The following is a 136256-nucleotide window of genomic DNA, read 5'->3' as shown; positions in this document are numbered from 1 at the left end:
CTCTCTACCTGGGTCCAGTACCTCTTTCCTCCTCCATTACTTCTAGTCCAGTGTCTCTTTCATTCCCCCCCTCCCCACTGCAGCACCTATCTGTCTCCCTCATTTCTCCTCTCCTCCTCCGTTGCATCATCTATCCTTCTCCCTTGTTTCTCTCCTGTCCATTGCAGCATCTATCCCCTCCCTCGTTTCTCCCCCCCCCCCCCCCCATTGCAGCATCTGTCCCTCTCCCTCGTTTCCTCCCGAATACAGTGTCTATCCCTCTCGCTCCCTCCCTGCAGTCCCTCTAATTTGATTAGGTCGCGGCTGGTAGCACGGCAGCATACTAACTAAAACATTTCACTTCAGAGCTTCGGCCTGACAGCCTTCCTTATGATGCATCCCGCCCTCGTGGAAGCAGGAAATTGCGTCAGGACGTGTCACAAGGAATGCCGTCAGGCCGAAGCTCCGAAGCAAGCTGTTTTAGTTAGTATGATACCGGTGTGCCTCTACTGGCAGTGATCTAAATCATATTAGAGGGACCACAGGGAGGGAGTGAGAGGGATAGACGCTGCATCGGGGGTGGGGGGGATGAGAGATGTAATGAAGTACTGGTACTTTGGGGGCTTGTGGCTGAGGAGGCTTAGCCTCCCTAAGCCTCTTATAGCAGGCGCCTAAGATGGAAGAGGTTATGGGGTGTAGCCAGACTTTGGCGGGAGGGGGGTCCAGAGCCTGAGGTGAGGGGGCACATTTTATCCCCCCACCACCACTTTTGACCCCCTTGCACTGGCGCTGCCACCTTTGACCCTCCCCTGGCGCCCCTCCCCTTTTGACCCCCCTTCCTGCTGCCACCAACCCTCCCCCGCTGCCGCTGGGTACCTGTGCAGGTGGGGGCCCCAACCCCCGCCAGCCGAAGTCCTCTTCAGCGCCAGTCTCTGGGCCAGCGCGTTGCTGTAGCTGATCTGGAAGGATTCTGTTTCTGTGTGAGTCATCCTGACGTCCTGCACGTTCCTACATGCAGGCTGCACGTAGGAACGTGCAGGACATCAGGAAGACCAGGGCCAGTCTTAGGTCGAGGCGACCGAGGTGGCCGCATAGGGCCTCGCACTTAAGGGGGCCCCGTGCAGTGCGACTCAGTCAGCCTCCTCTGCTCCATCCCGGCGCTCTGCTTTAAATATACCTCGCTCCAAGCCTCCGACATCGCAGCAGCTGCGCAGCGTCAGTGAAAGTGCTGCCCAACATCTCTAACCTTCCCTTCACTTGTTCGTTCCCTCTGTGTCCTGCCCTTGAGGAAATGATGTCAGAAGAAGGCGGGGCACTGAGGGAACGAACGAGCGAAGGGAAGGCTGGTGGAGAGACGTCAGACAGCGCTTTCACTGACGCTGCGCAGCTGCTGAAACGGAGGTAAATTTAAATACTAGAAATAGAAGAGAGAAGAGGGCGGGCAGGTGGACATGGGAGCGGGAGGGATGGGGAGAGAGGAGCATTGATCGATGGACATGGATGGGAGGGCAGGGCCCAGGGAGAGAGGATTAATTGCTGGACATGGAGGGAGGGAGGAGAATTGCTGGATATGGATAGATGGAGGGGGGCAGGGGCGAGAGGAGCATCGATGGACATGGATGGGAGGGCAGGGCCCAGGGAGAGAGGAGAAATTGCTGGACATGGAGGGGAGGGAGGAGAATTGCTGGATATGGATGTATGGAGGAGGGAAGGGGAGAGAGGAGCATCGATGGACATGGATGGGAGGGCAGAGCCCAGGGAGAGAGGAGAAATTGCTGGACATGGAGGGGAGAGAGGAGAATTGCTGGATATGGATGGATGGAGGAGGGAAGGGGAGAGAGGAACATTGATGGACATAGATGGGAGGGCAGGGCCCAGGGAGAGAGGATTAATTGCTGGACATGGAGGGGAGGGCAGGGGAGAGAGGAGAAATGTCGGGCAGGAATGGAGATGCACATGAATGGAGGGGAGTGAGGAGAAATGCTGGATATGGATGGAGGGAAAATGCAATTTAAGGGCTGGATCAGAACACTTTGAAGGCAGATGCTGAAACTGGAGAAAGGATAGGGACAGGGCTACAGATGGTAGACAGGACACATAAGGACACAGGAGGATGGTGGACATGGTGAGAGAAAAAATATCAAATGGAAAGAAGACACTGCATAAAACAGAAGACACTGGGACCAAAGCGAATAGAAAAACTAAATGATCAGACAACAAAGGTAGAAAAAAGTATTTTATTCAGAATTTATTAATTGGAATATGTCAGCTTTTGGAAATGTGCATCTGTGATGTTTTGCATGTAAGTTTCAATTTTTCTAGTATTGCTGCATGCTGAGTCTGACTTCTTGAGGTAACTTTCCAGTTCAGTATTTTGCCTTCATATCTGTTGTGTCATGTGTTTTTCATGTGTGATCAAGGTGCAGTATCCCTATCCTGCTAGCGTGTAGTATTTGCAGCCCTTTTTGTTTTGTTGTTTTCATGAGGTAGTGTATTGGTGTTTTAGAGCCTGGTGTAACTACAGTTCTGCCTTTCTACGCATAAGGTTGTAGCTCGTCCTGTCCTTGGAATTAGTACTGTTATGGTTTGGTAAGGTTATGAGTGTGTTTTTGCACAAGTTTGTTTATAGTGTTTTGCAGTGGAGAGATTGTGTGTTTACACCTCTGATCCCCCGGGGTTATGAGAATTGGAACTACTAATTGTAGTGGACTTGAACTGAATAATTTCTGAGGAGGGGGTGGTTTCATGATAGCATTGTGCTTATTATTTCAATCCGTTTTTCTGTACAAGTTTAGCTTCATTTGTCCTATTTGAAATTTCATAAATAAAAATTGAATAATCTTATCAATGGGGTGGAGCTGGGGTGGGGGCAGGGCTAGGGCGGGGTAGGGCTAGGATGGGGCCCCACCAAATTGGTCTGCACAGGGCCCTGCACTTGCTAAGACCGGCCCTGAGGACGACTCACACAGAAACAGAATCCTTCCAGATCAGCTGCACGTAGGAACATGCAGGATGTCAGGACGACTCTTACAGAAACAGAATCCTTCCAGATCAGCTGCAAACGCGCCGGCCCGGAGACCGGCGCTGAAGAGGACTTCGGCTTGTGGGGGTTGGGGACCCCCGCCAGCACAGGTACCCGACGACGGCAGTGGGAGAGGGTTGGCAGCGGTGGGAAGGGTGTTGAAAGGGTCGGCGGGGGGGGGGGGGGGGGGGGGCAGGGCCAAATCTCAGGGGCCCATGCCCCCGTGGCCCCATGTAGTTACGCCCCTGGGTTATATTCTAGAACAAGCAGGCATGGAATTATTGTCAAATCACATGCTGAATTTTTTGATGTGAAAATCAATAAAATAGGGTAAACATTTCCTCATGCAAGCATGTTTGATGACCACTTTTTAGCACCGATCATGATTTTTTTTGTTTAAAGTTTCTCTTTTTTAGAATGGGATTTATGTAATGACAAAAACAAATAAGCAAATAGCTTTAAAAAAAAAAGATCAATGTGTTTCTTAACCTGACCTCTGCTTCTGTAAGGTAGTTCCCTCCCCCCTCCCCCCTTTTTCATGGCAGACCTTCAACTGTAGCTGTTCTGAAGATAGATTTCCCTCTCTGACTTGTCCTGCCGGTTTCAATTGTGCTCCCAGGTGTAGGGTGGGGCTTCACAAGGTTATCTGAGTGTTGTGTACCAGACTTCCTGTTCCTTTATGTGCAGTCCTGCTGGCTGAGGGTGGACTGATGGGAAGCCTGCCACCTTCTAGGAGAAGGTCGTTGTAGTCTGCTCTTGTTCAGCCTCACTCATGGGAAATCGAATGTACTGAGTGTCCTTTCTCAGAGAACAGTCCAGGCACTGTGCAATGCATTGTGAGGTGGCTAGCTGGCTGGCTGATGCCTGCAGCATCTCCCTGAAGTAGGCCATGTCCCTTCCAAGTCCTGGGCTCCATTCTTCCTGTAGCTGCTCACAGAGGTGCTTGATGGTCTCCCAATCAAAGCAGTATCTTTCTATACACTGCCTATCTGTGAGGTCCATAAACAACATTCAATGCCTGTAGACCCACTGCAACACCCATCTCCCTCTCTCTCACCTCCTTTTCTATCAGCTGTATCAGACCTTTGGTTGCCAGAATGTTCTGAGTGTGGTGCTCAGTCCTGCATTCCAGTGGCGTAGCCAGAGGTGGGCCTGGGTGGGCCGGGGCCCACCCACTTAAGGCTCAGGCCCACCCAACAGTAGCACATGTTTAGTAGTAGCTGTGGGGATCCCAAGCTCTGCCAGCTGAAGACTTCCCCCTGATGGTAATGAAAATGCTGCTCTCCACGATACTGGCACCTGCGCATGCTCAGTTTTTAGCACATGCCTGCTGCAGACTGCCAAGGTGGAGAGAAGCATTTTCCCACCAGCTGAGATATTTTTTGGATGGTGGTGGGGAAGGGGGGGGGGGGGGGGGGACAACAATTGGTGCCCACCCATTTCTTCCCTAGGCCCACCCAAAATCTGTTGTCTGGCTACGCCCCTGCTCCATTCATCTCCCTGTGGCCTTATACTGACTCTGGCTCAGCAGCAGCTAGCTAAGGTAGCAAGATTGTCTGAGGGCGCAATTCAATTTTTTGCTATGGCACAAAGGTTTACAGTTAGCACCCAACCTTAAGCCAGGGGACATGTATAACAGCTGCGATCCTATCAGGCCCAGAACTGTCTCCTGTGAATGAGGGGGTCAGATAGATGCACAGCCTAGCAAATGCCAGGTTGGGGCAGGTTCACAGCTTCCATGTTTCCCTGTTCAAGGAGGGGGGGATATGTGGCCGGTCCAGGCTTTCTGACAAACTCATTGTGATGCTGGGCTTATGGTCAACACACTAAACGTGTCATTACAGGGTGGGGAGTTCAAATCCCACCAGTGCTACCTGTCAGCTTCACCTGTTCACTTCACCTGGCATAGCCAGATATACAGAGTAGCATGCAAACAGTGTGTTCCTGTACTGCAGTCACAACTGGCTGATACTATCAAGACCCCTTACTGTGTTTGCACTTACTTCTCTAACTATGGAGGCATCAGCATTGTAACAGGTGGTGAGGCTGACCTAGGCCCTCTGGTAGTTCTTGTAGCTCCTTCTTCTCCTGTGTCCAGGCTGAAAGAAACATCTTTCTTGTTTGCCTTTGAAGAGCCTGAGGGCATTAACCTCTGATAAACTGGGCATCCTTCTCCCTCTGGTAGACATTTCTTTTGTGAAAAGGGCCCCATGCATGTGACATCATCAAGCCAAGAACCGCACATAAAGGACGGCGTGCAACTTCTGTGCGGAACTGTGGAGAGGTGCAGCAATTCGGCACGATGTTCAATTTAGGCACAGATATTTATGATTGTATTCTATAATGGACACCGTCCTTTCCACGCCTGTTATAGATTACACTAATAAATATCTGTGCCAAAAGTTAGATGCATGATTAACTTTTCCACACGATATATAGAATTCAGGTGTAAAGGGGGCAGCTCTATGTTTAGCTGCACTTGGAAATAAATTTACACGAGGAGCACTTCAGTTCCTGAAGATCACAGAGCAGCTGTTCGTATCAGTAGCTTGAACTTTAATCTGGTGATTTTCCCTCCCAGCAAGAGATTTATCATGTGATGGGTTACTAGTGCCTGGACAGTACCTGGCCTTGAACTTCCTGGATTTTCTCATGCAACATTTCATGAAAGAGATCCACAGCAAAAAAAGGAGCCAGTTTCAGTCTCCCTTTCTAGAAGAGAAACACAAGTAACTGACAGTAGGAAACATATGTTTACCTCACGTCAGGAGTTTAACTCAAAAGTTTATCTGGCTTACTCCTAACTCAAGACATTGAGAGGGCAAGTCGATAAAGTGTTGCATAGAGGTAGGTGCCATCAAATTGACAGTTTGGCATCTGTGTGCACTGGGCACTATTTTATAAGGTAGCACCTAAGTGCCATAGCACCTAACTGCAAGGGGGGTGTACATGTAGGAGAAACAGGGCGGGCCACAGGCATGTCTCCCAGGTATTGTGTAGTTTATAAAATGCTATAAACTATGAGTCTCACGTTGCACCTAAGTGTGCCAACTCATACTTATCATTGGCGTTGAGTAAGAGGGCACACCTACAAATGGGCATGCCAATGCTGATCTTATGCCAATCTAATATAATAAAACGCACCGTGAACGTTCTAATGAGGACAACGTTCTGAAGTCACAAACACTCCCTGAAGGGTTCGTGGCGTTCGTGGTGTGAAGCCACCCAGCCGTCTCTGCCCCGCCCTCGCGTCAAACGTCATGACGTCGAGGGCTGGGAAAACACACGGATCGCGAGGGCAGAAAAAAAAAACAAACTGATCGCACCCACGCACGGTGCGTTTTAGTATATTAGATTTACCTCTGTGGTGGCGGTTCCGGCAGCGCAGCGTCAGGGAAGGAGGCGGCGCTCCCGACGTCTCTAGCCTTCCCTTCGCTGTGTTCCGCCCTCTTCTGACGTCATCATTGACGTCAGAAGAAGGCGGAACACAGCGAAGGGAAGGCTAGACGTCGGAAACGCCGCCTCCTTCCCTGACGCTGCGCTGCCGGAACTGCCACCACAGAGGTAAATTAAAAAAAAAAAAAAGAAAAGGGATGTTGGGGGGATAGAAGAGGGTGGGCAGCAAAGTTGAACACTGGGAGCAGGAGGGCAGGGGAAAAACAACAGCATGGATGCGAAGGGGGGGGGGGGGGGAGAAGAGGGCGGGCCAGGCTGGGACATGGGACAGAGAGGAGCATGGATGCGAGGGGGGGGTCATGGAAGGAAGAGAGGGGAATTACAGGAAAAGGAAGAATGGAGGCGGCAGGGGACAGAGGAGCATGGATGGGCATGGATTGGGAGGGCATCCCTCATGGAGAGAGGGAAATTGCTGGAAAGGGATGAATGGAGGGGGCAGGGGACAGAGGAGCATGGATGGGCATGGATTGGAAGGGCAGGACTCAGGGAGAGGGAAATTGCTGGATAGGGATGAATGGAGGGGACAGATGGGCATGGATGGATATGGATTGCAGGGCAGGCCTCAGGCAGAGAGGGGAAATGCTGGATAGGGAAAAATGGAGGGGCCAGGTGACAGAGGAGCATGGATGGGCATGGATTGGAAGGGCAGGACTCAGGGAGAGGGGAATTGCTGGATAGGGATGAATGGAGGGGACAGATGGGCATGGATGGATATGGATTGCAGGGCAGGCCTCAGGCAGAGAGGGGAAATGCTGGAAAGGGAAAAATGGAGGGGCCAGGTGACAGAGGAGCATGGATGGGCATGGATTGGGAGGGCATCCCTCAGGGAGAGAGGGAAATTGCTGGAAAGGGATGAATGGAGGGGGCAGGGGACAGAGGAGCATGGATGGGCATGGATTGGGAGGGCAGGGCTCAGGGAGAGAGGGGAATTGCTAGATAGGGAAAAATGGAGGGGCCAGGTGACAGAGGAGCATGGATGGGCATGGATTGGAAGGGCAGGACTCAGGGAGAGGGGAATTGCTGGATAGGGATGAATGGAGGGGACAGATGGGCATGGATGGATATGGATTGCAGGGCAGGCCTCAGGCAGAGAGGGGAAATGCTGGAAAGGGATGAATGGAGGGGGCAGGGGACAGAGGAGCATGGATGGGCATGGATTGGGAGGGCAGGGCTCAGGGAGAGAGGGGAATTGCTGGATAGGGAAAAATGGAGGGGCCAGGTGACAGATGAGCATGGATGGGCACGGATTGGAAGGGCAGGACTCAGGGAGAGGGAAATTGCTGGATAAGGATTAATGGAGGGGACAGATGGGCATGGATGGATATGGATTGCAGGGCAGGCCTCAGGCAGAGAGGGGAAATGCTGGATAGGGAAAAATGGAGGGGCCAGGTGACAGAGGAGCATGGATGGACATGGATTGGAAGGGCAGGACTCAGGGAGAGGGGAATTGCTGGATAGGGATGAATGGAGGGGACAGATGGGCATGGATGGATATGGATTGCAGGGCAGGCCTCAGGCAGAGGGGAAATGCTGGATAGGGATGAATGGAGGGGGCAGGTGACAGAGAAACATGGATGGCCATGGATTGGGAGGGCAGGGCTCGGGGAGATAGGGGAATTGCTGGAAAAGGATGAATGGAGGGGGCAGGGGACAGATGGCCATGGATTGGGAGGGCACGGCTCACACTCTCTCTCTCATATACAATGTCTTTCTGACTCTCACTCTCACACACTCTGTCTCACACTGTACCACATTCACTCTCTATGTGCCACACAGTCACTCACACACTCGCTTGGTCTCATACTCTCACAGAGAATCTGTGTCTCACACACACTCTCTCTCTCTCGCCCACACAAACACACTCTCTCTCTCACACTGTGTCTCACATACACACTTGCACACACTCATTCTCTCACACACACTCTCTCACAAACACTCACACCCAGACTCACTCTCTCTCTCACACACTCACACTTTCACTCTGACTCTCAAACAGTCACTCTCACATACACTCTCCCAAACATACACACTCCAAGGAAAACCTTGCTAGCGCCCGTTTTATTTGTGTCAGAAACGGGCCTTTTTTACTAGTATTCTATAAAGGAATCTTGGCACTAAGATGTTGTTATAGAATTAGCACTAAATGCATGGCCTTGGGGCGCCTAGACTGTGGCACCAATTTATAGAATTGTTCTTTAAACTTGATACAGCCTGCATCACTTCTGAAAGATGCATCTGTACTGTTTCCTTTTCAGGAAAGGAAGATCCTTAGGTCGATCTGTCATGATATAGTAGTTTACTTTGTATGCAACCATAAAGAACTTTTCTGCTGTTTCTAGAAAGAGTTGTAGGAAGACTATATACCTGAAATAAAACAGGTATATGGCATTAGAAGTCTATAGGATACAGGAATGTACAGTCATAAAACTGTCAGTCTTCAATTGGTGAAAATTGTTTTTCCTTTACAATAAAATGACAAGGTACTAGTGGTGGGGTGGGGGAGGGGAGGGAGGGTGCAGGGAAGCCATGTGTGGAGACTCACGCAGTAGGTACGCAGGCTGGATTAGAGATTGGAAAAAGGGCTACAAAGTGAGAAATTAAGATGGGAGGAGCACCCAGTAAATAGAACAAAACTTGGTAGAGAATGATGACTTCTAAATGGGGGGAGGAGGGAGGCAGCACTGTGCAGTCCAATCTGCTGGGATAGGCTGGCTTCTCTTTCACTGCTACAGTGCACTTTCTGAGTACCACAGCTGCCTCATCTAAACTTCTGCTGCCCAAGACAGTTGCCTAGCTTTTCAGGGGCAGATACGAGATATGATTTTGTGACTCTTTCTGATCTTATACAATGCTTTGCTGCTGCCACGCTGAATAAAGCACCTCTGTGATCTGAAACCTGAGAATCAGTTGTGCATTACAGAGTGATAGATTCAAGGTGTGGACACCAGATGGCGCCGTGGAGGTATTATGTCTGATCTTTAGGAAAGCACCTCTGTGAACTGATTCTCAGGCTTCAGATCACAGAGGTGCTTTCGTAAAGCAGCAGCTCCTGCAGCCTATAACTAGAAGACTGAAGAGACAACAAGACATGAAGGCAAGGCACTGTTTAATGGAATTTTAACTTTTCCACTCTAGTTTTGTGCTAAATAACAGAATAGGCTAGTACACATTTGCTCCTTCGATACACCAGCCCACTCCCCAAGCAAACATTTCCAGTAATACACTTTCTTTTTTTTTAATCATTTATTTATAATTTTTCATTTTACAAGGGTCACTTTCATTTTACAAGGGTCACTTGCAAACAGTAATACAGAGATGACTGTACATTAATACAATATTAGAGGAAAACAATCTCAACTAGATAAATGGATTTTATACAATCTTTCTCTTTCTTACACCACAAAATAAATAGGGAGAGTGAAACAAGACAAGGAGATCAATTAAACAACAGTAAACAAAGAAAACATGGTATTAACCTGATTATCCCCCATTATTATTTATCTGAATCATTATTCCACATTGATCGTCTGGTTGGCTTCTTCAAACCCAAGACGGTGTATAGTCAATTAATTTCGTTGGAAACATACTTATTGTCCAATATTAGTGGAAATAATACACCTGATTTCATTTTTTTCTCTTTTAAAACCAGAAATTATTTAACAATACAAACACTTGAATCTCTAATCCAATTCCCACTGATTAAGGTAATCCCAGTTTCACAGGCTTCACTCATTTTAAATTAATATACTAAGAGGAATCATTTCAGAGGAAAAAACTTTAGGAGTCATACCCAGAACTCTGGGAAAACAACAATCTCGATATTAATCATCTGTAATAATATTCATTTTGTTCAAAATTTTCTGGTCTATTATCATTTTCAAAATCTTAACCGTTTCCTACTCCTGTAGAACTTCATTTGCTGTATCAATTTTTCATTCTCAAAGGATTCGATTCGATTATCCATGTGGCTCACTAATAAGATTATATCTGAAGCAAAATTATTTACTACCACCGTTAGGTCCTGGAGCGCCTTCCAGATGATATTCAATGTAACCTCCACGGGAGCCAAAAACTCCAACCTGATAGCTCCTACGGGTTTAGGAGTGGCACTGCCAACACGGGTTATTACTGTTATTATTATTTATTGCATTTGTACCCCACATTTTCCCACCTATTTGCAGGCTCAATGTGGCTTACAGAGTGTTGTTATGACAAAGTCATGACAGGATAATGGATACAATCGATGGTAAGCTGAAGATGGATGAGGAATTGGAGAATATGGTGTTAGATAGGATAGTTTAGGAGGTGAATTTGTGTCTTTAAGGGTTCTTTTTGTAGGCTCTATTGAAGAGATGTGTCTTCAGAGATTTGCGAAAGTTACTTAGATTATCCATGGTTTTTAGGGCTGGGGTAACTCGTTCCATAAATGTGTACTTCTGTAGGAGAAGGTAGAGGCGTATGCTTGCTTATATTTAAGTCCTTTACAACTGGGGAAATTCAGGTTGAGGAATTTGCGGGCTGATCTCTTGGCGTTTCTGGGCAGTAGGTCCACAAGGTTAAACATGTACAGTGGGGCATCTACGTGGATGATCTTGTGTACGATCATGCAGATCTTGAATTCGATACGTTCCTTGAGTGGAAGCCAGTGAAGTTTCTCTCTTAAGGGTTTCGCACTTTCGTATTTGGTCTTTCCAAATATGAGTCTGGCTTCGGTATTCTGGGCTGTTTGGAGTTTCTTAATAGTTTGTTCTTTGCAGCCAGCGTACAGAGTATTACAGTAGTCCAGGTGACTAATTACCATAGATTGTACCAAGGTACGGAAAATGTTTCTCGGGAAGAAAGGCTTAACTCTTTTGAGTTTCCACATCGAGTAGAACATCTTTTTTGTCATGTTCTTCACGTGGGTATCGAGAGTGAGGTTTCGGTCGAAGGTAACTCCAAGAATCTTCAGGTTTTCTGATATAGGGAGGGTGCAGTATGGTGTAGTTATAGTAGAGTAATTGTATGTGTTGTATTGTGAAGTGAGTACTAGGCATTGAGTTTTTTCTGCATTGAGTTTTAGCCGGAATGAATCTGCCCAGCTATGCATGGTTCTGAAGCTTTGGTTGATCTCGTTGGTAATTTCATTTAGATTGTGTTTGAAAGGGATGTAAATCGTGACATCGTCTGCATATATGTAAGGGTTAAGGTTTTGATCGGCTAATAGTTTGGCTAGAGGTGTCATCATTAGGTTGAAGATGGTTGGTGAGAGGGGGGATCCTTGAGGAACTCCGCATTCTGGTGTCCAAGGAGGTGATCGTTCGGTGTCTGTTATTACTTGGTAGGATCTGGTGGTGAGGAATCCCTCGAACCATTTGAGGACTGGGCCTCCGACTCCGAAGTATTCTAGTATATGAAGTAGTATTCCATGATCCACCATGTCGAAGGCGCTTGACATGTCAAATTGTAGTACGAGTATGTTCTTTCCAGTTGCAATTGTTTTTTTGAATGAGTTCATTGCCGCTACTAGTAAAGTTTCGGTGCTGTGATTTGATCGAAATCCTGATTGTGACTCATGTAGAATTGAGTGTTTAGTTAGATAATCAGTGAATTGTTTCGTAACTATGCCCTCCATTATTTTGGTTATGAGCGGAATAGATGCAACTGGTCGATAATTTGTTAGGTCCATTGTGCTTTTCTTAACGTCTTTTGGCAGAGGAGTGAGTAGGATGTTTCCTTTATTCGAGGGGAATAAACTGTTTTGGAGTCTGTGGTTTACTTGGTCCGTAAGGTCTTTCTTGAATTGTTTGGGGGTGACTCTTATTAGGCTAACAGGGCAAATGTCTAGTTTGCATTGAGACTTGCCATATTTTTTAAGCCATTGTGAGACTTCATCTACTGAGATTATGTCGAAGTTGGTCCATGAACGATCTGCTGGGTATTCCCCCAGTTTTGGATCTAGGCATTCAAGGATTCAAGGTTCAGCTGTAAACGACTTCCGTTTCAGCATACACTCCTAACTCACTCCTCCACTCCTTTGGACATGGTGGTTAAATGACTCGGGAGCGATGAAGTTGTTTCCAGGTCTAAGAGCATCGACGTTCCTTCGCCGACGCTAATCAAAGGACTCATCGACCCAGTCATCTGTGGGTAGCTCGTCACGCAGCGGTCCCACACTTGCTGCACAGGGGACAAAACGCTGGTCATCGGCGGCTGATCCCCCATTGTCCCCTTCCTCTCAGTTAAGGTAACTGCAAATGCAGAGAGCAAATTTCAAGTAAACAAAGACAGAACTTCAGAGGACAGCTGGGCCGTTGAGCATACGAGCTTCAGGTCACCATCTTTCCACTCTCCCTAGTTTGGCACACTCTTTGTCTGGTTTCTCCTCAGAGGCCTGTCTGAGATGGGTAACCCTTCAGCATAGCCCTCTGAGTCATTGAAACACAGAAGCCCCTCCACCACTAAAAGGTGGTGTCCCTTCGGAGGGAATATACTTTCAATTTTGATTTTTCCTCTACCCTCACCCTTCAGTCTAGTTTTTAAAAATGAACCACAAGAGGACTGTTTCCTATTCTGCACACATGGAAAGCACTTTGAAAAGATTTACATTTCTTCTTCACAGCACTGCTATCCTGATTCCTAAGCTTCTACTTCATCAGCTTTGGAGAGATTTCAGTAGCCACTAGCCAGTCATCTCAGAAGGCAGGCTTGAGCCATATGCTCTAGGGCCTCCAGGCAGGGACACTTTTTGTCATGTGCCACATGGTGGTTGGAAAAAGCCAGAAGGCTTTCTCCCTATTTTCCATTGCCCTTATGGCAATGGAATTCTGCTGTAAAAACCAAGAAGTTGGGGTGGACCAAGAAGTCTCTCCAGCCAAAGGTTGATTCAAGTAACTTTATTTGCACCAAATATGTGTATGACCCGACACGGGACCGTGTTTCGATGGTTATACCGTCTGCCTCAGGGGTCAAATTAATTCTGAGAAGTATCGCAACGAAAGGGTGCAAAAATAAGACAGAAACCATAATGATATCATGGTGACTCTGTACGATCGCAACGGACGCTATGGAATGCCCGCCATCTGGTAAATGTCTTTAGGAAATTTCCACCATTGCCTATGTAAAAGTATGATGTCCTCTGTGCATTTTTATAGGAGTCTTCTGGAATGGGCAATGATAAAATTCAGCAATCACGATGATTTCATTATGAAAATCTCAGGGTGGGGCTAGGGCTATGAAAGATACTTACATGGGGTGGGAGCACATGGTTTAACATTTGTCTAGGTTAGCTAATACCCTGCACCAGCCCTGGACCATCAATGCTACTTTTCAACAGACATGTATCTCAATGCATGTTACCCATCGGCTAATCAACTTTCCTAAAAGTGGCCAAAAATTGCTTCACTATTTCAAAGGGGCACTTCCATGGCACTCTGACCTCTCTCCCCTACTTTTCAGTGCTGCATAGAGCTGCCAGATCCCAAGCCCAGCCCCGATAGCAGAGCTCCACTACCAATGTATTCACCATACGTTTGTTTTTTTTTTCAGGTCCTTGCAAATATGTGACCATCTCTGGGAAGAGGTGGCTAAAGTCACCAGAAACAAAAAATGAGTTTTTAATAAATTCTGTTAGAGCAAACAATTTGTAATACAACTGTCCAAACCCCAGCCTTTTATGTTAAAAAAAAGTTATAGAATTTAAAACATAACTTTTGCAGAATGCTTATAGACCCATAACATGAAAATGTGGTCATTCTCAACACTTTGGGGGGGGGGGGCCCTTTTACTAAGCCGCATAAGCGTCCAGGCGCACCCAACGCACGCCAAAATGGTGTTACCACCCCGATATCACATAGCCCTTGCGGTAATTTCATTTTTGGCACTTGTCAAATACGCGCATCTGAAAATAATTTTTATTTTTGGAGACACGCCAAGTGGCATTTGACGCACGTAGGTCATTACCGCCCAGTTACTGTGTGAGACTTTACCGCTAGGTCAATGGCTGGCAGTAAGGTCTCAGACCCAAAATGGACATGCAGCAATTTTCATTTTGCCGAATGTCCATTTTCGGCAAAATTGTTTTTTAAAAGGCATTTTTTAAAGGTGTGCTGAAAAATGATTTTGCGCGCATCCAAAAAATGCATCTACACTACTGCAGGCCAAGCGTGCCTTTGTAAAAGGGCCCCTGGATCCGCTACTTTAATCCCCTTTTCCCAGAATGATCATATATGTTTTGAGAGTTTGAGAACACACCAAACAATAGCTGAATATATTTGGGAGAACCTAATTTTTGGCTGATAGGTGCATTCTGTGGTCCAGGACTACTAGGGTAAACTGAGCCTAAGGTGGACATTGGGGTCATTGTAACATTATTTTTCTGTATGGAATGAGCTCTGTAAAAGTTCTTGCTAGTTTCTGATCTCAGCATGGTTCTTTGGAACAGCAACAAATCTCCTTTTCCTGAGGACTTCTGGCACTCCCATGCCATTGTCCCACAGATACTCAGGTGACAGAATTTTGGTTGGCTTGTGATTTAGGAAGTATTTGTTTAAATGGCTCTCTTCATGCCACACTGCTTCAATGCTATTTGCTTTATCTGTCATGATGCCATTATGACACTGGTTTGCTAGCTTGTAAACCTCATCTACAGTACCCCCATAAAAGCCTGCTGCATAGTAAAAGTCACCCTCATCCACAGCAATGTAGGCTTGAGATGCAGGTCTGCGTTCAAAGGTGAAATGCTGGCGCTTCGCCCTGTAAAAACCAGGGTGTAACGTCCCAAAAGTGTCACTCAAGATCTCCACTCCAACATGGTCACTAAACCTCATGTCTATATCTGCAGAGACAAGATAATCAACTTCGTGAATGAACTGCTGTTTAGTGAACACACTAATAATTTCCATGCGATTCAAACAGACATCTTGCCATCTAGCATGGCTTGGGATCTTGAGCACCACCACCCTTCTTCCTTCTGCGAGTGTCACATTGGGAACATCCTTAGGTCGATCTGTCAGGATATAGTAGTTTACTTTGTATCCAACCATAAAGAACGTTTCTGCTGTTTCTAGAAAGAGTTGTAGGAAGACTACATACCTGAAATAAAACAGGTATATGGCATTAGAAGTCCACAGGATACAGGAATGTACAGTCGTAAAATTAACATGTCTTAAATTGCTGAAAATTGTTTTTCCTTTACAATAAAATGACAAGGTACTAGTGGTGGGGTGGGGGAGGGGAGGGAGGGTGCAGGGAAGCCATGTGTGGAGACTCATGCAGTAGGTACGCAGGCTGGATTAGAGATTGGAAAAAGGGCTACAAAGTAAGAAATTAAGATGGAAGGAGCACCCAGTAAATAGAACAAAACTTGGTAGAGAATGATGACTTCTAAGTGGGGGGAGGAGGGAGGCAGCACTGTGCAGTCCAATCTGCTGGGATACGCTGGCTTCTCCTTCACTGCTACAGTGCACTTTCTGAGTACCACAGCTGCCTCATCTAAACTTCTGCTGCTCAAGACAGTTGCCTGGCACCCTTAGTGGTAGGGCCAACACTGTTCAGGTACAGGCATATATTGAGGGGCATAATCGAATGGGGCACCCAAGTTTTCCTGGGGCCGTCCTGGCAGGACGGCTCTGCGAAAGGGCGGGGAAACCCATATTATTGAAACAAGATGGGCGTCCATCTTTCGTTTCGATAATACGGTCAGGGACACCCAAATCTCAACATTTAGGTCGACCTTAGAGATGGTCGTCCTTAGATTGTCCTTAGAGATGGTCATCCCCAGTTTTCGGCGATAATGGAAACCGAGGACGCCCATCTGAGAAACGGCCAAATCCAAGCCATTTGGTCGTGGGAGTCGCCAACATTTGTAGTGCACTGGTCCTCCTCACATGCCAGGACACCAACCGGGAACCCTAGGAGGCACTGCAGTGGACTTCAGAAATTGCTCCCAGGTGCATTGCTCCCTTACCTTGTGTGCTGAGCCCCCCAACGCCCCCAAAAAACCCACTCTCCACAACTGTACACCACTACCATAGCCCTAAGTGGTGAAGGGGGCACCTACATGTGGGTACAGTGGGTTTTGAAGGGCTCACATTTACCAGCACAAGTGTAACAGTAGGGGGGATGGGCCTGGGTCCACCTGCCTGAAGTGCAATGCACCCACTAAAACTGCTCCAGGCAGGGCCGGTCTTAGCAAGTGCGGGGCCCTATGCAGACCAATTTGGTGGGTCCCTATCCTAGCCCCACCCCCGCCCATTGATAAGATTATTCAATTTTTAGAAAATTTTTTATTTATGAAATTTCAAATAAAGACAAATGAAGCTAAACTTGTACAGAAAAACTGATTGAAATAATAAACACAATGCTATCATGAAACCCCCCCTCCCAAGAAATTATTCAGTTCCAATCCACAATTAGTAGTTCAAATTCTCATAACCCCGGGGGGTCAGAGGTGCGGACATACAATCTCTCCACTGCAAAACACTATACACAAACTTGTGCAAAAACACAGTCAGAACCTTACCAAACCATAACAGCACTAATTTCAAGGACAGGACGAGCTACAACCTTATGCATGGAAAGGCAGAACTGTAATTACACCAGGCTCTATAACACCAATACACTACCTTGTGAAAAAAAAAGGGCTGCAAATACTACACGCTAGCAGGATACTGTACCTTGATCACACATGAAAAACACATGACACAACAAATATGAAGGCAAAATACTGAATGGAAAGTTACCTCAAGAAGTCAGACTCAGCATGCAGCAATACTAGAAAAATTGAAACTTACATGCAAAATATCACAAATGCACATTTCTAAAAGCTGACATATTCCAATTAATAAATTCTGAATAAAATACTTTTTTTCTACCTTTGTTGTCTGATCATTTAGTTTTTCTATTCGCTTTGGTCCCAGTGTCTTCTGTTTTATGCAGTGTCTTCTTTCCGTTTGATATTTTTTTTCTCACCGTGTCCACCATCCTCCTGTGTCCTTATGTGTTCTGTCTACCATCTGTAGCCCCCTGTCCCTATCCTTTCTCCAGTTTCAGCATCTGCCTTCAAAGTGTTCCGATCCAGCCCTTAAATTCAACAATTTGCCCTCCATCCACATCCAGCATTTCTCCTCCCCTCCCCTCCATTTCCAGCAATTTCTCCTCTCCCTGGGCCCTGCCATCCCATCCAAGTCCATCCTTGGCCCTCTCTACCCTTCCCTCCTCCATCCACATCCAGCAATTCTCCTCTCTCCCCTCCCCTCCATTTCCAGCAATTTCTCCTCTCCCTGGGCCCTGCCATCCCATCCAAGTCCATCCTTGGCCCTCTCTGCCCTTCCCTCCTCCATCCACATCCAGCAATTCTCCTCTCTCCCCTCCCCTCCATTTCCAGCAATTTCTCCTCTCCCTGGGCCCTGCCATCCCATCCAAGTCCATCCTTGGCCCTCTCTGCCCTTCCTTCCTCCATCCACATCCAGCAATTATCCCCTCTCCTCCATTTCCAGCAATTTCTCCTCTCCCTGAGCACTGCCATCCCATCCAAGTCCATCCTTGGCCCTCTCTGCCCTTCCCTCCTCCATCCACATCCAGCAATTCTCCTCTCTCCCCTCCCCTCCATTTCCAGCAATTTCTCCTCTCCCTGGGTCCTGCCCTCCCATCTGTTCCTCTCTCCCCTGCCCCCCTCCATTCACCCATGTATCCAGCAATTCCCCTCTCTCCCTGGGCCCTGCCATCCCATCCAAGTTCATCCTTGGCCCTCTCTGCCCTTCCCTCCTCTATCCACATCCAGTAATTGTCCCCTCTCCCTTCCCCTCCATTTCCAGCAATTTCTCCTCTCCCTGGGCCCTGCCCTCCCATCTGTTCCTCTCTCCCCTGCCCCCCTCCATTTTACCCATGTATCCAGCAATTCCCCTCTCTCCCTGAGCCCTGCCATCCCATCCATGTCTCTCTTTCCCCTGCCCGCCCTCTTCTCTCCCCCACGATGCACGATCGATCATCGATCCCTTTCCTTTTTTGCTTTTAAATTTACCTCCAGTCCGGCAGCGTCAGTGAAAGCGCTCCCAGCCAGTAAAAGCGCTTCTCTTCGCTGTGTCCCGCCTTCTTCTGACATCATGAAGCGAAGAGAAGCGCTTTTACTGGCTGGGAGCGCTTTCACTGATGCTGCCGGACTAGAGGTAAATTTAAAAGCAAAAAAGGAAAGGGATCGATGATCGATCGTGGGGGAGAGAAGAGGGCGGGCAGTTCGGACGAGCGGCGGCGATCCCCGGGCAGAACTAGGTCAAGGCTGACTGAGGCGCGCCGCGCGGGGCCCCCCCTAAGCGCGGGGCCCTATGCGGCCGCCTCGGTCGCCTCGGCCTAAGACCGGCCCTGGCTCCAGGGACCTGCATACTTCCGTCAGGGAGCTGGGTATGACATTTGAGGTTGGCATAGAGGCTGGCAAAAAATATTTTTAAAGTTTTTTTTTTAGGGTGGGAGGGGGTTAGTGACCACTGGGGGAGTAAGGGGAGGTCATCCCCAATTCCCTCCAGTGGTCAGTTGGGGCACTTTTTTGAGGCTTGGTCGCAAGAAAAAATGGACCAAGTAAAGTCAGCCAAGTGCTCGTCAGGGACGCCCTTCTTTTTTCCATTATCGTCCGAGGACACCCATGTGTTAAGCACGCCCCAGTTCCGCCTTCGCTTTGCTTCCGACATGCCCCCGGGAACTTTGGTCATCCCTGCAACAGAAAGCAGTTGAGGGCGCCCAAAATCAGCTTTCGATTATGCCGATTTGGATGACCCTGAGAGAAGGACGCCCATCTCCTGATTTGTGTCGGAAAATGGGCGCCCTTCTCTTTCGAAAATAAGCCTGATTGTTTTCTTTAACCACAGAAGTTCTGTCTTACGTACATTCAGTTTTAGTATGTTACAACACAACCAATCACTGATCACCTAAAGGCAAAGTTATTTTTCTCCAAATGTTGTACACATTGTACATCCAAACTACAACAAATCTCAATCTCATCAGTGCATAAACAGAATTCTAACCCACAGGTCCTAATTAACTTAGCCATCAGCTGGATATGGAGATTAAAAAGCAATGGAGATCATATAGTATTCTGGGTTCACCTGATTCCAATACTCAGTGACTAGAAAACACCTCACTACCCTATCTCCTCAACCCCAGTTTCTTAAACTCCCCATTTCTTCTCTGGGGGCTTGCTTCTGGTGAAACGTTATGAGAACAGCACAGGAATTTGTGCAGAATGTGGCTCATACAGGGAGCCACACAGTGCTGACAATAAGAGAACAGCTGTTACAGAAAAGGTAGGGGAGAATATGGGCACCCTGACATAATAGCCCTGACAAAATAGCCCCGATAAAAAGCCCTGACAAAACAGCCTGGTAAAACAGCCCTTGACAAATCAGCCTCTAACAAAATAGCCCTTCCCACAAAATAACCCTTGATAAAATAGCCCCCTAGAAAAAAACGCAGTGCCATATTCTGGGCAGCCTGATCGGGCCTTTTTGTCAGGGGGCTAATTTGTCAAGGGCTCTATTGTGGGCAGGCTGTTTTGACAGTGGCTGTTATGTCAGGGACTATTATATGGGGAGCTTTTTTTGTTTGGAGCTTTTTTGTCGTGGCTATTTTGGCCAGGTGCCGAGAATATGAATTGGGGAAGTAAGGGAGCTGCACAGATAGATGTGGAGAGCCACTGTTGGCTCTTAGGCGCCTTAAAATGAGAGGCACTGGGTTAAATTTAATGCCCATGCCATGCTACAAAGGATGACGTCAGAAGAAGGCGGGGCAGTGAACAGCGAACAAGGGAAGGCTAGAGATGTCGGGACTGGGAGCGCCGCCTCCTTCAATGACGCTGCGCTGCCGGAGGAAGGTAAATTTAAAAGAAAAAAAAAAGGAACGGGATCTTGGGGGGGAGAAGAGGGCGGGCAGTTCCTACATGGGAGCGGGAGGGCAGGGGAGAGAGGGGAATCGCTGCCTTGGAGCCAGGCAGGTGTGGGGGGGGGGGCGCGGGCGCCGCCAACTGGTAGTCTGCAGGGGGGCGCCAGAGACCCTTGGCACGGCCCTGGTTACAGAGCTGTGTGCTGACAGTTACCACAAGGCTCACAAAGCCAAAGCAATTCCACAAATCATGCCCAGCGCTACATCATACACTTCCCTCACCTTCATTTTTAAATTAGTAATATAAGACACCAGGACTTCTATCATAGGCATTCGGTGGCTCAGCTGTTTGGGGAGGCTAAAGTGGGCTGTGCCAGGCCTGAGTTCTTAATTGCCTCAAAGCATACAGAAAGGTTAGCAAAATAGTGGCAGATACCTTGTGATAAATTTACATATTAAGATACATATCAAATGCCAGAGAATAAAGTGGCAAAGAAAATTAAACAGTGCAAGCTTCAGTAACTATATATATATAGGTCTTTTAGGCAACTGAATTAAAGTGGATTTTTTTTTTAAAGTATCAGTAGCTGATACCTACATCTCTACAGAGGCCCCTTCTGCCCCTTCTTTCTCTCTCATACATCCCACAGCTAGTCTGCCTCTCTCTCATGCACATATCTTCCCCTTCCGCTCCCACCTTCACAGAGCTTGTTATTTTGCTGCCTCAAGAGATTGGGAGCTTCAAGGTCAACAGGTTCTTTATGAATGTTCAAATATGTCTGAGAGCTTCATGGCTGCACAGTGCAGTCGGAAGCACGGGGGGAGGGGGGGAGAGAGAAAACTGCTGGATATGAGTACTGAAGGGAAAAGGGAAGGAATATACTGGACCAGAGTGTAGAGATGCCAACAATCTGATGTTATGATAATTAAAGTTTTGATGCCACCTCAGTAAGGCCAACACAGTTCCTCCACTGTTTAACACTATACACAAAAGGTGTATGATAAGGTTCTGATTGTGTTTTTGCACAACAGCATTAACTTCCAGGACTCAAAAAGCAACAACCTTATGCATGAAAGGGCAGCACTGTAAATATTACACTGTACCCTAAAACACCGATACACCATCTAGTGAACAAAAATTAAACAAACAGGACTACAACAAGATCTCTACACACTCTACATGCTAGCAGAATACCATACTTTGGTCACACACACAAAACAAACAGAGACCCTTAACAAATGTGAAACAAGGGACCATACATCAGTAAGAGAGATATGAAGGCAAAAAACTGAACTGGAAACCTCAGGAAGTCAGACTCTGCACAGAGCACTAATAGAGAAATAGAAACTCAAATGCAAAATACAAGAGATATGCATTTCTAATAGCTGACATTTTCTAATTAATAAATTTAGAATAAAATACTTTTTTCTACCTTTGTTGTCCGAGTATTTTATTTTTCTATTTGTTTTGGTCTCAATGTCTCTTTTCAACTTTTCTGTTTTTTTCCCGTCTTTTCAGGGCTCTTATCCATTAGACATTTCTTCTCTCTCCATATTCTCCATCTTCCCTCTGTGTTCCTGTCCCTCTCTCCGTGTTCAGCATCTGCCCTCTTAGTGTCCCTATATTCATCATTTCTCCTCTGTGTCCCTAGGTTGACTTGTCCTGCATTTCCACCCTGTGTCCATATCCCTTCCATTGATCAGCATTGCCACTGTGCATCCCTATCATCCCTGTGTCCAACATTGCCCCTGTTTGTTCCTGTTGCATATCTGTTCAGCATTGCCACTCTGTTTCCCTGTCCCTATGCTCCCTCCATGCCCAGCATCTCTCCTCTGTCTCCCTGTACCCTCCCACCTGTGGGGCCAGTATCTCTCCTCCTTGTCCCCTTCCTCCCACCCGTGAGGCCAGTATCTCTCCTCCTTGTCCCCTTCCTCCCACCCATGGGGCCAGTATCTCTCCTCCTCTCTTCCTTCCTGACCCCCCCCAGTCCAGTGTCTTTCCCCCCTCTCCTCCAGTCCATCTCAGTCTCTCTCTCTCTTCCTCCCCTCTACCTCTCGTCCTCTCCTCCAGTCAATCTCAGACTCTCTCTCCCCATCTCCCCTCTCTTCCTTTCCTCCAGTCCAGTCAATCTCAGTCTCTCTCTCTCATTTCCTCTTCTCTCCATCTGTCCTCCATGTTTCTTCCTCTCCTTCAGTCTAGTCAGTCTCAGTATCTCTCTCTCTCTCTGTTATGACCTGGTAGTAGTGAGCCCCTGTGCCCCGACTGAGCACGGCAGAGATGGAGTGACACCGCACTCGGTCAGGCAGCCAGACAACCCCTAGCTTCACCTGGGAAGCAACCACCATTCACCAGGAGTTGAGCTCCCAGCTGCAGGTGGCCACCAGGACTTCTGGAACCGGTGGGGTTGCACGACCACTGACCAGTCAGGCAGGCAAACAGACACAGTCCAAAAGCCAGGAAAATCCGTAGGGCAAAGAGTAGTCAAAAACAGTCCACGGTCTAGGCAGGCAGCAAAACAAGCGAGGTCCGGGAAACAAGCCGAGGTCTGTAACACTGGAACTGAAGATAAGGCGCACCGGCATGGACCTCAAACACAATTGAGGCCGAAGCAACGAAGGACTGGAGGCAGGGCTTTAAATAGGGTAGGAATCAGTCTCAAACATGTGCAGCTGATCCAAGATGGCTGCCCCCATCAGCAGAGTAGTACAACGCCCAAATATGGGCTTCCTTCTTGTTCCTGTATACAAGATGGCTGCCCCCTCCTGAGCTAGCCAAGATGGCTGCTGTTCTTGATCCAACCAAGATGACGGCTGCCAGAAATAGGAAACAGAAACAGACCCATCCTAGAGAAACCACATCCAAAATAGCCGGCTATCTCTGCCGGACCGCGCCTCACCGGCGAATCGGCCGAGCAGGCCTGGAACCAGGTGAGGAACGTAACATTCTCCCTCCTTTCTGCAGATTCACTGTCTCTCATTTTCCTTGCTCCCTCCCCATTCCAGTGTCTCCCCTTTCGAGTCTAGTGTCTTCCCCTCCTCCAGTCTAGCAGTCTCTCTTGCCTCTTCCTGGCCCAGTATCTCTCTCTCTCTCTCTCCCTCCTGTATCCAGCACCTCTTCCTGTTTGCTCCCACCCCTTAAGTCCAGCAGAGCAGTACCTACTGCATCTCACTCTCCCTGTGTCCAGCACCTCTTTCCTTCTCCATTACTTCTAGTTCAACGTCTCTTTCATTCCCCCCTCCCCATTGCAGCGCCTATCCCTCTCCCTCGTTTCTCCTCCCCCTGTTTAAGCATCTATTTTTCTCCCTTGTTTCTCTCCCCTCCGTTGTAGCATCTAGCCCTCTCCTTCATTTCTTCTGCTCCCCCCCATTGCAGCATCTATCCCTGTCCCTCATGTCTCCCCCTCAATTGTACCATCTATCCCTCTCCCTCATTCCCTTCTGAATGCAGCGTCTATCCCTCTCCCTTGTTCCTCCCCCCCCCCCCCCCCCTGAATGCAGCATCTAGCCATCTCACTCCCTCCCTGCAGTCCCACTAATTTGATTAGATCACTGCTGGTAGCACGACAGCATACTAACTGAAACAGTTTGTGTCGAGGCTTCAGCCTGACAGCCTTCTTTATGATGCGTCCCGCCCTCGCAGAAGCAGGAAGTTGCATCAGAGGGAGTGGGACATGTCACAAGGAATGCCGTCAGGCTGAAGCCCTGCCGCTACCAACGGCAATCTAAGTCAAATTAGAGGGACCGCAGGGAGCGAGTGAGAGGGATAGACGCAGCATCGGGGGGTGGGGGGATGAGAGAGAGAGAGAGAGACGCTGGACCAGAAGTAATGAAGTACTGGTACTTTGGGGGCTTATGGATAATCTCATACCAGGCGCCTATGCCTTCTACGCATAAAGAAACCCTCCCCCTCCAGCTAGTTTCAGATACTCAGTAAAACCGCCATTATAATTGATAGCATCATTCAAAAAATTCTTCTGTGTGGGAGTGAAGTCTAGATTTTCTACAGGATAGGACAGAATATAAATTCTGCACTTCTGGTTCTGTGTCACAAACTCCATATTCCCCTTACAATATGCCATACAAAAATCAAGATTCACTGTAGAGACACTTTAAACCCAGCTACCTACCGATTCCGGTAGGCTACATAAATGCCAGATCAGTAGTGAATAAAAAATACACTAGAAGAGACTGGATTAAGGAAGAAAACCTAGGAGCCCTATTCATCACAGAAACTTGGCTACACACAAATGACCCCATCCTCAACAAACTCTCCCCCCCCCACTCCAGGCTACAAGATTTTACACACAACAAAGGGGGGGGGGGGGGAAGGAGGAGGCATAGCTGTGATATATAAATCCCTCCTTAAAGCAGACGTCATATCTATATTCAACTCTCCCCATCTTGAGATACTAGCATGCAAAATAAAAGATGACTCACTGCAAGATCAGTTATGTTGCATCCTATTCTACAGACCACCTAGTAGATGGTCAAACATCCAGATGGATTTTACCGACTTCATCTCCAACATGTGTATCCTACTCAAATGTACTTTTACTTGGAGACCTGAATCTACATCTAGAAGACTTAAAAATGATTTACGAACTTCCACAAACTACTGAAGACCCATCTCTTTAGCAAGGCTTACCACAAAGATCAACCAATGTGAATATACATAACTCCTCCACACATAGTTAGAACTGCCTTATAATATCTGCTTGTTATACTACTATCATGACTGTTCATTATATTGCCAAAGATTCTTCTGTAACACTAAATGTCTATTTTTATTATATTTCCACTACTCATGATGTAGTGTAAGCCACATTGAGCCTGCAAAGAGGTGGGAAAATGTGGGATACAAATGCAATAAATAAAATAATAATAATAAAGACCAATAAGGAGGGCTCCAAAGAATGTCTCAATGGGATTTCCAATACCCACCCTTTACTTCACACACCACGTATCAAGGATGACACCTAGATCATTTTCCTGAACGGTTACTCCTAATGTAGAACCTTGCATCACATAGCTATAGTTTGGGTTCCTCTTTCCCACATGCATCACTTTGCACTTGCTCACATTAAATGTCATCTGCCATTTGGATGCCCAGTCTCCCAGTCTCATAAGGTCCTCTTGCGATTTAACAACTTTCAATAACTTTGTGTCATCAGCAAAGTTAATTACCTCACTAGTTATTCCCAAATCTAGATCATTTATAAATACAGTATGTTAAAAAGCAGCAGTCCCAGCACAGACCTCTGGGGAACCCCCACTATCTACCCTTCTCCATTAAGAATACTGCTAAACTTTTGATAACATAGTAGATGACGGCAGAAAAAGACCCACACGGTCCATCCAGTCTGCTCAACAAGATAAACTCATGTGTATACCTTACCTTGATTTGTACCTGTCTTTTTCAGGGCACAGACCATATAAGTCTGGCCAGCACTATCCCCTCCTCCCAACCACCAGCCCCGCCTCCCACCACCGGCTCTGGCACAGACCGTATAAGTCTGCTCAGCACTATTCCCCGCCTCCCAACCATTCTTCACTTTCAGACTCGTTTCCTCTCTATAGAGGCACTAGGCAAGGGTGCCCCTTATCACCTTTACTATTCCTCCTGGCATTAGAACCTCTTCTCATAGCTATTAAAAGTCAACCAGAAATCCAGGGTATTCCTGTTGGGAATACTTCAATTAAACTTTCTGCTTATGCAGATGATATCCTGTTGTATATCTGTAATCCAGAAACATCTCTTCCTTTTCTATCCAATTTGTTGGAACACTTTGGTTCTCTTTCTGGATATAAAGTTAAGTGGTCAAAAACTGAATTAATGCCCTTGAACATACATTGTAATAAATCATAACTAACAGCCTTCCCTATAAGGTGGTGTCCAACTCAAATTAAATACCTAGGAGTCTATTTTCGGGTCTCTTGGGAAGACACAATCAAAATTAATATGGATTTACTTTTGAAAAATACTCGAGACACCTGTGCTATATGGTCTCCCTTGCATTTTAGTTGGTGGGGGAGAACTGAGACTATAAAAATGGTCATCGCTCCACGTATTCTGTATATAATGAGTATGCTTCCGTTCCAATTTCCTAAGTCCTTTTTTAAGGTTTTTGATAATATTATTTCTTCTTTTCTATGGAAAAATAAGCCTGCTAGAATTTCACATGCCACGCCATTTAGGAGGTTTGAAATTGGCAGACTTCTTTTTATATGAACAGGCATTTTTACTAAAAGGAGTAGCAGCATGGCTTAATTGTTCTAGTGTGCCTGCTCCTGCATGGCTTCTCTTGGAACAAAAGATGGCTCATCCTCTTTCATTAGACTTTCTACCCTTGTTGTCATCTTCCACCATAGTTACTTCATGGCCCATTATTTATGACACTCTTAAGCAGTGCTTTTTTTGTGCCAGTACGCGCCGGTACGGCGTACCGGCACCTTTTTTCCTGAGGTCCCGCTCGCGATTCTCCTCTCACCTGCCCTGCCCTCCATGCCAGCAATTCTCTCGTCCCTGCCCTGCATACCCAGCATGTCCTCTCTCTCTCCGCTGCTCGCCTCTCTCCAAGTCGCGGCGATTCCGGTGAACCGTGTGGTCCGGAAGTGAAAGCAGCAGCTGCTCACTGGCTGGCAGGCGCAGGTTCCTTTCCTCTCGCGTTGCTTCCCTCTCAGCGCGTCCCACCCTCATAGGCGGGACACGCTGAGAGGGAAGCGACGCAAGAGGAGAGGAACCTGCCTGCGAGCCAGTGAGCAGCTGCTGCTTTCAATTCCGGACCTGACGGTTCGCCGGAATCGCCGCGACTTGGAGAGAGGTGAGCAGGGGAGAGAGAGAGGACATGCTGGGTATGCAGGGCAGGGCAGGGGCGAGAGAATTGCTGGCATGGAGGGCAGGGCAGGTGAGGGGAGAATCACTGGACATGGAGGAGAGGGCAGGGGGAGAGGAGAATTGCTGGGCATGGGCAGGGGAGAGAGCAGAATCGCTGGACATGGGCAGGGGGGAGAGGGGACATGCTGGCCATGGGCAGGGGAGAGAGGAGAATTGCTGGGCATGGATGAGGGGAGGGAGGCGATGTGCTGGGCATGGAGGGCAGGGGAGGGGAGAGAGAATTGCTGAACATGGGCAGGGGAGAGAGCAGAATCGCTGGACATGGGCAGGGGGGGAGAGGAGACATGCTGGCCATGGGCAGGGGAGAGAGGAGAATTGCTGGGCATGGATGAGGGGAGGGCAGGGGAGGGAGGCGATGTGCTGGGTTTGGAGGTGTCGCGTTCTTGAGGGCATTCTGTCAGGTCCTCGAGGCAGGACTGGAGTTCGTGAGCCCTTGGGCCACTGCCGAGGAGCGGCAGTGGCAGGCAAGACCACCTGGGGACTGGAAACACAGAAGAGCAGTACTGGAACTCTGGACTGGAGTAGTACAAGGCAGGCAACTAGAACAGACGAAACAGGAACAGCTTCACCTGCACTTAGCCACCGTTCCTCCGGAGTTGAGCTCCAAAGTGCAGGCGGCCGGCAGGACTTGCAGGATAAGGTAGGAACTGAAGATCCAGAGGACCCACCCTGGGTCTGGGATACACGAGGGAGACTAGACTAGGAACTACACTCAGACAGTGTGCTGCTGCACAGCCATTAGCAAGACCCAGAAGATAGACCAAGGAACACAAGGTGTACAGAAGCTAGCAGGAGCAAGGACTAGGGCAGCATACACACTAGGCAGAACAGGGATCCGGGAATACCCCTAGGGAAAACCCTCTAGCTAGGAGGAGACAGGATACAGGAATAAACACCCAGGAAATACACACTAGCTAGACAGATACAGGATTCAGGATATACACACAGGATATACAAGCAGGGTAGGCACACAGGCTAGGCAAGGCAGGATTCAGGGTAAAGAGAGCAAACCAGGAATAACAGGCCAAGGTCTTGGGCAGGCAGCACAGCAAACAGAGTAACCTGGAAGAACAGGCCAAGGGTCTGAAACCACAGCCATTCCACACACTGACTGGGGAACCCACAAAGGCTGAGGCTTCGCATACAGACAGAGAACAAACCCGGACAAAGGCTTCACCCCAACCCAGGGTAAGCCAGGAACAGAGGCTTCACCCCAACACAGGGTAAGCCTGGAGCAGAGGCTTCACCCCAAACACAGGGTAAGCCAGGAACAGAGGCTTCACCCCAAACACAGGGTAAGCCAGGAAGGACCCGCAGTCCACAGACAGACAGTGGCAGGGAGGACCCCCCACGGAAGGACAACAGAGACACAGACACAGAAAGAAACTGGGCTGGAACGCAGAGAGAGGCTAAGCAGTAGTGCAGCAGACACTTACTAACCTGACCTGGCCTAAGAGCATAACACTTATGCAAAGGCCATGACTGCAAGCACAGCACTTCCTTATGAAGGCTCTCACTGTTGAGTCACCAGCAGTAGGGCAGAAGCAGGAAGTACACAGACCCCAAAGAGAGGCTTGACACACATAGGAAGTGAGCCCACAGGAAAGGCAAGCAGGAGCCATCTTGGAAGCTGGCACAGAGCCGGTGGCAGCCATCTTAGATGCTGGCTCCCTAGAGAGACATAGCCCACACAGGTGAGGTCTAGTGAAGCAAATCAGGTTCATGCTGGAAGCAGCCAGCATACCAGGACAGAGACAAGACTAACACAAACACAGAGAAGCCAGCAGAGCTGCTGACCCCCAGAAAGAAGGTAAGGCTGAGGGTGGTCACGGCCACAGACGTGACAGGAGGGCAGGGGAGGGGAGAGAGAATTGCTGAACATGGGCAGGGGAGAGAGCAGAATCGCTGGAAATGGGCAGGGGAGGGCAGGAGGGAGGGGAGACATGCTGGACATGGGCAGGGGTGAGCAGGGGAGGGCATAGGGGAGAGGAGACATGCAGGCCATGGGCAGGGGAGAGAGGAGAATTGCTGGGCATGGATGAGGGGAGGGCAGGGGAGGGAGGCGATGTGCTGGGCTTGGAGGGCAGGGGAGGGGAGTGAGAATTGCTGAACATGGGCAGGGGAGAGAGCAGAATCGCTGGACATGGGCAGGGGAGGGCAGGGCAGGAGGGAGAGGAGACATGCTGGACATGGGCAGGGGAGAGAGGAGAATTGCTGGGCATGGATGAGGGGAGGGCAGGGGAGTGAGGCAATGTGCTGGGCTTGGAGGGCAGGGGAGGGGAGAGAGAATTGCTGAACATGGGCAGGGGAGAGAGCAGAATCGCTGGACATGGGCAGGGGAGGGCAGGGGGGAGAGGAGACATGCTGGACATGGGCAGGGGAGGACAGGGGAGAGAGGAGAATCACTGGGCATGGGTGGCTGGAGGGGGGCAAAGGGAGAGGAGGGTTGCTGGACATGGGTGAATGGAGGAGAGGGCAGGGAGAGAGAAGAAATGCTGGACATGGAGGGGAGGGCAGGGGGAGAGGAGAATTGCTTGGCATGGATGAAGGAAGGGCAGGGGAATGAGGGGAGGGTGGCAACATGCTGGGCATGGAGGGAAGGGAGAGAGAATTGCTAGACATGAAGGGGAGGGCAGGGAGAGGAGACATGCTGGACATGGACAGGGGAGGGCAGGGGAGAGAGGAGAACTGCTGGACATGGGTGGCTGGAGGGGGGCAGGGGAGCGAGGAGAATCACTGGGCATGGGTGGCTGGAGGTGAGGGCAGGGGGAGAGGAGGGTTGCTGGACATGGGTGGATGGAGGAGAGGGCAGGAAGAGAGAAGAAATACTGGACATGGATGGAGGGGAGGGGAGGGAATAGTGAGGAAGGAGATGAGATGAAGGAAATAGGCAGAAGCTGGATCCACTGGACAGTCAAGTCTGTGGAGGACCCAGCTTTTACTTACGGATGTAGGGCAAGAAATGAAGAAGAAAGGCGGAAAGTAAAGAAATAAATGGAAAGGAAGCCCTGGAAACGGAGTTAAGAGGACAGATAGCAGCAGAATCGGATACTGAGCCCGCATGATCAGAAAAACAGTCACCAGACAACAAAGGTAGAAAAAATCATTTTATTTTCATTTTAGTGTCTGAAATATGTCCAATTTGAGACTTTACATCTGCTGTCTTATTTTGCACTGGGGATACTGGACCTGTAACAGCTTACAGAAATTTATAATGAATAAAAATCACATTATTTTTTTTCTCCTATACTAGTACAATATTTTCAATGATGTCTGTTTATATGCCAATCTAAATCTCAAAAAAAGCTTAAAAGGATATTTATACACTGATAAACCCGTATAAACTTTACAAAATATCCTTACACTATTGTGATGTAACTTAGATAGTTATTTAAAGGAGGAAAAAAGCCTCATATTATAAGAAAACACTCCGTCATTGGTTAAACCATATTAGGGAGGTCTCCTAAATCATCATGGGCAAAAACCTCCTTATAATTTAATGTTGTGTGTAAAAATATGGCTACTGCTCAAAATATTTCTGCACATAAAGCCGTCTCAATCTTTAATCGACGGGTCAAGCACTTATCTGTTTTAATTCAACAGTCTATTGGACACCCTCCACGGCCCGACTTCGGCCCAAGTTTCGAATCCTTCATCAGGGTCCGTGGTGTCAGACTTTCAAATTCTGTTGAAAAACAAGAGACATCAACTAGTTTTCGGAATATAACTTCAAAAATTACATACTTCTTCATCTAGAGGGATCTTACAGAGTGCTCCGCAAACCTCTTTGCTCCTCATAGTATTATTTCAAACATGGCCGCGCTTTATCTAAGTTGACGTCAGACACCATCAATTCGGCTCCTCCCTCAGGGATGTCAATCACCTAATGGTTGTAATCTGATTTGCCTAATATATTCAGAAAAACTGGTTCCATTCAATTCTGATATTAATGCCAAAAGGTTGTAGCGTGTTTAATCTAAAGATCCAGCGCTGTTCTTGTCTTAGTAATAAAAGTTTCCTATCACCTCCTCCTATAAGCCATGTAGGACGCTGAAGCACGAAGCATTTTAAGCTTTCAAACGCATGTCCTTCCTTATTACAATGGGCTGCCAAAGGTGCAGTGGTTTTATGAATATTAATATCAATCTTATGTTCTATTAATCTAGTAGAGAGTTTACGGGATGTCTGACCTATATATAATTTATTGCAGCTACATATCTAATATAATAAAACGCACCCTCAACGTTCTGAGGACAACGTTCTGTGAAGCCCTGAAGCCTGAAGCCCTGAAGCCCTGAAGCCTTGAAGCCTTGAAGCCATCTGACGTCACTCCCAGGCTGAAAGGTTCGTGGATTCGTGGTGTGAAGCCTTCAAGCCAGCCAGCCGTCTCTGCCCCGCCCTCGCCTCAAACCAAACAAATCCGGAAGCGAAGCGTCAGGGAAGGAGGCGGCGCTCCCGACGTCTAGCCTTCCCTTCGCTGTGTTCCGCACAGCGAAGGGAAAGCTAGACGTCGGGAGCGCCGCCTCCTTCCCTGACGCTTCGCTGCACGAACCGCCACGGAGGTAAAGTTAAAACGAAGAAGAAAAAAAAAAAAGGGAAGCATGGATGCGAACGGGGGGGGGGGCATGGATGCGAAGGAGGGGGGCATGGATGCGAAGGGGGGGGATGCATGGATGCGAAGGGGGGGGCATGGATGCGAAGGGGGGGGGAGAAGAGGGCGGGCCAGGCTGGGACATGGGAGAGAGAGGAGCATGGATGCGAGGGGGGGGGAGCATGGAAGGGAGAGAGGGGACTTGCTGGAAAAGGATGAATGGAGGCGGCAGGGGACAGAGGAGCATGGATGGGCATGGATTGGGAGGGCAGGGCTCAGGGAGAGAGGGGAATTACTGGAAATGGATGAATGGAGGGGGCAGGGGACAGAGGAGCATGGATGGGCATGGATTGGGAGGGCAGGACTAAGGGAGAGAGGGAATTTGCTGGATAGGGATGAATAGAGGGGACAGATGGGCATGGATGGATATGGATTGCAGGGCAGGCCTCAGGTAGAGAGGGCAATTGCTGGATAGGGAAAAATGGAGGGGCCAGGTGACAGATAAGCATGGATTGGAAGGGCAGGACTCAGGGAGAGGGAAATTGCTGGATAGGGATGAATGGAGGGGACAGATGGGCATGGATGGATATGGATTGCAGGGCAGGCCTCAGGCAGAGAGGGGAAATGCTGGATAGGGAAAAATGGAGGGGCCAGGTGACAGAGGAGCATGGATGGGCATGGATTGGAAGAGCAGGACTCAGGGAGAGGGGAATTGCTGAATAGGGATGAATGGAGGGGACAGATGGGCATGGATGGATATGGATTGCAGGGCAGGCCTCAGGCAGAGAGGGGAAATGCTGGATAGGAATGAATGGAGGGGGCAGGTGACAGAGAAACATGGATGGCCATGGATTGGGAGGGCAGAGCTCAGGGAGAGAGGGGAATTGCTGGAAAAGGATGAATGGAGGGGGCAGGGGACAGATGGCCATGGATTGGGAGGGCACGGCTCACACTCTCTCTCTCATATACAATGTCTTTCTGACTCTCACTCTCACACACTCTGTCTCACACTGTATCACATTCACTCTCTATGTGCCACACAGTCACTCACACACTCGCTTGGTCTCATACACACACTCTCTCTCACACTGTGTCTCACATACACACTTGCACACACTCTCATTCTCACACACACACTCTCTCACAAACACACTCACACCCAGACTCACTCTCTCTCTCACACACTCACACTTTCACTCTGACTCTCAAACAGTCACTCTCACATACACTCTCCCAAACATACACACTCCAAGGAAAACCTTGCTAGCGCCCGTTTCATTTGTGTCAGAAACGGGCCTTTTTACTAGTTATACAATAAACAACCCAATCTGAAAAACATGACGTGTTTTGATGTAGAAAATATCTCTTTTTAGATTGGGGATCAATAAAAACTTGTATATCTAACATGATGTTACACATCCCACACTGGCCACATCTTCTGTGTCCCTTCTCGCTTTGTTGTTGTGTACTAAAAACTTGTCTTAAAGCTGAAGGCGCAATAAATAAATATGTAGCATATAGGAGGAGGTGATAGGAAACTTTTATTACTAAGACAAGAACAGCGCTGGATCTTTAGATTAAACACCCTACAACCTTTTGGTATTAATACCAGAATTGAATGGAACCAGTTTTTCTGAATATATTAGGCAAATCAGATTACAACCATTAGGTGATTGACATCCCTGAGGGAGGAGCCGAATTGATGGTGTCTGACGTCAACTTAGATAAAGCGCGGCCATGTTTGAAATAATACTATGAGGAGCAAAGAGGTTTGCGGAGCACTCTGTAAGATCCCTCTAGATGAAGAAGTATGTAATTTTTGAAGTTATATTCCGAAAACTAGTTGATGTCTCTTGTTTTTCAACAGAATTTGAAAGTCTGACACCACGGACCCTGATGAAGGATTCGAAACTTGGGCCGAAGTCGGGCCGTGGAGGGTGTCCAATAGACTGTTGAATTAAAACAGATAAATGCTTGACCCGTCGATTAAAGATTGAGACGGCTTTATGTGCAGAAATATTTTGAGCAGTAGCCATATTTTTACACACAACATTAAATTATAAGGAGGTTTTTGCCCATGATGATTTAGGAGACCTCCCTAATATTGGTTTAACCAATGACGGAGTGTTTTCTTATAATATGAGGCTTTTTTTCTCCTTTAAATAACTATCTAAGTTACATCACAATAGTGTAAGGATATTTTGTAAAGTTTATACGGGTTTGTCTGTTTATATGCGCCATGACTGGTATAAGGGGTGTGGCTAATGTGGGTGTGGTTATAATAGGGGTGGGGCCATATGTGGTGACCCTGCCCACAATGAGTACCGGCACCTTTTTTTCTACAAAAAAAGCACTGCTCTTAAGGCTCTTATTATTTTAGATACTACTTGTGAAATATCCTTGTCCTCTTCTCAGATGGCATCACTTTGGAGCCATGCTCACATAAAAATTGGTTCTTCTTCTTTGATTTGGAAGGAGTGGATTTCCTGTGGAATATATTGTATAATTGATCTGTGTTCTGGCACTAATATTATCTCTTTCAAAGAGCTAATTCAAAAATGTCACCTGCCTAATACTCAATATTTTAGGTATTTACAATTGAAGTCTGCACTTGCTAAATGGCTGAGGAAGTATTATAATGCACAATTAAACCCTGGCATTTTCATATATTTGACTCTATAACTAAAACTAAGGGAATAGCCTCACAATTTTATTCTGTACTCTTACCATCTAGTCACTCGAAAATTGTGGCTCTTCAAGATATATGGACAAGGGACACTAATCATGTCGTCTGATAAGTTATGGAAATGGTTTTGGATTAAATCTATGGAACCTATTGCTTCTGCCCCTATATTGCAATCTCTTTTCTTGTTCTCACATAAAGCATTATGGACCCCAGTTAAACAACATAAGGTGGATTCTACATCTTCAGATTTGTGCTGGTCTTGTAATGGAGATATAGGTACATTAGAGCATATGTGGTATTTCTTGCCCGGATCTTCAGGATTTCTGGTTATCAGTTTGGGACAGAATTTGTGCTATCTTTCATTTGAATGTCCCTCTTTCATTCCATGTTATAGCTTCGTTCTGCAGGGTTGAAACAAGCAGGAGTTAAGTGTAACTATAAATTATTTGATGCCTATTAGCGGTAGCAATCTCTACTATTATAAAAAATTGGAAAAATCATAAACTGGTTTATTTTTGGTTTTGGTGGGCTACTGTATGTATGGCTTTTAAATATGAAAAATACTAGGTGAGTGTACCAATTCTTTACCGGTATTTCATAAAAAGTGGGAACAAGTAGCCAAATTTTCTCAAATTTCAACTGTGAATTAACTCCTTCATAAGTAAACCTGTTTGTTTTGCTCTTCTTTAACCATCTGTAATGGCATTCTATATTTAAGGATATTGCATTGTATAGAACTTTTTATGACATCCTGGCTAGGACTGTGTTTCTTTTGTTTATTTGTATATTTGTTTTTGAAAACTTAATAAATACATTTGAACTTAAAAAAAAGGAATACTGACCATTTAAACCTACTCTCTGTTTTCTATTTTTTAACCAGTTTTTAATCCACAATAGGACATTGCCTCCTATCCCATGATTTTCTAATTTCCTCAGGAGTCTTTCATGAGGTACTTTGTCAAATGCCTTTGAAAATCCAGATACACAATATCTAGCCTTTATCCACATGCTTATTCACCCCTTCAAAGAAATGTAGTAGATTGGTGAGGCAAGACTTCCTCCTCCTCCTCCTACTTATCATTTTTATAGCGCTACTAGATGTACGCAGCACTGTACACTGGATATAAAGAGACAGTCCCTGCTCAACAGAGTTTACAATCTAATTAGGACAAACAGGACAAATAAGAGATAAAGAAATTATTAAGGCGGGAATGATAAAACATGGGTACTGAACAAGTGAGTGAGGGTTAGGAGTTAAAAGCAGCATCAAAAAGGTGGGCTTTTAGCCTAGATTTGAAGGTGGTCAGAGATGGAGCTTCACATACCGGCTCAGGAAGTCTATTCCAGGCATATGGTGCAGCAGCATAAAAGGAACGGATTCTGGAGTTAGCAGTGGAGGAGAAGGTTGCAGATAAGAGAGATTTACCCATTGAACGGAGCTCCAGGGGAGGAGTGTAGGGAGAGATAAGAGTGGAGAGGTACTGAGGAGCTACAGAGTGAATGCACTTGTAAGTCAATAAGAGGAGTTTGAACTGTATGCGGAAATGGATAGGGAGCCAATGAAGTGATTTGAGGAGAGGGCTAATATGAGCATAGCAACACTGACGGAATATAAATTTTGCAGCAGAATTTTAACAGATTAAAGGGGAGAGAGGTGGCTTAGTGGGAGACCTGTGAGAAGCAAGTTACAATAGTCTAAGCAAGAGGTGATGAGAGTGTGGATGAGGGTTCTGGTACTGTGCTCAGAAAGGAAAGGACGAATTTTGGTGGTTATAGAGAAAGAAATGACAGGTTTTAGAAGTCTATTGAGGAGTTGAAGATAATCCAAAGATTATGAGCTGATGAGACAGGGAGGATGAGAGAGTTATCCACAGAGATAGAGAATGGGGGCAGGCAGCACGTGGTGTTGGTGCAAGTGACGGGTCAGTGCAGAGGCAGCTGAGCAGAAGTGGTCAGGCGGCGAACTCCAAACTCCTCCAAAGAAAAAGAGAGTGGTGGATGCTATAGCAGCTGTTGGGGGGGGGGGGGGGGAGGGCAGTACTGTGGAAGTTGCTTGCTGTTCGGAGGGAGGGAAGGTTTCTAGAGAGAGCTGGGTTGGGGGGTTGTTGAAAAGAAAGGACATCCAGTGCATTGGGACAGAAGGAGAAAAACTGGTAAAAATAAAGGATAAAATAATTGAGGACATGACAGAGCAGGGAATGGGGCAGGGGGGATGTGGGACATGGGGGAAGCAAAAACAAAAGTTGGTCCGGGGTGCCACAAACTCTTGAGCTGGCCCTGCTTTCACCATCTTCTTAACTCCATTTCCACCCTCACTCAGTCCTTCAGAGACCAATCCCCTTCCTCTCATACCCCTCTCCAGTACTCCTGTCCTTTTTAATTGCCTCTTATCCTCTCTGCAGTCTTTCAAGTTCATTCACATTATGGCTTTCCCCACATTTCATCCCCTATTACCCCCCCCCCCCCCATTTCACACCTCTATTCATTTTACCAACCCATCAATACACCACCACTCATACCTACCAAGTGCCAAGTCCCCACCATTCCCTCAAAATTCCCTCTCCAGTTCTCCCATCTATAATTCCCTGCTCTGCCCCCCTAGCACTCTCCCACTCAATCACAAGTCCCAGACATCTTCTGATCTGCTCTCCCTCCCTAAATCCCATTTGAACTCTGCTCTTTCTAGAGTCTCCTATCCATTTGACATTTCTTCTCTCTCTTGTCCACCATCATTCCTTCTATATCCTTATCTGTTCAGTCCACCATCACCTGTCTGTGTCCTTTTCTCTCCCATATCCAGTTTCTCTCCCTTCTTCCCTTCCTCCTACACCACCCACCCCAGGGCCAGCATCTCTCTCTCTCTCTCTCTCCCCTGCCTCCTCCCTGCAGTCCAGCATCTCTCTCACATACACAGTCTCCCCCTCCCTTCTCTCTCTGTGGGTTGTGTCTCTCCATCTTTCTGCTCCCCCCACCTATCCTATCATCTCTCTCCCCCCCCTTCCCCACCTCTTCATCTAATCTCTGTTCAGCATCTCTCCTCCGCCCTGCCATTCCTGCAAATATCTCTCTTCCTTCTCCCACTCGCAGGTATGGCATCTTCTGCTCTTCATCCCTTCCTACATGGTTCAGTATCTCTTGCTCTCCACTCCCTCAATACATGGTCTGGTACTTCTCTCCCTTCCCTCACCCCCCCCCCCCCCCCAGTCTGGTATCTCTGTCCCTTCCCTCCTCCCTCCTTCACCCTCCCTGGCAGTCAGCCGGCAATATCAGTGATCAAGGCAGCCTGCCTCCAACCAGCCCCAGAAACTTTTCTTCTGCTGCATCCTGCCTGTGTAAGCAGGAAGTTGCAGCAGAGGGAAGGCTTTTGGGGCCAGATGCCTTTATCACTGCTGCTGCCAGCTGACCCATGGGAAAGTTGGAAGACTATGTGGGGGGGTAGGAGGAAAGGGAGAGAGAGATGCCGGACTATAGGGGGCAGGAGGGAGGAAGGAAAGGGAGAAAGATATTGGACTGTATGGGAGTTTAGAAGAGGAAGATATGCCAGACCATGAGTGAGACACCCTGTTCTGCTGTCCCCGTCCCCCCCCCCTCCCACACACACACTCGCATGTCCTCTCCCTGGGATGGTAACGAGGTGGCATGTCATTTATGGGGGTGACATTTGCCACCCCATAGTGACACCTATGATTGCATTGGCTCCTAAGTTTATACCTGAAGCAATGGAAGGTGAAGTGAGTTGGCCATGGTCACAGGGAGCATCAGTTGGATTTTTGAACTCTAGCTTCCCTGGACAGATTGGATATGCAAATATTTAGATATATTCAGAACAAACTTTGAATTCATTTATTTAAGCAGTGTAGGTTAGAAGGGATAACTTCTCTGGTTCCTCTGATACCTTGCCCCAGAGAATAGTATTTTTGACAGTAAACATTCACAATCTAGTTTCTATTCTATAATTAATTTTGACATCTACAACTACATATTTTTTGTTTATAATTGAGAATGACAAAGGGACTCTGAGTCCTCAGATGATAAGATAAAGCCAGAGCTGTCAGGTACATGCCACAGAAGTCTATGGCTCTGGTTGCAGAATCTGCTCTTAGGCTGAAAACTAAGTGATAGTAAGTTTTTTTTGAGGACTTACTTTTTAATGGCAAATATTACCAGTCCGATTCTGACATCCCTTTGCTTGAATTGATGGTTCAGGATATCAATGTTGAATGTTCCATCCCAAATTATTGGTGCAAACCACGGTGTCAAGACAGCAACATCTGTTCTCCTGTAGGGCAGACAGACATTTAATTTTCAGCTTCATTGTACTCTAGCAATAACAATGAGCCATTTGTGGTACATACAAAATTGCATTGGTGATTTATTACTTTTGTCAAAGTACTGGTGTAACCAATCACAGCCAACAGCCAGATTCCCCCTATGATCTGAAACAGAATAAAGGCTGGACACTGCATGTGTCTTTGAACACGATTTTTAATCTAGCAGGTGAAAAAGTAAGGGACTCTTACTAAAATGTGGTAAGTTTTGCACTTACCACACATTTAAAGCAAAATTAAGCCTGTGCAGTAAATGAAAGGAGCCTTGCCAGCATTTGCCACACAGGTTATAAGGTTAATGCACTGCCATCGTGTCACATGCCTGAGCCAATAGCCCAGGCACACAACATGGTGGGGCATGTGTTTATGCTGAGTACAGTTACCAGCAGTGGTGTCACCCACTCCTCCCCCCCCCCCCCCCCACCATCAGCTCCCCTGATCGGCACGCCCTTCTGATCTTACTGCCCAATCCAACTCCCTCCGCAGATTATATCCCCCTCCCAACCCACCACTATCTTGTTACTGTCTTCCACTCCACCCCACATAAACCCACCCTCAACCCAACACCCTGCCTCCTGACACAAAACCATAACTCCCTGACTCAAAGCCCACCCTATGACATATAAATCACAACCCTAGAGCCCTTCCCTTCTCCCACCCCTGACCACCTTCTGAGACCTATCTGCAGATCAGCATTGGTGATCCTGTGGGTCCTGGGTGGCAGTGATGTCCCTCTGCTGCTGCCAAGGTCAGTGCCAGGATCCAAAATCTCTAGCAGTAGTCTTGCAGTATTACCACTAGGGGTCATCTTTTCATATAAGGCATCTTTGGTTTCATTTTGGATCCCAGTACCAACCTGGGCATCAGCAGAGACTATCAGGAGTACCAATGTTGACACCTGGGTAGGTCTCCGAGGGGAGAGTAGGGCTCTGGAGAGCTGGGTTTATGTATCAGAGGGCAGGGTTTGATCAGGGGCAGGGTGTTATGTCTGGGGGATATGTGGGGTGTGGGATCAGGAGCTGGGTATGACTGGGGGGGGGGTGGAATTGGGAGGCACAGCCACTTTACTTTTAGCAGTCATGCTGGTAACAGCTGCACAGTCTCTTCTTGAGATGGCATAAGTTCAGCTGGAATATCGCAGTTGAGACAACTAATGCACAGTACAGACCTCCATGCTAGTTATCATAGTCGGTCAGTCTTCTGCCTGCCCATGTCAAGCCCAACTCCAGTCCACTTTTGTGTTAGGTAGCTAAGATAGTATTTTACTGTATGCTGCTGTTATTAAAGTGGTAGATGTTAACACAGGTCTACATTGTGTATGTACTTCATGGTAAAAGCCATGTTTGCTGTTTAACACAATTTAGGAAAAGGGCCCCTAAATGTTTTCTAATTAAACTAACAAGGATTAAAAGTTATTGCACCCACCACTTAAAGCAAAATGTCCACCAACATCCATATGCATGATGTGACACATGCATCATGATATTCACTTTTAGCCAAAAATCACATAAAATCATCGATGTATAAGAAATTGCTTTCCATGGTGTTATTCCTTCCAATCTCCAGAGAAATAAAGTCAAAGCTTGTTCCTGTCACCAGTGGGCACATGAACTGCTAATGATTATTGGAATTCGTAGCCCAGAAGCTCTTTTATACAGCTAAATAAGCAATAGTGGAACAGTCCACTTGCATATGCTTTATTTGCTTTTTATGGGAAGGAGGTAAATTTTCAAAGGTTTACCCAGAACCTATGTAGATAAAATAAGGTGTGGCTAGAATGTCCGATTCCTCTTAAAATGATTTTCAGCTTTCAAAAACTAAAGACCTCTTTTAGTAAACAATGCTAGTGGCAGTCCATGAAATAGTGCCGACACGGCCATGGGCCATGTCAACACTTGCACATGGACAACCCTAGTGCTGCTTAGTAAACTGGGGCGTTAGTTTATGTTACCATTGGAGATGGGTTAAAGTATGCATGTATTTTTTTTTAATCTACACAAGTACAGAGTCTTCAAACAAAGTAAGTGGATAGTTTATGTTCTCAAGATCACGTTGTGTAGGCTGAAAAGTGCACATGGATTTTCTCAGTTAGGCAGTTTATTGACAATTTCATCCAGAATAGTTACAAATTCATGGCTGTGATATACTCGAAAATTCAGTTAAACAATCAGGCTCATTTTCGAAAGAGAAGGACGTCCATCTTTCGACATAAATCGGAAGATGGGCATTCTTCTCACAGGGTCGTCCAAATCGGTATAATTGAAAGCCGATTTTGGACGTCCCCAACTGCTTTCCATCGCAGGGATGGCCAAAGTTCAAGGGGGTGTATCAGAGGCGTAGCGAAGGTGGGACTTGGGCGTGCCTAACACTTGGACGTCCTCGACCCATAATCAAAAGAAACAAGGACGTCCCTGATGAGCAACTACTACTACTACTACTACTTATCACTTCTATAGCGCTACAAGGCATACGCAGCGCTGTACACTATACACACAAAGACAGTCCCTGCTCAAAGAGCTTACAATCTAAATATGACAGGTAACAGACAGAACAAGTAAGAGGCAAGGGGAATTAAAGAGGAGGGGATAAAGGTACAGGCAAGTGAGCAGTGGTTAGGACTCAAAAGCAGCATCAAAGAAGTGGGCTTTTACCTTGGACTTAAAAACGGCCAAAGACGGGGCTAGACGTACATGCTCAGGAAGTCTATTCCAGGCGTGTGGTGCAGCGAGATAGAAGGAACGGAGTCTGGAATTAGCAGTAGAGGAGAAGGGGGCAGATAAGAGCGATTTGTCAACAGAACGGAGTGCTCAAGAAAGGGTGTAGGTTGAGACATGAGTGGAGAGGTATTGGGGAGCAGCAGAGTGAATACATAGGTCAGTAAGAGAAGTTTGAATTGAATGCGGAAACGGATAGGGAGCCAATGAAGTGATTTGAGGAGAGGGCTAATGTGAGAATAGCAACTTTGGCGGAAAATGAGTCGAGCTGCACAGTTTAGGACTGATTGAAGAGGAGAGAGATGGCAAAGTGGGAGACCAGCGAGAAGCAGGTTGCAACAGTCTAAGGGCCAGAAGATGCACTTGCATGACTTTACCTGGTTGTGTTTTTCTTACGACCAAGGCACAAAAAGGTATCTGAAATGACCAGATGACCACTGGAGAGAATCAGGGATGACCTTCCCTTACTCCCTCAGTGGTCACTAACCCCCTCCCACCCTCAAAAAATATCTTTCAAAATATTGACTGCCAGCCTCTATGCCAGCCTCAGATGTCATACTCAGGTCCATCACAGCAGTATGCAGGTCCCTGGAGCAGTTTTAGTGCGTGCAGTGCACTTCAGGCAGGTGGACCCAGGCCCATCCCCCCTACCTGTTACGTTTGTGGAGGAAACAGCGAGCCCTCTAAAACCCACCAGAAACCCACTGTACCCACATCTAGGTGCCCCCTTCACCTGTAAGGGCTATGGTAGTGGTGTACAGTTGGGGGTAGTGGGTTTTAGGGGGGGGTTGGGGGGCTCAGCAGTGCTGAGTCAGCACACAAGGTAAGGGAGCTATGTACCTGGGAGCAATTTATGAAGTCCACTGCAGTGCCCCCTAGGGTGCCCGGTTGGTGTCCTGGCATTTCAGGGGGACCAGTGCATTTGGTCGTTTCCGAGATGGACGTCCTTTGTTTCGAAAATCACTGAAAATCAGAAACATGGTCTAGGGACGACCATCTCTAAGGACGACAAATTTCAGGATTTGGACGTCCCTGACTGTATTATCATAACTAAAGATGGACATCCATCTTGTTTCAAAAATACGGGTTTCCCCGCCCCTGGAGCGGGACGTTTTGCGAGGACGTCCAAATTGAAACAAGGATGTCCCTTTTGAAAATGCCCCTCCACGTGTATCAAACTGCCTGCTTTTTTTTTACAATTATGTGGGCTGTTTGAAAATTGCCCTCAGAAAGTTTTTAGATACATATTAAAATGCTGTGTATGGTGAATGGAGAGCATAGAAAACACATCGGCCTAAACAGGTGTCACTGATATGATTCCTCTGCGTTTCTATTTGATCATCCATGCACGTATATCTATCAGAAAGACAAATGGATATTGACTTCCGTTCTATGGTGATCATATTACGGATTATTATTTTTCTAATTATACACAGAAATGATTTATCATTAATTTGAGGTCTCTGATTTTGCTGATGTGCTGTATGTGTGTGATCTCACATACATGGATGCTGGTGGACTTTTGCTCAAATAAAAGATAGGTTTGTTTAATAATTTTGAAACCCTGATTAGAAGACAGAAAGATTTTTCACCTACTCAATTAAAAATTTTAAAAAATAATATTTAGAGTTCCAGTCTTTATTCTCTGTTTTCCTTTTTTGGTACTGACATTGTCTGGTGTTCTATATGTCTCCTGTCTCAAGGTACTGCAACATCCTTTTTGTTAAAAACATTTCCATACTTTCCCTCACTATTGATAAGACTAACTGGGCAGTAGTTGCCTTCTTCCTGTCCCTTTGTCATATGAAACAAGACAACAACTGCTCACTCCCAGTTCTGCTAGTCCATTATAATTTTTTCCTTTGGTGTCACACAATTCTTCCAGGTTTTATATATCCTGGCATCCCTTTTGACAGTGACCAGAGCTAGAGGGATTGAAAGGTACAGAGGGAGAAACAACCTGAAGAGGTGATGCTGCTGCTGTAGAATTGAAGGGGAAGAGGAGATGCTTGCCTGTAATGAGAATTCTCTGTAGGCAGCAGGGGAATGCAGGATGTCACAGTATACCTACATTGCCCCTGCTTGTCAAAGGAGAAAGGTTGAGATCTGCTGAAGTCTTAGGCACAGTGCTAGGAATGAAACTGGACAAACTAAATAGTCTTTATGTTCCTTATCTACCCTCATATTACATAGCAGTAACATAGTAAATGGCAGCAAATAAAGACCTGCAGCATCCGTTTGTTCTGCCCAACAAAGTTGCCAGAGCTGAATCTGGCAATCTGCACAGAATCCACTTCATTGTGATTAAACACTGGTAGAGACTCATTTTCAAAGAACATAGACTTAAAAAATTACATAGGTTACTACATAACTTTTTAAGTCTATGTGCTTCGAAAATGAGCACCTTAAACTTTGTCTCTCCCTGCCAATTTTGGGGCACAAACTGTAGAAATCTACCTGGTCCTGGTCCTATGTCACGGCCATGGGGGGCAGTCAGCACTAACATCCCTACCCAGGGGCTTCCCAAGGCCACTGAATTTCCTGGATAGAAGGGAAGATTCAGGGACACATCAAGGCGATAACCATTCCTCTACGTTTAAAGATCAGGATTCTCCATAGGGAGGAAATCGTACTGTACGTCCTTTAGACACCTATAGACCCCATTATTCTTGAATTTCCTTGACTGCAAAAACACAAGCCCAGAATAGACTGGGACCAAGGAGAGCTAGTGGCCTGGGTTATGCCCTGTCGTACATAAGTATTGCCACACTGGGAGAGACCAAAGGTCCATCAAGCCTAGCATCCTGTTTCCAACAGTGACCAATCCAGGTCACAAATACCTGGCAAGATCCCGAAAAGTTCAATACATTTTATGCTGCTTATCCTAGAAATAAGCAATGGATTTTCCCTAAGTCAGTTTAATAATGGTCTATGGACTTTTCCTTTAGGAAGCCATCCAGACCTTTTTTTAAACCCCACTAAGCTAACCGCCTTTACCACATTCTCTAGCAACGAATTCCAAAGTTTAAATACACGTTGAGTGAAGAAAACTTTTCTCTGATTCGTAATAAATTTACAACTTTGTAGCTTCATTGCATGCCCCCTAGTCCTAGTATTTTTGGAAAGAGTAAACAAACGATCCACTCCACTCATTATTTTATCGACCTCTATCATATCTCCCCTTGGCCGTATTTTCTCCAAGCTGAAGAACCCTAGACACTTCAGCCTTTCCTCATAGGGAAGTCTTCCCATCCCCTTTATCATTTTCGTCACCCTTCTCTGTACCTTTTCTAATTCCATTACATCTTTTTTGAGATGCGCCTGGATTTCATGGAAGTGGGCCCCTCCAAGGGTCTCCCTTAAGCCTATGTAACCTACATCAACATGTTCTCCAAAACACAAGTGAGAATTTCCTGCCCCACTGGAAGAATAACTGTCCCACAGACCTGTTGCCAGGTAGAATGCCACCCAGAGGAAGGGTATACCAGCTCTCTGTTCCTGAGACAAATCTACAAAGGGGCTTTATTCATCCTTCTATTTCTCTGGCTGGAGCCGGCTTTTTTTTTGAGGGGAAAAAAAAGGATGGAACTCTATGCCCCTGCATTAATTATCGAGGACTGAATGCCATAACAGTCAAGAATAAATACCCGCTCCATTTGATCTATGAACTGCTTGACTGTTTACAAGGGGCCTGTGTTTTCACCAAACTGGATTTGAGGGGAGTCTATAATTTGATGTGCATTCATGAAGGAGATGAATGGAAGACAGCCTTCAATACTAGAGATGGCCACTATGAGTACCCGATCATGCCATTCGGGCTCTCCAGTGCTCCTGCTGTTTTCAAAACTTTGTCAATGACATCTTCTGAGATTTACTACAGAAATGCATCTTGGTATATCTAGATGACATCTTGATATTTTCCAAGACAAATGCCCAGCATCGGGAACAAGTCAAGCATGTTTTACAATGCCTGCATAAAAACCACCTCTATGCCAAATTGGAAAAATGCACTTTTGAGTGGAGAGAAATGCCTTTCTTAGGCTATATCATATCTGACTGGGGCCTGAAAATGGACCCTGCCAAGTTATCTACAATCTGTAACTGGCCTCGGCTATGCTGAAGGGTTACCCATATCAGACAGGCCTCTGAGGAGAAACCAGACAAAGAGTGTCCCAAACTAGGGAGAGTGGAAAGATGGCGACCTGAAGCTCGTACAACTCAACGGCCCAGCTGTCCTGTGAAGTTCTCTTTTTCTTTACTTGAAATTTCCTCTCTGTATTTGCAGTTACCTTAACTAAGAGGAAGGGGACAATGGGGGGTCAGCCGCCGATGCCAACGTTTTGTCCCCTGTGCAGCAAGTGTGGGACTGCTGTGCTATGAGCTGCCACAGATGACTGGGTTGGGGAGTCCTTTGATTAGCGCCGGCGAAGGAGCGTCGATGCTCTTGGACCTGGAAACAACTTCATCCGCTCCCGAATCATTTAAAACCACCATGGTCCAAAGGAGTGGAGGAGTGAGTTAGGAGTGTATGCAGAAACGGAAGTCGTTTACAGTTGAACCCGTGTCGGCGGTGCCACTCCTAAACCCATAAGAATTATCATCTTGGGATTTTTGGCTCCATGGAGGTTACATTGAATATCATCTGAAGGCGCTCCAGGACCTAATGGTGGTAGTAAATTAATTTGCTTCAGATATAATCTATTATTGAGCCACATGGATAATCTAATCGAATCCTTTGAGAATGAAAAATGATACGCAATGAAGTTCTACAGGAGTAGGAAATGGTTTAAGATTTTGAAAATGATAATAGACCAGAAACATTTGAACAAAATGAATATTATTACAGATGATTAATATCGAGATTGTTTTGTTTTCCCAGAGTTCCAGGTATGACTCCTAAAGTTTTTTCCTCTGAATGATTCCTCTTAGTATATTAATTCAATGAGTGAAGCCTGTGAAACTGGGATTACCTTAATCATTGGGAATTGAATTAGAGACTCAAGTGTTTGTATTGTTAAATAATTTCTGGTTTAAAAGGGAAAAAAAAATGAAATCCATCTACTAGGGCCCTGAAGCTTCTGAAACCTGTGAGCTGAAGTAACAGCCACCAAAAACATGACATTCCAGGGCAATAATTCAGATGACAAGGAATGAAGTGGCTCAAAAGGAGCTTTCATCAGCTGGGTGACAATGAATATTGAGGGTCCATGACACAGGCGGAGGTTTGACAGGGGCCTTTGTCAACAGCAAGCCTCTCATAGAGTGAACAACTAGGGGCTGTCCAGAAATGGGCTTACCTTCCATACGGGAATGATAAGCACTAATTGCACCGAGGTGAACCCTTACAGAATTGGTCTTTAGACCAGACTAGGAGAGGTGCAGAAGGTATTCACGCAGGGTCTGTGTAGGGAAAGAAAGAGGATCTAGGGCATTGCCCTCACACCAGATGGCAAACCTCTTCCATTTGAAAGAATAACACCTCTTAGTGAAATCTTTCCTGGAAGCCAGCAACACCCTGGAGACACCCTCAAGAAGATTCAAGGAAGCAAATTAAGCTCTCAACATCCAGGCTGTGAAGGCCAGGGACTGGAGGTTGGAATGCAAAGGAGACCCCTCATTCTGCATTTTGAGGGTCAGAAAACAATCTCCAAGAGGGAATCAGATCTGCCTGGGCCAATAAGGAGCAATCAGGTTAATGGTTCCGCGGTCTTGCTTGAATTTTAGCTAAGTCTCCTCCACAGAGGATGGGAAGATATTCTACAGAAGGCCATGTCCCCCAATGGAGGAGGAAGGCATCTGATGCGAGACAATCATGGGCCCTGTCCCTGGAACAGTAACTGAGGGACTTGTTGATTGAAAGGAATGGCAACTGATCCACTGAGGGGGATCCCACACTCAAAAGATCGCATGGCAACGCTATGCTGAGTGACCCCTGTGTAGTGGTTGCATGACCCTACTTAGTCTGTCAGCCAAGGTGTTGGATTTGCCCACCAGGTAAGCGGTTCTGAGAACAATCCTGTTCTGGATGGCCCATTGCCACATCCTTACGGCCTCCTCATTGGTGTAAGTACATTGGAATCTGATTGTCCATAGAGTACAGTTTGTTGAACAGCCCATCTCTGAAAGCCTTTAGAGTATTCCAGATGGCCGCAGCTCCAGAAGATTGATCTAAAGATCTGTCTTCTGAGCCATCCAAGTGGAACTCCCCACCCCAGGAAGGATGCATCCATCGTCAGCAGCAGCTTCTGGGGCTGAGAAATTTGGATTGGAAGTTCCACAGTCAAATTGGATTGAATCGTCCACCAGAGGAGGGACTGAAACAACTCCGGTGTTACCTGGATGACATCAGCTGGCTTCCTGGAGGCCTTACACCACTGGGAAGCTAGAGTCCACTGGGAGTTCTCATGTGAAGACGTGTGAAGGGAATGACATGCACAGTGGAGGCTACGTAGCTTAGTAACCTAAACATCTGCTGAGCTGTGCCAAATCCAAGTGGCGATTTCAACTAGAGCATCCATCCTCGATCCAGGGAGAAAAGCTCACACCTGCTGCGTGTCTAGCAGGGCTCCAATGAACTTCAATTGCTGAATAAGGAGCAGATGGGACTTGGAGTAGTTTAAAACGAACACTAGTTGCTCTAGCATCTGAATAGTCCACTGCATGAACTCCTGAGCACCATCCTTTGATGTGCTCTTCACCAGCCAATCATTTAGGTAGGGAAACACATGGACTCCCAGTCTGAGTATTGATGCTGTGACTAACTCAAGACACTTGGGGAAAACCATGGAAGCTGACACGAGGCCAAACGGCAACACACAGTGCTGAAAGTGACATGTTCCCACCTGAAATCTGAGATACTCCCTGGAAGTATCAGGATGTGAGTATAGGCACCCATCACCTTACCACAACTAGCACGTCTGAAATCCAGCACTTTGAGTTCTATGCGGCTGCACTCCGCTTTCGCTCTTACATCAAACCATATTGTGTGATGATCACTATTGCCTAGGTGGGCACCCACCTGGAGATTAGAAATACTGCCTCCATTTGTGAGCACTAGATCCAGCATTGACCCTTCCCTCGTGAGTTCCATCACCATTTGTCTGAGCAGGGCACTTTGACAGGCATCCACAATCTCCCTACTTCTTTTCAATTCTGCTGACGGGACATTCCAATCCAAATCAGTAAAGTTGAAATCTCCCAATAACAGTACCTCCCCTTTCATACCAAGTTTATGGATATCTTCTATCAGATCCTTGTCCAGTTTCTCCATTGGTACCAGAGATCTGTAGATAACACCCGTGTGGATTCAGGTTCCATTTTCTCTTTCCAGAACAATCCATATAGCTTCTTCCTTTCCCCAGTTCCCCTGCATTTCAGCCGCTCTATTATTTTTCACAACGAGTGCCACTCCTCCGCCTCTTCAGCCCTCCCTGTGCTTCCTAAAAAGTTCCTAAAAAGATTATAACCCAGTATGCTCGCATCCTATTCATGAGAGTCATTGAATCATGTCTCTGTAATAGCAACAATATCCAAGACTTCTTCAAACATCAGGGCTTGCAAATCTTAACCTTTTTACTTAGGCTACGAGCAATTGTGTTCATTGCTTTCCCTGTGTTATTAAGTGCATTTAGATGGTTACTACCCTACCGCTGACAAGGTTTTGCTGGTGGTGACTTTCTGATTTCCCTTTTTTCCTATTGTCACCTCTACCCTCTAGTTAAATGTCTATACCATCTGAATCTCTCTCCAAGTATCCTTTTTCCCTTCACAGAGAGATGTAGCCATCATTACAGAATAGCCTGTGATTTTGACATGTACTGCCCTATCCTTCTATGAATCTGGAACCTTCTTCTGTACACCAAGCTTCAAGCCATTTATTGAACTCCTTTGTTTTATGTAGTCTTTCCTCTCCCTTCCCATATGCAGGGATAACTTCAGAAAAAGCTGCATTCTGACTCCTAACCAAAGGTTTGAGTCCCTCCTTAAGCTTCTTGAACATTCACTGTGCTCCAAACTTGCTATTGTTGGCTAGGTCATTTGTCCCCAGGTGGATTACAATATCAGTATTAGAATCCTTACTTTCTTCTTGGATTACATCCAGTATTTATTTGATACTTCTGGTAGCTGAGGATCCTGGAAGGCATTGCAATAGATTGAGACCCTTGAACTGTGTTCCTAAATTAATGCCTTTTATAATGGAGTATCCTGCTTTCAGCCAATCCATTATTGTTTGGAGGGTGTCTCTTGGATTGAGTTACATTGCTTGCCTCTGGCTCCTCCTCAGTACTTCTTTTTTGAGTTTCATAATGTTCCAATGCAGCAAAGGAATTAGACAGGGGTAAATGTTGGGAGGTGAATGCATCTGTTTCACAGGTCATAGTCTACCTGAGCCTACTGTGACCCATCTATTCCTTTTCTTCTTTATTCTTTGTGGCAGTGCTGGTATTAAATTGAGTGGGAATTGGGTAGTCCTTGATGCTTCCTAGACTGCAGCCAATTCCTTCTTGAGGTTATTGATTTCATCTTTCATAGCTAAGGCAAGCTCTAAGGTATCAAATGGTTTGTCTTAGGACTAAGGCACCACATATATTGCATTGAATAAAAGACATGTTGATATGCTTGACAAGTATGAGGTGTACTATATTAAGATATTCAGTGAAGATAATTGCCTCTTGGTTTTCCTGTATAGGGAGAGCTAGACTAGGGGTGGGTGGGAGATGGTGGGCAGGGAGGGACTATAAGTCAGAGGACAGAATATGGACGTATAGAAACCAGCAGATCTCCAGTCAGATAATATAGGATAGATAGAGGTCAAGAAATCTATTAGAAAGGGGGAGCACACAGGAAGAGACAGTTTAGATGTATTAAACAATCCAAACACAAATTTGAAAATATAAGAGTCAAAATAGCTGTAGCAGCCCCTCCCCTAAAGACAGACTGACTAAGCACCAGTACAAAGGAGCTAAATTAAGTCTCAATCAATCTTCCACACAAAGGAGTCCAGGGTTTCAGCTTCTCTGCCTGGGGACCTGAAGCAAAGTCCTCTGGAATTTCTGATCATTTGAGCACAGATTCCACCACCAGGGAATGATGGGCACTTGTGGCCTATCAACACCAGGGGAATTCTCGTCCGATAAATGGTATCAATCTTCTTGGGGAGGACAGGGACCAACAGAGGGGACTCCCAGTCTTCACCTGAACATTACACAAGAGCTTGTGAAGTGGGACAGTCACAGCCTCTCTAGGAAGAAAATTCATAATCCAGGACCTCAAACTCTCATCCCTGGGTTCATCTTCCATCTCCAATGAATTGGAATGGCAGCTGCCCATTTCCTGACAACAGCTAGAAGGAGATGCTCTCAGGTGGAGACTTTCATCTCTCCTCTGGTGGGGAGGGGGTCAGATGGGATATCTCCTCTGAGAAGTACTTGGGTCCTCATCAGATGCCCATGAACACTCCATATCGGTGTCAGCAAAGAACTCCTCATGGGAGGGCTGGGACTGAGCTGGTCTCAAGTGTGAGAAACTTGGACCTTTACCTGGAGTGGTGTTGAGATGCAGGCTCCACCCTCAACTCCAGTGAAACTTTCTCCATTGATATTGAGGGGGTACCCACATGAGTGTTTGCCGATTCCAGTACCGCATTCTGCACCAGTGTCGGTGACCTTACCATAGGCTGATTGTCCTGTGAAGCAGCAGGTAGAGGCATGGCTGGTGCAACCACCCCTGACATCAATGCACTTTGCTGTAGTATGCCTGCCAAGCAGGGCCACTGAGAGGGGGGGCCCCTTGCCGGGGTCAGGCCACCGGCGCTGCAGTCCACGGTCTCACCTGCTTGCCTCCACAGCTCCGGGCCTCCTTCATTTAAAGCGGCAATCGCAGATCACGTCTCTCCTGGCCTTTCCTCCTGTGTCCCGTCCTTACGGAAACCGGAAGTTACATCAGACGAGGGCAGGACACGGAGGGAAGCCAGAAGAGAAGCGATCTAAAATTGCCGTTTGAATGAAGGGGGTCCGGAGCTGTGGAGGCAGGCAGGTGAGACCACAGACTGCAGTGGCAGTGGGAGCGATGACAGGCGGCAGCGGCAGGGAGTGACGGGGGGGCGGCAGTGGCGGGGGGCGGAGGTGGGGCAGCCTTCCCCCGGGCTCCGGCCTAGTCTCTCTGCGGCCCAGCTGCCAAGTGCTCCTGAAACATGGCCTGAAAGCACTCAGAAGATCGACATTGGGGAATGGCTGGGGCATTGATTCAGAGACAGGCTGCTGAACTGCTGGTGTTGACTCAGGTACCTGGTCTCGTTGCATGGAAACTTCTGTGTCGGCACCTCCTCGATGGAGGGGGCGCACTCCTCCATGTTCCAACTCTTCTCAGGGACCGGATCCCTCGGTGCCCAGGTGCTTCCAGCACCATGCATTGAAAAGGGATTGATGCTTGTGCTTTTTGGCCTTCTCCCAATGCTGAGCATCAACACCCCTCAGTTCCAACAATGACAACGTCAAATCTTCACACCTCCTCGGACATAGGTCTAGCAGCCAGGGGAACCGATGCAAGGGCAGACCCCGATGTCAATGCTAACATTGATGATTCAGAACAGGCTCCAAAATGTTCTCTCTCTCTGAGCCTCTAAGGACAGCCGTGTTTTTTTCTCCATATGTAGTCAAAGAAGACAGCTGGAAGGGCTATGTTCAGGGCCCCAAACACTGGAGACATCAGGAATGGGTTCCAGAGATGGTCTGATTGCACCGAAAACAGCACTTGAAGGCATTGGGAACTTTCAACGGCATGGAAAGAAAAACGGCCGTGGCCAAATCAAACGACTCAATGGTGATAGTAAAAAGAGGCAAGTCACCAAGAAAAAAGGAAAGGAAAAATCCCAACTGAAGCTCAGGCCTAAGCGGGCCTCATGAGCACAAAAAAATACTACAACTTAAAGTTGGGGGAAAAAATAACTAAGACTGTAAGGTTAAGGGGGGGGAAACAAACTCCTGAACAAAGGGGGGGGGGACAAAACCAGGCAAAAAAAATCCCCAAAGGAAGGCTCAATAAAAAGCTCAAAAAGCAGCAATGCACCAGATGCTGTGAGGAGCTATGAACAGTGCATTCTCTTCTCATGGTGGATGAAGAGAGACTGCTGGACCCACGCTCTCGTGTGTGCTCTTAAAGCTGTTATACACTGTAAAAGCATTCCACACCGAGCTATGTGGTTGGTGTCACCCACATGTGAGTATGACATAGCCTGCTTGTCTTTGGAGAATAGTGGTTTTTCACCTGTAATAAGCACGCATTAGTGTTTACCATAGCCTAGTAAAAGGACCTCTGAATATTGGGCCCTCAGTTTTTAGTTAAAATATTGTATTTGCTAATTTTCAAAGATAAACAAAGTGGGTAGATTCTGTTTGAAAACATGGTCATAGTGTGTGCATTAACACCCATTAATTATGTTTACAGTTGTGGGCTCTTTGAAAGTTGGCCAGAAAATATTTTTATATAAATATTAAAGTGCTGGGAATTTTTTTAAACAAATGCATTAAATAAAAAAATAGATTTCTAACTGCACTTTTGATCAATAAAGAAAATATTAATATGAGGGTATAATTAAATGGGCATAGTCATACCATGCAGGGTTGGAGTACATCATTTTAATCCTCTGATTTCAGAACATTAACCCCCTAATTCTATAAAAGTTGTCAAAAATTGTGCATGCAAATTTGGGTGCGTGCCTAATTCATGCAGGCATTTAGTCTAATGGTTAGTGCAGCAGGCTTTGATCCTGGCAACCTGGGCTCAGTTCCGACTGCAAGCTTCTTGTGACCTTGGGCAAGTCACTCCATTGCCCAGGTACAAAAACTTAGATTGTGAGCCCACTAGGGACAAAAGAAGTACCTGCATATAATGTGTACAGCGCTGCATACATCTAGCAGTGCTGTAGAAATCATTAGTAGTATAGTACGGCTTGTGTTGGGAAATCTTGCCTGACCAATTTACTTCAATTATTTGAGGAGTAAACAAACATGTGGACAAAGGGGAGCCGGTTGATATTGTGTATCTGGATTTTCAAAAGGCGTTTGACAAGGTACCATCATGAAAGGCTACAGAGGAATTGGAGGGTCATGGGATAGGAGGAAATGTCCTATTGTGGATTAAAACTGGTTGAAGGATAGGAAACAGAGTGGGGTTAAATGGGGCAGTATTCACAATGGAGAAGAGTAGTTAGTGGGGTTCCTCAGGGTCTGTGCTAGGACCGCTGCTTTTTAATATATTATAAATGATTTAGAGATGGGAGTAACTAGCGAGGTATTAATTTGCTGATGACACAAAGTTATTCAAAGTCGTTAACTCGCAACAGGATTGTGAAAAATTACAAGAGGACCTTACGAAACTGGGCGGCTAAATGGCAGATGACGTTTAATGTGAGCAAGGGCAAGGTGATGCATGTGGGAAAAAAGAACCCGAATTATAGCTACGTCATGCAAGGTTCCACGTTAGGAGTTACGGACCAAGAAAGGGATCTGGGTGTCGTCGTCAATAACACACTGAAACCTTCTGCTCAGTGTGCTGCTGCGGCTAGGAAAGCGAATAGAATGTTGGGTATTATTAGGAAAGGTATGGAAAACAGATGTGAGGATGTTATAATGCCGTTGTATTGCTCCATGGTGCGACCGCACCTTGAGTATTGTGTTCAATTCTGGTCGCCGCATCTCAAGAAAGATATAGTAGAATTGGAAAAGGTGCAGCAAAGGGCGACTAAAATGATAGCGGGGATGGGACGACTTCCCTATGAAGAAAGACTAAGGAGGCTAGGGCTATTCAGCTTGGAGAAGAGACGGCTGAGGGGAGACATGATAGAGGTATATAAAATAATGAGTGGCGTGGAACAGGTGGATGTGAAGCGTCTGTTCACGCTTTCCAAAAATACTAGGACTAGGGGGCATGCGATTAAACTACAGTGCAGTAAATTTAAAACAAATAGGAGAAAAGTTTTCTTCACCCATCGTGTAATTAAACTCTGGAATTCATTGCCAGAAAATGTGGTGAAGGCGGTTAGCTTAGCAGAGTTTAAAAAGGGGTTGGACGGTTTCCTAAAGGACAAGTCCATAAACCGCTACTAAACGGACTTGGAAAAAATCCAAAATCCCAGGAATAACATGTATAGATGTTGTACGTTTGGGAAGCTTGCCAGGTGCCTTTGGCCTGGATTGGCCGCTGTCGTGGACAAGATGCTGGGCTCAATGGACCCTTGGTCTTTTCCCAGTATAGCATTACTTATGTACTTAGCTAATTAGCACCAACAATTGGCTTTTCAACAATTATTTGCACTTATTAGATTTAATTGGAACTTGTGCATAAATTTAGGTGCAGGATCCACGCCTAAATTTTATGTATGAGCAAAAAAAAGGGATGCGGAAATGGGAAGGTCATGGGCGGAATGGGGGCATTCCTAACATTTACGTGTGTTGTAGAATACAGGGGATACACACCCAATTTAGCCATGTACATTTGCACCCCATTTCAGTTGGTACAAATGGTTGTGCCTAAAGTTATGTAGCGTCCCGGCATAAGAGCTAGTCTTTAAAACTACAGCTAACCTTAAGTGCAGCATATAGAGTAGCCCTTTTTTCAGCGCCATATATAGAATTCACCCCTAAAAGGCTTTACAGCTTCTTAAAATTACTTCTCAATTTCTTTTCCTTCTGTTTGTGCCTTATACTGCATGTCATTGACTTTTCCTATGCCCTTGCCCCATGTAGTGGGGTGGGGTAGAGGAGTGGCTTAGTTGGGTGGAGGAATGGCCTAGTGGTTAGAACACCTGTCTTGAAATCCAGAGTGGCCGGTTCAAATCCCACCACTGCTCCTTGTAATCTTGGCCAAGGGCACTTAACCCTCCATTGCCTCAGGTACAAACTTAGATTGTAAGCCCTCCTGGGACAAAGAAATATCCAGTGTACCTGATGTAACTCACCTTGAGCTACTACTGAAAAAGGACGTGAGCAAAATCTAAATAAATATAACCCAGAGCCTGGGTGTTTTTCTTGGATATATTTATTCCTTTTTCCAATTCATGAGAAACATGGGATTAAATAATACCTATTTATCTTTAATTGAAATAAATTTTTGAGTTGCATAATCTTTAGGCAGGGCTTTGCCAGCTACTAATTTATTTCATCTGTAATAATAAACAGTTGCAGATGTGGCAATACACATCTGTCCACATACGTCTTGTTATACACAGACAGCATAAACAAAGGACTCCTCTAGGTTGCACCTATCTGTTTATCACAGTAGAAACTGAGAAACACTTACAATAGGTTCATCGTTTCTGGTTGGGAATAATTCATTCTGAAAAGGAGAAAGGCGATTAGGTGAAAATAGAGTTTCTGAAAAGCAATTTTGAGAGAAATAGATAAAAAGAGTAGATAGCCAGGCAAGAAAAGAGTTTTTTTTCAATGTGAAAGAATGCATATGATAAATTTTTGTAACAAAACCCAATGTAAACGGCAATACAAATGCCTAAGTATTTCTATTTATTTTATTAATCTTATACCTCTACATGCAAAACAATTAAGGGGTGTACAACAAAACATTAAATAATACAACACAAAAAATGACTATGATGAAAGAGCCCAGATTGAATAAAGGCTACATCTATGATAAAGACCAGTATGGTCCATCCAGTCTGCCCAACAAGATATTATGGCCATTCCTAGTAGAGCAGCAAGCTGGTCCCAGGAGGTAGGTTAGTGGTCAATGCAGTGGACCCAGGTCCGTATCCTACTCTAACAAGTACACGTGGTGGAAATTATGAGCCTTCCAAACCCACAAAATCCAACTGTACCTATAGATAGGAAACACCTACAGACCTGAGGTCTTTTGTAGTAGTGTACAGTTAGGTACAGTAGGTTTGTAGGTGTTACTGGAGGGCTCATAATACAAAATAAAGGTCCCTTTATATGACGTCCACTGCACTGACCACTAGGCTGCCCCTCTGCTCTGCTGGGATGTCTACGTAGCTAGTTTACTAGGAATGGCACCACACAGCCATCCCTATGGCTTGTTTGTACATTTTTCTCTAGGACTTTTTTTTTTCAAAAATGGTACCTAAAGATATACATACTGAGCATAAAATGTCTGGAAAATAGTTATTTTTGAAACCAAAAAAACAGATGCGTTTCCAGTGTGAAAATTGCTATGTTCAGGATGAGATTTGTAGACGTTTTCAGCAAAACATCTATAACTGGACGGGCATCATATCAAAAATATTCCCCTATATAGCCATTAAAGAATTTGGATTTAGTGAATGGTTTATGGTTTATTAGCTTATATCTTTCTCCGTAATTCACAGCCAACAACATTCAGGTACCGTAGATGTCTGCAGAGAATGGATTAACCAACTAACGTGCTGTTAGCACAGAGACACTTAGGGGTCCTTTTACTAAGGTGCGCTGAAAAATGGCCTGCGGTAGTGTAGATGCGTGTTTTGTGTGCACGCAGAATCATTTTTTAGCGCACCTGTAAAATGGGCTTTTTAAAAAATGTTGCTGAAAATGACATGCGGCAAAATGAAAATGTGATGCGAGTCCATTTTGGGTCTGAGACCTTACCACTAGCCTTGACCTAGTGGTAAAGTCTCACATGGTAACCAGGAGGTAATGTCCTATGCGCATCAAATGCCACATGACACACGTACTGAACGTGCCAGAAAATAAAAAATATTTTTCAGACAGGCATAGCGGCGCTTGCCAAAAATGAAATTACCACAAGGGCCACACAGTAACCAGGTAGTAACTCGGAATTGGTGCATGTTGGGCGCCCTTAGGCGCTTACGTGGCTTAGTAAAAGGGCCCCTTACAGCCTCCTAAATCAGAGACACTAGCCAGCTCATTTTCGAAAGAGAAGGGCGCCCATCTTTCGACACAAATCGGGAGATGGGCATCCTTCTCTCAGGGGCGCCCAAATCGGCATAATCAAAAGTCGATTTTGGGTGTCCCCAACTGCTTTCTGTTGCCGGGACGGCCAAAGTTCCCGGGGGCGTGTCGGAAGGGTAGCGAAGACGGGACAGGGGTGTGCTTAAGAGATGGGTGCCCTCGGCCTATAATGGAAAAAAGAAGGGCGTCCCTGGCGAGAATTTGGTCCACTTTATTTGGTCCCTTTTTTTTCAGGTCCAAGTCCCAAAAAAGTGCCCGAACTGACCAGATGACCACCGGAGGGAATCGGGGATCACCACCCCTGACTCCCCCAGTCAGTGGTGTGCTGGAGCCGGCTCGCAAGAGCCGGTTGTTAAATTTTCTTCCGGCTTGAAAATAGCGAGCCGGCTCTCCTCCCTCTCCGCCCGCTTGTTTTTTGAATTCTTCGGGGCAGGCAGTCTTGCCTGCCGCTTCCAGCGTTGACTGTCCTCCCTTGCCAATTCACCCTTTAAAAATGGCCACCGAGACTTCCAGAGGCGGCCTCGCGAGACTGCGGCTGAAGTCTCGTGGCCATTTTGAAGCGCGAGTCGGCAAGGGAGGAGAGTCGGCGCTGGAAGCGGGCAGGCAAGACTGCCTGCCCTGAAGAATTCAAAAAACAAGTGGGCGGTGAGGGACCAGATCGGGAGGGAGGGTGGGAGGGAGGAGAAGAATTCACGAAACAACTCGGGAGGGGTGGCAGGGGGGAAAAGGGAGTCGCTGCTGGGCATGGGTGGATGGAGGTGGTCCCTGGGTAATGGGTGCATGCAGGGCAGGGGAGAGGAGGGTACACTGCTGGACATGGGTGCATGCAGGGGAGAGGAGGGTCACTGCTGGACATCTGAGTGCATCCAGGGCAGGGCAGGGGAGAGGAGGGTACACTGCTGGACATGGGGTGCATGCAGGGCAGGGGAAAGGAGGTCACTGCCTGGACATGGGTGCATGCAGGGGAGATAAGGGTCACTGCTGACATCTGGGTGCATGCAGAGCAGGGCAGAGGAGGATCGCTGGTATGGGTGCATGCAGGCAGGGGAGAGGAGGGGAGAGAGAAGAAATGCTGGACATGGATGGAGGGGAGAGAAGAGTGAGGAAGGAGATAAGATGAGGGAAAAGGAAGAGGAGAAAAACTGCACATGGATGAAGAAAATAGGCAGAAGCTGAGGACCAGAAATGAAGAAAGGAGGAAAGAAATAAATGGAAAGGAAGCCCTGGAAACGGAGTTAAGAGGACAGATAGCAGCAGAATCAAATACTGGGCCAGCATGATCAGAAAAACAGTCACCAGACAACAAAGGTAGAAAAAAATCATTTTATTTTCATTATAGTGTTTGGAATATGTTCACTTTGAGAATCAGGTGCTCAACATTAAAAAAGTTTATATTTACTTATTATGGCATTTATATCCACAGTAAACATGAAATTAGATTGGAACCTGGGATCATTTAATTTTTTTTCCTGGAGAAGAGTAATGCATTGCCCACCCCCCCCCCCCCCCCCCCCCGCTATAGCCAGCTCTGCAATTTTGGGGGGGCGCCGAGGTGGACTGGGGAGAGCCTGTTAAACATTTACCAGCACACCACTGCCCCCAGTGGTCACTAACCCCCTCCGACCCTCAAAAAAACAACTTTAAAAACCTTTTTTGCCAGCCTCAAATGTCATACTCAGGTCCATCGCAGCAGTATACAGGTCCCTGGAGCAGTTTTAGTGGGTGCAGTGGACTTCAGGCAGGCGGACCCACGCCCAACCCCCTCCCTACCTGTTAAACTTGTGGTGGAAAATGGGAGCCCTTCAAAACCCACCCGAAACCCACTGTACCCACATGTAGGTGCCCCCTTTCACCCCTTAGGGCTATGGTAGTGGTGTATAGTTGTGGGGAGTTGGTTTTGGATGGGGTTTGGGAGGCTCAGCACCCAAGGTAAGGGAAATATGCACCTGGGACCAATTTGCGAAGTCCACTGTAGTGCCCCTTGGGTGCCAGTTGGTGCCCTGGCATGTGAGGGGGACCAGTGCACTACGAATCCTGGCCCTCCCACGACCAAATGCCTTGGATTTGTTCTTTTTTGAGATGGGCGCCATCGGTTTCCATTGTCTGCGAAAACCGAGGGTGCCCATCTCTAATCCGGCGATCTCAGCATTTAGGTCGACCATCTTTAATGTTGACCTAAATGTTGAGATTTGGGCGCTCCCAACCATATTATCGAAACGAAAGATGGATGCCCATCTCGTTCGATAATACGGTTGACCCCACCCCTTCGCAGCGCTGTCCTCGGAGATGGGCGCCCTTAGGATGGGCGTCCCCGGTCGAAAATGCTCCTCTAAGTGCATCTGTGTTAACAGTATGTTGGTTCCACATGTTAACAGCAGCAATAGGCCAAAATATGAAAATACTGAGAGCACCTCTTTTTGATGCCATGTTAGTTTTTGGCTTGCTGCACATTAAAATCCTACATTATAATACATTAAGGGACTCATTTTTGAAACAAAAAAAAAGTCCAAAGTGTGTCACAAAGCAGCAGATGGCCTTTTTTTGTTTTGCCAAAATGTCCAAATTGCTATTTTCAAAACCCAGTTTTAAGACCTTTCCTGGCATGTTGGAGGCAGGATTTGGGCTTTGCCAAAACTTGGACATTTTTCTGCAATAATGGAACAAAGCAAAAATGTCCAGGGCTAAAAGATGTTTTGGTCTAGACTTGTTTCATTCATGATTTAGTCACAAAAAGGTGCCCTAAATGACCACTGGAGGGATTAAGGCATGACCTCCTCCCCCTTTATTCCCCAGTGGCAACTGACCCACTGCCCCCACCCCAAAGATGTGAAAGCAACAGTACTTACCAGCCTCTGACAGCTTCAGATGTTATGACCAGTCTTTTAGAGCAGCAAGCAGGGTGCTGGAGTAGCCTAGTGGTCAGTGCAGTCCACTCTAACTGTTACACTTGCAGTGAATAGTTTGAGCCCTCCAAAATCCACCAAAAACCTACTGAACCCACATATAGGTGACACCTGCAGTCATAAGGGCTATTGTAGTGGTGTATAGTTGGGTATAGTAGGCTCTTGGTGGGTTTTGGTGGGCTCTCCAATATAAGGGGATAATGGTGAGATATGTACCTGGGACCTTTTATGTGAAGTCCACTGCAGTTCCCCTTAGGTGTCCCACTGCTCTTCTAGGATGTCTGTGTGGCCAGTCAATTAGAATGCTGCCCCCACCCCCTACCCCCCACCCCGGTACTTCCCAATGGCTTGTTTTTGTGCATTTTTCCCTTGGACTTTTTTCCCCCAAAAATGGTCACTAAAGAAAAATGAACTGAGCACAAAACATCTACAAAAGTCTAGGAAATGGCCATTTTCAAAACAAAAAGCAATTTTCGAACCAGAAAAACTTCTTATGGTCCCCACTTTCTTTTTGGACGTTTTCAGCAAAACGTTCAAAATCAGATTTAGATGTCATATCAAAAATGCCCCTCATTTTGATCTTGTCAGCAAAAGCAAATGATCCAAAGTTAAAACCCATTATCTCATAACATAAGCGTTGCCATAATGGAACAGACAAAGTCCATCAAGCCAGTATCCTGTTTCCAACAGATACCTGGCAAGATCCTAGAACAGTAAAACAGATTTTATGCTGCTTATGCTAGAAATAAGCAATGGATTTTCTCAAGTCCATCTTAAAACGGCTTATGGACTTTTCTTTTAGGGGACCCACCAGACTATCTTGGAAACTTTCCTCCATGTCTAATTTGCATCTCCATTAACTTGCTTAAATATTTTTGTCTAGAGACACCAATGATGAACTATGTCAGAATCAAGAAAGTAGTAATGCACAGGCCGACTCCTGAATGTCTTGTGATTAGTTAAATATCTTCTACCTTGGGAGTCTTATCTCCAACAGGTGATCCAGGTAACTGCCATCTCTCCTAGCATGGTCGCTGTGGAAAGAAAATGCATAATGATATTCAGATTATATCAGTGCATTTTTGCTAGCAAAAAAGGTGCCGGTACTCAAATGCCAGACCACCCTTCAGAGGTGGGATAATCACTGAGTAATCCACCCCACAATAGCCAGGCCCCCTGCAACCAGTCACAGAATCTATGGCAAGGCAGAATTGTTGTGTAGAGCCTGAGCTCTTTCATTAAAACTTGTGATCCATGGGTCAATTTTAGCAGACAATGGAAAAGGTGCCGGTACTCAGTACCCCCAAGTACCCCCTCAAAAAAAGCCCTGGATTATATAGAAATGACTTCAAATTCTCCAGCAAAATCACAAGAATCAGTTCCTACCCATTATCTGTGTATCAGCAAAACTGCAACCAGTGTATTCCTGTCCAAGTCTGCTCTATTCATGAATCAAAGAAATCAATAGTTCTCAAAATTCTGTAACAGAATTAAACACTGAGGGGGTCTTTTACTAGCTTGAGTTATCTGCAGCAGATCCCATTTTATTCCTATGGGTCCTGCTGCAGATAACTCGAGCTAATCCTTAGTAAAAGACTTCCAAAAATGAAAGACTATTAAAAAGCTTGCAGTCTCACTTTTTTTTGAAGATCATTTGAATTAGGGGGGGGGGGGGGAGAGGGCAGTTTAAGTCTCCATTATGTGCCATTCGTATAGATTTCAGGATCCCAGGTCCTGCCAAGAACAATTCTGTATTCCATTCTTCTAAAGTTGCATATGCTATGATCCAGATATAATTGTGTAATAATACATAACAAAGTAGTGCATAATAAAAGGAAACAGAATATTAGAAATTATTAGGAAAGAAAAGAGAATAAAACAAAGAATATTATAATGCCACTATATCGTTATATGGTGAGACCTGCCTGCCTACTCATGTCCCCCTGGATCCTATATATGGTGCTCAAATTTGGGCACATAAATTTGGGTGTGCACCAAATTTGTGCGCATGATGTAATTAAGTAATGAGCCAATTAGCGCCAATAATTGGGTGCTATCAATTAGTGCTAACTGGCAACAATTTGGATTTACGTATGCATCTTACTAGGCACTTTTCTATAAAGATGCATATGTAAATCTTTCAGCATGCAACTGAAAAGGGACCATGACTATGGGAGGGTCATCAGCGGGTCAGGGCGTTCACTTAAGTATCACATACTATTATAGGTAATCAATAGAAATAAAACAAAATAAAAAATGGAAAAGAAAATAAGATGATACCTTTTTTATTGTACATAACTTAATACATTTCTTCTTTCGAAGGTTGCCCTTCTTCGTCAGATCGGAAATAAGCAAATGTTGGTAGATGGCAGTATATATAAGTGAGACATCAAAGCATTTCAGTGACAATCTAACAGGGTGGGGATGGAGGTGGATGGGTGAGACAGGGGGATATGCATGGGCGTAGACTGGGGGGGCAAGGGGGGGCATTGCCCCCCCAAACGACGACGACCCGCAGCGGCGAACGGGCGGCCAGCAGTAGTAAAGGCAGCAAGCAGCAGACAGGCTCGACTCCGCTTCTCTGCCCTCTCTGCATCCCGCCTTCCTCTGATGTCATTTCCTTTCGGGCGGGAAGCAGAGAGGGCAGAAAAGCGGAGTCGAGCCTGTCTGCTGCTTGCTGCCTTTACTACTGCTGGCCACCCGTTCGCCGCTTCAACTTCGGTACCAGGGGCTGTTGGTAGCGGCGCTGCAGCGATTACAACAGTCTGCCTCGGAGCCTCAGCCTTCCCTGCCACACGTCCCGCCTATGCGGAACAGGAAGTTGTACCAGAGGAGGCGGGACATGTAGCAGGGAAGTCCGAAGCAGACTGCTGTTATTGCTGGCTGGCTGCAGTGCCGCTACCGGCAGCGATCAATGCAAGTGAGTGAGGAGGAAGGAAAAGGGAGAGACGCTGGAACCGGGATTGGGGGGGGAGGTGAGAAAAGGAGAAAAATGGAGGTACTGTTCAGCTGCACCTTTGGGAGGAGCAAGGTGATGGAACCATGTGGGTAGGGGTGAATGGTGGCAGGAGGATCTACAGGATGGAGGGAGAGAGGTGCAGGTCTGCTGTGCTGGATATTTTTTTTTGGGGGGGGGGTGATGAACAGAGAGGAAGAGGTGATGGATTGGGGGGGAAGGGATTGTTAGATGTGGATTAGCTGGTAGGAGGGAAGAAGGGAGAATGGATGGTAGGAGGAAGGGAAGAGAAAAGAGTGTCACAGGGAGACAGAGAAGCGAGATTCTGGTCATTGAGGGAGCATAGAGACAGGGATACAAAGGGACAATGCTGGACAGAGAGGGGATAAGGGCATACAGGGACAATACTGGGAGGGAAAAAGGGATATTGGAAGATGCAGGACATAGGGTGGGTAAGAGGACAGGGGAGATGCTGGAATGGGGCGTAAGAAAATGATGGGGGGGTGCTAGACATTGTACGGGGATGGGGACAAAGAGGGGATATGCTGGACATAGGAGAAATAATGATATAATGGAGAAGCTGACATGGAAGGGAAGGGGACATGGAGGGATGCTGGATTGAAGTAAGGGAAGGAGGATATGCTGGACAGAAGAGGGTGAGAGAAAGAGAATATACTGGTCAGAGGAGTGAAAATAGGGAGAGAGGGTGCTGTATAGAAGGGAGGAAATAGAAAGAGAGGGTGCTGGAAGAGGGGAGAATTAGCAAAAAAAACCCAGGAATAACAGGATGAAGATTGGGGTGAGGGACACATTGAGGGCAGATACTGAAACTCCAGGAAGGGTAGGGACAGGGCTACTGCATAAAGAAGGCACTGCATAAAACAGAAGACACTTGGGACCAAAGCGAATAGAAAAACTAAATGATGAGACAATAAAGGTAGAAAAAAGTATTTTATTCAGAATTTATTAATTGGAATATGTCAGCTTTTGGAAATGTGCATCTGTGATATTTTGCATGTAAGTTTCAATTTTTCTGGTATTGCTGCATGCTGAGTCTGTCCTTGGAATTAGTGCTGTTATGGTTTAGTAAGAATATGAGTGTGTTTTTGCACAAGTTTGTGTATAGCGTTTTGCAGTGGAGAGATTGTGTGTTGGCCTTACTGAGGTGGCACCAAAACATCAGAAAGGGTGTAGAGCCTAAATCATGACACACTACCTCTTGAAGGATCTACATGTAGCCTATGCATTTCTAAGGTCAACACTGGCATGGTATGGGAAAGGGGGTGGGGAAATACTACAGGAGAGGAAGAGGAGGTGCTGGGTAAGGAGGAAAGAAGGAAGGGAGAAAGAGCCGGCTTGATATCTCATACATATTCATTATGGTTATTTCCAAAAAAAGCCAGCTCTTTTTCCCTTCCTTCCTCCCTATTAGCATATTCATTTGCATATGTATATATGCAAATGAATATGCTAATATGCTCCACCCCATCCTTTGCCCCCCCCAAATGAAACAAACTACGCCTATGGGGATATGTATGGAGACACATAAATATGGGCCCCTTTTATTAAACTGTGCTAAAAAGTACCCTTCACTATGACTAGCGCCTGGATTTCCATGCACTGAGGCTACTTTTCGCACAGCTGTAAAATGGCCACATTTTCTATTTCCCTATTAGCGCGGGAGCCCTTACCGACATCTAGATGGAAAAGGCTCCTGCGCTAAAAGTGCACAGCAGTGTAGCTGCGCTAACCGATTAGTGCTGGATTTGCCTACTTGCTGCCCACAAAGATGCCTCCAGCATTAAAAAATAAAAAAAAAAGTAATGTGGAAACAATTACGGAATACATAGATAAACATAATTTAATGGGACAGAGTCAACATGGATTCAGCCAAAGGAAGTCTTACCTCACCAATTTGCTTCATTTCTTTTGAAGACATGAACTGACATGTGGATAAAGGTGAGCCAGTCAATGCAGGGTATCTAGATTTTTAGAAAGCTTTTGACAACGTTCCTCATGAAAGACTCCTGAGAAAATTAAAGAGTCATGGGATAGGAGGCAATGTTCTGTTGTGGATTAGGAATTGGTTATTGGACAGAAAGCACAGGGAAGGGTTAAATATCCATTTCTCTCAGTGGAAGAGGGTGAATAGTGGCATGCCACAGGGATCCGTATTGGGACCAATGCTATTTAACATATTCATAAATGATCTGGAAATTGGAATGAAAAGTGAGGTGATCAAATTTGCAGATGACACAAAACTATTCAAGGTTGCTATAACACATGTGGACTGTGAAACAATGCAGAAAGACCTTGAATACTGGGCATCCAAATGGCAGATGAAATTTAATGTGGACAAATGTAAAGTGATGCACATTGGGAAGAATAACCTAAATCACAGGGTCCACCTTGGGGGTCAGTACCCAAGAAAAAGATCTAGGTGTCATTGTAGACAATACACTGAAATCTTCTGTCCAGTGTGTGGTGACAGCCAAAAAAACAAACAGGATGCTAGGAATTAAGAAAGGGATGGTAAATAAGACCAAGAATACTATACTGCCTCTGCATCGCTCCATGGTGCAACCTCACCTTGAGTACTGCATTTAGTTCTGGTCGCTGAACCACAAAAAAGATATAACGGAATTAGAAAAGGTTCAAAGAACAGAAACCAAAATGATAAAGGGGATGGAACTCCTCTCATATGAGGCAAGACTAAAGAGGTTAGGGCTCTTCAGCTTGGAAAAGAGACAGCTGAGGGGAGATATGATTGAGGTCTACTAAATTTTGAGTGGTGTAGAATGAGTAGAAGTGAATCAATTTTTCATTCTTTCAAAAAGTACAAGGACTAGGGGATACTCAATGAAGTTACAAAAAAGATATAATGGAATTAGAAAAGGTGCAGAGAAGGGCGACGAAAATGATAAAGGGGATGGGACGACTTCCCTATGAGGAAAGGCTAAAGTGGCTAGGGCTCTTCAGCTTGGAAAAAAGTCGGCTGAGGGGAGATACGATAGAGGTCTATAAAATAATGAGTGGAGTGGAACGGGTAGACGTGAAGCATCTGTTTTTGCTTTCCAAAAATGCTAGGACTAGGGGGCATGCGATGAAGCTACAAAGTTGTAAATTTAAAATGAATCGGAGAAAATTTCTTCACTCAACGTGGTAAAGGCGGTTAGCTTAGCAGAGTTTAAAAAAAGGTTTGGACGGCTTCATAAAGGAAAAGTCCATAGACCATTATTAAATTGGACTTGGGGAAAAATCCACTATTTCTGGGATAAGCAGCATAAAATGTTTTGTACTTATCTTGCCAGGTATTTGTGACCGGGATTGGCCACTGTTGGAAACAGGATGCTGGGCTTGATGGACCTTTGGTCTGCCCCAGTATGGCAATACTTATGTACTTATGAAATACTTTTTAAACAAATAGAAGGAAATATTATTTTCACTCAATGAATAGTTAAACTCTGGAACTCGTTGATTACTGCTGTTACCACTCAGAGGATTTGGTAACAGTGGTTAGCATGTCTAGGTTTAAGAAACATTTGGACAACTTCCTGGAGGAAAAGTCCATAGTCTGCTATTGAGACAGGACATGGTGAAGCCACTGCTTGCCATGGGATTGGTAGCATGCAATCTTGCTACTATTTGGGTTTCTGCCAGGTAGTTGTGACCTGGATTGGCCACTTCCTATGGGCGTCTCCAGTGTTTAGCGTGCTCTAAAAACACTACCTCAGCTTAGTAAAAGACCCACTTAGTTCTCTGAATCTCACCCCTTTAATCTTGAACAATTTATTTGTGATCCACTACCAAGGATTAGTCTGTCATGGTTAGGAGAAAGGCAAAGTTTAATTAAGAAAACCCTTGACAGCTCCAAGGAAAGGCCTGTGGCACCTTCGCTTCAAAACAGTGATGAATGGAGCAGATTCCAACTGTATTGTTAGGCACAGTTTTTAATGATGTTGAATTAATTCAGTGTATTATTCTCAAGTATGCATGTCTTTTACTTTTATGTAAACCGCATAGAACTGATATGGTTAATGTGGTATAGAACTATAATTTAGATTAGAATAGATGCAGATTTCAAGTTTGCTTCTACTTAACAATTCGCTAAGCAACACATCAGCCACCATACTTACTAGTGCAATTTGCAGGAAAATGGGAGTGATGAAGTCCAGCTGTTACCACCATTAGAATACCTAGAACAAATGTAAATATGAAACCAGTTACCTCCATGTCCTCTCCCCTAGTGGTCCATTTTTGACCATCTCATAAGACACATCAGGCCCTTTCTCAGACATCATGTACAGCATATACAAGTGAGACACTCTTCTGAAAATAAGAGACCCTGATGTGTAAAGTGATATAGAAATCTCTAAGAAAGCGCACTAGCAGTAACACTTATAAGTTCAACTATTTTTAAAATCATTTATAGATTATGGGTTTTTCTTTATTGCTTTAGAAAACAGAAATCAACTTACCAACTTAACCAAAACACAAAGGGCAGAAAAATTAGAATGAAAATCTTATGCTTTATTTTCCAAGGTGCATATATCCCTGCAATAAAAAAAACACAAAAGCAATTTCCTTATAGTCAAATTACTTTATACAATATTTAAGAGCCTATTACCATGGCAATACCTCACTATAGCATGCCAGATCCAGAACATTCAAAAGTATATAGGAAGAATATTTCAAAATCACACGGCTTTAGCACACTTTAAATATATATTTCTATATAAGCAATTTCACACAGAAAGAAATCTTAAACCCAATTATTACACTAGCCAAATATGCCACAGTTCAGAGGAAGGACTAGCCTGCATTAACAGCACACATTACATCAACTTAACTCTCAAAAGAAGACACCTATCCCCCACAGGTAAAACTAAACAGCATATATAAATCTCAAGATTTAGATTAATCAAGCAAAAAAGCCCCCAAATGACAGATCTGTATAAGAACATAAGCATTGCCATTCTGGGACAGACCGAAGGTTTATCAAGCCCAGAATCCTGTTCCAGCAGTAGCCAATCCAGGTCATAAGTACTGGGCAAGATCCCAAAACAGTAAAAGAGATATTATGCTGCATATCCCAGAAAATAGCAGATTTTCCCAAATCCATCTTGAAGATCTTGTAATCCACACAGAATTGCAGAATATAAGAGAGTATTGGTATTAGTGTAATGATTTACAGATCTTTTAGGAACTTGTCCAAACCATTTTAAAACTCGGTTAAGCTAACTGCTTTTATCATATTCTCTGGCAATAAATTCCAGAGCTTAATTACATGGGAGCCCTGTCTCTATATTGTGTCTAGAACAGTGGCTGTCACCATTCCCATCCACCTCACAGTCTGGCTGAAGGTTTCTCATCTCCAGGATGACCTACATGACCAAGAAACCAGCAGGGCAGTCTAACTGCAAACTCCAAGATAGCAACAAAAATGAAGCAGAATAGACAAAAACAGTCCAAAATAAGTTTAATTAGCGGTTAACAAACCAATAATGCCTGACATGAGCCGTGTATCTCCCACACATGGGCTGTGTCAGGGGCTACAACCAAAAATAAATACATACATATTACTAATAACATATGTTAGTAATATGTACGTATGTATTTATTTTAAATACATACATATTTATAATATGTATGTATTTCTTTTAAAATTTGCATATAAATATATGCAAATTTTAAAAGAATAAAAAACCATGACATGTAAAGCATGATGACTAAAAACACAGTAAGTAAAAAAATGTAGTCAGACTATTGGGCTCATTTTCAAAAGAGAAGGGCACCCATCTTTCGACACAAATCGGGAGATGGGCGTCCTTCTCCCAGGGTCGCCCAAATCAGCATAATCGAAAGCCGATTTTGGGTGCCCTCAACTGCTTTCCGTTGTGGGGATGACCAAAGTTCCCAGGAGCATGTTGGAAGCATAGCAAAGGCAGGACTGGGGCGTGCTTAACACATGGGCGTCCTCGGCCGATAATGGAAAAAAGAAGGGCGTCCCTGATGAACACTTGGCCGACTTTACTTGGTCCTATTTTTTTATGACCAAGTCACAAAAATGTGCCCTAAATGACCAGATGACCACTGGAGGGAATCGGGGATTACCTCCCCCTACTCCCCCAGTGGTCACTAACCCCCTCCTACCCTAAAAAATGTTAAAATATTTTTTCCAGCCTCTATGCCAGCCTCAAATATCATACCCAGCTCCATGACAGCAGTATGCAGGTCCCTGGAGCAGTTTTAGTGGGTACTGCAGTGCACTTCAGGCAGGCGGACCCAGGCCCATCCCCCCCTACCTGTTAAACTTGTGGTGGTAAATGTGAGCCCTCCAAAACCCACCAGAAATCCACTGTACCCACATCTAGGTGCCCCCTTCATCCCTAAGGGCTATGGTAGTGGTGTACAGTTGTGGGGAGTGGGTTTGGGGGGGGGGTTGGGGGCTCAGCACACAAGGTAAGGGAGCTATGTACCAGGGAGCTTTTTCTGAAGTCCACTGCAGTGCCCCCTAGGGTGCCCGGTTGGTGTCCTGGCATGTCAGGGGGACTAGTGCACTATGAATGCTGGCTCCTCCCATGACCAAAGGGCTTGGATTTGGTGGTTTCTGAGATGGGCATCCTCAGGTTCCATTATCACTGAAAATCGGGGACGATCTTCTCTAGGGACGACCATCTCTAAGGTCAACCTAAATGTTAAGATTTGGGTGTCCTCGACCGTATTATCGAAACAAAAGATGGCCGTCCATCTTGTTTCGATAATACGGGTTTCCCTGCCCCTTCACGGGGACGTCCTGTGAGGACGCCCTCAGGAAAACTTGGGCGCCCCGTTCGATTATGCCCCTCCACATATATTAAAAGTAATGCTTGATCATACCACACATATACAAAAAAGGAATTAAAAGACACCATACATACAAGAAAGTGCTGAAAACTGGACACATACTAAAATGGTATGCAGAAAGAGTATCACCACCACAGTATAACTGAAAAGGCAAAAATCCAAATAAACCATTGAGGACAAGGCTCTGGCTGAGCTGCTTCGGTCGATGGACACAAAATTCTACATCTATGCTGATGATATGTAACTACTCATGCCCATTGAAGCAGATCTACCCACAGCTCTGAGTAAACTGCTTGCCTAACCACAACTCAGAAATGAGCAAATAGTATGAACTCCTCCTAAAATCACAGGTCAGGAATCTTGGGATACTACTAGACTCATCACTCACTCTGATCCCGCAAATTCAAACAACCTTTAAAAATTGTCTGTATCACCTATGGCAGCTATGAAATCTCTCTCCATATCAGTGGAATAGCCAGAAGGCAATTTTTGGGTGGGCCAACAGGTTGGATGGATGGGCACTAGAGTTGCCAACTTTTCTGAAAGAGAAAAAAACAGCAACCTGATGCACCCATGCTCTGTCCCTACCCCACTCCCCATAACTTCAATGAGGGTTGCAGTGCAGGCTTCAGTGGCTGCAGGCCAATTGAGAGCTAAGGGAAGTACAATAGACTGAACTATTCAGCCCCATTGAGCCACACATTCTGCATCCAGAGAACCTCCTGGCCCTCCAACAACAATGGATACAGAGCACAGCAAGGACAATTCTCCATAAAACTCATCATACAAAGAAATTATGGTTGCTAGTGTAATCTCAATTACAGACATATTATAAATTAATTTTAAAAAAATCTATAAAACAAAAGTCACTCAGAACCTAGAGCAAATCTACCATGCCAACATTAACTTCCAAATACAAAGATCCTACCTTGAAAAAGAAGTGCCTTAAATATTATAGTAGGGCCCTAAAATACTAATACATTTATCAGGAAAGCTGAACAAGCCAAATTACTACAGAATGCTACATGGAAACGTCAAGCTAACAGAATACTTCGGTCACACATATAGGACACAAATGCCAAATACAGAATAAGTGACCACAAACTCTAGAAATATAAATTAAACGGAAACCCCAAGAAACTAGACCTTGCATGTAAGTACAACACCAGAGAAACAAGAAAGGCATTTGCTCCTGTGCAAAATATAAATATAGGGATGGTGTTAGGAGTTGCAACTAGGGCAATTGTGCTTGGTTCCTTGGCCAGAGAAAGCCTGCATGCTGGAAGCTGAAGGCACAGCCTGGTAATGGACTTTGGGGTCCTTTCCTAGATTTCTGTCCTGGACCCCAGCCATGTTTAACATCAACTTTGGCAAGATGTACATTCCAAATCCAACATATTATATTCACAACATTGAAAATAAAATAATTTTTTTATACCTTTTTGTTGTCTGGTCATTTTATTTCTCAAATCATATTGGTCCCAGTCTCTGGTTTCTGCTTCCCTCTGTCTTCTCTTAACTCACTTGCCAGGGTCTCCTGTCTATTTGACATTTCTTCTTTCTCCATGTCCATCATCCATCTCCCATCTCTGTTTTCCTACATTTCCTTGTCCAGTATCTCACCTGTGTTCATATCCCCTCATCCATCATCATTCCTCTGTGCACCTATGCACCCATGCCCAGCATATCCCTTCTGTGTTCCTATTCTCCCCCTTGTCTGGTATCTCCCCCCCCCCCCTGTGTCCATATACCCCCCTCTCCAGTGTCCAGCATTTTCTCTCTGTTCCATATCTCCATTCGCCCGCCCCCCCCCTGTCAGGCATTACCCCTCTGTGGCTATGTACCATCCCAATACAGCATCTCAATTTGTGTCCCTGCCCTCATGCTCCCACCTAATGCCCTTAATCTCCCTTCTGTATCTGTATACTTCCCTATGTCCCCTTTCTCCCTCCTCCACACCAATGTGTCCCTCTCCTCTCTGATCCCACCCCCCAACCAGCTTCTCTTCCTCTCTTTTCTTCCCCTTATGCATCTGGCTCTTTCTCCCAGCATCTTTCTCCCTTCCCTCTAACCCCTCCCATAGGTCTAGCACCTTTCTCCCTTTGCTCCAGCCCTCCTTGCAGGTCCACATCTGTCTCCTTTCCCTTCAGCTATCATCTGCATATCCAGCACCTCTCCTTCAACCCCCTCCCCCACATGTCCAGCACCTCTCCCCTTCGCTTCAACCCTCTGCATATCCAGCACATCTCCCCTTTCCTCCACCCCCTGTATATCCAGCACCTCTCCCCTTCACTCAAACCTCCCCCTGCAAATCCCAAACCTCTCCCCTTCCCTCCATCCATCCGTCCAACAATTCTCCATTCTCCCCTGCCCTCTCCTCCATCCACCTATATCCAGCAAATGTCCTCTATCCCTTGCCCCCTCCATTCATCCATGTTCAGCAATTCTCCTCTTTCCCCTGCCCTCCCCTCCATTCATCCATGTCCAGCAACTCTCCATTCTCCCCTGCCCTCTCCTCCATCCATCCATATCCAGCAATTTCCTCTCTCCCCTTTCCCTTCCATCCATCCCCAGCAATTCTCCTCCTTCCCCTGCCCTCCACCATGTCCAGCGATTTCTATTCTCTCCCCTGCCCTCCTCTCCATCCATCCATGTCCAGCAACTCTCCATTCTCCCCTGCCTTCTCCTCCAGCCATCTCCAGCAAATCTCCTCTCTCCCCTGTCCCCTCCATCAATCCCTGTTGTCCAGCAATTCTCCTCTCTCCCCTGCCCATCCTGTTTCTTTCCATCCCCCTTCCCCATTCTATCCAGCGTCTAGACCCCCCTCCCCCTTCACAGCATCTCTCATCTCTCTTGGCAAACGACTATGTGGATGCAGCAGCTCACAGGTTTGCTTGCTGTGTTTTGAATGAACGGCGATGACTATGCGGGGGAGTGGAAACAGAGATTTACCAAATGGCTTCTTTACAGTGGACTTGATAGGCTGGCTCACTTGCACTCCACTTCCGAGGTTGCAGCGGCAAACTGGCGGGCGGGACGCTACTCTCCAGTAGTAAAAGCAGCAAGCTGGCAGGTTCACCTCCGTCCTTCGCTTCCCTGCCCTCTCTGCGTCCCGCCTTCCTCTGGTGTCATTTCCTTTCGGGCGGGTGGAACACAGAGAGGGCAGGGAAGCGAAGGATGGACTCGAACCTGCCAGCTTGCTGATTTTACTACTGGAGAGCGGTGCACTGGTGCCCTGCCCTCCAGTTCGTCACTGCGGGCGAGGATTCGAAGATACGGACGACTCGGACTCTGCCTCTGAGTGGGCGGGCGGGCCGGAGGCTAAATTGGGTGGGCCTGGGTCCATTCAGGCCCACCCATAGCTACGCCCCTGCTCCATATATTGAAAAGACATGGCATGTTAACTTCACAGCTAGGCTATTGTAATGCCCTGTACACTGGTCAAACCAAAAACAGTTTATTTCAGCTCCAACTAATTCAGACTGCTGCAGCATGACGGATAGAAGGCTGAAAATGGTGTGACCACATGTTATGACCCGGTAGTAGTGAGCCCTTGTGCCCCGACAGAGCACAGCAGAGATGGAGTGCTACCGCACTCAGTCAGGCAGCCAGACAACCCCTAGCTTCACCTGGAAAGCGACCACCATTCACCGGGAGTTGAGCTCCCAGCTGCAGGTGGCCACCAGGACTTCTGGAACCGGCAGGGTTGCACAGCCACTGACCAGGATGGCAGGAAACAGACACAGTCCAGAACCAGTACTCCGACAGGCAAAGAATAGTCAAAATCAGTCCAGGGTCAAGGCAGGCAGCAAACAAGCGTAATCCAAGAAAACTAGTCAAGGTCCGGTGCACAGGTAAACAGGAACAGAAGACTAGTCAGTGAACAGCACTTCCACAGCAACTCCTCAGAACAATTCAGGCCGAAGCAAAGAAGGCTGGAGGCAGTGCTTTAAATAGTGAAGCAATCAGAGCAAACCAAACTCAGGTGCATCCAACATGGCAGCCCCCATAGGAGATCCTCCCACGACCAGATATGGAGTTCCTTCCTGTCCTGTTCTCGTTTAGACAAGATGGCTGCCCCCTCCTGAGCTAGCCAAGATGGCTGCTGCTCTTGCTCCAAGCCGGATGACGGCTGCCGGGTTAGGAAACAGAAACCGACCCATCCTGGAGAAGTGTAGCAGAGCGTAACACCACATCACACCCTTGCTGCAAAACCTACACTGGTTAACAGTACCTTTCAGGGATAAATTTAAAACTCTATGTTTTATTTTCAAGGCCCTCAGACAAAATGGGCCAGAGTACTTAAAGAATAAGTTACTCCTTTATACACCTTTGAGACCTCTAACTCCTCTCAAGGATCAACACTATCAGTCCCCTCGTTGAAAACAAAACAAAACTGTACAATATGATACCCACCCCATGCTCTGGAATTTACTCCCAGAGGGGCTACGTATAACTCAAGACTATCTGTACTTCAGGAAACAGGTGAAAGCCTGGCTTTTCTCCCAAGTCTTTAATACATAGGTTGACTGACTATACACTCATTCTGCACCTGGACTACCTTGCTACACGCTGTAACTTAAAACCAGTTCCTTATATCTTGATTAACTATGCAAAGAACTTGCCTTTAGTTTAGCTACCCATTTATTTATCCCAACTGACTCTGTGCCATGCATCTTTTCCCATCTATATATCTGCATTTGTTATTTGAATGTTCTAATTGTATGCTTATTAGATACTAGTAAAAAAGGCCTGTTTCGTATACAAATGAAACGGGCGCTAGCAAGGCTATAGAGAGAGTGAGAGTGTTTATATGTATGTGTGTCTGTGTGTGTGTGACACAGACAAAGTGTGTGTGTGTGTCTCTGTGTGAAAGAGAGTGTGCACAGGTAGGGTGAAAATGAAGAGACAGCAGTGAAAGTTTACATAGGATAGCTGAACCATTTGAGGCGTGTTTGTGTGTCTGTGTGAGAGAGTGTGTATATGTGTGTGGGTGCGTGTGTGTATGAGATACAGACAGTGTAAGTGTGTGTGTGTGCGCGTGTGTGTGAAAGTGAGTGTGAAAGGGTAGGGTCAAAATGAAGAGACAGCATTATAATTGTACATAGCACAGCACAAACATTTGAGGCAGTTCTTGCCTTATCTCCACTGCCGCCCCTCCATACCCACGATTCGTCCTTGTCTTCCATCCCCTCTGTGTCCTGTGTGTATGTGTGTGTGTGAGAGAGAGATAGGGCTAGCAGTCCCTGTGATAGTGGCAGGTCAGTTGCTCCTTATAGCCATTAAGAGTAAGAGTGTGTGTGTAATGTGCTGGTTTTTTCCTTCCCTCATATGCCCTCCATGATCCGTTGTTTGTGGGGAGAGCAGGAGATACTATATGGTCCTTTTAGCGTTGCTGTTGTCGTCGCGTAGCAACTGTTGCTGCTGGTTTTTATTGTTCCCCGATGTGTCTTATGTCACATTCCGTCGCTTAATAACGGGTTCGTGCTGCGATTGGTTGAGTGTCATTGGTCCGCCCTCAACGTCATGACGTTTTATGTGGGGGGCGGGGCCAACACTCATGGGCGAATTCCTGGTTTCACCACCATGCATTTAGAACGTTGGGACTTGTGGAGGCTTCAGAACGTTGGAGGTGCGTTTTATATAGAGAGATTCTTTCACTATTATGCTTAAATTGTATTATTTCTCTATTATTTGGATTTCAGTGCTGCTAAATGTGTATATTTTTGATCCTGTTTCATGGTAGTCCTATTATTAGGTTTCAATTTGCTGTTTTCAAGTTTTCCTCCTTCATCAAATTTATGTTTATACTTGTTCATTTTGCTATTGTTATGCTGTTAAGAAAATTGTAAGTTTCATGTTAATCTGTACTGTACACCACCTTGGGTGAATCTCTTCATAAAGGTGGTTAATAAATCCCAATTAAAAACAAAATGTTCAATCAAGATTTAATACAACTTATTGGCAGCAAACCAGAAGATGGCAGCAAAGTACTAAAAACAAAGTTTTAATCTTACCAGCAAAGCCATAAGTTGGCAGCACTAGTCAGACATAGAAAAGCAAAAAGCGCTCTCACTAAAGGGACAAAATATAAAGCACCAAGAGACCCTAAAATACTTGCATAGGAGCACTGCTACTTTACACAAATAAATATAATCCATATGTCTATATAGAAATACCATGATCGCACTGAAAATAAATAAAAAAGGAACAAACAAATAAAAAAAGTGACGCTGTGTGACAATCTGCAGTAAAAAAAAAAAAAGACATCAATGACTAAAAATGCAAAAAATGAACAAAAAGGGCAAACACACATGAATGAAGTGCATATAAGTCAAAGGCTTAAGTAATATTTGTAAAACACCATTTTGGTCCTGGGGAACTGAGTTCGATTCCCACTTCAGGCACAGGCAGCTCCTTGTGACTCTTGGCAAGTCACTTAACCCTCCATTGCTCCATGTAAGCCGCATTGAGCCTGCCATGAGTGGGAAAGCACGGGTACAAATGTAACAAAAAAACAAACAAAAAACAAACAAACAAAAAAACCATAAAAAATGGAAACTATGATGTCAATGTGTTCCACAAAAGGACCAATGGGTTCCAATTCTGATGTGACATTCAAAAGTATTTCCTGAAAACATGTACCCCCCAATATTCAGCCATCAGCGGTCAGCATTTTTTTCAAAACGCTGATTGTTGCCAGCTAAATTATCCCCCCATATTCAGTCGGGCCATGTCTGGGCACCGGCACTGAATATGGGGGGATAATTTGGGGTGGGCAGTCTGCCAGAGGTTATGCAAGCCTAGCCAATATTCAGCTGAGGCTGCATAATTCTTATGTGGCCCCGGCTGAATATCAGGCTGTTCCGGCTAGCGTAACCTTTTTTTGTTGTTTTATTTATTATTGATTTATTTATGCATTCTTGTATCCTACAACTATCCAAAAACAAGTTGATTGGACCAGTATTCGGAAAGATTGTCTAGGGAAATAGTCTCTGATTCTTCTCTGTTTCCATAGTGTTCTGAAGCATTTTGATGTTACCAGTGGCGTACCAAGGGGGGGGGGGGGGGGGCGGTCCGCCCTGGGTGCCAGTGGGTGGGGGGTGCTCCGCTCCCGCTGCCTCCCGTGGCCGTTCCCGCAGCGCCGCACATTAAAAAAACCGGCGAAGCAGCGTCGCAGGCAGCGCCTCGTGCCCTGCTTGTAAAAAAAAAAAATCTAATCTCCTTCCTTCTCCTCGTCTTGACGTCGACTCGGGCCTTCCAATCAATTTGATTGGAAAGCCCGAGTCGACGTCAAGACGAGGAGAAGGAAGGAGATTTGATTTTTTTTTTTTTACAAGCAGGGCACGAGGCGCTGCCTGCGACGCTGCTTCGCCGGTTTTAACGGGACTGAGGTGAGGAAGGAGAGGGGCGAAAGGGACTCGGGTGGGGGTGTTCAGAGGGGAGAAGGGGACTGGGGTGGGGGTCTCAGACAGGGGAGGGGAGAAGGGAACTGGGGTGGGGATCTCAGAGGGGAGAAGGGGAGGGGAGAAGGGGACTGGGGGGGGGGTGTTCAGAGGGGAGAAGGGGACGGGTGGGGAGAAGGGGACTGGGGTGGGAGTCTCAGACGGGGGAAGGGGAGGGGAGAAGGGGACTGGGGTGGGGGTGTTCAGAGGAGAGAAGGGGACTGGGGTGGATCTCAGAGGGGAGAAGGGAAGGGGAGGGGAGAAGGGGACTGGGGTGGGGGTGTTCAGAGGGGAGAAGGGGACTGGGGTGGGGTCTCAGATGGGGGAAGGGGAGGGGAGAAGGGGACTGGGGTGGGGGTGTTCAGAGGGGAGAAGGGGACTGGGGTGGGGATCTCAGAGGGGAGAAGGGGACTGGGGTGGGGGTGTTCAGAGGGGAAAAGGGGAGGGGAGAAGGGGACTGGGGTGGGGATCTCAGACAGGGGAAGGGAGAAGGGGACTGGGGTGGGGATCTCAGAGGGGAGAAGGGAAGGGGCGGGGAGAAGGGGACTGGGGAGGGGGTGTTCAGAGGAGAGAAGGGGACTGTGGTGTGGGTCTCAGACAGGAGAAGGGGAGGGGAGAAGGGGACTGGGGTGGGGGTGTTCAGAGGGGAGAAGGGGGCTGGAACTGGGGGCTGAAAAGGGGCAGAGAGAGAGAGGGGACAGATCCTAGATGGAAGGGGGAGCGAGAGGGAGGGCAGACCCTGGATGGATGGGAGAGGGAGGGCAAATGGTGGATTGAAGGGGCAGAGAGAAAGGGCAGGCAGTGGATGGAAGGGACGGCAGAGAGGGCAGACACTGGATGGCAGAGAGAGAGAGAGAGTGAAGACAGAAGCTGGATGGAAGGAAGACGGTGAAAAGAATATGAGGAAAGCAGAAACCAGAGACAACAAACTGTAAATAAAATATATTTTTTTATTTTTTTTGCTTTAGGATAAAGTATTGTAGATGTGTTAAATGTTTATAATAGAACATGTAAATAAGGTAATCTTTTTATTGGACTAATTTTAATACATTTTGACTAACTTTCGGAGAACAAAACCCCCTTCCTCAGGTCAGGATAGGATACTGTAACAGCACTATACTGTACTGACCCGAGGACGGAGGTTTTGGCCTCTGAAAGCTAAATGTATTAGTCCAATAAAATGGTATTATTTTACTTTCTATATTTGTTTTATTTCTATTTGTTAATTTGTAAAGTGGTGATTGGTACTTGTTAGTTTTTTTCAAATTTACATCTGCTGTCTTTATATTTTGCACAGTACTAGGGGACAGTTTCTGTTTCTGTGGTGTTGCATTGTATGCAGAGTCTGGCATTGGGGGTTCAGTTTAATTTTTGTCTAAATAGAAAGTTTATGATTACTTATTCTATAGTGGATTAGGATGTATCTGTGTTTGTGAAAAAGACATGGCTTTCAGTTGGCATTGACTGTGCAGGATCTACGATCTGTACTATTCTGTCTGGTTTCGTTTTACAATAGGTGAATTGATGTTCTAGTGCTCACTGTAGTGTTTAAGATGCTTTCCTTTTCCTTGTGTGACTCGTAGAAATGACTGCTTATGGTATGGTAGAATTGCTCTATAGGTCCTGAGTGTTTTGTATTCTCGGCATGCCTAGTACTGGATTTGGGGGGGGGGGGGGGTGTTAAAAAATGACCGGCCCCGGGTGTCAACTACCCTAGGTACGCCACTGGATGTTACTACTGATATTTGATTGTCCAGTGTTAGGTGTTTGTCGAGAATGATTACTAGTATTATAAGTTGTGTTTCAATGTGGTATGTTTGTTGGTTGATTATGAATTTTTGGTAGGATGTGGGGTTGTGTGGGCTGGATAGTACTAGGAATTTGGTTTTGTCTCTGTTCAGTTTGAGTTTGAAAGTTGTTGCCCATTCTTCCATGAGGTCCAATCCTTTTTTTTATTTTGTCCTCTATGTTTGTTTTGGAAAGGTATAAAGATGGTGACATCATCTGCGTATATAAACGGGTTGAAACCCATTAATTCCAGTTTTTTCCGAGTGGCACCATCATTACATTGAACAGTATTGGAGATATTGGCGATCCTGTGGTACCCCGCACTCATGAGACGGATGTTTGGTTGGACATCTTTACAATTTAGGATCTGGTCTTTAGGAAGCCATTGAACTATGTTGCCACTGCACCACTGATTCCTATGTTGTGAGCAGTGTCATTAGGACATGTCCGGGCAACCGGGCGGGTCTTGCCAATCTGCCTGTTTGTCCGGATTTATGGACAAACGGGCAGGCTGGCAGGCGAGCCGTCCTATGCTAGCCTCCCAGCCCTCCCCTCCCTTTACTTACTACTCTACTGCCCTGGTGGTCTAGTGACCTCTTCCGCCTTCGGAGCAGGAAAGAGCCCCCTCTTTCCTGCCCGGAGTGCTGCCCTGCATCCTGTTGCTGATGTTGGCGCTGATTCAAAATGGCCACCAAGACTTCACGCGACCTTGCGAGACTTCAACTCTCGGTGGCCATTTTGAATCGGCGCCGAGATCAGCAACAGGATGCAGGGCAGCGCTCCGGGCAGCAAAGAGGGGGCTCTTTCCTGCCCCGAAGAGGTCACTAGACCACCAGGGCAATAGAGTAAGGTAAGGGAAAGGGGGTGACGGGGAGGGGAGTGGAGGGGGGGTGACAGGGGGAGGGGAATATGTGACAGGGGGCGGTGCGAGGGTGTGAAAGGGACGGAGTGAGGGTGTGAAAGGGGGCGGAGTGAGGTGTGGTGGGGCGGGGCATGTGTCCTCTTTTTTGGGGGACCAAATATGGTAACCCTAGGTACAGGCATAGGCGCCCGGTATAAGAGGCTTGGGGAGGTTAAGCCTCCCCAGCCACAAGTGCAGGAGGAGGGGAAAGAGAAGGCCGGGTTGCAGGTCTCTAGCGAGCGACGGGAGTCTCTGCTTTGCTGCAGACAGACGGTCGGAGTTGCAGGGCGCGCAGAGAGAGCGAGCCCGGCCCGTGACGTCATCTGATCCCCCAGCGCGTCCCGGGAAGGGGGCAGGGCTGGCCCGCAGTGCCACTCCTAGGCACAGGAGATCTTGCACGAGCCCCTTCCCTTTCCCCCGCCAGTCAGTCACTCTCTCCCAAGCACGCGGAGCAGCCCCAGGGAACTCCCAGGAGTCCCGGCCCAAGCCTGTCATGCAAGACTCATGCGTCTCTCCCAGCTTGAGAATTTCCTTGAAGGATGTGGGATCCTCCTTCCTTCCTTCCTGTCTTTAATCTTTCGCCTGCCCTGCAATGTTCCTCCTCCTCTCCTGTCTCTGTTTTTTTTTTTGTACGTGTTTACAGCTTAGGGTCAGGTAAGGTTACATGAAAAACAGAAAAATTACAGCTTTTCTTCGTGGTTTGTTTTTCTCCCCCCATCCCTCCCCCTGGTTTAAACATCGTGTGGTGTGGTTGAAGCGTTTTCTCTAAAAGTGAACTTGAAGTCTGGAAATTTATGTTGCTCTAATGCTTTTCATGACTTGGGGAACGCTTATGCTCTGTCAAGAGGTGTCAGCTGCTTTTTTTGCTATTTTTTTTTAATTCACAAAATGTGCAAGCATTTCTGAAGAATTTGGGGGTGTAGTATTTTATAATAGAGTAAAGTTCCTTTAAGGGCTGGTATTGAAATCGCCTAGAAAAACATGAGCTAAAATTTAATACATGTTTTTGCATGGATATAATGGTAAATAACTGTGCAGCCAGCCTTCACATAACAAAAAAACTGCTGGCTGTCTGCCCAGCAGCAAGCAAAAGGGGGATCTGAGAGACCCTGCCTTATTTGCAGCATTCTCCCGTCTTTCTCCTCCTCTAGTCCGCTCTTCTTTGCAGCGCCGCGGTTTCTCTTCTTCCCCGCCCCCCGCGACTCTCACTTTAGGGCTGGCATACTGTGGCGATTACAGCAATCTGATTCAGCGTCTCAGCCTTCCCTACCACAGCTCCGTCACGTTCGATGCGACTTCCTGTTCCGCAGAGGCGGGAATGCAAGGGATCACTGGGCTGTGGGTAGGGCGGGAAAGGAAAAGATGCTAGAACCGTGAGGGGGGAGGGGAGAGACACAAGACTTGGCTCTGCTGGACCTTGGGGGAAGGGGGATGGACTGGACAGATAGAAAGAAGTGCTGGAGGGGGAGAGGAAAAATAAATGTTGACAAGCTGGTGGGAGGAGGGGAGAGAGGAAGCGTGACTGTGAGGGCGGAGGGAGAGCACCTGTTGCATTATTAGAGGAAAGGAAAGGATTGGCTACGTGGAGTGGGACTGGAAGACGCTCTTTCTGCCTCAAATACCCTCCCACGTCCTTAATTCAGCCCGAAGGGAAAGAGCCGGAGCCCTGAACATCAGCAAAAGACAGAGGGCCGACTCACAGGAGGAAGCGACGGAACCACTGGGGAAGGATTGAAGATTGGTAAGTGTTCTCAGCTGCAAATAAAAACTGTGCTGCAGGTTTTATAAGTCAAAATAAAACAGAAATATTTTGTTTCATGCAGATCTCTTTTGTTTAAACATAACTAAATGGGTTATAAGCCCCCTAATACAGTGCCAAAATTGAAATTTGAAAACTCATCTCTATCTGGTTGTTAATAAAAGGAGCTCATTGTGAACACTATCCACCCTAAAAGGATGTTGTGTGGCTGTACATGAGAATTGTGATATGATCCCTTGTTTCATATTGTTAATGGTCTGTGTTTTCCGTATGGGTGGTATATTGGTGTATTAGGGTCTGCTCAGTGTAGCATTTATGGTACAGTAAGGTTCTGTGTGTGTTTTTGCACAAGTTCGTGCATAGTGTTTTGCGGTTCAGGGATTGTTGACCTTATTGAGGTGACAAACATCAACATTTTAATTTAATTTTAGTTTGTCATAACATCAGACATGGTTTGGTTTTAGAGTATTTTGGATGATCTGGTATTGAATTGTTCCATAGATGTGTATGTGTTTTAGTGTTGGTAACTGCTTGGGACTCAGTCTCTTCACCACCATGACAAATTTATATACCGAATGCACTGCAAGAAAACTTTCACTTGCTAACCTTCAATCTCTCTAATTATTTACCCTTCGCTCCCACATTTGGGATGGGACACCCTTCGCTCCCCTAGATATTAACCCTGAGCAGATCATTGACACCTATAATGCGAAGTCTAGTCGCCAGATGTTACTTCACTAATGTGACCATTTCATTTTGGGATTTTCCATGGATGGAAATAGCAGTGTTTAATAATTGATAACATTTTTGAATAGTATACATTGGTTAATATATGCTTTGAGCAACCACTTTATTTTTTGACATATGATGCATATCTAATATCTACATTTAATACGTGGAGTGGGACTGGAAGACGCTCTTTCTGCCTCAAATACCCTCCCACGTCCTTAATTCAGCCCGAAGGGAAAGAGCCGGAGCCCTGAACATCAGCAAAAGACAGAGGGCCGACTCACAGGAGGAAGCGACGGAACCACTGGGGAAGGATTGAAGATTGGTAAGTGTTCTCAGCTGCAAATAAAAACTGTGCTGCAGGTTTTATAAGTCAAAATAAAACAGAAATATTTTGTTTCATGCAGATCTCTTTTGTTTAAACATAACTAAATGGGTATTAATTGTGACTATTTTATTTTTACTTATTTTTTTTCTCTGTGTTGTCAGACAATTATGGATGTAAGCTCTGCCCCTGACCACACCCCTAACCCCACCCCCTTTAGCCTCCCCAAACAGTTCAGCCACTGACCGCCTATGGGTACAGGCAAAGTCAGTAGGCAGGCAGCAGGCAAGAGAGTAATCCAGGTACAGGCAAAGTTAGCAACGAGGGACAAAGTAGAGAAGAAGCAAACTACAGAGCAAGTAACACCTACCAAAGTAGAAGCCGAAGCATAGAGTCCAGAAAGAGCTCTGCTGATAAAGTGCTGGTGACTGATATCAGCAGGGACCAGCAGAGAAAAGGAGCACAGCCATAGGACAAGAGCAGGGGAAGGAGGAACTGGAAGACCAATAGGAGAGAACAAGGGAAGCCAAGCAGAGAGAGTGCAGAGTCAGGTGCGTGGAAGCAAAGCAATCAAGGAGCCTGGAAACCAGGCAGAGAGAGAGCAGACCCAGGTGCATGGAAGCAAAGCAATCAAGGAGCCTGCAGCCAGAGAAGAACTACACACACATTGCTCAGGGCAGTGCCAGTCAAGTGTGCGTGTCGACGGGACCCCGCACAGCCCGAGGATGCCACTTGCGTTGAGGTAGGGGACATGACACCAGCATAGCAAAATTACTTTTTTCCCTATGAGAATAGCTCTTTGTAGAAACTGCTTAAATCCTGGATGCACCGGCCTGGAATGCTTATCAAACAAAAGTAGGGGCTGCATATCCACTCCGCAGCTTTCATACCGATACAGTTCTTTCAGTATCTGCATTCAAAATTGTGAGATCTTAGGACATGTCCAGAACATATATGGGTGAGTGTGGCTGCCTCCTGTGCGCATTTAGGGCAGACTCCTGAAGACCCAAAGCTTGCTCTATGCGCACGAGCCGGAGAGATATACATGCGCAGAGCGAATTTGTACAGCAGCTCTTTATCTCTCACAAACGGGAAATTGTGCATTATTTTCAAAACGTGTGTTCTAAATTGCTCTTCTGTCAGATCTGCTGATAGTTCGTCTGCCCATTTCCTCGCCAGTCTTATAATCTAAGTCTTCTGTCGAGTCTAACAGATATCTATGGTGGTATCTCAAGGGCACTATATTGCAAGACCCCAGAGTAAGCGCTGTGTTTAAATTATCTTGTACATCCTTGCATAGATTAATCCAATGCAGCGTTGCAGCATAATGTTGTAGTTGTGTGTAGGCAAAGAGATCTGCGGGCGGCAGTGCATGGGCCCGCTGCAGTTCCATGAAAGATTTTAGTTTTTCGTCTTCCTGCAATAACTGAAACAGGTAGAGGATCCCCAGCCTCTTCCAGCACCTGAACGCAGGTGAGGTCATCCCCGCTGGGAAATCCGGGTTTCGATACAGGGCCAAGAACAGGGTGGATGCTGCTGAAAACCCATGACGCCTGCACAACCACTGCCAGGCCGCTCTCACTGAAAGCAAAATAGGGCTATGGCACAACACAGGGTCTGTTTTTCCTGGAATTGTATTTAACAGCCAGCTGATATGTACTTTAGGTGACCATACTGTTTCCACCTCTGTGGCAGAAAACGTGTGTGCATTAGTTAACCAATCTCGTAAATGTCTTATGGAACATGCTATCGTCAAATACCTCAGACTCAAAGAGTCCCAGGCCTCCATGCGCCACGGGCTTTTGTATTACCGATAGTGGTAGTCTGGGACGCCGCCCCCTCCACAGAAAGCCCTGAATCAGTCTATTCAATAAACATTCATCTTTCTTTTTCAGGAATAGTGGTAACATCTGAAACACATACAACCACCGTGGGATTAGTATCATATTGATCAAAGCAATCCATCCCAACAAAGAGAGGGGGTAGGCATCCCAGAGTTGTAACCACATTCTAGTTTGGGTCAATAATGGGAAAAACATTCATCTCGTATAGTTTGTGCAAATCATCTGGGATAGTGACTCCTAGGTATTTAAAGTGATGAGAGCAGTGGTGAAGCCAGAAGGCAATTTTTGGGTGGGTCAACAAGTTGGATGGGTGGGCACTAGAGTTGCCAACTTTTTGAAAGAGAAAAAAAACCCAGCCACCTAATACACCCATGCTTTGCCCCTACCCCACCCCGTGCTCCACCTCTACCTCACTCCCAATTACTTCAATGAGGGTAGCAGTGCAGGCTTCAGTGGCCAATTGAGAGCTAAAGGAAGTACAAGGAACTGCACTCTTCTTCAGCCCCCATAGAGCCACGGTTCTCCAACACACATATGGTATTGAAAGCCAAACATTGAACGCCAAACACATTCCGCATCCAGAGAACCTCCTGGTCTTCCATCAACAATGGATGCAGAGCACGGCAAGGACATTTCCCCATAAAACTCACCATACAAAGAAATTCTGGTAATCTCAATAATAGACATGTTGTAAAGTAATTTTTAAAAATCTACAAACAGAAAGTCATTCAGAATCTAGAGCAAATCTACCATGCCAGCACTAACTTCCAAAAGAAGGATCCTCTACCTATGAAAAGCGGCTCTAAAATATTGATACATCTATCAAGAAAACTGAACAAGCCAAATTACTACAGAATGCTACATAGAAACTTCATGGTGACAGAATATTTCGGGGCCATGCACACAGAACACAAGAGACAAATACAGAATACAGTAAGTGACCACAAACTCTACAAATATAAATAAAACTGAAACCCCAAGAAACCAGACCTTGCATGTAGTACAACACTAGAGAAACAAAAAAGAAAGAAAGGCATTTCCTCCTGTGCAAAATATAAAGGTATCACACGCCAGGGATGGTGGGTTTTATTTTTTTTTGGGGGGGGGGTCAAATAGGGCAATTGGGCTTGGCTCTCTGGCCAGAGAGAGCCCCAAGCTTGCCAGAAGCTGAAGAAGGTGCAGCCTGGTAATGGGCTTTGGGGTCCTCTCCCAGATTTCTTCCCTGGGCCCCAGCCATGTCTGACATATGCCAAATCTGACATAGTCTAATCACAAAATAGAAATAAAAATAATTTTTTTGTACCTTTTTGTTCTCTGGTCATTTTATTTTTCATATCATATTGGTCCTAGTCTCTGGTTTCTGCTTCCCTGTGTCTTTCCTGTCCATTTGACATTTCTTCTGTCTCCATGTCCACCATCCATCTCCCATCTCTGTGTCCATATATTTCGTTATCCAGAATCTCCCAGGTTCATATCCCCGCATCCATCATCATTCCTTTGTGCACCCATGTACCCATGCCCAGCATCTCCCATCTGTGTTCCTATTCTCCCTCAGACAAGAGGCGTAGTTTGACTGTTTCATTTGGGGGGGGCAAAGGATGGGCGGAGCATATTAGCATATTCATTTGCATATATACATATGCAAATGAATATGCTAATATGGAGGAAGGAATTGAAATTTACAGGCAAAATATCACAGATGCACATTTCAAAAAGCTGACATATTTCAATTAATAAATTCTGAATAAAATACTTTTATCTACCTTTGTTGTCTGATCATTTAGTTTTTCTATTCGCTTTGGTCCCAGTGTCTTCTGTTTTATGCAGTGTCTTCTTTCCAGTAGGCTTCCCTCTGCTACCCACCCTACTAGTCCCATCCATCTCTTGCTCGTTCCCTCTGCTCCCCACCCCTCCCAGTCCCATCCATCTTCTGTTCCTTCCCTCTGCTCACCATCCCTCCATCCCATCCATCTTCTGCTCCTTCCCTCTGCTGTGCCTGACCTCTCCCAATCCCATCCATCTCCTGCTCCTTCCCTCTGATCCCCACCCCTCCCAGTCCCATCTATCTTCTGTTCCTTCCCTTTGCTCACCATCCCTCCGTCCCATCCATCTTCTGCTCCTTCCCTCTGCTGTGCCTGACCTCTCCCAATCCCATCCATCTCCTGGTCCATCCCTCTGCTCCCCACACCTCCCAGTCCCATCCATCTTCCCTCTGCTCCCTACCCCTCCCAGTCCCATCCATCTTCCCTCTGCTCCCCACCCCTCCCAGTCCCATCCATCTCCTGCTCCTTCCCTCTGCTCCCCACCCCTCCCAGTCCCATTCATCTCCTGCTCCTTCCCTCTGCTCCCCACCCCTCCCAGTCCCATCCATCTTCTGTTCCTTCCCTCTGGTCACCATCCCTCCGTCCCATCCATCTTCTGCTCCTTCCCTCTGCTGTGCCTGACCTCTCTCAATCCCATCCATCTCCTGGTCCATCCCTCTGCTCCCCACCCCTCCCATTCCCATCCATCTTCCCTCTGCTCCCCACCCCTCCCAGTCCCATCCATCTCTTGCTCCTTCCCTCTGCTCTCCACCCCTCCCAGTTTCATCCATCTCTTGCTCCTTCCCTCTGCTCCCCATCCCTCCCAGTTCCATCCATCTTCCCTCTGCTGCCCCCCCTGTGAGGTCCAGGATCGTAGACTCCGTTTACCCCTCTCTTCCTCCCTCCCTCCGGCGCAGGCAGCAGTCTTCTTCAACCTTTCTGTGCTCCTGGCAGCGGTAGCGACGTGCACGCTGCCTTCGGTCTGCCCCGGAAGCCTTCTCTTCAAGTTCCTGTTCCCACCTATGCGGGAAAAGGAACTTGAAGAGAAGGCTTCGGGGCAGAGCCGAAGGCAGCGTGTACGTCGCTACCGCTGCCAGGAACACAGAAAAACTGAAGAAGCATGCTTGCTGCCTGCGCCGGAGGGAGGGAGGAAGAGAGGGGGTAGACGGACACGCTCGTCTCCGTCCGCTTCGCTTCCCTCCCTCTCTGTCTGCGTCCCGCCCGAAAGGAAATGACGTCAGAGAAAGGCGGGACGCAGACAGAGAGGGCAGGGAAGGGAAGCGGACGGAGATGAGCGCGTGCCTGCTTGTTTTTTTTTTTAACTACTACGTCGTCGTCGTTTGGGGGGGCATTGCCCCCCTCGCCCCCCCCCCAGTCTACGCCCATGCTTGTCTGGTATCTCCCCTCTGTGTCCATTATATCTCTATTCCCATATCTCCTCCCCCCTATGTCCATTGTATCTTTATTCCCATATCTCCCTCCCCACCCCATGTCAGGCATTGCCCCTATGTGCCCATATGCCATCCCAATACAGCATCTCATCTGTGTCTGTCCTCATGCTCCCATCTAATGCTCATCATCTCCCTTCTGTTTCTTTGTACCTCTCTATGTCCCCTTTCTCCCGCCCACACACCAATGTGTCCCTTTCCTATCTAACCCCACTCAAACCAGCAACTCTCCTCTCTTCCCTCCCCCTTATGCATCTGGTTCATTCTCCACTGTGGGTTCAGCATTTGACCCCCCCCCCCCTCCTATTCCTTTATCTCCTTGATCCAACATCCCTCTCCCTTTCCTCTAACACTAACCCCTCCCCCTCTCATAGGTCCAGTACTTCTCTCCCTTTGTTCTAGCCCCCCTTGCAGGTCCACAGCTCTCCCCCTTCCCTCCAGCCCTCCCCTGCATATCCAGCACCTCTCTCCCTTTGCTGCTGCCTCCCTTGTATGCCCAGCACCTCTCCCTCTTCCCGCCTGCCCTCCCCCACATATCCAGCACCTCTCTCCCTTCCCTCCCACACCCTCACCCAGCACATCTCTCCCTTCTCTCCCTCCTACATATCCAGCACCTCTCTCCCTTCCCTCCCACCCACATATCCAGCACCTCTCTCCCTTCCCTCCCACCCACATATCCAGCAACTCTATCCCTTCTCTCCCCCACATTAACATGCAACTCTATCCCTTCCCTCCCCTCGCAGTTCCACATCTCTATCCCTTCCCTCCAGCACCTCCTTACATGCCCAGCACCTCTCTCCCTTCTCTCCAACCTCCCACCCACAAGCATGCATGTCCACGGCCCCTCCCCTCCAACCCCCATGTCCAGGGCCCCTTCCCTCCCCTCCAACCCCCATGTCCAGTGCCTCTCTCCCCTCCCACAGTTCCGGCATCGCCACCTCCGTGTCTTCCTTACCCACCCCCATCCTTGCCGCGGCGCTTGCTCACTCTATCATCGCCGGCCAGCAGGAACTCCAAACAGCACTGTGCCAGAGTCTTCCTCTCTGCCGCGTCCCACCCAGCCTGCGTAAACAGGAAGTTGCGTGAGATGCAGCAGAGAGGAAGGCTCTGACACAGCGCTGTTTCAAGGGCCTGCTGGACAGCGATGATAGAGTGAGCAAGCGCCGCGGCAAGGATGTGGGGTGGGTAAGAAAGATGTGAAAGTGCCGGAACTGCAGGAGGGGTGAGAGGCGCTGGACATGCGAGGGTGGAGGGAAGGGAAGAGGCGCTGTGCTGGACATGTGGGAGGGAAGGGAGGGAATGCTTTGGTTTGGGTGTAGCACTTCTGGGTGGGCCTGAACCAAAACTGGATGGGCCTAGGCCCACCCAGGCCCACCCGTAGCTACGCCCATGGATGAGAGACCCACTGCAAAGGAAACTGCCCCTTCCACCGGGACAGGATAGTCATTGGCAGCGGCAAAGCCAGAGATTTCAACAAATTTAGTTTAAAGCCCGACAGCTTGCCATAGTCATCCATCAACCTAAGTGGGCGAGAGAACTTTGAGGTTCAATCAGTATAAGCAAAAGGTCATCTACGTAAGCTAGAACTTTGACTTCTCAGCCTCGGACTCATAGTCCATTAATTCTATTACTTGCCCGAATCATACACAAAAGTGGTTCTAGCGAGAGGAGGAATAACAGCGGAGACAAAGGACAGCCATGCCTCGTTCCTCGACCGATAGCAAATTCTGCTGTCTTGATTCCATTCACCAATATTGCTGCCCTAGGGCATTCATATAGTGCTTGAACGGCCTATAAGAACCAGCCCCGGAGGCCCACCCAACATAGTGTCTCAAACATGAAGGGCCACAGCACACGATCAGCACGTTCTGCATCTAGACTCGCCACAATGCATGGTGTTTCGGTTCGACACTCTTCCAACATGGCCAATATCAGCCTGCAGATGTTGACCACCGACTGTTGCTCCCGCACAAAGCCAACCTGGTCATCTGTAACCAAATCTGGTAAAAGGGGCGCCAGCCGGTCTGCCAAGATCCTTGACAACAATTTGACGTCCACGTTCATCAACGAAATTGGGCATTAAGAGCCAGGCAGGACCAGATCCCGCCCCAGCTTCAGTACAAGGCTAATTAGTGCTGTGTTGGTGTGAAAAGGAAACCTCTTCTCCTCTACCACAGCGGCATAAAACTCTATTAGCGGACCCAGAATCTGAGACTGCATCATTTTATAAAATTCACCTGTATATCCATCTGCCCCGGGGGCTGAGAATAGTTTTAGTGCCCCTATAGCCTTTTGTATCTCCTTTGTTGTCAATGGCTGATTGAGGGACCGCGAGGCCTCCTTTGTGAACTTAGGCATTCCCGAGGCCTGAAGATATTGCTGTATGGCCATGTTCTAGTCTAAGGGCGATGTCTCTGATTTGTACAATGTGGCGAAGTGTTTGTATTTATTTATTTATTTATTTATTTGTTGCATTTGTATCCCACATTTTCCCACCTATTTGCAGGTTCAATGTGGCTTACATAGTACCGTTAAGGCATTTGCCCAGTCGGTTGTTAACAAATACAAGGTTGTATAGTGATTGAATGAGGTATGTGTGGAGGGTCGGAAGGGATGAAGATTGTGTGTTGTCCAATACGATCATTAGGCATGCTGTGTTTTCGGTGAAGCGGTTTATGTAGGATCATTGGGGTAGGCCTTCTTGAAGAGGTTGGTTTTTAGTGATTTCCTGAAGTTCAGGTGGTTATGGATTGTTTTCACAGCTTTTGGGAGGCCATTTCATAGTTGTGCGCTTATGTAGGAGAAGCCGAATGTGTAGGTTGTTTTGTATTTCAATCCTTTGCAATTTGGGTAGTATAGGTTTAGGTATGATCTTGCAGACCCGACTCTGTTTCTTATTGGTAGGTCTATGAGGTCTATCATGTATCCTGGGACTATGCCATATATGATTTTGTGGACTAGAGTGCAGATTTTGAAGCTGATATATATATATATATATATATATATATATATATATATATATATATATATATATATATATAATATATCTGCTATATCCTCCAGTCTAGAGGAGATGTGGCCTCCCGGGTTGCGCAGGGCTGAAATAAAATGTGATTTTCAGGCTCCTTTCACAATTCGTGCCAGTAGCTTTCCGGCTTTTTTCCCATGCTTATATAGACTATACTTGCGGTACATTAGTGTTCTTGTCGTACATTCGTGCAACAGTCTATTTAATGCTGCTTTCGTCACCACAAGCGAATCTAGCACCGAGGCAGTTGGTCTTTGTGCATAACAACATCTAATGGCCCTCACTTTACGCTCTAGGGCCACTATGCCCTGCGCAATTCGGCGGTTTCGTGCAGATACATATGCTATAATATCCCCATGAAGAACTGCCTTAGCTGTGGACCAGAATAGTAAGGGGTCCTATGCTCTATATTTGAGGTGTTGAACTCCTGCCACTTGTCATGTAAGTATTTGGTGAAATCTTGAGAGGAGAAAAAGTAGGCTGGGAAACGCCAACCCAGCATCTGTCTAAAGTAAGGCGCGGCTTCCAGGTCTACCCATATCAGTGCATGGTCAGAAATCTCCTCTGGGCCTATGCGGGATGCAAGGGCCTGTGACATCATCTTTTGCGATGTGAATATATAATCTAGGCGAGAGGATGTCTGGTGCGCTCTTGAGATATAGGTAAAATCTCTGTCCTCGGGGTGTAGCAGCCTACAAGGATCTACCAAATTCAAGTTAGTACAAAATGACTCCAGCACTGAGGGGCCTTGGAGTCCTTGTCTTTGAGGGGGGCCAGATCTGTCCAAGCAGGGATCAAATGTAAGATTCATATCTCCAGCCATCAATATGGGCAGACCTGGGTATCTTTGGAAGCAAGACAACAGCCAGGGGTAAAAGGTTTTAGCAAACACCACTGGCGCATATACCATCAAGAGCAGTATCTCCTGTCCTTGTAAGTTCAGTTTAAGGCCTAAGTATCTGCCTTCTGCATCCCTGAAAAACAGCTGGGCCTGGCATGCCAACGACTTTCGTATCAAAATGGCCACACCCCCTCTATGTCCCTATGCCGAGAAGCAGTGGACCTCTCCCACCCATTGATGCTGCAGTTTTTTATGTTCTTCCAGGGTGAGCCTAGTCTCCTGCAAACATCTATATCCGCTTTATGGCGCTTCAAGGCTGCTAGTATTTTAGTTCTTTTAACAGGGGAAGTGATTCCACACACATTCCATGAGACTATACGTATCGGGTTTCCTACCATGTTAGCCATGGATTTCCAGAGAGGGGGGCCTCAACATAGCACCTTCACTTGCCCATCCCGAGGCGCCCAGCCTTCCCTCGGGGTAGTGACCATCCATTAAGCCAGGCGATTCATATAGTAAACACATAAATTTCTCAGAGCATTCCAATCTTCCCAAACAGAACTGCCTACCTCCCTCCCCTCCAGCCCAATCCTCCTCCCAGATCCCTCCCTCCCTCCACCCTCTCCATCCTTCCCTCCCCCCCCCTTCTTACCCTTCCCCATGTAACCCCTTGGAGAAATCCATCTCATTCTCGGGATGGATTACAGAGACTCGCAAAATGCCTGAGGCCCTGCACCCCCTTAACAATACTTAACCATGGTGGAATACCTTTGTTTCATTATCAAAATCCATATGTACAACACTACCGTACTGGTCCAGGAACTTAGCAATTGTCAAAATGTGATTGTAATCCCTTGTTCTGTCCGCGCATTAAGATGCGTGTTCAGTATTTAATCCAGCTACAAATTCCTGTGCCACTCCAATGTTGTCAAAGGTCTGTCATTATCCATTGTGTTGCACCTTTAGTATCGCAGGGTACAGTAGAAGAAATCTAACATTTTTGTTATGCAAATGGCGACATAGCAGCGTGAACTGTTTCCGTCTCTCCTACAGTGATGACAAGTAATCTTGAAAGATGCGGATGGTATTATCATCTTATTTCAGCGTTTCTCTTTTCAATCTGTACCCTTGCAGTATTTCCACTTTGTGGATATAGTTGTCGATTTTTAGAATGACTACCCGCGGAGTCTGCCGGCCATCTTGTTTCCGGCCCATGCGGTGTACTCGCTCCAGGCATAGAGGCCCTGCATGATCAGATAGCGCAAATTCTGCTGCCAGCCAGCGTTCCAACACTGAGGATAGGATAGCGTCGACCACTGTCTGTGGCAAACCGACAATCCGTAAGTTGGCCCTAAGTGAGCGATTCTCAAGATCATCGATTTTAGCTGTCAGGTCTCATGCTTTGGTAGTAAGCGTGCCGAATGCCTCCACGGCGGGGGAGCTGTGTCTTCCAACTGCGAGACCCTCTGTTCCAGTTCCCCAGTGCGTTTAGTTATATCTGACAGCAGGGTTTCAAAGTTCATAAATTGTTCCAATAGTCACCCTATTTTAGGTTCAGTCACTTTCTCAATCGCCACAGTCAGTTGCAGTAATTGCTCGGCCGAGAATGGCTGCCCTCCCTGTAACGACCTGTCGGCCATCTTGCCCTCCGCCAAACGCGGATGTTCTTTCTCCTTTTTTGCGCCTTTGCCTACCATTCCTATTGGCGAAACTGCCAAATACCTGTCCATCCAGTAAGCAGCTTATTACTGAGGATGTTCCAGCCACGGGTGTTAGATTTTAAAGGTTGTGGGGGCGCGGGGATCTCGGAGAGGACAAACACACGTCCTTCTCTCTCAGCGCATCATGTGGTCTCCTGTTGGTGTTTTTAAAAATTTGTAGTTGTCTGTGTGATCTGCCAGTTTTGCTGTTGTGGTTTTGATGGGTGTTGTTCGTGTTTGATTTCATGTTGCTGGTTGTTTGTTTGGCCATTGCATTGTTGTTTAGGTGGTGATTGAGCTCTTCCAGTTGCTTCAAGTGGGTGTCTTCTTCCTGTGATACGTACTGGTATTTTGTTCCATTCGGTTGGAGTTGTTGCTGGTATCCCCATTATCCACATTGTTATTGTATAGTAGAAGATCCATGCCTTTAGGTTGGTCATTTTAGGGGGTTACTTATGACTTTGGGGTGTTTGCATGTGAATATGCGTGTGTTTGAGGTGCTTGTGTTTGTGTGTTGCATGGGGCTGTTTTGTTTTTTTTTCTTTTACATTGGCTAGGGTTTTGCCTGCATCAGTGAGAATGTTCAGATAGAAGAGAGGTAGTGAAAAATGTCCTTCAGTAACAGTCATATCTAAAAGATAAATGAACAGTGGAAGTTCTTGCTCAGAGAGTGGAGGACGCTGTGGCTAATTGTGGCAGCCAAGAGGAGCAAGGTAGAGGGCACATACTTGCTGCATCACCCCCAGGTGAGAGGTCTTGGTTCTAGGCTGCTGTTCTTCAATGATGAGTCGTGCAGCTCCGAATAGGGTGCCTGCAACTTTGTGTAGGGTGCTTGCAGTATGGGTGGCGGGCCATCCAGAACTGGGTTCTTGCAGGGCATGGACCCGGACCCCAAATAGCAGCTCACCTTTCGTGGTTCATCTGCATCCAGTGTTTCTGCAGCCTTGGGGCACACTGCTTTGCTAACTCCTCGGCTGGTCATCGCCAAGTGTGGTAAGGGTGAGACTATGTTGTCCTTCTGGGCTGGAGTGCCCTGTGGTGTGCCGATGTTTGATTGCACTGCCAATCCGCATCCGCCAACACTGAACTGCTCTGTTGAGCTGCGTGATCTAGTTGGTCCGTGGGATTAGGATGGCTTTCCCACTAATTTTGCTCCTAGGTTCCTCTAGACAGGTTGCAGCATTGTTCTCTGTCTGATTTAACAAATTCCTTTGTTTGCTGCTTGAAAGATGGTTACAAATGCTCTGTTCTCTTTTTCAAGTTGTCAGTTTGGAATTACTGCAGGCAATTGAGAGGGGAGATGATCTGAAAAGGACAAGTATTTTGAGACAGGAGAATGATTGACCTTAAGCATTTCTTGGAATGCAGCTATGAGAAAAGCATCCACAATGCTTGTTTTAATTCTCATTTATTTAAGTCAGAAGCATTGTTTTTCTTGAGGCTGTTGTATCTTCTTCCCCAGATTACTAGAGTGTATGAAGATCTTTGATTTATTTGGCCAGAGCAGATGTTTGTATTAAAGTAGACAGGAGCGGACTGACCATTCGGGCAATTGGGCAGTGCCCGAGAGCCCAGAGGTTCTAGAGGGCCCAGAGGCTCTTCCTGGATGCCTGAATGCCCAGATGCCCAGCACACCGCTGGTGATCTAGTGGCCTCTGCAGGGGGAACATGTTCTTTCCTGCCTGACCTGCTGGGCTGCTGCTATTCCTCCCCTCCCCCTCCGTCCGGCACCACCATATTTTTAAAATGGTGGCTGAGACTCCCTATGGAAGTCTCGTGAGACTGAAGAGACCCACGAGTCTACCATGGGACATCTCAGCCACCATTTTGAAAACACGGTGGTGCCGGCAGGTGGGGGAATAGCGGCAGCACAACGGGCAGGAAAGAACATGCCCCCCCCCCCAGCAGAGGCCACCAGACAATCACGACCCCTCAGGTAAGACTGGGGCAGCGGGGGGGGGGGGGGGGGGGAATGTCAGCTGCGGCAGCAAGGGTGGAAGGAGGGGTGTCAGGCAGCAGCTGGGTGGGGGGGCCCAGACCTCCCTCAGTCAGTGCCCGGGGGGGCCCATACCACCCTCAGTCCACCCCTGAAAGTATGTGAGATTACAGAGCTTTCTATCTATTCAGTATAACAAAAGCCAGTTTGTCTTTGGCTGCAATTAACAGGGAAGTGTTAATTTCACAGACAGTGCTTGATAAGGGTCTGAGTTGCTTTGAAGTAAGAAAAGTTGAGATTCTCTGATAGATATGCAGTCATTCAGTAGAACTGCTACTACTACTACTCCTACTTAGCATTTCTATAGCGCTGCCAGGGTTACGCAGCGCTGTACAAGTTTAAACATGGGGAAGGACAGTCCCTGCTCAAGAGAGCTTACAATCTAAAGGTAAAAACTATGTAGTCAGTGTAGGTATCAGGAATGGGAAGGTGGTTAGGCACCAAAAGCAAGGGAGAAGAGATGGGCCTTGAGTAAGGACTTGAAAATGGGCAGCGAGGGCGCATGGCATATGGGCTCAGGAAGTCTGTTCCAGGCATAAGGTGATGCGAGGCAGAAGGGGCGGAGTCTGGCGTTAGTGGTGGTGGTGGTGGAGAAGGATACAGAAAGGAGTGATTTGTCCTGAGAGCGGAGGTTACGGGTGGGAACATATGGGGAGAGGAGGGTAGAGAGGTAATGGGGGGCTGCAGATTGAGTGCACTTGAAGGTCAATAGGAGAAGCTTGAACTGTATACGGTAGCGGATCGGGAGCCAGTGAAGCGACTTGAGGAGAGGGGTGATATGAGAGTATCGGTTCACGCAGTAGATAAGACGTGCGGTGGAATTTTGGACAGATTGAAGGGGGGATAGGTGGCTAAGCGGGAGGCCAGCGAGGAGAAGGTTGCAATAGTCAAGACGAGAGGTAACGAGCTAATATTATAGATGAAGAAGCGACAGGTCTTAGCTGTCTGCTGGATATGGGCAGAGAAGGAGAGGGAGGAGTCAAAAATGACTCCGAGATTGCGGGCTGAAGAGACGGGGGGATGAGGGCATTGTCAACAGAGACAGAAAGTGGGGGAAGAGGAGAAGAGGGTTTGGGTGGAAAGACAAGGAGCTCAGTCTTTGCCATGTTCAGTTTCAGATGCCGGTTGGACATCCAGGCAGCGATGTCGAGCGGGACGGGGGTGGAAGAAGAGCCATTAGAAAATACTCTGAAGGTGTGTTGGGAAAGATACGAGGAGAACCAGGAGAGGACGGAGCCCTGGAACCCAAATGAGGACAGTGTGTCAAGAAGTAAATTATGATTGACGGTGTCAAAGGCGGCAGATAGGTCGAGGAGGATGAGGATAGAATAGTGACCTTTGGATTTGGCAAGGAACAGGTCATTGCAGACTTTAGAGAGTGCTGTTTCTGTTGAGTGTAGTGGGCGAAAGCCGGATTGAAGCGGGTCGAGGATGGCCTGAGAGGAGAGGAAGTCAAGGCAGCGGCTGTGGACAGCACGTTCAAGTAATTTGGAGAGGAAGGGTAGAAGAGAGATGGGGCAGTAGTTGGAGGGACAGGTGGGGTCAAGTGATGGTTTTTTGAGAAGTGGTGTGACTACAGCGTGCTTGAAGGTGTCAGGGACAGTGGCAGTGGAGAGAGAGAGGTTGAGGATGTGACAGATTGAGGGGTTAACTGTAGGAGAGATGTTGGTAAGCAGATTGGTGGGAATGGGATCAGAGGAACAGGTGGTGCACTTAGAGGAAGAAAGAAGGTGAGCAGTTTCCTCTTCGGTGATCTCAGGGAAGGAGGAGAAGGAGGCCAGGTTAGGTTGGTTGAGGGAGTGGGTTAAGAAGTCACAGGGAGGAGAAGGCTTGGAAGTGAATTCAAGGTTTATCTTCTGCACTTTATCACAGAAGTAGTCAACTAGTGTTTGAGGAGAGAGAGAGGGGGGGGGTGGGAGCGGAGGGTACTTTAAGTAGGGAGTTGAGGGTGGCGAAGAGGCGACGAGGGTTGGAGCCAAGAGAATTGGTTAATTGAGAATAATATTCCTGTTTGGCAAGGAATAGGGAGGACTGGAAGGAACATAGCATGAATTTGAAATGGGTGAAGTCTGACAGGGTGCGAGATTTCCTCCAGAGTCGTTCAGCAGAGCGGGTGCAGGAGCGAAGGTAACGGATGCAAGGGGTTAACCAGGGCTGAGGATTAATGCGCTTAGTGGGGCGAGAGACAGATGGTGCTAGGGTATCCATAGCAGTGGAGAGAATTTCATTGTAGGTAGAGACAGCCGTGTCAACAGATTCAGAAGACGAGATGGAAGGGAAGAGAGTGGAGATGTGAGAGGATAGGGTAGGGGGGTCGACAGCTTGGAGATTCCTGAAGGCAGTGGTTATAGTTGGGCGAGGTTGAGGGGTAGGGTGATGAAGAGTGAGGGTGATTAGGTGATGATCTGAAATAGGAAGGACTGAGGTGCAGAAATTGGAAGGTGAGCAGGAAGAGAAGAGAACGAGGTCGAGACAATGGCCATCACGGTGAGTAGGGGTGGTAGAGCATAGTCAGAGGTTAAAGGAGGATATCAGAGTGAGGAATTTAGAAGCGTAGGAGTTGGATGGGTTGTCAACGTGAATGTTAAAATCACCAAGAATGAGGGATGGAGATGCGGGATCAAGAAAGACGGTGAGCCAGGCGTCGAAGTCAGTAAGGAATGAAGAGAGGGGCTTATCAGGGGGGCGGTAGATGACTGCAACTCTGAGTGGTAATGGGTAGAATAGCCAGATGGAGTGAGCTTCAAAGGACGAGAAGCAGTGAGACTGCGGTAGGAGGAGGGGTTGGAAACTACAGGAGGGCGAGAGAAGTAGCCCGATGCCTCCACTGCGGCCATCTGGGCGGGGAGTGTGGGAGAAGAGAAAACCTCCATGACAAAGGGCCGCGACTGAGGCAGAGTCGTCAGGGGAGAGCCAGGTTTCAGTTAGGGCGAGCATTTGGAGAGAACGAGCGATGAAGAGATCGTGGGTGAAGGGCAGTTTGTTGCAGATCGAGTGGGCATTCCACAAGGCGCATGAGAAGGGGAGGGAGGAGGGGGGAGGAGGGGAATAGAGACGAGGTTGGAGACATCACGGAATCGTTTGCATGGATAGGAGGAGGATAGGTGAGGGGGGCCTGGATTAGGATTAATGTCTCCCACGGATAGCAGGAGGAGGAGCAAGAGAGTGCGGAGGAGGGTGGGGGAGGTCGGGCGACGAAGGCGACGAAGACGGGGTGCACTTAGGAGGAATGGTGAAGGGTTAATGGTAGGAAGGAGGTGTTGGAGATTAAGGGCTAGGAAGGAGGAGGGGGACAAGAGAGATGGTGAGGTGGTGAGGGATGGGGGTGAATAGGGTATTGCCGTAGCGGGCAGGACGGGAGGGAACACAGGTGGGCAATGAGTTCCAGCGGTGGACGGCGATAAGGGGAGGGGAAAAAGATTAGGAAGGGACAGGGCAAGGAAGAGGATGTGGACAGGGGCCATAGGTAGTGATTGCTGATTGCGGTGTGACAGGTGTAAATGTAGTGACTGAGGTGAGAAGCAGATAGATAGAGTGAAGAGCCGGAGGCTTGGAATTGGAGGGATTGATGGACTGGAGAGTGGGTAAGTCAGTAGCTGGCAAGTTAGCAGGCAGGCAAGTGAGGCAGTGGCTACCAAGCTTGCAGGCAGGGTGGAGCAAGCTGGTACGGATGGACAGGAACGAGCAGGGAGAGGCAGGGGGGCAGGTAAGTCAATGGCTGTCAAGTTAGCAGGTTGGCAGGTAAATAAATGGTGACAAGCTAGCAGGCGGGTTGGGGCATGATGGGGCTGATGGACAGGAACGAGCAGGGAGATGTTGGAGAGCAGGTAAGTCAAGGGCTGACAAGTTAGCAGGCAGGCAAGCAAGTCAATGGTTGACAAGCTAGCAGGCAGGCTGGAGCATACTGATGCAGAAGGACAGGAACCTGCAGAGAGAAACTGGAGAGCAGGTAAGTCAATGGCTGATGAGTTAGCAAGCTAGTAAGCTAGTAGGCAAGCAAGTAAGTCAATGGCTGACAAGCTAGCAGGTGGGCTGGAACAAGCTGGTGCAGATGAACAGGAACGAGCAGGGAGAAGCTGGAGCAAGCAGGCTGGAGCAGATGGACTGAAACAAGCAGGGAGAAGCTGGTTCAGGTGGATTGGAACACGCTGGAGCAGATGTACTGGAGCAGGCAGGCTGGAGCAGGTACTGGAGTAAGCAGGGAGAAGCTGGTTGAGGCAGACTGGAGCAGGTGTACTGGAACAAGCAGGGAGGAGCTGGATCAGGCGGACTGGAACACGCTGGAGCAGATGTACAGGAGTAGGTAGGCTGGAGCAGGTGTACCGGAGCAAGTAGGCTGGAGCAGATGGGCTGGAACAAGCAGAGAGAAGCTGGATCAGGCGGACTGGAACACGCTGGAGCAGATGTACTGGAGTAGGTAGGCTGGAGCAGGTGTACCGGAGCAAGTAGGCTGGAGCAGATGGGCTCGAACAAGCAGGGAGAAGCTGGAACAGTCGGACTGGAACACTGGAGCAAGCAGTGGAAGCTGGATCGGCGGACTGGAACAAGCTGGGCTCGGGCGGACTGGAACAAGATGGGATCATGCAGACTGGAACGAGCTGGAGCAGGCGGACTGGAACACACTAGAGCATTTGCTTATTTTTTTTATATTTTGTACTTTTATATCTTGAAAAAAGGTAAAATAGTTTTAAAGTCCATTATCTGATATCTAGTAGGGACTTCTGTTCACTAGAGACATCGATCTAAACACTGTATTTCACATCTGTGAGATTATTGGTAGTTTGAGAGGGAGCTTCAGTAGATATCTGAAATTTAGATATAATAAGGTTAAAGATATGTACTTCAGCTCATGGAATTGCAGTTATGGTTTCATCATTATGCAGTTCCTGAATCCTGGTGTTGTTTGATGATCCAATTGATGCAGATGCAGATCCACTAAAGGCTTTTTCTTTTGTTGTTGTAGATCCAGCTCAATCACTTTTTTTATTAAAAACGTAAAAAAGCCCCAGAGCGCCATCCTGTTCCAATGTCCCTCTTTCCCCTTCTTCCCCCCCCCCCCCCACACACATTAAGACATCCCCCCATGCAAGACCCCCCTGTGATGAAACAGAGGATTTATGTCTGTAACTTCTTCTGTGAATGTATGACATATTTGTTCCCTAGTGCAATTCCCTTGTTTGGCCAGCAGATGGTGACTTTTTTCTGTAAAGCTATTACAGAAGTGACAGTTTTTTCCTGACTAACCTGTGAGGTAATCTTTAGACTCAATATGGGAGCACAGAGGTAAACATATCTGTCCTGAGACCCTGTTCAGGCTTGTGAGCAGTTAATTTCCTGAGGCTTCCCAGGCGCTACCCAGGTAGTGACAAAGTGTTTAGACAGTTTTAATATTGATCCTTATTCAGTTACCTGTTATTGCCTTTTACTTTTCCATCTGTTTTAAATGGTTCACTGTTCTAATTTTGTGACAATAAACCTTATTAGCTTATTGGCTCTGTTGTCCTGGACTGACTAAGAATCCTGGTGGTTTGTGTGTTAGGTCTGTGGGTTTTTTCTGAGAGTGTGGCCTCAGTAGCCTAGAAATCACTTGAGAGTGGGAGGCTCGCCCAGAGGTGAGACCCAGTTGTAGGGTGGAGGGTGCTAGTGTAGAGCCTAAGCAGTGCTGGGGACAGAAACTTCAAGTGGTTGCAGGGTTAGCCCCAGGTGGGTGCTAGGCATTTCGTGATACCACCATCTCCTGCTTCTCCCCAGTGGTGAACTTACCTACATCCCTGGTGTTCTAGTGGGGTTGTAAGGACAGGAGCGCAGCTCCCTGTATCCTGCCTCTTGCGGCGCCTCAGTAAAATGGCTGCCATGACCTCTCATGTCAGCTTGCAGTATACCATGAGCTGCTGTGAGAGGTCATAGCAGCCATTTTACCAAGGCACCAGAAGGGGCAAGAGCAAGGGAGCTGCGCTCCTGCTCCCCCACGACACTTCTAGACCACCAGGGATGTAGATAAGCCTGGGGGCTTACCTTCACTGTTGGGAGGGGGAGGCATGGGATAGGGGTTGTTGCGGGGGGGAGGGTTAATGCACTGGGGAGGGAAGGGGGGGAAATGGGACATTGAAACAGGAGGGGACTCGGGGACTTATTTTTAAACAACAAAAAAAAGTTATGCAGCTGTTGGCCCAATATTCAGAACTGGCACCCGCACAGTAAGCAGCTCCTCCCCAGTGCCGCCCTAGCGCTGCCCCTGACCTGCCCACGTTTTGTTTGGGCTGTCTCAAGGGATATTCAGCGGCACTGTCTGGTTAAGTGCTGCTGAATATCCCTGGTTACATGCTAGGAGCTATTTAAGCAGGCAGGAGAGGCTCCTGCCCACTTAAATCATTTTGAATATTGGTCTTGTAGTGTTCAGTTTGAAAAAGGTTACATGGCAATTCCAAAATGAGGATAGTGTGCCTGGTATGTGTAGTGTCTTAATTCCTTTTTTTTGTATATGTAAGGTATGACTATGCATTACTTTTAATATATAGACTGACTACATTTTTTTACTTACTGTGTTTTTAGTCATCTTTTTTAATGTCATGGTTTTTTTATTCTTTTTGATTTGCATATAGATGTGCATGTTATTAGTACTAGGTAGTGGGGGAGTAGCCTAGTGGTTAGAGCACCAGTCTTGACATCCAGAGGTGGCTGGTTCAAATCCCACTGCTGGTCTTTGTGATTTTGAGCAAGTCATTTCTCTCCATTGCCTCAGGTACAAAATTAGATTGTGAGCCCTCCAGGGACAGAGAAATATCCAATGTACCTGAATGTAACTCACCTTGAGCTACTACTGAAAAGTGTGAGCAAAATCCAAATAAATGTATGTATTTTTATTTTTGGTTGAAGCCCCTGACACAGCACATGTATGAGCAAAAGGTTTGTTAACCACTAATAAACTTATTTTGGACTGTTTTTGTCTGTTCTGTTTCATTTTTGTTGCGACCTACACGCCTACCGTGCTGATGCCCTTTGCCTTGATGACAGCCTGTTTAACAAAAAGGTGAAAGATGCAGTCACCCAGCTAAAGGAGAATTCCACGACCATCTGAGAGCTGTCTGAACAAATTCACTATCAACCTCAACAGTATTGAAAGCCTTTGATAGCTAACTACCACAGGCCTTATCACCAGCAATATTTCCAACAGTGCATCCCACGTAGACGTTATAGCCCCTATAAACAGGACCAATCCACAGCATATCCAGTCTGCCTCCTATGCTCCTAAGCAACAACCACGGGGCCGCAAGCAATCCTCTGCTGCCCAAGGACCCTCGCTCAAACCCACCCCTGGTTTTTGACACACTACAGGTAGGTGGCCAGCTCAGCCACTTCATTCCCACTTGGCAGGCCATCACTTCAGAGGCATGGGTTCTGGACATCATCTTGATGGGCTATCATCTCAACTTTGACCCAGGGCTACCAGTCATCAATCCCCTACAAGCTTCCAGGACTCCTCACCATCACAACCCAATCCTGACTGCAGAGCTATCACTTCTCCTCAAAAATAATGCAGTGGAGGAAGTTCCAGCAGCACATCACAGAACAGGACTTTAGTCCCACTTCTTCCACATCCCAGAGAAGATCCAGGGCCTCTGGCCTATTCTGGACTGCCATCTCCTCAACACTCGCCTCAAGCGAGAGAAGTTCCGGATGCTTTCCCTACCATCTATCCTGCTGCTTCTCAACCACAGAGACAGGCCAGCCTCCATATGCGACCTCCTACAGTGGCACCTCAAGCTACATTGGAATCAGCTCACTCAACCATTGTCCTGCCTCATTCCAGCTGTCCATTCAGAGCAGCACCGCCTCACCTCACTCTCACTACCAGCATCTCAACAGGCTGGGGAGCCCATATTGTCCATCTATGGATTCAGGGCCTATAGTCCTCCAATAAAGCTCAGCTTCACATCAAATCACCTCAAACTCTGGTCAGCATTTTATGCCGTCTGAACCTTCCAGACCTGGATTTGTAGTAAATACCTGCTCATCCAGACCACTACCCAGGTAACCATGTTCTACATCAATATGCAGGGCGGCTCTGAATCCCTCTGACTGTGCAGGGATGCATCTCTCTTGTGGCGGTACGTGCTGACCCTTCAAGCCGACCTCCAGGCCTTCTACATTCCAGGTCACTCCAACTTCATGGCCGACTTCCACAGTTGCATACTGGATTCACATGAATCGTCCATGAACTCCACTGTGGTCCACCAGATATTTCATATGTGGGGCATTCCCAAGGTCGACCTCTTTGCCTCCCTGCCAACCAAAATATTCCCCGCCTTTGCTCTCTTCGTCCCAGGGACCAAGTAGTCACTTGGGACACTTTCCCCCATTCCGTGGACAGCTCAGCTTTGCTACGACTTCCCACAGTTCCTACATCTCTCCCGGTTCTGCAGAAGATCATCAGGGACTCAGTGCACATCATCTTCATTCACACCAAGGTGGCCCCGTTGGTATCCCCTTCTACTCAAGCTCCTAATGGCTCTGCCCCTCCTGCTGGATAACCATCTATCCCTTTCTCACTCAGCAGCATAGGTAGGTTCTCCAACCGAACCTCTCAGACTGTCACTCACTGCATGGAGATTGAATGAGCATCTTCGACACCTTCCCAGTCTCCTCTCAGTGAAAGCAGTTCTACTCACGGCCAGACGCCCATCCACCATACCAGGACAAATGGACAAGCTTCTCACATTGGGCAACTTCTCACTCACCCTGTCTCATGCCTTGTGCAACTCCTTCTCACATACCTCCTGCACAACAGAGTGCAGTTTCAAACCCACCTGAAGGTTCTTCCCAAAGCTGTTTCAGATATCCACATCAATCAGTCCATTGTCCTCCCTTTCTTCTTCCCTCCTCCTCATGCTTCCACAGTGGAGCAGACTCTTCACTCCCTGGACTGTTGATGAGTCTTATTGTTTTATCTCTGAGATACAGCTCACTCTGCAGTTCCAACCAGCTTTTTGGTCATTTAGTCTGGCTCGACCAGGCTCCCAGTGTCCAAGCATACCAGTTCCAAGTGGATTGCTGATTGCATCAATTTTCTGCTACTCCAAAGCTGGCTGTCACCTTTCTGGCTGCATCGGAGCTCACTGACTTCGAGCTGAAGCTTCCTCAGTGGCCCATCTTCACGCTGTCCCCCTTCAGGACATTTATATGGCAGCCACCTGGGTCTCCATGTATACCTTTACCAAGCATTACTGCCTGGACCAGGTCTTATCCCAGGACATATGCTTTGGACAATCGGTCCTTTGCAATTCTTTTTGCTCCTTGAACATTAAGTGCCTTTCCATGGCTACACAACCACCCTTTGCAGCTACAGCTAAGGACTCACCAGCAAGTGTGCCTGTATCTCCCCTGCTTGTCTCCGGAGAAAAGCGAAGTTGCTTACCTGTATCAGGGGTTCTCTGTAGACAGCAGAGGAATGCAGCCATACTTACCTTCCTCCATCCCCTCTCTAGTTCATTTCTCAGCTACAAGCTGATTATAGGGGGAGAAGCATTCCAGACATGGGAATCATTGCATGTGCTCTGTAGGCTAAAGCTTAACTGTAGCTAAGGGAGAGAAAACGACACACGGGATCAGTCTGAGGACTTTCACCAGCAAGTGTGGCTGCATTCCCCTGCTGTCTATGGAGAATCCTTGGTACAGGTAAGCAACTTCGCTGTCTGTGCATAGATGCCAGCATTTCAAAATGAGTGTGTGTGCCAGAACAATACAAATAACCCTTCCTAGACATAATGAAGGATCTTGCTCAATATTGGAGTTGCTCAGCACCCACTGGATCCACAGATCTAGCTCCTATATGCTGTGTTTTGCCTATGAAGGAGGTGTGGTATACTGTTTGCATGTAGTTTGTGTAGAGATCAATAGAAATACCACTTGTTCTTTTGACCAGTAGTAGGTGTATTGTGTTCTATGGCTCAGTGTAATATTTGTAGTGTTGCCTATTCATAATATTTTTTGTATGGTGACTGCTAAGGAGAAATGTCCTACCTGTTGTTGGGGGGGGGGGGGGGGGGGGTAGGGGGTACAGTTGGATTATTGTGGATACAGCATGTTTATATTTAACTCATAAAAACTGCTATACAGTGTCAGACCAAAGGTCTTTGGAAATTTAAGCTTTCCTCCGCTCCCACCCAGCTACTACTTCATGCCACCCAGTTGCCAAACATTTCTTAAAACACTATGGTAACAAATGTGTAAGTGTTGAGAAAAACTCTGATTAGTCCAAGATTTTGTTGATATTGCAAATTTGTACTATTGTGGGTGATGTTCTTTAATAACATCATTTAATTTAAATATATACATTTTCCAAGTATATGTACATACCAGCTTCCTTTTTATCCACAAATGAAGTGTGTGTAGGATTTAAATTCACTTCTGGCCCTGGCCCCGCCCCTGCCCCCAGTTCTACTTTCTTATCTACAAATTAAACCCTGGAGATGGCATAAATCTCCCCTGGATAAAGACAGGCTAAACCATCAGAAATATGTGACAAAATACTGCCAACCTTAACAGCAGCCCAAACCCAATATTTCTCTCAATGCATTGAATAGACTGCCAATTCAAACAAGCACCTATTCAGCATAGTAAATGGCATATTGCAAACCCCACACAGAACCAGCTTGGCCAGATTCAAAATGAGCCACAATGACTTTGCTGTATAATTTGCCAACAAAATTAAAAAATCTTTGGCAGGACCTACAGGTAGTTTCATCCAGTCAGCCCTGTCAGTTAACCAGGAGTGTACAACCTTGCCTTCTCCTTAACAACCTTGCCTTCTCCTTACTTTGGCATATGGGACTCTTAACACAATAAGAGAGGACGACCTTGACAAAATCCTGAGAGATCTTCGACCAACCACTTGCTTCCCTTGATCTCTGCCCATCAAAGATAGTGCAAGCAAGGGCCTTACAGAAAGGGCCACAAAATCATGAATGCTTCCTTTAACATGCAACTACTAACAGCATTAAAAAGACAATGGTGCATCCTCTGCTAAAGAACACAACCTTGACCAGGACAAACTTGAAAGTTATCAGCCAGTATCTAATACAGTACAGTCTCAATTATTGACATAACAGGACCGGCCCATTGTCAGATAAGTGAAAAGTCGATAATACGGAAAACAATGCACAGAAAATGTACTTTATGCATGAAGAACAGGTGTAGAGTGTCTTTAATTAAAATATTGTTTATTAACACTAATCAGCAACAAAAAATGGATCCCTGGCAGGAAAACCAGGCTCTCAGGTCACATAGTACAGGTCCAAAAATTTCTGCAAAAGTATGGTCTCAGATCAAAAATGGTTCATTGGCAAGAAAGCAAGGTCTCAGGTCAAAATATCTTTGTTCTATTTCTTTAGCACTTCCTTTCTGCAAAAGTCTCTGCTCCATAGACAAAACAACTCTTTTTCCTCTTTCAGCTGGACAAAAATTGCTACCATGCTGTAAAAGCAAGGTCTCAGCCCAAAACTTCAATGGTTCCCTCGCTGCAAAAGTGAGGTCCCAGGTCCAAAATTTACTGCCATGCTGTAATGTTATAAAAACAAGGTCTCAGCTTAAAACATGCAGGGTCCCAGACCCAGAAATTATGGTTCCCTTGCATAGAACCATGGTCTCAAAAAAAAATAATGTATGAAAGCATGGTCTCAAATCAAAAAATAGTTCCCTCGCTGCAACTGCGAATCCCACATCCGAAAATTCATGCATAGAAGCATCGTCTCAAATCATAAACAGGAAGAGAAGCCACGTGCTTCTTAACTCGGATGAGGGACACATGAAGGAGTATCAGCTGCAGAGCATGGTTCCCTTGCAGAGAAGCATGGTCTCAGCTCAAACATGGCTCAAAGACGGCTTCCTTGCAGCGTATGAAGCTGGAAAACAGGAGGAGAAGCCTTGCGTTTCTTAATGGCAAAGCGATGATGTCACTGGGGTTTGTTGGGGGGGTCTGTTGGATATGCTGGATGGTTGAATTAATGGTTTGGATATAAGAGATTGTACTGCTACTACTACTACTACTACTATTTAGCATTTCTATAGCGCTACAAAGCTTACGCAGTGCTGCACAAACATAGAAGAAAGACAGTCCCTGCTCAAAGAGCTTACAATCTAGTAGACAAAAAATAAAGCAAACAAATCAATTAATGTTTAGAGGAAAGAGGAGAGGAGGGTAGGTGGAGGCGAGTGGATACAAGTGGTTATGAGTCAAAAGCAATGTTAAAGAGGTGGGCTTTCAATCTAGATTTGAAGATGGCCAAGGATGGGGCAAGACGTAGGGGCTCAGGAAGTCTATTTCAGGCATAGGGCACAGCAAGACAGAAGGAGCGAAGTCTGGAGTTGGCAGTAGCGGAGAAGGGAACAGATAAGAAGGATTTATCCAGGGAACGGAGTGCACGGGAAGGGGTGTAGGGAAGGACGAATGTGGAGAGATACTGGGGAGCAGCAGAGTGAGTACATTTATAGGTTAGTAGAAGAAGTTTGAACAGGATGTGAAAACAGACAGGGAGCCAGTGAAGCGACTTGAGGAGAGGGGTAGTATGAGTAAAGCGACCCTGGCGGAAGACGAGACAAGACTGTATCCCATTTCTAGGAAAACTTAGACAAATAGTATGCATTCAGCTTAACAATTGGCTAGAAAAGAGAAACTGGATAGATCCATGTCAATCTGGATTCAGTCTTCATATTCCTGTTAGATGACCTTCACAGAAACAAAGACTGGGGATTTGCCTCAATGCTAGTACTGCTGAGATTTCTCAGGAACTTTTGACACTGTGGGCCACAATACCATGCTACCTTGACTGGCAGAAACAGGTAGTGTGGCATAGCACTTGCCTGGATCAAGTACTGTATCAGATAGACAACAGTTCATACTGCTCAGCAGCACCTCATCACCACCATGGGCACTGACCTGCAGGGTACGATATTGATACCTATTTTGTTTAATATCTACCTCAAGCCACTAGCCGAGCTGATTTGATTGATGGACATTCAGTTTTACATCTGTGTGTGACATGCAGCTACTCATGCCCATTGAACCAGATTTACCTAAAGCTCTGAATTAATTGACTGCCTGTCTTACAACAATCCAAGAATGAGCTAAAAACAACAAACAATCATAACCCACAAAGAAAACAGAGTTCCTGTGGATCCCTAATACAAGCAGTCACATACCTGACATCAAAATCCCTTTTGGGAGCCATGAACTCCCTCTTAAATCACAGGTCAGGAACCTTGGGATACATCTAGACTCACTTATGCTGATCCCCTAAATCCAAACAGCCATCAGGAGCTGCCTTTATCACATTCAACAACTATAGTGTCTCTTGCTGTACATCGAGAACAAATGCCGCCTGAAAAGCAAAGTTACTCACCTGTGGATGGTGTTCTCCGAGGACAGCAGGCCAAGTATTCTCACAGCTGGGTGACATCATCCAATGAAGCCTGGTGCAGATGCTGACTAGCAATAGAACTTTCTTGCAGCATCCCACCATGCATGTGCTGGCGCCTTCCAGCCCGAAATGCGAGCATGAGTTTGTCAGTCATTTTATAAAAAGCTAAAGAACACAACTCCAAGGGGAGGTGGGAGGGTATGTGAAAAGACTGCTGTCCTTGGAGAACACTTGCTAAAGGTGAGTTACTTTGCTTTCTCCGAGGACATGCAGGCCTTTGTTTCTCAAAACTGGGAATCCCTAGCTACCAGGCTTACCGAAAACAATGCAAAGATAATAGAGACTTAAAATGTTGAGGTCTGTAAGTCAATCAACCTGAAACTATTTACATACTAGCTGTGAAGGTGCAGCCTGGAACTAAAGAAAACTTGACCAAGGGGAGTGGAGTTGGATTCTAAACAATGGCCAAATTCTTCAGGGCTGCCTGCCTGAACTCTGGCTGTCACCTCTGGTATCCTGCTCAAGGCAGTAATAAGATGTGAATGTGTAGGCGGATGACCTCGTTGCAGCTTTCCAAATCTCCCCTCTATGGAGGCTGAACTCAAGTGGGCTACTGACGGAGCCATGGCTCTGACATTTTGAGCTTTGACATGACCCTCTAAAGTCAGCCCAGCCTAGGCATAAGTAAAGGAGAAGCAATCTGCTAGCCAATTACAAGTCGTGTATTTGCCAATGCTACCCCAAGCTGGGTGGACTGTCTATGGGCTTTAGTCCACTCGGGATAGAAGGTGAAGGAAAAGGCTCACTTGCAGTCCAAGGTATTCTGTATACTACCAACAGGATGGGCATGTGGTTTGGGAAAAATGGCGGAACGACTGACTGATTAAGATGGAATTTCCACACTACCTTAGGAAGGGTGTATGAGGAGAACTACTCTATCATGGTGAAACTTAGTGTAAGGTGGATCATTTTCATTTCCAGAAATTTTATTGATTTTCCAATAACAGAAGATTTAACAACAATCATGACAAAACATGTTCCATTTTAGTCTGTCAAAAATATGAACAAAAAAGAGAAATAAAGTAAATATAGATGTCAGCACTGTTCAAAGAAAAGTAAGAGAGAGAGAAATATGAAGAGATAGCACTAAGTAGCTGCTTACCAAAAAGACAGTAGTATGTTAAATATAAAGCATTTACATCAAAGGGAGAGATTGTAGGTATTGGTCTAATGAGGACCAGGTTTGTAGTTTTTTTCTAGAACAACCAGATAGTTTAGCTGCAGTGGTTTCCAATTTATGATATTATAATACAGATTGCCACCAGAAGTGTGAGTTAAGCAATGAGACATCTTTCCAGTTGGTCAATACAAGTCTCTGCGCAATAGATATTAAGATGTCTATCAGTCGTCTCTATTCTATCCCACCAGGATAAATGTAGTGGGTGCCAGGTAGACAATAGGGATTTTATATAGTATATGATATCATCACTATTGTTTAGAATTGTTTCCTGTAGGGTTGTAAATAAGGAAATGTTTATTTATTATTTATTTTATTGCATGCATTTGTATCCACATTTCCCACCTATTTTCAGGCTCAACATTATTTGTAGAAGGTTTTTTTGTATTGGTGATTTCAGTTACCCCAATATTGACTGGGTAAATGTAACATCAGGGTATGCTAAGGAGGTAAAATTCCTAGATGAAATCAAGGACTGCTTCATGGAGCAGCTGGTTCAGGAACCAACAAGAGGGGGTACAATTCTAGACATGGTCCTTAGTGGAGCGCATGATCTGGTGCTTGAAGTAATGGTGCTAGGGCCGCTTGATAACAGAGATCATAACATGATCAGATTTGATATAAGCTCTGGAGTAATTACATACAGGAAATGTAAGGGTCCTAATACTAAGACGCGTAGGTGCCTATGCGTGCCAAATGTGTGATAAATTGGAGTTACCGCCCGGTTACCATGTGGCCCTTGCGGTAATTTCAATTTTGGAGTGCATCCGCTATGCGCCTCTGGAAAATATTTTTTATTTTCTGACGCGCGTAGCAGATGCATGCCAAGTGGCATCTGATGCACGTAGGTCATTACCGCCCAAATTCTTTAATGTTAGGTCTATGGCTGGCAGTAAGGTCTCAGTCTCAAAATGGACCAGCGGCAATTTTGATTTTGCCGCACTTCCATTTTCAGCCCAAAAAAAAGAGGCATTTTTTGCAGGCACACTGAAAAATGGATCTGCACGTGCCCAAAACCCACGCAAACACTTCCACAAGCCATTTTTCAGCATGCCTTTGTAAATGAACCCCCAAATATCTTAGCATTTAACTTTCAAAAAGGAGACTTTGATAAAATGAAAAGAACGGTAAAAAAAACCCAAAAAGGAGCAGCTGCCACAGTAAACAACGTACATCAGGTGGCACAAAGATATGCCCATTCCAATGTATCTCTCTCAGAGCCGGTGAAAGCCATGTATTGAACATACCAAGACAAAAGGGAAACTTAACATCTAAATACTGGGAGATCTGTGACTAAACAGTTAGGTGGCTTTGAAAATTATTTGTCTAAACTAAATTGTTTTCTGAAAAATTCATAGTCTTTCTAAGGTGCTAAAACTTCCCAAGGACAGTAAGTAAAATTAGAGACTCATGGATTTAATGGGACATGAACTTCAGAGACGTGAGTCTGCAGACAAAATAATCTCTTGTCCTCCAAGGTGTATGCCCCAAATAAATCAGTTAGTCTGTAAGGTTCCATCAGCCTCTGTATCATAGTACTGTTGAATACATAGAAACAAGGATTTCAGGTCCACCCTAGTAAGATTCTAATTAAGAACCTGAGGAAGGAGAATAACCAAAATCTATCATTCAAACAAACAAAGACAGACAAATCCTCAAGTTTAGCTCCAAAGCAAGTAAACTTATTAGATCATAAAGAAAACAGAAAAATCCAGAAAGACAAAAATACTGTGCTTTTTCTTTACATTAAAGCTCCTTATAAAAATCACTTGGTTATACTAACCTAAAGTTCTGTCCAAATAATTTTTCCTTACGGTGTTTCTGCTGCCTTCCCCTTCCTTTTTGGACTCACTTGCATTCAGACTCATAGATTGACTCATAAGAATAGTGTGGTCCCTTCCCGGGCTTGGTACCCAAGATAGGTATGTGAATTCAAAAAAGCATGGGACAAACACAGAAGATCTCCATGGGAGAGGGAGGGATTGTAGAAGTTAAAAGTTGGTGTGGATGGGCAACGGGATAGGCTGTATGGTCTTTATCCACCAAGAGTTTTCTATAAATGTATTTAACAGTTCGGTTAGATACTGAAAATTAAATTGCTACCCTAATGAACAGTGGAATCTGTTTAGCAAATATTTGTATTAGGTGAAAAATTTTAGGACCCCTTTTGTCAAGCTGTGCTACGCCTGCCGGTGCAAGAAAGACAGCAAAGCCAATTCAAAGTGAATGGGCTTTGTTGACATTACCCCGCGTGGCTTTGTAAAAGAAGGGGGGCTTAGTTTGATACTGTAATATTTAAAAATAATAATTTCACATGGCACACTGCTTTTCACTACAAAAACATTATCAAGGGGACAGTAACATTTACTAGAAAAAAATCAGATATAACAAAATAACATGAAATTGAACAGAATCAAATGTTTAAAGTTATTCTCAGTGATGGTTATGTTTTAATATCTGCAAACATTAAAGACAGAATTTCATATGAAATGCATTTAAGATTTAATGAATAATATACATACACTGAACTTCGGACATTTCCAGAAATTCTTCTGCAGGCAGGCTGGCAGTGAAACTGCTAGAGGAGAGCTGCTCTGGCACTTGCCTTTTCAAATTCCTGACTGACTGGGGTTATGAGGTTCCCTTTAGACAGATCTGCTGCTGGGTTTTTTCTTCACTTGACACTTGCCCAAGTCTCAGCTTGGTAGGCTTGTGCTGTCATGAATATGATGCCAGATGTCCCCACAGGGTGGAAAAACTGCAAAGCTATAAAGTATAAAAATGCAGGGCAGCCTTCTGAAAGGTGCAGAGCTCCCTGACCTAGATACAGCATTTAAAAATACTATTCATTATCATTAACATAATAAATAAATATAAAGAGTAGGTGTTGTCTTTCTAGTGGATTAAAATATCTTAGAGAAACACTAGCATCTCTAATTTACCTACATTTCTATGTAGATTAATTTGGTATCCACCTTGGTGTATGATATTGATAGTAAGAAAAAGTTTTGCAATTGGTAGAAATTCAGATTGGTTCAGTTTTAGACATTATTTTGAGGTAACTCCAGGTTTCAGAGCAGTAGCAAGGATTGCTGATACCAAGTTAAGGGTGCCAAGTATGTGCTGAAAATGTTCACTTCGATTTGCTTCTGAGTTTTAACATTTTTTTGCATGCCATTATAAAATTGATTTAATTTAATTTTCTGTTTTTAGAGTGGGTAATGTGCAGAAAGCAGGACTTAATGAGAAAACCCGAGGTGTGAATATTGCTGAAAGACTCAACAATGACCTTTGCTATGCTAGCAATACCACTGCCTGAAAGTGAAGATGATCTGCAGCATCTGCTTATCAAGATCAAGGAGCATAGTCTCAAAATGGGCCTAAAGAAGACAAAGATCCTGACAATTGGTAAACAATAATTTCATGAAACTATGTATCCCCAAGTGGTATAAATAGACAAGAATCTATCAGAACTGTGTAGTTCATAGAAGGAAAAACGGCCTCAAAGAGCTCATGGATATAAATTATCTGTAGAGCTAAACCGGATCAAATGACGCCGTACAGCACTTGTCTGTGGTCGCTGTTAGCAGTACAACCTCCAAGACCCTGATGCAGCAAAAACGAAACGATGGCCACCGTCGGCTTGGGGTGTGACCATTTACACTGCCGCAGCAGCTGATAGTGCACTTGTTGCACATGGACTCGTGCAGTGGATACAGGCACAGGACAAGCCTGGCAGCACAAGTTATAAAGATAAGTGCTCTTGCTGTACTGAAGCACATTCAGTTTACTGTCTAGCTTGAAGCTTAGAACTCAGCCGAGATTGAGTCAGTGTTAATTGCACCAGCAATATATGTTTTACCACTTGTATAGTGTCATGGTTTAGACTCCATCTTTGAAGGTTTTTTTATGTGCCGATGATGAAGAGAGGATCTATTTGATCCAGTTTTAGCTCTACAGATAATTTATATCCATGAGCTCTTTGAGGCCGTTTTTCCTTCTATGAACTACTCAGTTCTGATAGCTTCTTGTCTATTTATACCACTTGGGGATACATAGTTTCATGGAACTATTCTAGCGATTTGTTCCCACTTCCCCTTATTATCTATTTAGTAAACAATAATTTCATCCTTGATGGAGAAGCAATAGAAATAGTAAATAACTTCAACCTGTTTGGATCAATAATCAATAATGGAGCAACAAGAAATACAGTAATGTATCGCTGTTGGCAGAACAGCTGTTGTGATTCTGGGTGGTAAGCCCTAGGACCATAGCCAGGTACCCAACCACGGCAGACGGGTCACCTCCGAAAGTGGAGGAGAAAAAGCAAGATGAGAGCTAAGCACAGCAGGCAGCAGGAGACAAGGCTGAAGTTTGATAATGCAGGAACCAGGAGACAAGTGGACTTGGCAAGCAGAAGCCAGGAGACCGGTACACTTCGCAAGGATGATGTTTAAAAGTACCATTTGGAAGCCCAGACCAGAATTTTTCTAAGTATTAATAAAGATGGAAAGAAGAGCAAATGACCAGCCAGCATGGTTAAAGTGAGAAGTTAAATAGGTTTTTAAAGTCAAAAGAACATCTTTCAGAATATGGAAAAAAGATCTGAATTGTAGAGCATATACAGATAACACATTTTTGGAGTCATATTGGGGTAACTGGCACTTAGTATAAATTCTGAATGGAATGGATCCCAAACAAGACTAACATTAGTGAGTGAAGTGTCAGAAGCAAATGTGTTCCCCTTATCCTTAGATCCAAGCCCACTACACCCAAATAATAGAAAGAACTACCTCCACAACCAAGTATTATAAAAATAGGAAAAGTATTTTATTTACAATAGCAGTAAAGATAATGTGAAAGGAAGGCAAGAATATAGGGCAACTATAATAAAATGAGGAAAATGGTTAAAAAGAAACTAAAGGATCGGTTGCAAAGGTTAGGGCACTCAATCAGGCATGGACATTATTAAAAATACCATCTTGGAAGCCCAATCTAGATGTATTCCACGTATTTGCACAGGTGGAAAGAGAGAAATGTCAGCCAGCATGGTTAAAGGTGAAGTAAAAGAGTCATTACAGCCAAAGATTATCCTTCAAAAAATGGGAAAAGGACCCAATAAAGAAAATAAGAAGCAACATAAGCACTGGCAAGTCAGATGCAAAGCATTAATAAAGAAGGTTAAAGAGAATATGAAGAGAAACTTGCCACAGAGGCTAAAACTCACAGTAACAAATTTTTCAGGTACATCATAAGCAGAAAGCCTGCAAGTGAATCCATGGGACCATTAGATTACGAAGGAGCAAAAGGGGTGCTCAGGGTGGACAAGGTCAAAGCAGAGAAACTGAATGAATTCTTTGCTTCTGACTTTACGGAAGAAGATGTAAGAGATCTGCATGTCAGGCAAAACACACAGTGGATCCAAAAAAGTCCTCTCACAATGAGTGTCTTCCTGAACAAGGTCTTTATTGACAGTAGCAGAAATGACCCGACACGTTTCATTCTTGCCTTGGCTACTATTGCCCTTACTAAGAACTATTTTGGTTTTGATGGCAGTTTTTTCCAACAAATTAAAGGCACAGCTATGGGGTCAGCCATGGCCCCCGATATTGCTAATCTATATGTTGCCCAGTTTGAAGAGAGGTTTCTCAGAATACACCCATATAAAAAAGAGATCAGAATGTACAAACGCTATATAGATGATATCTTCCTGCTATGGAAAGGCAACATAGATAGTTTATCCTCGTTCATGTCTTGGTTGAATACCAGGGACCCCAACCTACGATTTCAGATGCACCATCACCATAGTGAGATACCTTTTTTTGGACATTTTGATACAAAAAACTACATATGGGTTCAAAACTACTATATATAGGAAACCTACAGATAAGAATAACTATTTACATTTCACCAGTTTTCACAATAGATCATTAAAAGAAAACTTACCTTATTCACAGTTCTTGAGGTTGCGTAGGCTTTGTACAGATTTTGACGATTTTCAAACTAAATCTGTTGATATGTCCAACAGGTTTAGCTCCAGAGGATATCCCCGTGCATGTGTTAATAACAGTCTAAAGAGGGCCATTAATAAGAACAGGAATGATCTCCTGATTGCCAAGCCAGACAAACTAAGCCCAGATTTGGTTTGCACATTAAAATATTCACATTTATCAGGAGGTATTAGAAACATCATTAAAAAGCATTGGCATATTTTGGAGACACATACCTGCTTTACAAATCTAGTTCCAGTCATTGCACACGCCCGCAACCGCAACATTAGAGAGTTTTTGGTTCCCTCTACCTTCCAGAGTCCCATTCCATAGAGGAGATTCCTTTGGTCATATACCATGTGGGAGATGTTCAGTGTGCAAACACTCACTTACTATCACTTCATTTCACAGTAAACATAATAACAAAAACTACACTCTCAGACATTTTTCAGATTGTAATACTACTGGAGTTATTTACATCATAATATGTCCTTGTGACTTACTCTATGTAGGAAAAACTAAGAGAGCCATAAAAACAAGAATTATAGAACATAGGAGTTGCCTCACAAGGCAGATACATAGCGCCCCCTTGGTGACTCACTGGGTTGAAAAAAATCATACAATTGAACATTTAAAATTTTTTGTATTCAAAAAAATATCCATGTCCTGGAGAGGTGGTAATATGGATGAGAAACTGCTAAGGGAAGAACAGAGAACTATATATACATTAGGCACAGCCACACCACATGGACTCAATATGGACATGGATTTCAGTCCTTTTTTATGATCATCTTGTTATTTTCATTTTTGCTTTTATTTTGATTTTTGTTCAGTGTTCCCAGTCGCCTGCCCTTTTTCTATTACACAATTTTGTTTTTTCATATTCATTTTTTTCATTTCCATTATTATTATTTTGTTCCATCATTCAGGATTATTTCCATTTTTATTTTTATTTTTATTTTTATTTTTATAGCATATACATTGTATACGAGGACCTATATATATGTTTTAAAAAATTTTTTTACAAAATTATTTGTCCATGTCGAACAATTGAATCGCTATTTTTATTTTTTACCTTTTATTTTTCATTTGTATTCTGTAGTTAGCTGGAACTACATATGGGATCACATGGTTTATATAGTCCAATTTCTTGTTTTATTGTTGTTAGATTCCACCTATAGCTTTATGTGCGCCCCATTGTCTTCACTAACCCTTTTTAGCAGTGGAGTCTCTTATATCGATCATACCATTAAGTATCGACCCCACCACTCGCATGTGCTATATCTCCTTAGTAATGGTTCGTTCCAATCACAGGGGAAGTGATGTCATCTTGACTTCCGGTATAAATCCCTCCCTTGAAGGTGGTTTCATGTTTTGCCATAACTTTCGTTTCACAAAGCAGCACAGCGTTTTCTTGTGTACGTAAGCAGATTTTATGTTTTTCCTTAGTCCTGTTAGCTTTTATTAACCAGTGCTAATTCATGCAGTTATAGCGGTTTGCATTGTGCCTCACACAATCGAATTTGCCTCCAGTACTCAGTAGTCATTTAGGCACCTTTATTGCCTGATCTTGTGCAACGCCGATAGCTATGTAGTCTGTTTCAGTAGTTTATAGCATGCCCCACACTGCTATCCCATTCATTTTCATTGTTATATATTTTATCTTAATAATCCCCCCTTTTTTTGATTTACACCTAGGGGAGCTACGTCAATATTCCCTTGGGCACAGTTTTAGATATTTTTAGATGTTAATATACATTTTTTTCAATATTCCGTGTGATAGTATTGTTTCATATTGTCTCCATATGCTCTCATAGGTATTAACGGGTTTTTGTGTATGATAAGCATTTTTATCGATTTCTCCTCTGCCTTTCCAACTTTCATTAAGTCTTCACTCAAATTAGTGTTGATTTAGTGCAGTTATTGAGTTTAGCATGGTGCCTTACATAAACTAGCGTACTTTTCAGTACACAGTATTAACTTTGGCGTTTTCAAGGCTCGATCGCGTTGTATCGCTGATAGCAATGCTGGCTGCTGTAAATGCTTATAGCATGCCCCACACCCATTATTTTTTCTTATTTATTTTTCTCATTTCGATTGGCATTTACTTTTTATTGTAATTTCGCCCCCTTTTGATTTACACTGAGGATATTTATGTCATCATGCCTGTGGGCACAGCTTTATTTATCTTTATATGCCAATATACTTTTGCTGACTCTTATTTTATATTTATTATGGTGACAGTATCGTCTAAACATGGCCCTCAGGTGTACTCTGCCAGCATTTATGTGGTTCTCTATGCACTTTTGCAAAGGTAATATTATTTTTTAGTTAGGTGGTTCCCCTATGTTATGGTCCATTTCTCTTAGTAGTTTATGGTCTTCTTTTTTAATATATGCTATTTTTCACAGCAATATCAGGCAATTCTTTTTTCTGTTTCTCCCATCCTTATCATTTTATGGTTCATCACCTTTACATTTGCTGATTCATTTGGCAGCCGTGCCTTGTTTTCATTTTCATTTTTTTATTTTTATTTTTATTTTCATACCCGTGTGGTCTTCTTCATTATTCTCCATCATCAAAACATTTTTTGGGATCCCTGTCCATATATTCTATGTTTCACTTTTTTCAGTATCATTTCATTTTGTTGTATATGTATGTATGGAGAGTATGTAGTGATTTATGCCTTCGCTTACATATTTATTATAGATATCGTTGTTAGCAGCTTTAGTGCTTTTTTTCATCTGATCTACAAGGTACTTTTTTCTACAGATAATACTAGGTATGTCCTCTATATTTATACTTTATCATGTTGTGTATTTTATTCCATGCCTTGTCCTCATTATCTCTATGTGGTATAATTTCATATCTTTACATAATTCAATATTCTTTATTCTTTTAAAGTCATATACTCTTATATTTTTATCATATTTTTTATTATATATACTTTGCATCTTTCATCCTGATGTTTTATTTGTCTAAATTTGTACAAGAAATTGTATATGGATGTTCAAGTTTTTATTCATGTTTTTAATTATAATTGTATTTTTATGCATGTCTTTGTATATTATATTATTTTATAGACCCCTGACGCAGGCCTTACGGCCGAAACACGTCACGTGTCGGGTCATTTCTGCTACTGTCAATAAAGACCTTGTTCAGGAAGACACTCATTGTGAGAGGACTTTTTTGGATCCACTGTGTGTTTTGCCTTTCAGAGATCTGCATGTACCAGAAATGGTTTTCAAGGGTGATAATGCGGATGAATTGAAAGAAATCTCAGTGAACATGGAAGATTTACTGAGCCAACTTGACAAATTAAAGAGTAGTAAATCACCTGGACCGGATGGTTTGCATCCAAGGGTACTCATAGAACTCAAGCATGAAATTGCTGATCTGCTGTTAGTAATATGTAACCTGTCATTAAAATCGTCCATAGTACCTGAAGATTGGAGGGTTGCCAATGTGATGCCAATTTTTAAAAAGGGATCTAGGGGTGATCCGGGAAATTATAGACCAGTAAGCCTGACATCGGTGCCGGGCAAAATAGTGGAAACTATTATAAAGAATCAAATTATAGAACACGTAGACAAACATGGTTTAATGAGACAGAGTTAGCATGGGTTCAGCCGAGGAAAGTCTTTCCTTACCAACTTGCTTCATTTCTTTGAAGGTGTGAATAAAGTTGTGGATAAAGGTGAGCCAGTTGATGTAGTGTATTTAGATTTTCAGAAAGCTTTTGATAAAGTTCCTCACGAGAGACTCCTGAGAAAAATAAAGAGTCATGGGATAGGAGGCAAGGTTCTGGTGTGGATTAGGAATTGGTTATTCAACAGAAACCAGAGGGTAGGGTTAAATGGTCATTTCTCTCAATGGAGGAGAGTAGAGTGCTACAGGGATCTGTACTGGGACCGGTACTATTTAACATATTTATAAATGATATGAAAATCAGAACGATGAGTGAGGTGATTAAATTTGCAGATGATAGAAAACTATTCAAGGTTGTTAAAACACGTGCAGACTGTGAAATATTGCAGGAAGACCTTAGGAAATTGGAAGACTGGGCATCCAAATGGCAGATGAAATTTAATGTGGACAAATGCAAGGTGATGCACATTGGAAAGAATAATCCGAATCACAGTTACCTGATGCTAGGGTCCACCTTGGGAGTCAGCGCTCAAGAAAATGATCTGGGTGTCGTTGTAGATAATACACTGAAATCTTCTGCTCAGTGTGCAGCGGCGGCCAAAAAAGCAAACAAGATGCTAGGAATTACTAGGAAAGGGATGGTGAATAAGACCAAAAATACTATAATGCCTTTGTATCACTCCATGGTGCGTCCACACCTTGAGTATTGCATTCAGTTCTGGTCACCATCCTGCTTATTTCGAAGGAGACGGCTGGCCATCTTCCGACACAACTTGGGAGATGGCCGGCCATCTCCTAAACCCGGCGAAATCGGTATAATCGAAGGACAATTTTGGCCAGCTTCAACTGCTTTCCGTTGCAGGGCTGGCCAAAGTTAAAGGAGGCGTTTTGTCAGGGTATGGAAGGTGGGATGGGGGCGTGGTTACAAGATGGCCGACTTTGGCCGCTAATGGAAGAAAGAAGGCCAGCTCTGACGAGCTCTTGGCTGGCTTCATTTGGTCCATTTATTTTTAGGACCAAGCCTCAAAAAAGTGCCCCAACTGACCAGATGACCACCGGAGGGAATAGGGGATCATCTCCCCTTACTCCCCCAGTGGTCACCAACCCCCTCCCACCCCCCCAAATTTTTTTTTTAACATTTTTGTACCAGCCTCAACTGTCATACCTAGCTCCATGACAGCAGTATGCAGGTCCCTGGAGCAGTTTTTAGTGGGTGCAGTGCACTTCAGGCAGGCAGACCCAGGCCCATCCCCCCTACCTGTTACACTTGTGGTGATAAATGTGAGTCCTCCAAAACCCACCACAAACCCACTGTATCCACATCTAGGTGCCCCCCTTTACCCTTTAAGGGCTATGGTAGTGGTGTACAGTTGTGGGTAGTGGGTTTGGGGGAGGGTTGGGGGGCTCAGCACACAAGGTAAGGGAGCTATGCACCTGGGATCAGTTTGTGAAGTCCACTGCACTGCCCCTTAGGGTGCCCGGTTGGTGTGCTGGCATGTGAGGGGGACCAGAGCACTATATATGCTGGCTCCTCCCACGACCAAATGGCTTGTATTTGGCCGGGTTTGAGATGGCCGCCATTAGTTTCCATTATCTGCGGGAAACCAATGGTGGCGATTTTTAATGCTGGCCCAAATGTTGAGATTTGGCCGGCCCCAACCGTATTTTCGAAATGAAAGATGGCTGGCCATCTTGTTTCGATAATACGGTCGTACTGCCGCCTTCCGGGGCTGGCCTTAGAGATGGCCGCCCATATAGATGGCTGACCCCATTCGATTACGCCCCTCCACATCTCAAAAAAGATATAGCGGAATTAGAAAAGGTTCAAAGAAGAGCGACTAAAATGATAAAGAGGATGGAACTCCTCTCATATGAGGAAAGGCGAAAGAAGTTAGAGCTCTTCAGCTTGGAAAAGAGACGGATGAAGGGAGATATGATTGAGGTCTACAAAATCCTGAGTGGTGTAGAACAAGTAGAAGTAAATCAATTTTTTTACTTGTTACAAAAGTACAAAGACTAGGGAACACTTGAGGAAGTTACATGGAAATACTTTTAAAACAAATAGGAGGAAATATTTTTTTCACTCAATGAGTAGTTAAGCTCCAGAGGAGGTGGTAACAGCGGTTAGCGTATCTGGGTTTAAAAAAGGTTTGGACAAATTCCTGGAGGAAAAGTCCATAGTCTGCTATTGAGATAGACATGGGAAGCAACTGCCTGCCCTGGGATTTGTAGTATGGAGTGTTGTCACGATTTGGGTTTCTGCCAGGTACTTGTGACCTGGCTTGGCCACTGTTTGGAAAACAGGATACTGGGCTAGATGGACCAGTGGTCTGACAGTATGGCTGCTCTTATGTTCTTATATAGACACATCAGGTCTTATCCTAGAAATATCTCAGAACAAACACACATATATTCCTAACTAGACTCTGAAGTAAAAAAGTCAATGTGAACCTCATGAAAGACTCCAGAAGAAATTGGAGAGTCATGGGACAGGATGTAGTGTCCTATTGTGGATTAAGAACTGGTTAAAGGATAGAAAACAGAGAGTAGGGTTCTCAATGGAGAAGGGTAGATAGTGGGGTTCCCCAGGGGTATATAATGATGTGCTGTTACAAAGTGGTCTGTCCCATCTCGGTCCCATTCTTAGCAAAAACTTTAATGCCACAGAAGGGTAGATAGTGGGATTCTGCAGGGGTCTGTGCTGGGGACTGCTGCTTTTAACATATTTACAAATGATCTAGAGATGGGAGTAACTAGTGAGGTAATTAAATTTGCTGACGACACAAAGTTATTCAAAGTTGTTAAATCGCAAGAGGATTGTGAAAATTACAAGAGGCCCTTATGAGACTGGGCGTCTAACTGGCAGATGATGTTTAATGTGAGCAAGTGCAAAGTGATGCATGTGGGAAAGAGGAACCCGAATTATAGCTACGTAATACAAGGGTCCACGTTAGGAGTCACAGACCAAGAAAGGGATATCGGCATCATTGTTGATGATATGTTAAAACCCTCTGCTCAGTGTGCGGCGGTGGCTAAGAAAGCAAATAGAATGTTAGGTATTATTAGGAAAGGAATGGAAAACAAAAGTGAGGACATTATAATGCTTTTGTATCGGTCCATGCTGCGACCGCACCTCGAATATTGTGTTCAATTCTGGTCACCGCATTTCAAAAAAGAATTAGAAAAGGTACAGAGAAGGGTGACAAAAATGATAAAGGGAATGGGACGACTTCCGTATGAGGAAAGGCTGAAGCAGCTAGGGTTCTTCAGCTTGGTTAAAAGACGGCTGAGAGGAGAAATGATAGAGGTCTACAAAATAATGAGTAGAGTGGAATGGGTAGATGTGAATCATTTGTTTACTCTTTCAAGAAATACTAGGACTAGGGGGCATGCGATTAAGCTACAAACTAGTAAATTTAATATGAATCAGAGAAAATGTTTCTTCACTCAACATGCAATTAAACTCTGGAATTCATTGCCAGTGAATGTGGTAAAAGCAGTTAGCTTAGCAGGGTTTAAAAAAGGTCTGGACAGCTTCCTAAAGGAAAAGTCCATAGACCATTATTAAATTGACTTGGGGAACAGCCACTGCTTATTTCTGGGATAAGCAGCATAAAATGTATTGAACTTTTTCAGGATCTTAACAGGTATTTGTGACCTGGATTGGCCACTGTTGGAAACAGAATGCTGGGCTTGATGGACCTTTGGTCTGTCTAAGTGTGGCAATACTTATGTACTTATCTATATATTTTGCCACATAGAAACATACTGTGCTGTACGTAGTGCTTCATAGTGCTTGTTTTGTTCCTACAGAATGAAGAAACAAGAAGCAACATAAGAACTGGCAAGTTAGATGCAAAGCATTGAGAAGGAAAGCCTAGTGGTTAGGGTGGTGGACTTTGGTCCTGAGGAACTGAGTTCACTTCCCACTTCAGGCACAGGCAGCTCCTTGTGACTCCAGGCAAGTCACTTAACTCTCCATTGCCCATGTAAGCTGCATTGAGCTTGCCATGAGTTGGAAAGCACAGGGTACAAATGTAAAGAGAATATGAAGAGAAATTTGCCTGGGAAGCAAAACCTCATAGTAATAACTTTTGCAGGTATATCAGAAGCAGAAAGCCTGTGAGGGAATCTGTGGGACCATTAGATCATCAAGGAGTAAATGGAGCACTCAGGGAGGACAGGGCCATAGCAGAGAGGCTGAATGAATTCTTTGCCTCGGTCTTTACTAAAGAAGATGTAAGAGATCTACCTGTACCAGAGATGGTTTTCAAAGGTAAGAGGAACTGAAAGAAATCTCGGTGAACCTGGAAGATGTACTGAGCCAAATGAACAAATTAAAGAGTAATAAGTCACCTGGACTGGAGGGTATACACCCAAGGATACTGAAAGAACTGTAATATGAAATTGCAGATCTCCTGTTAGTGATCTGTATCCTGTCGTTAAAATAGTCCTTACTACCTGAAGATTCGAAGGTGGCCAATGTAATGCCTATTTTTTAAAAGGATCCAGGGGTGATCTGGGAAATTACAGACTGGTAAGCCTGATGTCAGTGCCGAGCAAAATTTCAGAAACTATTATAAAGCATAAATTCACAGAACACATAGACAAACATGGTTTAATGGGGCACAATCAACACAGATTCAGCCAAGGGAAGTCTTGCCTCACCAATTTGCTTCATTTCTTTGAATGTGTGAATAAATGTGGATAATGGTGAGCCGGTTGACATAGTGCAGGGTTGTCCAACCTCGGTTCTCAAGGGCCGCAATCTAATTCAGGATTCTCCCAATGAATATGCATGAGATCTATTTCTAATCTTTATAACGCCAGGCTTCCCAAGGCAGATTACAACAATAATTAAGATGAACCCATCAGTAAACAGGATATCCTCACTGAAATTTGGCCATGTATTACTGTATTGTATAGAACAGTGTAGAAAAATGAGCACAAAATACAGCCTTAGTACTGTTTCCACCAGCTACAATATTTTTAAGCAGTTTTAGTGATATTCAATTTTATTTCATGATATTTATATCTACATATGGGAAGCTTTCAAGTAAATTAAAAAATTGTTGAGTAAAAAAAACAACTTTTGTTCTTCAACTTTTAAGGAACTGGGCTGAAAAAGGGTGCGGGTTGGGAGAAGGGGGAGGGAGAAGAGCGAAAGGAGATGCTGGGTGGGGGGGGGGGGGCAACTGATAATTCGCAGTGGGGCACCAGAGACCCTAGCACCGACCCTGATTGATTTAATTTGTTCACTTCTCCTATTGTAAGCTTATTCTGTTTAATCTTTTTTTATATATTAAAATAATTACTTTTGTTTAGCACATATTCTTCAACTTTGCTTTTGAAAAATAAATGCCTTATTAATATAGATTAATAAAACAGATGAATACCTCTAAAGACTTTTCTCTTTATTTTATAATTATTGTGGTTTATGCATACACAAGAAGAATATTATTTAGGAAACAAATACAAAATATATTACAGAAACATTAGATCTAATCAAGTAATAAAGCAAATTTCAATGTATCCTTTTATAAGTCCTCTTTCCAGAATACTCAGGGTGGAGAGAAGCATAACTAAAGGAATACAACAATAATCACAAGAACATTGAATTGCCAACGGGAATTGTTTCAGGTAGTGAAGATTATGATTAATGTCTCAGTTTGGCAAGAGATAATGGACACTACAGGGGATCTATCTGTTATTTTCCATGATAAGGTCAGTGAGTTCTGTGGTATATTTGCAGGGAATGTGAGGGAGCAGGAGGGATCCCCATCTGTACTGGATAGTCTGGTTTCTGAGGTGTTCCACCCAGTGTTTGAGAAAACAGTGAGTGCTCTTAAGGACAAATTTACTCTGGAGAGTAGTTCTTGGATTGTTGCCCTTTTGTGTTAATTATGGCCCTGGAGTAATTTATGCCACTTACTTTGGTGGAGCTGGTTAATGTTTCATTAGATCCTATTCTGAGTAATTATTATCCTGTATCTAATATTCCTGTTATAACCAAGGATATTAAAACATTTGTTCTTTATGATTTAAATGATTTTCTGTGATGCTGGAGGCCTAGCTGCTGGCAGCAGTACAAAGATAGAAGTTAGAACCACCGGGAGGCTATGGGAAGGAACCCATGCCCAGTGGCAGTGAGTAGGAGGTCAGACTGCTGCCAGGAACCCGACTTCCAGTGGAGGTGAGGAGACCAGACTACTGTTATCTCCCTGCTGCTGCAGTAGAAGAAGAACTGCACAGCAGCAAAGAAGAGGTCTGTCTGCTACCAGGAACCCAACTTACGGCAGAGAAGGTGGAGAAGAGCTGATGCCTCCAACCTTTTTTAAACCCAGATACACTAACCACTGATACCACATCCTCTGGTAATGAGTTCCAGAGCTTAACTATTCATTGAGTGAAAAAATATTTCCTCCTGTTGTTTTTTATTTATTTATTTATTCATTTCAGAATATATTCAAGCATAATATCTTGATTACAGATAAAGACGATTTAGTATCTTGGTAAATTTCTTGAAAATACATCATCCTCCTGTTGTTTTAAAAGTAGTACCATATAACTTCCTTGAGTGTCCCCTAGTCTTTGTACTTTTTGAAAGAATAAAAAAAATCGATTCACTTTTACCTGTTCTATACCACTCAGTATAGTGGTATACTGTAGATAATAAACACAGTTATGCACCCTGATGTAGAGTCAAAGGGCAAAGGCCATAAATCGTGAGGCCCAGGAACTTATGACCTGATATGATATCCTTATGGGCAAAGAGGCCTGGGAAAGGAGGAAGCATAAACAAACATGAGAATGTGGTCTAGCAGGTGAGGGAAACCAGATAGTTTTGAAAAAGACCAGATGATCCCGAGTAAGATAGCTTGCTGAAGCCTTGTAAATCATTGTTAAATGCAAGTGTATAAAAATAGCTGTTTCAGTTATTGTCAGGTTCTCAGGTTCGGAGCCCGCGGGGCCGGGCTCTGGAGCAAGCGTGAGCCCTTGGGCTGCTGACGAGGAGCGACAGCAGCAGGCAAAACCCACCAATCAACGCTGGGCAAGCACACTGGCACCAGCAGGGACTGCAGGCACTGCCCAGCGAGCCGGAACACACGGACTGGAATCCCCGGACTGGAGGACACAGGACTGGAACACTGGACTGCAATCCCCCGGACTGGAGGACACAGGACTGGAACACACACCGGACCGGCACACACTGGACTGGAGCACACAGGACTGGTCCATACAGCTTCACCTGCGCTTGGCCACTACCCCCCCAAGGGTTGAGCCCTTGGGTTCGAGTGGCCGGCAGGACTTACCGGATACCGGATGACACAGGGACCAGGGCTAGAAACAGAAGAGACAGCAGTACTCCAAGGAACTGGACTAACCAGGGCACTCCTAGGCCTACACTAACAAAAGGACTTCCTAAGCCCTATACTAACAAGCTAAACACAAAACTAACAAGCTTCCTAAGCATTACTCTAGCAAGCTAGACACAAAACTATCACAGTGCTTCCTAAGCCCTACTCTAGCAAGCTAGATACAAAACTAACAAGGTGCTTCCTTAGCACTACTCTAGCAAGCTAGAGACACAAACTATCAAGGTGCTTCCTAAGCACTACTCTAGCAAGCTAGACACAAACTATCAAGGTGCTTCCAACACCAAGAGGGAAAAGCAGGGAAACCACAAGAGAAAAGCAGGAAAGCTAAACACACAGACACCAGTGCACACTGCACTAACACTAACCTGGACCTTAGCAAAAGGAAGCAGGGAAACTAGACACAAAGTCAGAAGTGCACACTGCACCACCCTACCTAAAGCAAACACCACCACTGCAAAGGCTCTGAAGGAAAGAACACCACTTCCTTATCAAGGCCCTCCATGATGATGTCACACTCCCTAGACCCAGACAGCACACTGAAACACAAAGAGCACACTGAAACCCATAGAGGCCCAACCCACACCAATGCAGCACCGTGAAGCACTTGAAGCCAGTACACCCAAAGAGAGGTAGAGCAACTCAGGCAACACCCATAGCTGCAGTAAAGTGAGACAATTAGAGTCATGCTGCTGGAAGCTGCCAGCACAGAGAGAGAGAGCCAGCTCAGACAGGACAGACAAACAAACAAACCAGAAGCCAGCTAAGCTGACCACCAGGAAAAAGGTAAGTTTGAGAAGGGTTATGACCACAGCCATAACAGCACCTCCCCCTCAAGGCTCCCGTGTCCCCACGGGAGCTCCAGGTCTCCAAAGAAAATTTAGGTCTCCATGGGTAACTGTGATGAAATCTCCCAATGGGTTTCACAACATAAATCTGGACGGCTGGGCAGGAAGTAACTAGTACACCTGGAACTTGGAAACTAGAGTGGCTTTGGCCACCATGAGGCTCTTTAGGACGGCTGCTAGGCAGGATCAGAGTCTTGGATGCAACAAGTGGAGTTCTATTCAACAGGAACCATCTCCTGAAGGAGTCCACAACTTCCTTGACTTCCTGGCACTCCACTGTAGCAGCCCAAACTGTGCTAGAGCCCACACCCATCCTGGAATCTGAAGCCGGACAGGGACTCGAACTGGACTTCGGACTGGACCTCGCCTCTTGGCTGGAGCTGGAACTCAGAAGGAGGTCAACATCTTGGCTGAAATGGGAACTCGGAGTAGACTCAGCATCTTGCCTGAGACTGCAACTTGATCCGGCCTCAGCCTCTTGGCCGGAACTGCCACACAATTCGGACTCAGCCTCTTGGCCGGACTCGGTACTCAGCGTAGACTCAGCATCTCGGCTGGCACTGGAACTCGCTCCAGACTCAGCATCTTGGCCAGAACTGCAACTCACACCGAACTCAGCATCTTGGCCGGAACTGCCACTCTCCCCGAACTCAACATCTTGACCGGAGCTGCAACTCAATTCTGATTCAGCATCTCGGCTGGACTCTGCACTCGGTGCAGACTCAGCACTCATTGTGGACTCAGCATCTCGGTGGGGCTCTGCACTCGGTGTAGACTCAGCACTCATCGCGGACTCATTATCTCGGCTGGACTCTGCACTCGGTGTAGACTCAGCACTCATCGTGGACTCAGTATCTCGGCTGGACTCTGCACTCAGTGCAGACTCAGCACTCATCGTGGACTCATCACTCGGTGTAGACTCAGCATCCCAGCTGGGACTGCAACTCGATCCAGACTCAGCATCTTGACTGGAACTGCAACTCGATCCAGACTCAGCATCTTGGCTGCCACTGCCGCAACTCGCTCCGGACTCAGCATCTTGGCTGCCACTGGAACTTGGCAGCGGCTTGGCTATCAGGACCACTCGAACTGGCATCGAAGGCTCGGTTAGAAGCATCCCGTGGACTGGACTCAGGGGCTTAACTGGCCGTGCCACTTGAACTGGGACCGGAGGCTCGGCCAGAAGCGCCACTTGAACAGGGATCGGAGGCTCAATTAGAAGCATCCCACGGGCTGGACTCAGAGGCTTGACTGGAAGCACTACTTGAACTGAGATTGGAGGCTCAGTTAGAAGCATTGCTCGAACAGGACTCTGAACCTGGTTGGAATTGGGCCTCAGCTTGGACTCAGCATCTGGGCTGGAACTCAAAACAGACTCAGGCACTGGGCTGGAACTCAGTGTGGACTCAGAAGCTTGGCAGGCAAAGCCCTTCAGGCTGGATTCAGAAGTTTGGCGGGATAAATCAGGAAGCCACCTTCTTTCAGCTTGGGCTTCAGGAGTATCCCGCAGGGCTGGATCCGAGAGAAGCTGGAAGCGATAAAAGAAGAGCTTGGTAGAGGGATCAATAGCAGAAATTGGGTTTTCTTCGAACCCAAGCCAGGAGACACGCCTTCTCTCCGCTGCAGCTTCAGGAGTATTCTTCAGGGCTGGATCAGACAAAAGTGCAACCCGGTAATCCTAGAGTGTCAGAAACGGATCCAGATCAAAAATGGGGTTGGAACTGGGATCCAAACTGGTACTAGGAGGCTTGGTTTGAAGCGCCACTTGAACTGGACTCAGAGACCTGCCTGGAAGCACAGCTTGGACGGGACCTGGAGACTCGATTAACCGCCCCACACGGACTGGAATCAGGGGCTCGGTCAGCGTCCCTCGGACTGGACTCCGAGGCTTGCTTGGAGGCGCCATCTCGACTGGCACCAGAGGCTCAGTGAGAAGCCCTCCTCGGACTGGAATCGGAGGCTCGGTCAGCAGCGTCCCACGGACTGGACTCCGAAGCTTGAGTGGAAGCCACTTGAACCGGCATCAGCGGCTCGGTCAGAAGCGTCCCTCGGACTAGACTCTGAAGCTTGGCTGGACGCGCTGCTCAGACTGGATTCAGAGGCTTGTCTGGGCGCACTGCTTGAACGGGACTGGACCCCTGCTGGGCCCAGAGCATGGAATTCTCAAGACGTCTCCTCTCAGCGACAGCTTCAGGAGTGTCCCACAAAACTGGATTGAAGACAAGGCTGTGGCGCTATTCAGAGAGCATGATAAAAGGGTCCATATCTGAAACTGGGTTTTCAATGATCCCAAGCAGCCAGACACGTTTTCTCTCTGCTGCCGCTTCAGGGGTCTTCATCAAAACAGGATGAGACAAAAGTTTATTCCGATACTGACGAACAGTCATAGAAGGACCAAGATCAACGATGGAGCTGGACCCCAGCTGGGTCAGCTGGGCGGGGGTTCTTGCCAGGCTCATGGCCTTTGCAATCTGTCAGGTTCTCAGGTTCAGAGCCCGCGGGGCCGGGCTCTGGAGCAAACGTGAGCCCTTGGGCTGCTGACGAGGAGCGACAGCAGCAGGCAAAACCCACCAACCAACGCTGGGCAAGCACACTGGCACCGGCAGGGACTGCAGGCACCGCCCAGCGAGCCGGAACACACGGACTGGAAAACACAGGAAAGGACACTGGACTGCAATCCCCCGGACTGGAGGACACAGGACTGGAACACACACTGGACCAGCACACACTGGACTGGAGCGCACCAGACTGGAACACACACCGGACCGGAACACACTGGACTGGAGCACACAGGACTGGTCCGTACAGCTTCACCTGCGCTTGGCCACTACCCCCCCCCCCCCCAAGGGTTGAGCCCTTGGGTTCGAGAGGCCAGCAGGACTTACGGGATACCGGATGACACAGGGACCAGGGCTAGAAACAGAACACTAACCTGGACCTTAGCAAAAGCAAGCAGGGAAACTAGACACAAAGTCAGAAGTGCACACTGCACCACCCTACCTAAAGCAAACACTACCGTTACAAAGGCTCTGAAGGAAAGAACACCGCTTCCTTATCAAGGCCCTCCCTAATGATGTCACACTCCCTAGACCCAGGCAGCACACTGAAACACAAAGAGCACACTGAAACCCATAGAGGCCCAACCCACACCAATGCAGCACTGTGAAGCACTTGAAGCCAGTACACCCAAAGAGAGGTAGAGCAACTCAGGCAACACCCACTGCTGCAGTAAAGTGAGACAATTAGAGTCATGCTGCTGGAAGCTGCCAGCACAGAGAGAGAGAGCCAGCTCAGACAGGACAGACAAACAAAACAGAAGCCAGCTAAGCTGACCACCAGGTAAAAGGTAAGTTTGAGAGGGGTTATGACCACAATCATAACAAGTATGTTGGAGTGATAGATACAGAAAGCATATGTATGCAGTAGTTCTATCCTCCCATGAGAAAATATTAATTGTATCAATACTTGGTAAGTAAATAAATTACTTTTCTCATAATCGGCAGCCTCGGTCTTTTATCTCTACAAATTGTGGGTAACTGGTATATGTAGATTTGGAGAGGTGGTAAAAAGACCTAAACATTTACACAGAAGTAATTAATTCAATACATCTCTATCATATCCCCCCTCAGGTGTCTCTCTTCGAAGTTGTAGAGTTCTAACCGCTAAAGCTTTTCCTCATATGAGAGGAGTTCCATTTCTTTAACCATTTTGTTCACCCTTCTTTGAACCTTTTCTAATTCTGCTATATCTTTTTTAAGATACGGTGACCAGAATTGCACACAATACTCAAGGGTAGTCGCATCATGGAGCAATACAGAGGCATTATAATATTCTTGGTCTTATATTTCTATCCCTTTTCTAATAATTCCTAGCATTCTGGTTGATATTTTGGCCACCGTCACACACAAAGCAGAAGATTTCAGTATATTGTCTATGATGACACCTAGATCTTTTTCTTGAGTGCTGACTTCTAGGATGGAACCTAGCATATTTTGGATTATTCTTCCCAATGTACATGACTTTACACTTGTCCACATTAAAGCTCATCTGCCATTTGGATGGCCAGTCTTCCAACTTCCTATGGTCTTCCTGCAATTTTTTACAATCTGCATGCATTTTAACAACTTTGAATAGTTTTGTGTTGTCTGCAAATTTAATCACCTCATTCGTCATCCCCATTTCCAGATCATTAATGAATATGTTAAATAGCATTGGTCCCAGTACAGATCCCTGGGGCACTCCACTGAGAGAACTGGCCATTTAACCCTTTCCTCTGTTTTCTATCCATCAACCAATTCCTAATCCACAACAGAACATTGCCTCCTATCCCATGGTTTTTAATTTTCTCAGGAGTCGCTCATGAGGGACTTTGTCAAATGTTTTCTGAAAATCTAGATACACTACATCAGGGGTATTCAACCTCGGCCCTGTTATAAAGATTGGAAGTAAAATTAAACTCCCTTTCATTGGAGCACAATGGAATCACATCTTCACCTCATCTCTTTTGTACAAATGGATTATTCTGTTTTGTGCATGTTTCAGGGGACAAGTTGTTTTTAGAAGTCAAAATAATACAAATAAATATTTTCTTTCATGCAGATCTCTCATTTGCTTAAATATAACTAAGAGGGTCTTTTACTAAAGATTTGCACGAGCTATCTGCAGCAGGACCCATAGAAATAAAATGGGCCCTGCTGCAGATAACTCAAGTTAATTTTTAGTAAAAGACTCCCTTAATGGGCTATAAGCCCCCAATACAGTTCATTGGTTTTCTTGTATTTTGTCCTTGTGATGAATAATGCCACTGTCCCCTCCCTCATACTACAACCCCCTTCTCACGCACACTACAACCCTCCCAAGAAGACCTACCTTGATCCTTGAAGGCCACCCTGGTGATGTAGTGGCCTCTGTGGCTTTGGGGGCAGACAACAATCCCACTCTTTCCTGCCCTCTGTCTCTCCTCCATCTCCCTTTTGTTATTCTGTGCTGTGGGTGGTGCCACCAGGTTTTCAAAATGGCTGCCAAGACTACAATACTATCCTGAGAAAAAATTACCAACTCAGCAGCTATATTAGGCTCCAGATCATGTGCCTGAGAAATAACCAATCCTTAGCCAGCAAAAACACAGGCCACTAACTAGGTCCCCTGACTGTAGAGAAAAATTCTGTTCGCTCACCCTTAGTGGTCTTCAGCGTTAGCTTCATATGGGGTGAAAAATTGGCTCCTCTTCAGAGTTCAAACTGTCTCAGCAAGCCCTCTGACAGTATCATGTATAGTCCAACAAGTTCCTGGTCTGCACAGGCAGTTAGAATCTTAGTCTGTTGGGAGCTATGAATCCGCTCTTGAATTCATCCTTGTGCCAAATTTAGGACAAACAAATACAGTTCACAGGTGTTCTGGCAATTCAGTCTCTCTCCTCAGAGAGATGCATACACCATACTACAAAAAACTACTACAAATCATTTCTACAGCGCTACCAGTCGTATGCAGCGCTTCACAATTGAACATGAAGAAAAAAAGACAGTCCCTGCTCAAAAGAGCTTACAATCTAAATCAGGACAGACAGACAGGACAAATAAGGGATAAGGGTAGGACAGACAGATAGAACACATAGGGAAAAGGGAACTATTGAAGAGAGGAAGACAAGATAAAGGTTACGAGCAGGTGATAGGTTAGGAATTAAAAGCAGCATCAAACAGATAGGCCTTTAGCCCGGATTTGAAGGCGGCCAGGGATGGAGCTTGACGTAATGGCTCAGGAAGTTTATTCCAGGCATAAGGTGCGGCGAAATAAAAGGAATGGAGTCTGGAGTTAGCAATGGAGGAGAAGGGTACAATTAGGAGAGATTTGCCTAGTGAACGGAGTTCCTGGGAAGGAGTGTAGGGAGAGATGAGGGTGGAGAGGTAGTGAGGGGCAGCAGAGTAAATTGTAAACAAACTGCTAGACACCACACCAGTAACAAACAATAGCAAAGATACACCAGGAGTCGACGACCTTGCAAAATACTTCAAGGAAAAAAATCATACAACTACGACTCAAAATACCCACCAGCTCTACTGAATATACAACACTCCTAAATTGTCTAGACCCAGAAGACGGAATATAACCAGCAGACAGGATCTGGACCGCATTCGAACCAGTGGCGTAGCCAGACCTGAGATTTTGGGTGGGCCCAGAGCTAATATGGGTGAGCACTATAAATATCAACATAAACCACTTACTTAATGTGGGGAAAAAAACAATAGTTTTAAATATAGTTACCTTATGCCATATCAAACTTGATCAGATATTTCTACTATAATGTACACGGGGGCAGTAGACTCTCTCTTCGGCAGCAGTGAATACAGTATACACAACAGCAATACACATCCCATTGGAAAAGCCTGACAAGTCAGACTCATAGATCCCCATACAAACCACATGCCAGCAGAAACTCTCGTCTGCTCGTGGTCACATGCAGACCACAGACCAACCCTCATCAACTACAGAATAAAGGACCAAAAATTATAAATTTATTGATTTTCTAAATTTTTATGCCACATTATCTCTGCAATTCTAAACAGATCACAATTCAACACACATTCATTTTAAAACATATTACAAAAACATAACGACCTTCCCTACCCTACCCCATCCATCCATCCATCCATCCCAGCAGCCTGGCATCAGCTTTTCCCTTCAATACTTTAGCCATCCCCATAGCTCAACATCAGCCCTTCCCTTCTCTACCTTACCTCCCCCCCATCCATCCCTGTAGCCCAGTATCAATCCTTCCCTTCCCCACCATCCATCCCATAGCTAAACATCAGCTCTATCCTTCACCCCACTCCTCCCTGTAGCCAAGCATCAGCCCTACCCACCCCCTATGGAATTAAATTTTAAAAAAACGTTTTTTCTGCACGCACCGGTCCACCCAGAGAAAACTGCCGGTGCCTACACTTTTTTTTTAAAATTTTAAACTAGGCCCTGCAGAGACCATCCCCACCCAAAAACCCACCAAAATGAGAGAAAGACAACTTTTTTAAAATTAAGCTAGCGTTGGCACTATTGAAATTTATTGTTGGAGAATTTTTGGGTGGGGATGGGCTCCTCATTGCCCTAGGCACCGGCACGTCTACCCCCCACCCCCATCCAGAAGCCCAGTACCAGACCACAGCCATCATTTTGATTACAAAAGAATAATCAAAATGTTGGCAGATCATGGTGGTGGGCTTGGGGGTGGACTCTTCACTGCAGGGCAAAGATTATGATGAAAAAAAAAAGCCTTTACAATTTTATTACCTGCTGGTTGCTGCTGCTGGGCTGGGCTGCTGGCAGCTGCTGCTGCTTACCTTGGCTGCAGTAAAGTTATGGATTGGAGAGTGGACTGTCACTGGAGACACTGCTGGAGCCTGGAACTCGATTCTGGAATGAATGATGATCTCTCTCTCCTGTCTCCTACTTCCTTCCCAAGCCAATTACCACTGTCAGGCAGGGCCAGGCTGAGGCTCGCCTCGCACCTGCGTGCGTGCACGTGCGCACGTCATCCAGTCTGCGCCGCTGCTACCGCTACCGCATTGATGATGATGGGATTGGGAATGGATCATGGGAAAGTACGACGCAACGTGCTGCCTGCGCGCCCGGCCCTGCAAGCCAACCAAGTGCATTCCCGGACCGGCGGACCCAAAGCCGAAGGTAGGCGCCAGCCCGGCAGGCCTATGTTGACTCGGAGGCGGAGCCTGCCCTGGAGACTTGGGCGGGTGCCCGGCTGCCTGCGATGACGTGGTTCGCTAGCACTAGGCTGCCGCGAACTGCAGCAGTGTGCGCTTGGGTGGTGGTGGGAGCTGGGCCTGAGCGAAATCAGGCTGGATTCTGTCCTGTCGGAGCCTGTCAGCTGAGCCACAGCGGGTGCTGCGTGCGGGTGCCGTCCCTGTCATCGTGCCGTGCTGCTGCTGCTGCTGCAATTTGGGTGGACGGGCCTGGGCCGAAATTGGGTGGGCCTGGGCCCACCCA

The 136256-nt window shown here is 45.9% G+C and overlaps 1 protein-coding gene across 1 annotated transcript; it reads right to left on the bottom strand.

Annotated features, from left to right (window-relative positions):
- Positions 1–14598: 14598 nt before the first annotated feature.
- LOC115473094 (histo-blood group ABO system transferase 2-like) lies at positions 14599–113032 on the bottom strand. Its single transcript, XM_030207746.1, has 7 exons — positions 112925–113032; positions 67777–67852; positions 67435–67494; positions 61317–61376; positions 55818–55853; positions 38622–38756; positions 14599–15529 (listed from the first exon to the last, which is right to left on the bottom strand). The coding sequence occupies exons 1-7, from the start codon at positions 112938–112940 to the stop codon at positions 14845–14847; spliced, it is 1068 nt and encodes a 355-aa protein (XP_030063606.1). The 5' UTR covers positions 112941–113032; the 3' UTR covers positions 14599–14844.
- Between the last annotated feature and the right edge of the window lie 23224 nt (positions 113033–136256).

The sequence above is a fragment of the Microcaecilia unicolor genome, chromosome 6 (genome assembly GCF_901765095.1).
Source record: "Microcaecilia unicolor chromosome 6, aMicUni1.1, whole genome shotgun sequence".
Classification (NCBI taxonomy): Eukaryota; Metazoa; Chordata; class Amphibia; order Gymnophiona; family Siphonopidae; genus Microcaecilia; species Microcaecilia unicolor.
The sequence above is the reverse complement of the archived record's forward strand: the minus strand, read 5'-3'. Positions and strand labels throughout refer to the sequence as shown.

Coding starts and splice junctions, on each gene's coding strand:
- LOC115473094 (XM_030207746.1), bottom strand. Junction 55,854..61,316: donor TTGGAGATAAGACTCCCAAG/GTAGAAGATATT, acceptor TCTCCTTTTCAG/AATGAATTATTCCCAACCAG. Junction 15,530..38,621: donor GTAATATTTGCCATTAAAAA/GTAAGTCCTCAA, acceptor GTTTTATTTCAG/GTATGTAGTCTTCCTACAAC.